The 121,896-nt window shown below is 38.8% G+C and overlaps 13 protein-coding genes and 3 non-coding genes across 19 annotated transcripts in view; 9 read left to right on the top strand and 7 right to left on the bottom strand.

Moving 5' to 3' along the window:
* Positions 1–531: 531 nt before the first annotated feature.
* Positions 532–13,530, bottom strand: zdhhc3b (zDHHC palmitoyltransferase 3b). The gene is made up of 7 exons (XM_078268539.1): positions 13,149–13,530; positions 7,030–7,361; positions 5,635–5,759; positions 4,582–4,678; positions 3,984–4,065; positions 3,469–3,599; positions 532–2,893 (listed from the first exon to the last, which is right to left on the bottom strand). Exons 2-7 carry the CDS (start codon positions 7,330–7,332, stop codon positions 2,735–2,737), a joined length of 897 nt encoding a protein of 298 aa, XP_078124665.1. The 5' UTR covers positions 7,333–7,361; positions 13,149–13,530; the 3' UTR covers positions 532–2,734.
* A 1,905-nt stretch (positions 13,531–15,435) lies between these two features.
* On the top strand, positions 15,436–18,438 carry exosc7 (exosome component 7). The gene is made up of 8 exons (XM_078268541.1): positions 15,436–15,699; positions 15,867–15,968; positions 16,200–16,294; positions 16,777–16,942; positions 17,566–17,636; positions 17,777–17,900; positions 17,995–18,150; positions 18,264–18,438. Exons 1-8 carry the CDS (start codon positions 15,643–15,645, stop codon positions 18,366–18,368), a joined length of 876 nt encoding a protein of 291 aa, XP_078124667.1. The 5' UTR covers positions 15,436–15,642; the 3' UTR covers positions 18,369–18,438.
* A 1,131-nt stretch (positions 18,439–19,569) lies between these two features.
* On the top strand, positions 19,570–22,067 carry LOC144528640 (tetranectin-like). Its single transcript, XM_078267364.1, has 3 exons — positions 19,570–19,707; positions 19,926–20,039; positions 20,942–22,067. The coding sequence occupies exons 1-3, from the start codon at positions 19,608–19,610 to the stop codon at positions 21,346–21,348; spliced, it is 621 nt and encodes a 206-aa protein (XP_078123490.1). The 5' UTR covers positions 19,570–19,607; the 3' UTR covers positions 21,349–22,067.
* A 480-nt stretch (positions 22,068–22,547) lies between these two features.
* On the bottom strand, positions 22,548–37,196 carry cdcp1b (CUB domain containing protein 1b). 4 transcript variants are annotated; one of them, XM_078267362.1, is made up of 13 exons: positions 36,953–37,196; positions 33,912–34,136; positions 33,181–33,522; positions 31,437–31,652; positions 30,425–30,766; positions 29,639–29,854; positions 28,167–28,313; positions 27,685–28,044; positions 26,978–27,175; positions 26,210–26,566; positions 25,228–25,614; positions 25,043–25,124; positions 22,548–23,877 (listed from the first exon to the last, which is right to left on the bottom strand). In XM_078267362.1, the coding sequence occupies exons 1-13, from the start codon at positions 37,014–37,016 to the stop codon at positions 23,370–23,372; spliced, it is 3,444 nt and encodes a 1,147-aa protein (XP_078123488.1). In that variant the 5' UTR covers positions 37,017–37,196; the 3' UTR covers positions 22,548–23,369. The 4 variants fall into 4 exon arrangements, with proteins under 4 accessions (XP_078123488.1, XP_078123486.1, XP_078123487.1 ...); XM_078267360.1 differs by having other exon boundaries at positions 28,167–28,523; positions 36,953–37,195; XM_078267361.1 differs by having other exon boundaries at positions 28,167–28,523; positions 34,039–34,136; positions 36,953–37,195.
* Positions 37,197–41,629: 4,433 nt separating this feature from the next.
* On the top strand, positions 41,630–45,735 carry nrm (nurim). Its single transcript, XM_078268243.1, has 4 exons — positions 41,630–41,838; positions 43,098–43,291; positions 43,452–43,628; positions 44,693–45,735. The coding sequence occupies exons 1-4, from the start codon at positions 41,688–41,690 to the stop codon at positions 44,993–44,995; spliced, it is 825 nt and encodes a 274-aa protein (XP_078124369.1). The 5' UTR covers positions 41,630–41,687; the 3' UTR covers positions 44,996–45,735.
* Positions 42,107–42,179, top strand: trnak-cuu (transfer RNA lysine (anticodon CUU)). The gene has a single exon. It is a non-coding gene; the product is annotated as a tRNA-Lys (tRNA).
* A 12,397-nt stretch (positions 45,736–58,132) lies between the features above and the next one.
* On the top strand, positions 58,133–74,022 carry cratb (carnitine O-acetyltransferase b). Its single transcript, XM_078267704.1, has 15 exons — positions 58,133–58,489; positions 58,872–59,096; positions 60,610–60,728; positions 61,170–61,223; positions 64,783–64,948; positions 65,705–65,879; positions 66,655–66,745; positions 68,092–68,179; positions 68,594–68,694; positions 69,820–69,939; positions 70,927–71,049; positions 71,510–71,645; positions 71,775–71,837; positions 71,911–72,048; positions 72,999–74,022. The coding sequence occupies exons 1-15, from the start codon at positions 58,439–58,441 to the stop codon at positions 73,200–73,202; spliced, it is 1,854 nt and encodes a 617-aa protein (XP_078123830.1). The 5' UTR covers positions 58,133–58,438; the 3' UTR covers positions 73,203–74,022.
* Positions 74,023–74,594: 572 nt separating this feature from the next.
* On the top strand, positions 74,595–83,206 carry ppt2b (palmitoyl-protein thioesterase 2b). Its single transcript, XM_078267956.1, has 8 exons — positions 74,595–75,080; positions 75,998–76,151; positions 77,175–77,270; positions 77,725–77,832; positions 77,983–78,066; positions 79,318–79,402; positions 79,943–79,997; positions 80,655–83,206. Exons 1-8 carry the CDS (start codon positions 74,892–74,894, stop codon positions 80,796–80,798), a joined length of 915 nt encoding a protein of 304 aa, XP_078124082.1. The 5' UTR covers positions 74,595–74,891; the 3' UTR covers positions 80,799–83,206.
* Positions 83,207–83,911: 705 nt separating this feature from the next.
* rps5 (ribosomal protein S5) lies at positions 83,912–87,575 on the top strand. Its single transcript, XM_078267609.1, has 6 exons — positions 83,912–83,997; positions 84,890–84,993; positions 85,328–85,537; positions 86,679–86,807; positions 87,197–87,295; positions 87,466–87,575. Coding segments are annotated over exons 1-6 (612 nt in total). The 5' UTR covers positions 83,912–83,996; the 3' UTR covers positions 87,535–87,575.
* On the top strand, positions 85,110–85,242 carry LOC144529487 (small nucleolar RNA SNORA3/SNORA45 family). Its single transcript, XR_013502994.1, has one exon. It is a non-coding gene; the product is annotated as a small nucleolar RNA SNORA3/SNORA45 family (small nucleolar RNA).
* On the top strand, positions 86,984–87,115 carry LOC144529506 (small nucleolar RNA SNORA3/SNORA45 family). The gene has a single exon (XR_013503012.1). It is a non-coding gene; the product is annotated as a small nucleolar RNA SNORA3/SNORA45 family (small nucleolar RNA).
* Positions 87,219–95,820, bottom strand: ddah2 (DDAH family member 2, ADMA-independent). The gene is made up of 6 exons (XM_078267607.1): positions 95,671–95,820; positions 94,131–94,733; positions 92,900–93,088; positions 90,972–91,091; positions 90,198–90,341; positions 87,219–88,409 (listed from the first exon to the last, which is right to left on the bottom strand). The coding sequence occupies exons 2-6, from the start codon at positions 94,428–94,430 to the stop codon at positions 88,290–88,292; spliced, it is 873 nt and encodes a 290-aa protein (XP_078123733.1). The 5' UTR covers positions 94,431–94,733; positions 95,671–95,820; the 3' UTR covers positions 87,219–88,289.
* A 9,681-nt stretch (positions 95,821–105,501) lies between these two features.
* Positions 105,502–110,306, bottom strand: clic1 (chloride intracellular channel 1). Its single transcript, XM_078267789.1, has 7 exons — positions 110,198–110,306; positions 109,882–109,946; positions 107,801–107,910; positions 107,397–107,522; positions 106,844–106,950; positions 106,288–106,469; positions 105,502–106,136 (listed from the first exon to the last, which is right to left on the bottom strand). The coding sequence occupies exons 2-7, from the start codon at positions 109,921–109,923 to the stop codon at positions 105,975–105,977; spliced, it is 729 nt and encodes a 242-aa protein (XP_078123915.1). The 5' UTR covers positions 109,924–109,946; positions 110,198–110,306; the 3' UTR covers positions 105,502–105,974.
* Positions 110,307–112,304: 1,998 nt separating this feature from the next.
* LOC144528917 (uncharacterized) lies at positions 112,305–114,836 on the bottom strand. The gene is made up of 3 exons (XM_078267791.1): positions 114,755–114,836; positions 113,632–113,742; positions 112,305–112,692 (listed from the first exon to the last, which is right to left on the bottom strand). Exons 1-3 carry the CDS (start codon positions 114,804–114,806, stop codon positions 112,469–112,471), a joined length of 387 nt encoding a protein of 128 aa, XP_078123917.1. The 5' UTR covers positions 114,807–114,836; the 3' UTR covers positions 112,305–112,468.
* Positions 114,837–117,648: 2,812 nt separating this feature from the next.
* LOC144528916 (uncharacterized) lies at positions 117,649–120,407 on the bottom strand. The gene is made up of 3 exons (XM_078267790.1): positions 120,244–120,407; positions 118,870–118,980; positions 117,649–118,298 (listed from the first exon to the last, which is right to left on the bottom strand). Exons 1-3 carry the CDS (start codon positions 120,293–120,295, stop codon positions 118,063–118,065), a joined length of 399 nt encoding a protein of 132 aa, XP_078123916.1. The 5' UTR covers positions 120,296–120,407; the 3' UTR covers positions 117,649–118,062.
* A 673-nt stretch (positions 120,408–121,080) lies between these two features.
* Positions 121,081–121,896, bottom strand: part of LOC144528738 (uncharacterized) — a 4,255-nt gene continuing 3,439 nt past the window's right edge. The window contains exon 3 of the mRNA XM_078267527.1: positions 121,081–121,896. This exon is cut by the window's right edge and continues 436 nt beyond it. The gene's annotated coding sequence lies outside the window, so the exon portion shown is untranslated.

Genomic DNA, 121,896 nt, shown 5'->3' with positions numbered 1-121,896 from the left:
TGTAAAAATGGAAGACAAAACATAAATAACTTTAGATGCCTTGCACTCCAGTTACACGGCAGATAAGAGCACGCTTCTGTAATGACATGTTTTATCTCAATGAATCTGTACTTGTAATTCAAAAGACAGCAACCATTCAAATTAAGAAATTCAAAGCTGTACCATTTATGAATTTTGTATTAGTTTGTTGGTTGATTTGTTTCTTAAGATGTAAAAGTTAGATTTTTCTGATGAAAAGGGTTGCAAAATTACAAAAGGGTATATACAGAAAAAATCTGAAATTTGCTGTAAAATAGTTTTTTATTCCTGTAATGTAATGGTAACTGTTCGGAAATGTTTGTCTGTAAGTTTGAGTATTTCCATTACAGTTTTTTTTTTTATTTAATACTATATCATCAAATATGTCCCTGAATTAAAAATGGAGAGTCCAAATGTCTCACAAAGTAAAACCTTATCTGTCAAAATGTAAAAAAAAAAATAAATACAACTGATAAACCGAGTCAATAAAATATCCATAAAACTTAAAGAAAGTTGTGTCACATACATTAAGTTTTATTATATTCTGATTTAAACAAATACCAATCAAAAAGAAAAAGAATTTAAAGTGGTCCACAGTAAGTACTAAATGATATTCATACCTGACCACAAAGAACACAGTATTGAACAATTCAAGAAAAAAGAAAGCTGGTGTACTGTATGTGTAAACTGAAGTATCTGTTGCACCTCCATTTAATAACCTTTTACATTTTTAAAAACTTTTTAGAAGCCTAAGAAAATGTAACTCCTGACGATGCTCTACTCTTAAAATGGTTACTTGCCTCGCTTCATTGAGCATTCAATTTGGCAACTTATGTATGTTCAAATATGTCCTTTCATCACCCTCAAAAGCACGTTTTATAAATAGAGTAAGGCTTTCCAACACATTTGAGCAAAGGCATTTTTAGTGTTAAATGCTTTGAAGAGGCCTATTACCATCTGCACCAAAGTCCCATCACCACAGGTAAAATGTTCTCTCATCACCACGTAGTCCAGTACGCTCCACAGCCGCAACAATTAAAATGTCCATTTCTAACATGGTCTTTGAGGCCTCGGTGAACATTTTCCACTGGCCTAAATTTGAATCCACATTTGATCCTTTAAGGCTTTCCTCTCTAGTCAGGCTCACACCTGCAATCTATGACAAACTGGATTATCCACAAGCAAATTCCATCAATTCAGAGCGATGAAATTACAATTAGGGTCAGTGCATTCAGAGAGCAATGTGTATTGCTCTTATTCCCTGACTTTCGATCTGAGCTGGTGACACTTAAGACACTGTTCAAACTACCTGCTAGATTCTAAAACCGATTTATATTGCTCAAGCCATGCCACCTCTTGGACTAGAAAACAATACTTTGTTTACCTGCCAAGTGTCACATGTCGGATTTTTTAATTATAATCCTTGAGATTTCCATGAATTAAAACCCAATTTTTGGTCTTCTCATTTTCAGCATTAGCCGTTCTATGTAAATAAAGTCAGTTATTACCTCTCAATACAGTGTTTTTTTCTGGACTCACAGCGTTCAATTTTATCTCAGCGTCACTAAGTGCATTTCCATCCACATCTAAAAAATTGGCGGTTAAAAAAATAAGTTTTTTTTTTTTTACACTTGACTGAGGTGGAAAAGATGATGCATCGATAAATGCAACAAAGTGCAATGGAAACAGACTTAGCAAATAAATCATGACGTACATGACGTACATGAAGCACGGGACTTAAACGTCCACTGAAGAGATGAAAACATCAGATCTGTGTGGAGGGATGAGGAGACTGACGTTCTTTAAATTTCATGACATCAAACAAAAAACAGAAATGCCATATTTCCATTATCATAGTATTAAAATCACATTTGCTGTTACATCACTAATGATTTGTGTTGACAAATCTACCAGGAATGAAATCTTAAGGATTGTAACTTTAACTGAGGCTGCTCATGGTCCTACAGCCTTTGAATGTCCAGTCTGAGCAGGAACTTGGTGAATAGTCAATCTAAACGACCAAAAGACAAAACATACCTAAACAAACTAATTCACCTATCTGGCATCAAAGAACGACAAAACACACTCATTTAAAAATAGTATTTACCCAATGTGAAAGTGTCCAAATCTGATGGTCACATTAAGGCAAAATAATAGTAATGTTTTTTAAAAGTAGCAGATGCCACCGTTCACTAATGCACTGTTCTAAGGCAAATCATCTGCAGCACTTGGCAAAAGCCTATTGCAACGACAAGAATACAGCAAATGAAGAAGTGACATAATCACAAACAGTCCATCTTGGCACCCGGACTGCAAAAAACGTTCTGGACTTCAGTTTTGAGTTTACATTATTTAGTCTTTGAAGCAGGAAATGGTCAGACATACTGCATGAAGAACTCAGTCTCTTGTCGTCTCGCCAACTCTTATGAAGTGCTTTGTGTCACGTTGTCGCTGCTTAATTTGATAGATTTTCTTTCTTGTTTTTTTGTACAGCAACAGCTCATTATTCTCAGTCAACACCATGAGGGAAACAAAAAAATAACATTTTGACAACGTAGCTTACAACAGGATGCCCTCAAATATCGATAAACGTAATATCCGTGCACAAAAGAAAATGTAGAAGTGATAAAGAGGAGTTCATGCTCATTTAGGTCCAGCCAATAGGAGGGCAGAACAGGAAGTCCTCAGCAGCAGAGCTCAGCTAGGCTTCCAGCTTTCACACAATGTACTGGTACAAATCTGCCTTGCCGTGGTCGGGTGTTGCAAAGGGGTTCAGCCAGGCTATAGAGAACGGATGACCAAACACCACCTTCATATTCATCCATTTTGACCTTTTGGCCCATCGTCTCTCCTCCTTCTTAAGCTGTTCGATACCCTGCAGGTATATAAGAAACATGAGAAGATGCAAGTCTCCAGCCCTGATTCATGCTTAAAGAGGATTAAAAATGAAGCATGTTTTGTAATCTTTCATTTTTCTCTCAAAGGTCTTAAATCAAGGTTAGTGTGACTCACTCTAAACATTTTCAGATCACACACACACACACACACACACACACACACACACACACACACACACACACACACACACACACACACACACACACACACACACACACACACACACACACACACACACACACACACACACACTCCATTAGATTGAAATGGATGATCTTTGTAGTGAATATTATAACACTGTGAGTCATTGTCGTGGGTGGTTTGAGTGGATACGTTATGAGGAGATGCACTTATCTCAACCTACCTGTAAGCTATACAGTGAGAGAATTACCTGCTCCTGCTTACATCTGTGCTCGGATTTAGTTAACAGACAATTAATTCATGACTTATTTTAAGAAGTCAGAACTGCTATATAAATGACAGAAAGACCTACCAATAATTCATATCAAAGATGAGTGATACGGTCGTAAAATGACTGCTGTTTTCACTCACCGTCTCGTCGCTGCAGATGGAGTGGACCTGGGTCCCAAACATGACTGCAGTGAAGATCAGAAAGAGGAGACCCTCAAAGCAGAGGAGGATGAGGAGGACGACAGTTGCTGGGGGAGAGAAGTTACTGCACTCTGGAGAGGGAGAGCCAAAGATATGGCATGTTAAAAAGAAGACTGTTACCTGTGTGAAACCTTACAGCTACAAAATGGGAGTTAAGAGTCTTGCTAAAATGGCCCAGGTTATTTAATAACACAGTCAGCTATACCAGAAGATAAGCAAATGAATAATGATGGTAAATTCTGGCACTAGAACGTTGACATTTATAAGTTGAAATACATTCATAAATCAGTGTACGTGTGCAGCTTTCCATTTTCTTTTTTAAGAATGTCTATCCCAACGAGTCTCTTTGGGGTATAATCATCTATATTTGCACATGAAGTTGGATGGTGGTAAAACAGTACAGTCCCTGAGTGAATTTGGAAATTGAGCAGCCACTACATCAGTATATCACTTACTTGTCCAGTCTTCTTCAAAGCAGAAAACAAAATGGAAGGCCACCAACATTAGCGCATGGAAGGATACTAGTGCAATATACATCTGGGGGGGGGGGGGAGCATAGATTTAGTGTTAAAATAATCATAATCACAACAAAAAAGATCTCAAATGTTTTATTTAAAAAAAATATATATGTTTTTATCTCTGTTAAACTATATTTTATACCTATAACATTCAAATTAGGGTTGTATAATTGTTAAGATATATACAGTAATAAATATAATGTATACAGTGTAAGAGGCAGGTACAGATGTGAGGTATGGGGACAGCATTATAGTTAATGCGAGAATAAGCCAAGTTATTTTGTCTGTTATGTTTAACCCATTTTAAAAAGGTATTTATAGAGGCTATACTACATAAACTACTCATTTATTTAGCTTTCTTTTGTTATTTTGCTTTCTTTTGTTTGTTTTGTGTCCTTCATGTTCATCATGTTCTGTGTTCTCTTGTCCCGGCTTATTTTAAAAGTTGTGTGAACAATAAGAGAGCTTTAAACATATACAGTATGATGATTATTTTTGCGTAGTAACATCTGGGCTCCGCTGTTCAAAGACTCACTGTGAAGAGCACAAAGTATTTCTGGTTGTTCTCTCCGACACAGTTGTTCACCCAGGGACAGTGGTGGTCCATCTTTTTGATGCAGCGTTTACACACACTGTGGACACGGATACATAAAGATTAAGAAAAGATGTTGAAATGGAATAAAAATATTGCAGGCAAACTATGACATGTTGGGCCCAAAACAATCTGAATATGGAGTATATTTATCTATTAACAGAGTAAAAAAAAACCTGAAAACAAATTACACACAAACAGTCAGTCCACCTTTAGCAGCGCGTTGCCACCGACTGATGTGAGAGACAGGAACAAACTGCTCTCAGTCATGGTGGACTGTGTCTGTTAGTGTGTGTGTGTGTGTGTGTGTGTGTGTGTGTGTGTGTGTGTGTGTGTGTGTGTGTGTTGAGTGTGTATGAGGGGTTATTTATCTCACAGAATTGCATCTGGTTGACAACTCAAGTAAGGTCTGATAACTCACAATCTATCATCTGACAAAGCAGAAAGTCATCTATGATCTAACCATGTGCTTTGTTTACACGCTTTCTGAGCTAAATCTATATTTTTAAAAACTGCCGTCTTGTGTGTAATATGTTATTGTGATGGGTCATTAAGGACAAGAGTATCATTGCAGTGTATCATCTGAACCACCCACAAGAATGACTCATAAAAAAAATGATCTATTTCATTCAAACTGACACCCATTTTTTCCCCCTGAGACGGAATGACTCCCTAGTTTACAATTCAATAATGCTACAGTGTTTTTGTGCTTTTCATCCCTCATGATCCCAGGAAAACCATTGAGCAGCCACAGAACAAACAAGGAACTCCTTATCATCCACCTGCTAAGTCTGCAGGGAAATGCTACATAAAAACACACAGGAGAGGCAGGAGAACCACCGGTGCAGGAACAAACACAGACGAGAAGAGGAGTCATCAGGACTTTCTCCAGGGTGCAGGTTTCAGCAAAACACTCATCGCCCAGACCCACATCTTAAAAAGTTGCGGCGTTTGTAATCTTCCCTACAATCTACACATTCACACAAAGTGCTGTACCTGCAGTGGTGAGCTCTGTCAGGCTTTATGCTGCAGCACTTGGGACACTTGTACACAACCTGTCCTGGTTTGAGCTGCAGGCTTTCGATGAATTCTTTGGTAGCGTTCCCTTTAGGCACGGCTCCCTGAGAGAGGGGGGGAGGGGGGGAATTCAATTGTACTTTACAGTGTTTCATGGATGGAAGGATGGAAATTTGCCCTCACAGCAAAAACTATTTACTTGTGTGAAAAAGTGTGGTTTGGCTTTATCACTCAACCAAAAGTTTAAACTACAACAAAAAAACAATTACAATTAGGGCAGGATTAAGCTAGTAGGCGGTCCTGGGTCATAAATAAGCAGTGGGTCCCAATAGATACTGGAATACATGTGTACATGGAATCATTCAACAAACTGAAATATAAAAAAAAGGAATTAAAACTAGATTGTGACACATGCATCAAAAGCTACAACAAAAAGTATTACAGTGGCTTGCATAAGTTTACACACCCATGCTAAAGTTGACTAAAAGGAGGAATAAAAAAAAAAAAATCATCTTTTGGAAATTGATCTTAATGCCTTAATTAAAAACATTAGGAGAAATCCAACCTTTAAGGACACCAATTTTCTTTGTGAATGAATAATGTATCGTAAATAAATAAATGTTCTTCCTCAAAATACAGGGGGCATAAGTCAGTACACCCCTATGTTAAATTCCCATAGAGGCAGGCAGATTTGTATTTTTAAAGGCCAGTTATTTCATGGATCCAGGATACTATGCATCCTGATAAAGTTCCCTTGGCCTTTGGAATTAAAATAGCCCCACATCATCACGTACCCTTCACCATACCTAGAGATTGGCATGGGGTACTTTCCATAAGATCATCTCTCAATGGAAATCAAACCAGCCATTAGGCTAACTGAAATAAAACCATGCCAATCTCTAGATATGATGAAGGGTATGTGATGATGTGGGGCTATTTTAATTCCAAAGGCCAAGGGAACTTTATCAGGATGCATAGAATCCTGGATCCATGAAATAACTGGCCTTTAAAAAAATAAAAAATCTGCTTGCCTCTATGAGAATTTAACATAGGGGTGTACTGACTTATGCCCCTGTATTTTAAGCAAGAACATTTATTTATTTACGATACATTATTCATTCACAAAGAAAATTGGTGTCCTTAAAGGTTGGATTTTTCCAATTTTTTTAAATTAAGGCATTAAGATCAAATTCCAAAAGATGTTTGTTTAGTCCTCTTTAGCATTGGGTGTGTAAACTTATGCAAGCCACTGTATCTACAATTTACAAGTTTGTCTTGGGTGACGTGCGTTATTAAAGTATTTAGAGAGAGTTTATACGAAGATGTATGCCTGTCCATGATTCAGTTTTTATAAAGTAACCTAATCTGACTGACCGGGTCTGTGCACATCGCCTTGGCATGAGAGGCGAGGGCAAGGAAAGCGAGGCCATTGAAGATCACCCCGTTGAAGAGGCTGTAGATCACGTTCTTGGCAGGCAGCAGCATGACGAACACCACCACAAACTCAGCGTAGAAGACCAGGAACCAGGTGATGACGCCGCACACGATGCCACAGCCGTCACGGATGAACCACATGGTGTCGGAGTCGGTGCGGAGCGGGGGAGGGGCGCAGTGCTCAGGCCTCAGGTAGCCAGCTTGCCTCTCGATGTCCCTGGTGCGGTGCGCCGGGCTCTTCATCCTACAACGCCCGTGGCTCCAACCACATACTGTGAGGAGTGACGAGAGACAGATGGAGAGCAAGAGGGGGAGCAAAAGAAGAAAATGAAAGAATGAATTAGGTGAGGGATTTGGATGAGGGAAGGTATCGGTGTAGGGCTGCTACTAACAATTACTTTCACTATCACATAATCTGCTTATTAGGTTGTTGATTGATTTGTGCGCATGCGCGAAAGCTGCATGCTGCCTGTTACGTGCTCCAGCCTTTGTGTTCGCTTTTTTCCTAATTATATATATATATATATATATATATATATGTGTATGTTTTCTGTATAATATATGTTGTTTGTATATCTGGAGTTTGTAACAATAATCATTTCCCCCTGGGATTATTAAAGTATTTCTGATTTATTGATTGGTCTATAAAATGTCAGAAAATAATGAAAAATGTGCTCTACAGTTTTCCACAGTCCAATGTGACACTTTTAAATGTCTTTGTTTTTTCCGACCAACAATCCAATCAAAACCTCAAAATTATAGATTTTCTGCCACGTAAAACAACGAAAAACTGTTAAACCTGAAGAAGCTGGAACAAGAGAATGGTTGGTATTGACTAATCTTTCAGCTCTATATATAGGTTTCCTGTCTGCATTACAGCAATATCACAGTGTACGAATGGCTGTCCCAGTCCCACAACACTTAAAGATGCTGTAGGTAGGATTGTGAAGATCCAGGATTTAGCCAAAGAATTTGAATATCGACAACTTCTCAGTGCCTCCCCCCTTTCTGCTAAAACTCAAACGGTCTCCTAAGCCCCTCCCCCCACAAGGGAGAATGAATGTGTGTGCATGAGCAGTGATTGACACGCAGTTAGATACCTCCCCTGGCCATGATTGGAGCATCTGAACAGGGAGCGGTAGATTTTTGCAAATCGCACTACAGGCTGTAGGTGGTGCCAGAGGAGCCAGATTTTTTTTTTTTTATTACCAGCTTCATATAGTTTTACTGGAACATAGGGTCAGTTTCAGCAAATATGACAGAAAGATTGTTTTATAAGTCTTACCTACTGAATCTTTAAGAGTCTGTGTTAACCATCTAATGAGTGCTCTCCATCCTTGAAGAATATAAATAACGACAGGGGCTAATAAGTCCACAGAGTGAATCAGCAAATTATGTTGAGGACAATACAAAGCAGGAAGCATTAACTGAAGGAGGAGCAAACTTAAACTGGTCTAATCCCAACAGGCCAAACAATCCACCAAGATTTCTCTTGCAGCGAGGTTTATGAATAAGCAATTGAGCAGGTGTGATTGTGTGTAGACAAAGATGATGCGACTTCAAATGGGATCAAAGATCAGAAAACCAAAAATAGGCCTCACTATTATATGCACATAACACAGACTGGAATAAAACAGTTAATTCCCAGAGGATGGCTGGACCTCGGCTCCTGTCTTCTTACTAAAACCTGATCTTATAGTGAGTGCAATCAAATTGGTCATTCCTGAGGATTCAATATATCCATTAGGCTCAACTGAGCCTAATCTTCACTTTTATGTCCGAACTAATTAGGGCTTAGCCAAAGATCCTTGCAGTGAAGAATGCTTCACTCGAGGACAGGATTTTAATCACTCTCAATGAAACGATATGGCTATCCTACAGCATGTTTGGGATGAAATTAATCTGGATATAACTAAAACATTTCACAGTCCATTACAGCACTCACCACACCTCTTTCCCTCTTTGTATGTTTCCAATTATCCAGCTACCTCCACACAGCACCACACACACCTGGCCTCTAACTCGCAACACATTTAAAAATCAACATGTATAAGACGTCCACCCTTCTGTGTTACACCACCAAAGTAAATCACACTAACTACACTTTTTCACTTTTTTTGTCTTCATGGTGTGAATACCAAATGATAGTGTATTTGCACAGGACTACCTTCTGAAATGAAATAATAATAATCTCTTTTTTTTTTAAATCACTTGTATCCGTTTTAGCCATGCTAGCTGCATGGATGGCAACGTTGGTCTACCACTGAAATATCTCAAACACTATTCAATGGATTGCAATGAAAATTTGTACAGACATCCATGGTGCCCAGAGGATGAATCCTACGGACATTGGTGATCCTCTGACTTTTCCTCTGGCACCACCATAAGGTCGACATTTTACCTTTTTCAGTGAGTGAATGGATGGATCGCCAAGAAATTACCAAATACCTGCAAAACTGTACTTTATGTTTAGTGCTAATTAGCAAGTACTAGCACGCTAACACACTGACCATCAGTCCTTAAGGCGTATAATTTCCAAGAACTGTAAGCTGGTGGGGGAGGTGTGTTCTAATAATCTTCAGGTCATACTGTCACGTATCTGCACTCTCAAGTCAGTTTTTCTGCAGACGTTCTCAGATCTTTTCATTAAAAATAAAGTTCTTTATTGCTTACTTAAAAAGGTTTTGTACCCTTAAAATTAGATACAGGATATAAAAGATGGAGCCACCTAAATCTTAACGGTTTGGTATTTTAAGCCCCAAACATCGTCTTCCAGGCAGCGCTGCCTGGAAGACACTAGGATTAGGCAATGGTTAGGGTTAAGGTTATGGCGCTGACACACCAACCCGATTATTGGCCGTCGGACAGTCTGGCAAGGTCGGTGACTCGAGTCTGTTCGGTGTGTTCCATGTCGTCGTCCGTCTGAGTAGCCGTCGGCCTTCATTTTGGCCGACCCGACATGTTCAGTCCAAGAAAGGGCAGTTGGGACTCACCCGGAAATGGCGAGCGGATGAGCCTCTCAAAATCTGACGAAAATCTTTTAAACTGACCTTTGTCGATCTGAAATGAAGACAGATTCATCAACTGCACGGCCTATTTCTCGCTTAAAATGTTCACCGAAACACGTTTTAAGGGTATGCTGATGTTAGCATTTAGCTTAAAGCGCCAGCATGCACAGAGTCCTGTTTGTGATGTTAGTGGAGGTGGTCTTTGTTTCAGCCGTGTTTCAGTAATGTGTGACCTGCACGGACTTTGTAGCAATAAAACAGAATACAAAATTATACAGTGTATTTGAACAGGACTTCCTTCGAAAGATAATGTAGCAATGTCTTGAAACATAACCCTTTTTGTTTTACAATAGGAAAAACAAACACGAAGAGAACAAAGATGATAAAACTCAAGAGTTACACAACGAGCACAACAGGTCTTAAAATGAATAAAAGATGCTAAATTGAATTTGCCAGGTTCAGATGGCCTACCCTACAGGCAAATAGCTGATTTATGATAGCTGTAAATTTCTACAGTTTAGCTCTTGACAACCTGAATGTATCCGTCTGTGTGACTGCAAACATTCCAGAAATTCCAACTACGAAAACAACTGGGAGACGGGGGGGCATTGTCTTGACAAAAAGTGCACTTCCTGGTTGGAATAACTATTCTAAAATACAGTATGACCAACCCAAACCCTGCTATGTAACCTCTTGACCCTTTTAACCTCACAGCAGGAGTCAGGTCAGGTGTGTCTGCGAGAGGCAGACACACAGGCACGCAAACAAACTGTACTTTATTAGCTACAATTTAGAAGTGCTTGTTCTTCAGTATTTCCATGTTATACTTATTTTTGCTTCACTAGAAAAAAAACCTTTAGGCAACTTTAGACAAAGAGAACTGAACACAGCACATCAGTTCTCAGATCTCTGTACTCGCTTCAGGTGTGTCATTGAAAATAGTTTAAATTACTGGCACTTGTCTATAAATCTCTGAATGTTTTAGAGCTAGAAAACCTCTCTGACTGTCTTTTACAGTATCAGCCCTCTCAGGCTATCTACTAGCATTGTACTAACTGCTGTTCAAACTAATCCAGGAGAAGCAGGATTTAGTTACCATGCCCTGACTTTGACCACATTTTAATCCAGGTTTATGCTTTTTACTGCATTTGAACTTAAACTGAACATCTATCATTATTTAATATTTATGTATCCTTTTTAGTTTTACGCTTTTTAATGTTTAATATGCATTTCAATGTCTTACGCTGTATTTCCTTTTAAATTTTTTAATGTAAAGCACTTTAAATACCCTTTGTATATAAAAACTTACCTTGCTAAAATTTATGAAGGCAACAGTATAGTTTGTAGACATTATGCAGATTAAGATATTACATTACAAAAAGATGATTTTGTAGGGTGTGATGAATTTGATGCTTTGTTAAGGTTTAAAACTAACTGTATATTGCTCCACCTTGACAAGCTACAACAATTACATGTTGCTTACATGCTAATGCGTCAGTTATAATAATCAGATAATACACCATCTTAAAAGGGGGAATTGATTAATTAATTGATTCATTACCTTTTCACTTGTCTATAAGTCAATGTAAGATTAAATCTGCAGGGCTGTACCGGGTTTTGCAAGGTTTGCCGAAGAAAAGAACTAAGCTTTGCGGTGACGACCACATCGAAAATGATAAGAGTATACTAAAGGAAAAGCTTCTGTAACTATGGGGAATGAAACCTCAAAGCCGTGCGACGCATCTGGACCCATAGTGGGTGAGATGGTTAGAAAGTATGGACCGGACTGCTTGAGATATCTGTCATATTGGTCAAAAAGCTTTGGCTTTCCAAAAACTGGATCACTGAGTCCAGGAAAGTTATTTTATCTGCTTTTATATATTTAACTGTTTTAACTGCTCTTCAATGTTTAATTTCTTATACTGCACTGTAACTTTTTTTTTCTCGTATTTTATCTGTTTTTAATTTTTTAATCTGTTTTCATGTAAAGCACTTTGAATTGCCCTGTTGCTGAAATGTGCTATACAAATAAAATAAAGCTGCCTAAATCATTTCATTTCATGATCTTGGAAGAATACTTTTTGAATGAAGCAATGAAACAATACAATCTTAAATTGCAGCCCTTAGTAAGTGTTACTTACCTGGCAATAAATCTTTTCTGAGAATTTAGCAAAACCTGAACACCTGAGCTGACAGTCAATTATCTTTTGTTTGAAGTATAAGTGTACTTACAACTAAAGATTATTTCCTTTATCAATGTATCCAAGGTGACTCAAATTGCTTTTGTGTCCAGCACACAAAGGGTTAGACTATCATATAGGACACAGAAAGCAGCAAATACTCACATTTGAGAAGCTGAAACCAGTAATGGTTTGGCACTTTTGCTTGAAAAATGACTTGAAATGATTAATAGATTAGTTGTCCTTGTCCATTCATTTTCTATCAACCGACTAACTGATGTTTCAGCACAGATGCCAACTCTCAGTCAGTGGAGATGTGTTTCTGGCCATTTGACAAATTTAAAGTCCAAAATTAATTCACTTCTAACTCAAATTTGGTCTCCAACAACCTCTGGGAAAAGATATTTGGGTCTTTATCTTGCTAGATGTTTTACTTTCTAATAATTTCAGCTCTAAAGTAGTGCTATGATGTGCAAAATACACTTGGGGGTAAAACTAGCAACCTGGTTAGAGTTTAGATGATTAGATTTAGTGGAGGAAAAATAAGACACTAACTAAATATGTTGGAAAACTGAAAAGGTAATAAATAGGGAATTAGTGCCCCTTTAGTTGACTCTTGCTAAATTGACCTCTGACCTCCCTGAAGATGGGTGAGCAAAAGTGGAAATGATCTTGTCACGACCAGTGAGCTTTTACAGTTATTATGACATCATAGGGCTATAATTAATTGCCTTCCAGAAAGTGATAATGTAATTAACACGACCAGGAAGTAACTGGCAGCTGGAGCAGCATTCCAGGACTTCCATTAGTTGATAGCTGATAACCGCCTTTATTTCAAGATAACACGTTCACTGGTTTAACAAAAACATACCTCGCCCTCTCCAGGTTTGACGACAAAAGTTTCTTGAAGTCCTCGCGTAGTTTCGAGCCTTGGGAAATTAAAAACACACGAGTGTCACCTCCGCCGCTCCGTCTCTTTGCGCAGCCCCAGCTAACCTCACTGATCTGCGGACAGATGCTCTCAGCAGCTCCGCGGCTCGGCTTCCGTTTTCACTGCCGCCTCGGTTTCGACGAGGTGTTAATTCACCTTGTTTGTATGCTAATTACAGCGGGGGACCAAGCCTTAAAACAGGTCGTTACCTAACTAACTAACTAACTAACGTTACTGCTTATCCAGAAAGCTTTGCGGAAAGCAGGGCAATATAACGCAGAGCCAAACAGGAAGTCCAATACTCTTCCCCTCCCTACATGGGGATTTGTGCCCTGAGCTGAGTCTATCAGGCAGCAGTTTCTTTGTCTTTCTGAAATGCAGGAGCATAATGCTAGGGAATCTGTTCATATCCTATCCAAACTGGTGTTCTATGATACTATCTCAGCCCCAGTGTATTTCATGTTTTATTGCATTGCAAGTTAATCTAAAATTGTGCATTCATCAAACAAATAACAGTCTGTTTTAATACCCAATTTTGATGCCGCTATATGGCCCAAAGGCCTTTCTTCTAGACAGGGCAATGAAGCAGGAGCCAAGTTGAGGCCCTTATCATGTCATTTGATATTGTGCTTTAGGCTGCATTCACACCAAAGCAGGCGTTGCTGCAAAAACGCCATTTCACCCATTATTTTGAATGTGTGTAATGCGTTTAGACTGCAGCGGTGGGGACCGCAGGCGATGCCGAATAAAAATGCAGCGGCCTGCAGCAAAAAAATGTATCAGCAGGCTATCCATTTTTGAGGCATGCAACCTGACATCACAATGTGGTGGCCATTCACGTAAACCGGCAAGTAGATGAACACGGTGCGCGCCATGGGGACACAAATGTGCCAGTGACTATCCCATAGTGCCGCACAACCATACGCTAATCACCACAATGCCTGATTTGGTGTGAATGCAACCTTAGTGTTGTATATTTCTTAATAGTTTTTCTGTTTATTTTGCACAAAATAGTTGGCACGATACGAGGAAAATATGGGGAACCTGTCCTGGGCAGGCAACTTTCCTTGGGTTTCAGGACAGTTGCCTGCTTTGCCTTAGTAACCCAGCCTTACAAATTACCATACATTCATTGCCACACTCTCTGAACCAAGTGTTCATTTATTATAACAAAGATAAGTTCTACTGTCTGATATTATGTTCAATAATATTCACATATTATATATTATTTGCACATTCTGCACCCAACCCATTCTGCCTCTTTTTCTTTATGCAACAGTTATTTTGTATGTATATATTTGTTTCTGTATTATTGTTTATTTCATATTAATGTTTAATATATTTGTTTGTTTTTTTGTTTATGTTTGCACCATACACCAAGGCATGTTCCACATAAATGTAACTTATTGTGGCACTAAAACTTTTTCTGATTTCTGATTCTGATTATGATTCAAAAGGGCCCAGTATGCAGCCTAAAAGTCCTGACAAGTCCTGACTCAGGGCTAAAAAACATTTTATACAGATCTCTAGAATCAGTTACAGATTCTACGTTTTGGCTGCAGTTCAAATATGAGAACCTTTAAATCTGACCCGGGGTCTGTGATTGAGATGGAAATCAGAGCGAACTGACCTGAACCTCTTTCACTTAAGAAAAGGCCACACGCAGATAAAAACAATAGAAACGTTATTTATTGACAGAACCTCAGATTCAGGTATACACCAGAATGAGTTATGTTTTACTAAATTAAGCAACAACTTAGGTTAAAGTAGTCTCAAAGGTGTTTTTTTCCCTCACACAGGTTTTTCCACTTTTTTGATTTGTATTTGTTTTTGTTTACAAGCATGGGAGAAGTTGGCCTTCACTTTCTGCCAGAAAGCCTTGTCTGCCAGAAATCTTCTTAGGTTTAGGCAACACGCAGCTACTTTGTTAAGATAGGAACATATAGTGGTTTGGGTTAAATTAAACCCTTTCTGGCAGAAAACCCTGAATGCTTACTTCTCCTGTGTGCTTACAGAAACCACTATCTTGTCCTAAACTTTTCCTTTGTTGCCTTAACCTAAGAAGAGATGTATGCAAGAAAGCCATTTTCTGCCATAAATAAAAGGCTGGAAAGTCCTGACGGACTACTTCAACTTTCTTGGAAGATCTTAAATCGGATCTGCTAGAACGGTCGAAGCAGGGTAAGCCAATCAGAGGGCAGAATAAGGCGGGCCACGAGACACGTCCAGAATGATAGAGAACTATGGCTCTGGGCACGTCCTGTGCAGAGCCCTTCTCTTCAAGGGCGGCTCTGGTCCTGTGAAGTCGACACGTCTAGCGGATCCGATCTAGCAACTACCCAACTTCTCCCTGTTGTGCTTTTTTTATTCGTCGTCTTTTGATGACGAAAAAGGAGAGCGACACACACATGCTAGCACTTTCTTTTTTTACATTATGGCAACAGTACAAGTTAGCGAGGCTGAAAAAGTGTACATCTTACACGGTATACGGGTAAGTCTTTAACAACTGTACTTCGGCCTTCCCCCTCTGTTAGTTAAAATATATTTCGATAAATGCCACGACGGTGATTTGTGCTCAATAATGGCAGAACGCTAGCTAGCATTAGCATTTTGCTAACTCTGAGACTGTAGTGTTGACATGTTGATTCTTTAAATCAGGATGATTTACGAGTGGACGGAAGAGGTTGTGAGGACTACAGACACATGGAAATAGAGACTGATGTGGTGTCCAACACAGACGGCTCTGCCAAAGTCACACTGGTAATGTTATAATACTTAACAGCTGAAGTCCTTCATGTTGGCTCATTTTCTTTTTATGCTCTAAAACGTTTCATCTGTGTACCCTCAGTCACTCTTTAAAGCTTTCAATTGTTCCTACTTGTTAGTTATATCTATCAAATATCTACTATCTTGTTCGTTGCATTCCACAGGAAGGTTGACTGATTGGTTACTTACTATTTCCTGATATGTTCTGTTCTGTCTTACCTTAAGGGGCACACAGCGGTTCTAGTTGGGGTAAAGGCTGACATTGGAAAACCAAGGCCCATGGTGCCCAATGAAGGCTACTTTGAGTACTTTGTTGACTGGTAGGTGTCGTGCATGCTGTCATTAGTAAAGTAAGGCTTTGGCTTGTTATAAACTAAGGCTTATTTCTTATAGATTTGGCCACCAAACCAATCAGTCGTGAAGACATTCTACTGTTTGAAAAATCAATTGAAAATATGTTTATAAATAAAATAACCATACATGGGCTGTGTCTGAAATCACTCCACTTTACATTTTTTCTTAGTAATAATTTTTGGGAAGTGTTCGGATGGATACCTTTCCACTAGGAGGTAGTGTTGTATGATCTGTTCCCTGTGAGATGGAGCTCCAACACATTCCAGTGTTATGGACTTACCAAAGAAAATATAATTTTACCATAAATGTGCAGTAATGTGTGTGTGGAGAAATGTAAAAGGGTCAGCCAGTTCCTACTGACTCAAGTAAGAATAAAACACCTCAGACTGATTGATATTATACTGTCACCTTACATGTATATTGTATTGGTTCTCCTTCTAATCATTAGTTCGGCCAATGCAACCCCCGAGTTTGAGGGCAGAGGAGGCGAGGAGCTGGGGACGGAGCTGAGTAACACTCTCTACAAAGTCTTCAACAACAAACACAGTGTGGACCTGAAGAGCCTTTGTATCAGTGCAGGAGAACATTGCTGGGTCCTCTATGTGGATGTACTGGTAAGTGGTAGCGTCCGTTAATGTCTTTTACTTTCCAAAATGGCAATCCAATATTCATGCCCACTTCATGCAGCAATTAGCCAGGTGTGCCTTTCTCTAGCTCAATTTTTTCATTCTTCACATGATTACCTCTGTTACTTGTATGTACAATCGAGTGCACCATGAATGCCTTGTGAAAAGATTGTCTAAAAGTGTGCACTGTTATCCCCATTTCAATGATTAATCTCTTAACGGCAGGTTTTTCACCCCGCATTTGAATATGGCCATTTGCTGTAAACATGTAATTTGTGGATGTAATCGTCTATACGTGTCATACAGCCTAGTTTGTTTCAAGCATATTTTTACTCAAAGACATGCATATGTAGTAAAAAAAAATCTAAATATTTTGCTGCTGTTCTTTCTGTTCTTTTTTTGTATGATAAGATATGTGATAGCTCATCTTTGCAAGTCAAATACTGTTTGATAAACCATGCTGAACAGGGTACAAGCGTTCTTCCAGTGTTTTCAGTGTAGGAATAAATCAAAGCGGAACATTTTACATCCAAACTTCTTATTTGGTCTGTGTATATTTAGTTCCTTGGTCTTAACGAAATGTTAAATCTCTTACTGACATGTTTCCACAGCTCCTGCAGTGTGATGGAAACCTGTACGATGCCATCTCAGTAGCTATCAAGGCAGCTCTCTTCAACACAAAGTAAGTAAAGTGTTACATATCGGTGTTTGTTTGTGTCTTTATGATCGGACTAGTAAATCCTATGACCTCTCATAGCTGGCATATCTCTAAATCTTGTTCAGTAAAATGAAAGCTTACCTTCTGATTACCTTAACTGACAGAATTCCTAGAGTGCACATATCAGCTGATGAAGAAGGAGGGAAAGAAATTGAGCTGTCAGATGACCCGTATGATTGCATGAGACTCAATGTAGAAAACGTTCCTTGCATAGTGACATTGTGCAAGGTAAGCTCACCTGCTGATACTCGGAAGCAAAACATTTCTAAAGTCCATTATCCCACAAACTGTGACCTTGACATTGCTGGCTGTTTTTCTGCAGGTGGGCCACAGGCACGTAGTGGACGCAACTCTGCAGGAGAAGGCCTGCTCCGTGGCGAGTTTGATCATCTCTGTCACACACAAGGGCACAGTCACCTGCACAAGGAAGGTGGGCGGAGGCAGCTTGGATCCAGAGAGTATCTTTGAAATGACAGAGGTGAGTTCAGGCCTTCACTTGGCCATCTGGCCTCCTCCAGGTTTTTAATATGATTATGTATAAATAAGGCTGTTTAATGATAGAAAGGTACCTAAGTATTTTGTTGTCTCCAGGCAGGTAAACGGGTCGGGAAGGCCCTTCACGCTCCGCTCATGAAGCTACTGCAGCAGGAGGAGAGTTTGGGAAAGACGCGACAGAAAGTTGGCTTCCTTGGTTAACATCAACTACTGTATCTACAGTATGTGTGTACATGTATACAGAATTTTCTAATAAAACCTTAAATTTGTACATCCTTCTTGTCTTTGTACTTACATTTAGATTACTGTTATATGGTGTTGGTGTTTACCAAAAACAACATCTGGAATAAAGATCCTGTTCAGATGCATTTGATTACGATAAAGTATGCAACGAATATTACAGAGGCACTTACAGTAGGTCCATCAAATAATGTTGCTGTAAACTGTATATTTTACACAAATATGTCCTGGTGCTTTAGTTCCACACTCACCAAGCTTGAGGTCATTATTTTTTTTACAAAGATGATACTAAATACTCTGAAATATGCGCTGTACTGTCAGGAAAGAAGTGCACAGGAAAAGTCCAGTCTGTGCGTCCTTTTGTTTGTGCCACGTGTTAGTCTTACAGAAAGACCAGATGTGACTCTGGATCACTTCCACTCTTCCCTCAGACTGTTGTAGGGTGTGTGCGCTTGCTGAAAGCAGATGAGTCCAAAACAAACTCCTATTTATGGATAGAGCACTCACTGCAGAGTTTGAAACCAACAAAAATATGCAGATAAAGGTTTATTAAATTATACAAATAAAGGCATAACATTGCAGATACCCAAACAGGTAATTTAAAGCAGCATAAAGGTCTTCACAAGTTATGATTGAGTTTTTTATTTCAGTGCTTCCTCTCTGCTGCCAAAAACACCTGGCAATAATACAATTTTCCAAAATGAGGCTATACCTACAGACTTCCAACACACCTTTTGGCCCAGAAAGTCTTATTCCATCTCTTTTTTTCAGGTTGAAACTAGTCTTCTGAGCCAAGAAATTAACTGTAACCAAGTTATTTAAGCATGTATGCAACACACGAGTTAGGGTTTGTTTATTTTTTTTTCATATACTATGATGAAAGCTGCACAGGGTTGTGTCGTAACTGCTTCACATCGTCTGCCAGTCTCCACCTGCTTTCCAGGCCTGTTCTGGTTAGTACTGGCCCTCCATGTGAAGCGTCTGGAGCCAGATGACACACACACACACACACACACACACACACACTCCTGAGGTCACATTGTTATTCCGCCAAATGGCAGTTTTGGACTTTGGTATTTTTCCCTGTTTGGAGAGATGAGAGGGAGGGTGTGAGAAAGAGAGAGAGAGAGAGAGAGAGAGAGAGAGGCATATAAATTGCAAGCATCCACGTTGGAGCAGCCTCATTCAACAGTTCTCAGCATGGAGTTCAAAGGAGTTTGTGTACTGCTGGGGGTACTACTACTGGTGAACTGCTCATTTCAGCAGCAGAGTCCACCGAAGAAGAAGTCTGTGAAAAAAGGTAGATGAAAAACATCTGGTACATCACAATCTGCAGGAAGAATTACAAAGTATTTGAATGTCATATTTGTGTTATATGTTTGAGATACCTCTATCAAATAGATTGTTCTCATTTTTCTTTAAACAGCATGTTTTCTTTATAATGATGTGCCCAAATCTCCTTGAAACAATTAATTAGTTAAATACAATCACCTGATTTGAATTTCCTCATGTCTTAAGTGTTGTTGGAATCCGACACAGCAAAGGATGCTGCCGTCGAGGAGCTACAGAAACAGATCAACGACATTGTCCAGGAGCTCAACCTACTGAAGGAACAACAAGCTCTGCAGACAGGTAACAGCTGTCCCCTAGTCCCCTAACACTAGGACTTGATAGAGTCATTTCAGTTAGGAGAAAGCCATAAGAATAAAAATTTGTATTAAGAAGAAGAAAAAAGAAAAAAAAACACGAGTTGCAAGTAATGGCCCGGTTACACTTAGAGACAAGGCATGACGTTATTAGTTGTTTGAATCAAATTATGATACAGTCATTGATATACAGAAAGCCTGGGGCCAGGCGCTAGGTGGAGGGTCGGCAAGGGCCCCAACATCATGGTTCAGATAAAATCAAAGTTAGACTTTCAGATTAGCCAGGTTTACTTCCCCGCAACAGGAAACTTCTATCTACTGAAGTGTCTTTGAGCAAGATGAATTCCTTCCAGCCTTAGACGTGCAATTCTGTGGCTGAAACTACTTTATGACCTGTGAAGGTGGGCAAGCAGCCATTAGTTTCACATTGAGAACATTTTAAGGGATTACTATTTGGATTTATTGATAGCATGACATGAGCTACATTGTTCTGCGCACCAAATATGTTCCTTAAGTTTGAGTGAGGTATGCTTCTCCTAAAAATACATTCAGATGGGATTTGTGTGTAGTCTTTGGAACTGCAAGTTTGAATCTGGAGAGCATATGGCAGACCCCTGTCTGACCTCTTTTTCAGAACACAAAATGATATCCAGTTGTTTCTGCGAATCCCAAAATCTTAAGTACAGAAAAAAGCACTATTTTCATAATGTTGCGTTTCTTTTTGGAGGATATTGTGGTCATAATCTGTCTTCAAAATACCACGACTATTATTCATATTACTAAAGGTCACATGTATAATCTCGAAGTGAAAACAACTTTAAGATGACACTGTTGGAGATACAGTTTGGGTCTATCTAACCATCTGCTCCCTTTTACTTTTCTCTTCAGTCTGTTTGAAAGGTATAAAGATCCATGACAAGTGTTTCTTGGCTGACACTGTGAGAAAGCGCTATCACACTGCCAGTGAGGACTGCAACGCCATGGGCGGTGTCCTCGGTACACCCACATCCAGCTATGAGAACGACCAGCTCAGAGACTACATCCGCCAGCGCATCGGCCCAGATGAGCAGGTCTGGCTGGGCGTCAACGATATGGTGACTGAGGGCAGCTGGATGGACCAGACCGGCGTCAGCATTACATTCAAAAACTGGGACACCTCCAACTACCGGTCCCCTCAGCCAGACGGTGGCAAGTCCCACAACTGTGCCGTCCTGTCTGGGGCCTCCAATGGGAAGTGGTTTGACGAGAACTGTCGTGAGGAGAAGCCCTCCGTTTGCCAGTTCAACATTGTTTGATCCCATGTATCTCATCATAGACTGTGCATGGTTATAGCTGCTTTCAGTGTATGTAATCCTGCTGCAATGCCACTCTGCCTGCTATTTTAAAAGATAGATTTAAACCAGTGGTTCTTAGCTGGTTTTGCATCAGGACGAAATTCTGGTTTAGAAATCAGAGTCAGTTCCGTTGCATGAGACATATGATGTTGTTATTTCTGACATAAGTGATCTTGTGATGTGTCATTTGCAGCATTCCTTGTGGCCACAATGAAACCAGGAAGAATAGAATAAGCCAGATATGTTTTGGACATTGTCTTCTCCAAAAGGACTCAATCATGTTTGCCTTCATTTTATAGATCTTCTCCTTAAAAAAGGATTATTGTTTTTCCAATCATTTCAAAACACATATATTCATAATTCAAAATATCAGTACTCCTGCAATAAAAGGTATGTAGGTGCTGGCACCTTGCACACATGTAAAAACTGGGTGTAACTTTCTATTATTTCAACACATCTCATTATGACTCACTGGTTGAGAACCACTGGTTTAAACTCAGACATCCCTTCATCATTCCTGCATTTTGTAGCCAGAATTATAAGTGACATTGCATTAACATAAAACAATGACTCAATGTTAAGCTGCATTCTTTTAAGAGATTATTTCAGTTTGCTGGCCTTGTAGTTTTCTATAATGTCTAGCCTAATATAACCTGAAAAATTGCCATCAATAAACTATGAAAACAAATTCCTCTATTGTTATTTTTTTAAGGAAAAGTTTGGGGAATGCGCTTATTATCTTTCCTGCCGAGCATTAGATTAGAAGACTGATACCACATGATCTTCTCATCTAACTCTCAGCAACAATGTGTGTTTCCCAAAATGTGAAACACTGTTCCCGAAAGTTAAAAAGCTCCAAACGGAAAGATAACAGAAATGCAGACTTTGTTTTAAATTTAAAATCTGCAGCTACAAGAAATGTGATGCAACTATGTAATCCTGGCTTCGACATTTGTTGTTTCCAGTAAAAACCCTTCAAAGTGGTACACATTGGCTGCTGCTCTGCAGTCTGAAGACCACTCATTCCTTCACTGTTTTTCATGGCCAAAGTTCCTGTGGTTGAAATAGTTTTCACCATTCAGAATGCAAAAGGTGACAGTCGCAGCATAAGAAGGAAAATGAAGTGTGATGGCAGTCATTACCTCAAAAAGTAAACAGACCATTTTCCTAGAATTTATTGCAAAAAAACTACATTGTATTTACAGGTAAAGAAAAAAAAAACTCTTTAAAAACAAGACAGGTAAACAATATTAAACACTTTTAAAACAAGGACCAGAGGTACTTGCACATTTTCTCTTAGTCCCTGCTCCTGAATCCATGACACACGGGCAGAGATTTAATAAAACTAAACAAATCAAACATTAAAAGAATAGTTCGACATTTTCTGCTGCTGAGAGTTAGATGAGTGGATCAATATCACTCATGTTTGTACAGTAACCTACAGCCAGCAGCTGGTTACCTTAGCTTAGGATAAAGACTGGAAACAGAGAAAAACCGCTAGCCTGACTCCATCTAAAGATAATAATCCAGCACCTCTCAAGCTCACTGATTAATACGTTACATCTTATTTCTTTAATTCGTTTGAGCTTTAGAGGTGCTGGTAGGTGGATTTCGCTCCCTTTGGACAGAGCTAGGCTAGCTCTTTCCCCGTTTCCAGTATTTATGCTAAGGTAACCAGCTACTGGCTATAGCTTTTTATATACTGGACAGACACGAGAATGGAATCAATCTTCTCATCTAACTCTCTGCAAGAAAGCAGAAAAAAAGTTTCTAAAGTTTCCTTTTAAAGAGGCTTGCAGCTTTGACTCTTGAAGCTTTAGAAATGACTGACTTTTTCTGACAAAGACGACATTCACATTGCATTTACAGGCTCATCGATCTCAGATTCCCTGAGTGTGATCGAGGCACAGAAGTTCACATCAGTACAGTCTAGAGATACTCTGTACTGAACGACTACATCGTGTAGTTACAGTCCTGACACACTACAAGGAGTCCTCTGTTATAATAGGTGGCTGTGGTTCCATGTCGACACCAGAGAGCCGGATCGTGTTTATATCCCCTGTGCTCTTGAACGTGTACAGTTCATTGTCCACCATCCTGCGGTCCTGGAAGCCGAAGCTGTCCTGCCGGTCGATAGGAGTGCGCGGACGGGACGGGATGAAAGACTCAGACGGGTTCAGGAATGGCTTGAACTGATCCATCTCAGGCTCACGGTCCGGTTCTTTGATTACAGGCAGCTTTGCATCAGTGGGGCCTGTAAATGTGTTATAAGAGTCTACCTGCATCCCGTTGAAGTGGTTCTGCATGCTGTCGGCGTAGCTGGAGTCACCCAGCAGGTGGCTGTACACAATCGTCTCATCTATGGAGGCGTAAACGTGGGATTCGTTATCAGACCGAGTTTTGGTGAAGTGCCTGTCACTTGGGCGAAAGATATTGCCTTTGCTGATGAAGATGGATGACTCCTTGTTCATTTTGTCTTTTTTCTTTTTCCTGTTTGAAAAGATGAAGGCAAACCACAAACAATAAGAAAGAGTCAACAAGAGTTGCCAGTTACAGGCCAATTGTACAGAATATAGACAAATAAATATCTCTAAACCAGTTCATGTCAAAAACAAGATACTTTATCCAATCGTATAGAAACCAGGGCCCATATTCATCAAAATTTACACTTAAGAATGCACTTTAGAATGGAGTCTCAAAACTGACAAAAACATAGTCAAATATTATCATTTGTCAAAAATATAACTAAATACATCAATACATAATTGTAATAAGTGTAAAAATAAATACGAAGCTTAATACTTTCCCTATAACCTCCAATCAGTTAGTCAAAAAAGCAAAACACTTTTTATTTTATTTAATCATTTTAAAGAATAAATTTAAACTTTTAATATTACACTGTCATTTTTTGTTTTGTTTTCCTATTTATCAATTTGGTCCCATTTTTGGTCTTGACAAACACTGTATAATTTATCTATTACATAACTAACAATATCATATGTTTTTATTTTTGACTGGTCTGAACATTGTTTTCATTTTCAGGACTCAAATACCGAAGAGCCAACGTATTTTACTTAGAGAAATATATAATCAGAAACAAGGATTTAGTCAACATCTTCCATATTAACAACAAAACAAACCCTAACCTTGACAGTACTGTGTTTTTCTGCAAAAACAACGCAATACATTCTTTTGTTTATATTATTTGTGCAAAACCTTTAATATCTCCAATGCGAAATTACCAATTTAATATACATTTTGTAGTATAACAATGTATAAATAGGGATGGAATTAGAGGGAACTGGCTGAATTGGAAACAAAAGAAAACCAAACATGGAGCTGTGAGGAAAATTCTGCCGCTGATAGATGAGTTAAGTCAGAGAAAACAAGGATAATATAAGGGTAATTTAGTACCACAATGACACGTGCAGAAGAGATGCATAGAAAATGATCGCAAACAAAATCAGTGCTAGCTTTATTCTTGCTGTTCGTGATGTAAGCGTTAACATCCGATCAAAAAAGCAGGTGCAAATAAGTAGGTGTAAAAGTCTAGGATTGTTACTTTTATATTTCACCTAAGATCAAAATCTCACATTTAACAGTCTGATAAATACGGGCCCAGATGTTGGCAAAGTTCTGTTACAGGTGTACTCACTTTGCGATGAGGCATACACTAGCCAGCACTATGAGCAACAGCAAAATAGCTCCCATTACCCCGAGGAGGATGGCCAAGAGATCTGTAGTGGCAAACAGAAGACATGGTAGAATTAAGCACTTCACTCTAGTTATTTAGGGGTATTTTGTTTGTGTACAAGGCCTAAATTAGTCTTGTTTGCTTACTGTTCTTCTTCTGCAGATCGATTTTGGTCAATGCACCAAAGTGCCCCTTCTCTGGCATACAGTTAGACATGGTAAGATAGAAACTACGTGTCACTGTCAGCATGTTCTCCGCCAACTTGTCCTCCGCCAACTTGTCCTCCGCCAACTTGTCCTCCATGCGGGTCATTATCTCCTCATTGTCCCCCAGCATCTTCACCTTGATGGCAGTGTGCCCGTCGCTGCATTTCGGCTGGCTGACATTGACAAACTGCACGTGCGCCTGATACTGGCTCGGTAGAATGACAATCCAGGATACGGTGGAAAAAGGCTTCATACCCTGAGGCCAGTTGGGGGTGGCCAGCAGGGTCGGAGACAACATCTGTGGACTGACTCTGTAAATAATGGTCTCTAAAAACGGGATGGAAACAATGTGTCAGTACTGTATTCTCCAGCATTCATGGTGCAACAGTGCCCCTGTGGGGAATTGAACATGCTCTATTTGACCATAATTACAGTGGAGAATCACAGCAGATGGCAGCATGACAAATTCTCAGGAGAATGCAGATATAGATCCTCTAACGAAGGCTGCTATATGAAAATTCAATCAAATTGATTAAAATCTGTTAAAACCTGCCAGAATGTTGATTAAAACCATAAGGAAAGAACAATATGTTAAAGCTGAAACAATTAATTGATTAAATGATTAGTCAGAAAATTAAACATGTCCCCATTTTTCAAGCAAAAATGCCAAAATAAATTCTCTGATTTCAGCTTTTCAAAAGGACAATTTGGCACTTTTCTTTGACATATATGACATAAAACTGAATCAGTAAAGATAATATTGGGTTTTTGATTGTTGGTTGGAAAAACTTACAGTATATAATTACAATTTTTCACAATTTTCTGACAAAATGATGAATTAATTAGCCAAGAAAATAATCTGCAGATTAATCAAATATTTAAATAATCATCAGCTGCAGCCCCCGAGTACATCCATGTTTACCTGGGATCTCCTCACTGAAGCTGGCATTGAGAAAAGGACCCCTGGTCTTGCTAAAGTCCTCGGCTGTGGCTGTGACTGAGACGTTGCCATGCACCTGAACTTTCTGGACGATTCCTTCAAAGCAGAAATCTCCAACAGAAAACCCATCGCCCTCTGCCACATGCAGGGAGACAGACTGATTACACTCCTGGCCGGGCAGGGACTGTCGGAGACTCCCTGTGGGCGACACCAGATCCACGGTGCCGTCCTGAGGGACGGTGAGGTGCCAGGTGAAGCTGTGGAGGGGCATCGGGAAACAGGAGTCCAGTTGGGGCACAATGAGGACAGTCGCAGAGCAGGACATCCCGTTTTGGCAGTCTGTTATTCAAAAGAAACAAAATGAGATATTACGTTTCCAACTAAAGGAACAGCCAGCAACAAATGCAAAGGTATCGTATTACCTTCGAACAGAGCCAGGCTAGCCGTCTCCCCGTTTCCAGTTTTCATGCTAAGCTAAGCTAGCTGTCTACTAGATCTAGATCTCATCTTTACATTACAGACTTGAGAGTGGTATTTATCTTTGCATCTAACTCTTGGCAGCAAAGCTAATAGCATATAGCTATAGCATACCAAAATATTAAACTACTACTTCATACTTTAACTTTAATATTTCTTTAACCAGGGAACTTTGATAGACATTAACGTAAAAAAAACAAAAACTATTTACATTAACAAGAAAACTAAAAAGCTACAATCACTTCATGAACATGCAAAATAAAATCATCTTACCAATAACTTTACTAGCAGTCAGGCGCATATCTTCAGTTGGACAGTCGAGAAAGGAGAGGTCGGCCTTAGTGCCTGCAGCCACGTTGATCTTCTCTTCAACCTTAGAGTTAATTCTCATCTCACAGTAGGGATCAGAACCCACTTTCTCTACCTGCACGGACACTCCCTGGTGTTTGGTTAGATCCACCACACACAGAACTAAGACAGAAATGCAACATAGAGAGACAATATTTTAGTGATCAAAAAAAGTCTTCATATCAGTTTATATTGTGACAAACATTTTGTCTGCATATAATACATGCAGTATTATGCCATTATAACAAACGTTTGGTTCTACGCATTTGGACTAACATAGCCCCAGGTTGTGCCTCTCATGTTTTACATTGCATTCAAGTCGCAGAGCTAAGCTTTTTCCAAAAATGTATACTTCGAAACACTACTACGCTTTGAAAAACCCAGAAAGTCGTTAAACATAAATCATCAAAGACTTTTTTTTACCTATCTGAATTAAAAAATATTCTGTCTGCTGCATGAAAAAAAAAATGTATTGTATGTAATGTATTTCCTAATCAAGGTCACCCAAAAATGACATCTGTCTATTCTTTTTGTAAAAAACAGTTTTCTCGAGGTAACCTGGTTAGCTGAGTGCATGCACTGCATAAGTTCCAGAGCTTCAGACTCCCAGATGTCAAACTTTACCACTGTACCTGGATGCCCACTCCTCATTACAGAGACTCTGAAGTTCAAGGTGAGTCCCTGTAGCGTCCTGTTGGTTTTACAATTCTTCAGCACCATGTTGAAGTTGCCCTGCTCATGCTGCGGCTGAGAATCCGTCAGAGTCAGCCTAGTCATCTTCTTGTCCTCTTTCTGGTACTCCACCTCCACTTCGTTGTTGAGGCACTCTGGAGCCGTGTGATCATGAAAATGCATTGTGTAGTTGTGCATGCCGGGCACCATGAAGTCCCACTGCATCTGCTGGCTATCAGGGAAATCCCTGGGGTAGTTGGCTGTGATAAAGTCTGTGTCTGACACACCATGTGGTAGGTTGACATTCACTATGGCAGCCACTGGAGAGAAACAAGGAGAGAATCAGCAGAAGACATCTGGTATGATGTTTCATGTAGTGGTGTCTAATCCCATGTGGGATAGACCAAATGTTTGGCATGACACAAATATTGTACTAACTTACCGCTGGTCTCAGGTCCAACATTGAGTTTGAAGTCAAAGGGATCCAGCTTCCTGTCGCCAGGCACCTGCAGAGACACACGGCCCTTGTAGCGAGCCAGGATGGTGGTCACAGTTCCTCCTTTGCAAAAGGTACCAATGGTTGCTGGCCCTGTGCGCAGATAGATAACAACAGAGTATGTGTGCTCATCTGGACAAGTCTCCTCGTTGGGAATCTGTCGCATTCCTGTTTCTGGGAAGTCCAGTTGAAAGGTCCGAGTAGAGACAACTTTCAGATCCCAGGTGAAGGTCCGGTTGAAGTCTGGGAACAGTGAGGACTCGGCCTGAACAATATTTCCAGAACAGGAGACCTCTGTGCAGTCTGAGATTCGTAGAGAAGAGCATGTAAGCGATGGTAATTTAGTTTTGTCTCGCCAAAGACTCAAAGCAAAAAAACATGTCTAAAGAATTAAGATGAATTCATCTACAGGCCGCTTTCAGTAAATCATTTAGTGAACGAGATTATTAAAAAAATCTATTCCAAAAAAATAATCAAGTGTGTGTTTCAATCAATCAATGTGAGAGTTTTCTTTTTAAACTGTGTTGGAAAGAGCAAATCATAAAGGTTGAAATGGACTGTGTGCTTAATGTCATACAAATCAATTAAATCAAAATAAGAGTCATCTTTTGTTAACAATATTGGTGAAATTAGTAACAAGGCTTAAGTTGGGTATTATTTTATTGAAATAATGTGAAAAACCATAACAGGAGCTAGGGTTGTACCAAATGACATTCATATCTAGGCCTGTAAAAATTATTACATTATTGTCTAATTGTCAATTATTTTACATTATCGCGGTTTCTTTGGGAGATAATTACCTCTCCTGAAGAGTCCTTCATGTTTTTTTAATCATGTACTCCTTGGCTACTAGCAACTGTGTGGAGGAGGGGTGGGGGCGCATGCGCGATCACGGAAGGCTTTTATCATGTGGACGCGCCGACAGTTTTGTTGTAATTACTTAGAATTCCTCATGGGGGCGACAGAAACTACGCACTATAGCTTTAACCGCAATTAATTGCTAACCTTAGCTGAGGTCTAAAGGTGTATGACTGGTAATTGTTGATTTTGTTTAGATGCCAAATTGTAATTATATAAGTGATTATTGGTTGGACTAAATATTCTATTATTATTTCAATAATTAATGTTTGGCACTTGACCCTATACACGTTCATAACAACAAAAATGACAAGGGGGATATAGTTAGAAAAAATGTTTTATGATATTAAAGAGGTGTTGTATACCTTATAGGGTGTGTACCTGTGTTATTACATTATCTGGCTCACATAACAATGATATAACCAAAAAATGTACCCTGGAATTCATTCAAAAATGTTTTTATATTTGACTGAAAGAGACAATTGTACTGTTAATTGCAATTATTCCTGAGACAATTAATTGTACAGCAACATTTGGAATTGTTACAGCTCTATTCATACCTATTACTCTGTTGATCTCCACACTGAAGACATCCTGAGGTTGAGGACAGGTAAACTCTACGGTGGTGTTGCGAGGATCTCTCAGGATGAGTTGTGTTGGTTTACATATCGGTGTGGGCTCCTTCTTCTCACACACACTGCAGTCTATGTCACTGGGCACCCTGCTGATGGTAATGATGGTGTTAGGATCGGGCATAACGGGCATCATTCTGCCACCTAAAGAAAGTGGTACAACAAGATACTGATCAGACCAAAGATCAAAGTGTGGTTCACAAATTCATGCCCCCCTCAGGATGAATTGTAATTACTTTGGTGGTCTCGTAACTTTTCATCTAGTGCCTTTATCAGATCAACATTTTTATTTGTTGTTTATAATACCTGCAAAAAAACATTCTAAACTCAGATGTCTGGTAAACATTAGCATGCTAGCATTGTCATTGTGTGCATGTTAGCATTAAGCTCAATACTAACTACAGCCTCAGAGTCTTCTTTTGGAAATGGATGTAATTTTACTCCATAAAATACCATCTGCACTGCATCTATATTAATTATGCTGTGCACATGATTTTCATAAGATATGTCATTTCATTCAGTTTTTAGGGTGCCTCTATGACAACAGATGAAAGAAAAAATGGTTAACCCTATTATGAAACATATTTGTGTCATTTTAAAAAGGACATAGCATTAGTTTTTAGGAATATGTCTGATATACTGTATGTGTTGTTCTGTAAATAGCCTATGTGGGTTTCTTTCTCATGTGAACAAAATGAAAAAACAGACACTTGCCTCTTGGTGCTGCTTTGACAGTGAATGAGTCCAGTTCACCTCCTTTGGGCACTTCTACAGTCACAGTCGTGGCTCCGAGCAGATCCAGATGAGACACTGTCCCACCTTTACAGTAGCTGTTAGTTCTGATCTTTCCATCACTTTTAGTTGTACTCACTGAGTACTGGTGGCCATTTTGGCAATTTTCTGCTTCAGACCTCTCTTTTAATCCACCAGGGAAGTCCAAGGTTAATACAGTTCTCTCTGGAACACTAATGTCCCATGTTAGGGATCTTTTAAAGTCCTGGAAGAGGTCGGGATCAACTTCTCCTGCAGGGGGAGTGCAGGTTTTCTGGGTGCATTCTGAGTAATAAAAATGATAAATGTTTGATTTTTTGCAGTTAAATGAGCATTTTGTCTTTTTTTTGAGTACCACACAGAGAGAAAGAGCTTTGACTTGGAGTAGACAATGTACATATATAAGTAAATAATATCAATAATTAATAAATACATATTTGTTTTAATGAATACAAAAATCAGTATATAAAAAGGTGCAGGTTGAGATAAATACAAAAATAAATGATTAAATAAATAAATGGCCATTGATTGGGGCATAAATATATTTAATTAATCTACAATTCTACAAATCTTTTTTTTCTCTGTATTTCTAAGTTTATTTATTTCTAAAAAACACAATAATAAATAGAGATGCAGAAGTAGATTGTAGAAATGAATTAGACATTTACCCCTTTTTGAAAATAGTTGCAAACATTTGTTTACGTTTTCATTTAATTTTGCATTAACTATTGATTTATGATTGTGTTCATTACAGCTTCAATATATGTATTTAATATTTATCTTTATAAAGATATTTATTTCTGTTTTATTTCAGCATTTACTTAAATGTCTTATTGCAGACTAATCTATTGTTTTGTCTTCCATACATGATACTTTAATGTATAGTTTAAAATGGGCAATCTCAAATTTTGCTGGTAATTAAAGTACATGTTGGCATGGCCTCCACAGTTCTCACCTATTTTTTTCCTTATCTTCACACTGTACACATCCTGAGGTTTCAGGCAGCTGAACTCCAGTGAGAGTTTTTCAACGTTCGTCAGTGTCTTTTCTGTGGGGCTACAGTTGGGAGTGGAGCCATCAACACAGCACACTTCACATTCTGGTTCATCAGGATCTCGGCTGACGACCACAGTCGTGCCTGAATCAACACTTAGAAGCATTGTTCGGCCCTCTTAAGGGGACAAAAGTAGAGAGAGAGAAATTTGCCAGAATTGTTGTTACACCAGCTATTCGTAAATCTGTCTCTAAGATTGTTTGTAGTCCTTCCTAAAAACATAGCTACTAGCTAATTTCAAACTAGTGAAATCATGTTGCGCCATTAAAACATAATGGAAAAAACTTTAGACAATTAGGGAAATAAGCGTATTCGCTCTCTTGCCAAGAGTAAGATGAGACGATCGATACCACTTTAATGTCTGTATGGTAAATATGAAGCTACAGCCAGCAGGTGGCTAAATTAGCTTAGCACAACGACTGAAAACAGCTAGACATGGCTCTGTCCAGAGGTAGGCTAACTAAATCAGCCTACCTACCTCTAAAGCTCACTAGTGCGTTCCTTTGAAGGTAAAATTCGGGAAACACGCCCCCTGACCTCGGATTTCCGAGCTTGGAACTCTGACAAACTTGCAGTACCTTGAGCTCAAAATCCAACATGACTGCCCCGTGCATCAACAGTAGTGAAAGCTGTAGTATCATACCGTTATTGGCACTTCTGTCTTTTTTGTGTCTCACTAAAATCAGTCGTACACACAGTCCTGTCCAACTTCTATCTGTTTGTTTGCTACGCTGTTTGTATGCACACAAAAAAACTGCGTAATGCGTTATCAACTGGTATTGCTAACAATGGCTAACCTGGCTAGAGCTACCCCACAATGAAAAATCCGACTTGTAAATGGAACGCATTCAACTCGGGTGAGACGTCATTCCCAGCTCCAGCTTCTGAGTTCCAAGGTAAATGGAACACACTATTTGTAAGCTCACTAAAAACACCGCTGGCTAAACTATTTAAAAATGGCGGGTTTGTTTAGGACACCCCCATCTGTCGGTAGCAATGATGACGCAGAGATTAGTGACGATTCTCTCTGACCAATCGGTAGCCTGCAGGTTTTTACGTCACCTTTTGGTATCGCCTCAGCTTGCTTGGAACCTCGACGGAGGGCATACTAAAAGAAGTACCTGTTAGCTAGTACCAGGCACTTTTTTTTCATAATGGAAAAACAAAAAAGGCGAGTAGAGTCAAGGCAAGTCGAGCAGGTACCATGTAATGGAAAAACTGCCTAAATTGCATCTCAGCCCCCCTAAAAATTACAATAATGAAAAAGATATTTTTTTTTTTTCAATTTTGGTGCTTCAAGTGAGAGTTTGTGAACTTGTCTGTTATGCACCTGTAACCCAGTCAAGGAAAGGGTTAACAGAAACATAGTGTTGGCCAATCAGAGGTGGTTGTGCCAGAATCCCTCCTTTGGCTGAGTCTCGCTCTAATCTGTCATAGGGACAGCAGGAGTGCGGTTGGGAAGTTTAACGTTGGTAGTCTTCAGAGAAGGAGTAGAAGTTGGTCATTTCAAGTTGCAGATTAGAACCCGTGTTTTGTTACCTTTGGACAGAGCCAGGCTTGCCATTTCCAGTCATTGTGCTGAGCTAGGATGAAACTAGGATCGACAGTTTCTTAAAAGAGCTTATATTCAATAATTTGTTCTTACTTAGTGGTCCAGCGGAGGCCTGGAACAACAGTGAATCGACCTGAGCCTTTGGTTTAACGTGCAGAGACACAACAGCTCCATTGGGCAGGTCAAAACGAGTGACAGAACCACCTCGACAATACTGAGTCCGGCCCTTGGTGTTTGTTTTGGATGTGGTCACCGAATACTGAAATCCGTTAGAGCATGGTTGGGATGTCTCTATCAGCCCCTCTCCAAGTATGTCCAGACTCACAACTGTCTTCTCAGGTGCCTTCAGCTCCCAGGTAAAGGTTCTGCTGAACTCTTTAAGGATGGAGGGTTGACCTTTTTCTGTTGTAGGGTTGCAGGTATCCTTAGTGCACTCTGGATAAAAAATAAAGGCAACAAAAAGATGCACAGATTAAGAATTTCAACTCTAGTGCAAGGTGCATGTGTATGTCTATTAATTATGTTTTGATGTAAATTAAGCAAATTTAACATAAATTGTTATTAGGAATTAATAGAATTGTGGCACCCCAACAACAGAATTGAGGCTGGACGAGAATTATGCAGGTTTTTGGGTTCTTATGTCAAGGCAGTAACCGAGAAGGTTGACCCCTTTAAATTGAACTTATCACATCTGATAACAGAATCAACTCTTTATAAGGGGTTTAACCTCAAAATATTTTAAGAATAAAACCTTTGAATTGTGATTGGCTCCCTTAACAAAAAAACAATCCCTGAAAAACTTCAAATGAGGTCAATAAACTAACCAATTGTACGCGTAATCGTCACAGTGTACGCCTGTTCAATCGGCTGGGAGCAGTTGAACAGCAGTTTGACCTCTTCCTCGGGTAGCAGGAACAGAGAAGAGTGGCAGGATGTTGGTGTGTCATTCACCTCGCTCACTGTACACAGAGCACATTGATCCAACGGCAGCTCGGTAAACACCATCACTGTCGAGCCTTTGTCTGGTCGGACCGTCGTCTGTAGGCATTCTGAGGGAACAGATCACATGGGAGTTAGCTGCAAGTAGCCCAAAGATGTTGTAAACTCTGATCAGTAATCTAAAGGTCTGCTTTTTGATTGGGTTGGGGAGAAAATTAAAACATGGAAACAACTGCATTGCACTTTTCTGCTTGTTGTTGCACTTCTTGACGCAAACTGCATTTTGCTGTCTTTGTACTTGTACACTGCACAATGACAATAAAGTTGAATCTAAACCAATGCAAAGTGAGTCCTGTATTGCTTCAACTGCACATCCGCTGATTGAAAACATGCTGAGACACATTAACGCTGCATGGCTAAGGATGGCAATGACGGTCGGTCAATCGGTCGACCACTTTGGTCCAGACTGAAGTATCTTAACAACGCTTGGATGGATTTCCATGAAATTTAGTACAAACATTCATAGTTCAACATGATAGCATTGTCTTTGTGAGCATGTACAGCAAAAATACCAAACATTCTTTGGTTTAAGGTAAACTTGATAACTTTGGACTTAGGACTCTCAGACACAACTAGAACTAGATCTCACCTTGGACTCTGGAAAACTGTGCTTTTTTTACTTTTTTCCGACATTTTACAGACAACACGACCATTGAATGAATTATCGGGAGATTAACTGAAAATAGTGGGTAGGTCCAGCACTATTCAAACATTACAGGGGAGGGATACATCAAATGAGAGGAGAGTTTGCTTACACTGAGCAGAACACCATTCAGCTCTCCTGGACAATTTAAGGTATCAATTCAAACCCCTTAGCAATATTTCGGTTACAAAAGGAACAAAACACACACATACTGGGTACAAAATTAGCACCACCCACCAGTCAAATTCTGGTAAAATGTGCAAGTGGCTATTAGATTTGCTTTACTCACCAGCCAAAAAAACAATGGTAATCTACGTATTGTGTGGCTGGTAAAATTTGAACAATGGGGCTGGTGGACAAAAAAGTTAATTAAATAAGTTAATTTTTGTAAACACACACACACAATGTTGTGTAGTAGTTATGTAATTAATTGACTTCACATTATTGTGAGTCATCTGAGCACTGAGTAAAGAGAAGAACTCTGGTGGACCAGTTTTAAAAAGTAACTGCTGTTTGTGTGATCATTTAATCTCATGGGGCAAATGCAAAATTCTCACTTTAGGGAAATACCTTTTACAATCTTACATGATAATGTTTTTATTTCATCTGTAATTTCATCACACCAGCAGCTTGAGTTGCTTTTAGGCCTCTTCTATCTGAAAACGTTTATACTAGAGCTCAACTAGGCCAATACAACAGTAGATATATATTGGTATCTGTGTGTATGTCAGCCGATAAGGAGCTAGAAACTACAGTACAGTAAGGCCAAACTAAGTTCAGGTAATTTAACAAGACGTGTCTCCATATAGTTGATTTTTCAACTGGAAAATGTTTTTTATTTTTTATGTTTTGTATTCTATTGTATTTGCGAAAACTTCTTAAATAAGTAAACCATAGAAGAAGAAAAAACCAATAGCCTATATCTATCAAAAAGAAAGAAGAGACATTTGTATGCACATATAGACACATGGATACAAACAAGCTACATACACATACACCAACTACATAAATATTTGGCCTTGCTTACCACAGTTCCCTGTCTTCCAATAATAAATACTTCTTCTCATTTCATATAACTTCAATAATAAGTACTTGTCAATTATGTTCTATTTTGTACCATGCAACACATCAATTCGTAGCATTAATGCCCTTCAAAAGATCCTATTTTACCACATAATGATCAACTAGCTATCTCTCATTCTGAATGAGATTTTTCAAACGAGATGGTTGTCCTGGAGACTTTTAGCTGCTTAACACCATTATGCTTGTGGAGTCTGGACTAAAGGGCATTCCCAAAGCATACTCACCAATCACAATGTTATTGCAAATTACAAGAACTCTGGGTGCGGTTCTCGCTGCAATGATGCAAACATTTGACATAAAACTCGTATTAGGCTACAATGTTTTTTTAAAGCATGTGTGCAGTAAGATGCACAATATCACAAGAAACCAAGAATGTACAACTTTAACTTGCAAGGACTTGAAAGCAACACAGAGCAATACTGAAGCATTTACATAAAATGTTGGTCGGTTTCTTGTGACAGTTAGCAATGGGTGTGTTGATGATGTCACGGGGTTCAAATAGCCTATTTAGTGCCAAAATATAGTATGTATGATAATTTCCACAAATACTATAAAAGAGAATACATTAACCATGCAGCGGATGACTTTTCCCCAAGATATGAATTAGGCCTAAGTCAGGGAAAGCAGTTTAAATCTAGCAACAACAAAAAATATGATGAAACGCCCGCCAGATTCATAGCCCAGCAGCAGATTGCAGGTCAATCATTAATGAAGTCGTGATGAATTCATGCCTCCAGGAAGCTCCATAAAAGCCTCATAAACCTTTTGAAAATGGAGGTCTTGAAGTCACACACAGAGTGAATATGTACAGCCTCTCATCTCCACTGTTCATCAATCATTGCCTAGGCCTACATAACGTTGACTTAATGTCTTCTACTATCTTTTAATTTATTGACACGGAGCTTTAAACACAGCTCTCTTTATCCAGAGTGCTTTACATGACTGCATCTTTGCGTTAGGTTTCGCCTGAGCAATAGACAAGCATGCTCTCATCTCAGTTGTGTTTGACCCAATTGGCACACACTTGAAATAAAGCCACAATGTTTGTTTTATGTAACCTAATAAAAAAAAATTAATGGAAACACGTGAACATAGCTTTACTAAACAATGTTGTTCTTGCTAGAGCGATTATTATCTCACCTGATGAGTCGAAGACCGTCAAAAACAAAAGTCCCAGGAGCGGGCAGGTCGCACAGAGCCGCATGTTCACCGAAAAGAAAGGATTTCTCTTTTTCAATGTAAAGAGTTTATTAAAAATACGATTGAAAAGGTGCTGTTTCTCTCTCAAATACACCGTTGCATTTTCATTCACTTATCGGCGACGGCGTTGACAGCCACTTCCTGTTCTGCATTACCTGTGCGCAGCAGCGCAGCGGAAGGCGTGTCCCACAGGTAGGTTACGGTTACCTGCCCAAACTTGACGGTTGAGGAGGATCGGGCCCTGCCGTTGTACCCTTGAGCCGAGACACTACAGAGCTGATACGCACAGTATATACTTCTGATAAGACACGAGTCCTTATGTGACTCCCCTCACTGTGTAGCACAATGGGTGCCCTATTTATAAACAGCCAGCATGCCATGAATTGTTGGCATCGTGCGGTGTATCCCCAAAATGAGGCAAGGAAGGGTGTGGAAACAGAGCTTAAAGTAGAGGTTATGTTTAAATTAAATGAATAGTAGGCTATTAGGCTTTATGCCACCAACCGCCTCTGATAAATATACTTGCAAAGTGGATAATATTATAGAGATTAACAGCAGGAATTTAGAATAAATGGTGTACCTAAATGAATATTTGTGATGTGTTGACATTCAAAACGCAGGTTTTGCCTGGTCAGCTGCATTTTCCCCACAGTGAAATGATGATGAAAATGTGATGCCCTGTGTATGCTTGATGTCTGATAGTAGGTTTATACTGTGGATAACACTCCCATGTTGCAAATGCTCTCCTCCTGCCTCCACATGCCTCATGACGCAGACATTCCTGCACAGAAACATACCTGAGGGCAAGACAACTCGCAGACACACATTTGTGATACATTTTGGAAAGATGAAATAATTATCCTAATTTGAACGCAAAATGTCTTAAAGTAAGCCACAGCCTCCGTTTTAACCCATGTAGCCTAATTTCAATCTTGTGTTTTTTTCGTTGAAACCCTAAACTCAAATTACAACACTCAACAATACAGATACAGGACTAAAACATTGTGAAATTGTCCTTATCGTTCTGCCTTTGTGAGGATACTATTGATCCCCAAAACACAGACAAACACACACACACACACACACACACACACACACCTTTACACTCAAACACAAGTGACACTGGGTTTTGTTTTGTTAAACCAGTCTGACAGCATGTGGGGTGGGCACTGTGGTGAATTTAAACAGCTTCAGTGTGTCTTAACAAGAGACTTCAGTGAAGAATCAACAGCTGTTCACACACTTCCCCTCCCATGTTACTGTAGAGCCAAGCCAGCCAAACATTTGCTGTTGAGATTCATGGCTAAAGTTTCTTTAGAGTAGTTAATACCTTTAGGCTACTGTAACACTGACCTATTGTTGCACTGTACCTCAATTGGGGACATTTTAGGTTGTGTAATATGTCAAGTGGTGTTAAGAATACTTTTTAATTGTTTATGATCGACTGATAAGTTCCAAGATTGTGAAATGCTTAGTCAGTTGTCGAAAGTATCCAAGTACATTCATTTTGTTTACATCAGTTTTTGATTATCATGTTTGACATCTTCTTCCTGGTCTTTTTCTCTCTTTCTCTTCTCAATTATTTATAGCACAGATATATGGTATAAATCAAAATATGAGATGTAAATACGAGAAGGAACCATGAAAAAAAGACAAAGTATTTGTAAAAGTCATTAAAACAAGAATAAAAACAAAATGCAGACAACTAAATTGTTCAGTTACAATCAGTTCTGCTCACTTGGCACAAATACCAGCATTTGTTTTTAACTGTTATTTGGGCATGTCTGATTCCAGGTCATGAGTTATAAAATGCCTCAATAGCCCACATGAGGGCAGTAACAAGATACAGTATATGAGCAGAATCAAGTTATAATGTGTGTACGTTTTTATGACTAAAGGGTAAAGAGGTTTCATGGCTCCTGTTTAACATTTCAGAGGGAAATAGTGTACCTTTTACTCCACTACATGTATTTGATAACTTTAGCTACAAGTTACTTTGCAGATTCAGATACACAATATTATCAACAAATAGAGTATGATGTAAAATAGATAAAGATTAGCTGTATTGATCCCTGAGGGGATAGGTATACCCAGCAGAATATCAAGTAAATAAAGTTAGCGCCACATTTACCAGCAACTGATGTACACATAACACATCAATAATTATAATCTGTAATGGGCCATTCTGCATAAAGAGTATCCCTTGTGGTGTTCTAACTTGTGCTTAAAGATACTAGCTTGCCTCGTCTGTTGCCACCCACTCAGCCAGCCACCTTGGAGGAGTCAGGGGGTCTGAAGAGACCCAAAACACTGAACGCAACACCCATGAACCCAGAAAGCAGCTCCCCTTACAGCTGTCTGCATCGCACATAAAATTAGAGCCCCAGACAGTTGTACAGTAGGTTCCAGCAGGCTGAGTCAACTGGGGAAAATCCTGTTGGAGATTGAGCCAAGTTATAGTTCCAGTCTTTACTTTGGTAAGAAAAGAATACACTGAATATACCTTTCTAACACAGTTGTAGTGGTCATTTATTTCAGCACTCTTTCATGTAATGACAATTTAAAGTTGAATTTCATTCTATTAGAAAATGAAACTAACCATCATCAAATGTCACATTAAGTAAAGTGTATACCTTGCTCCTTGTCCTTTGTTTTATATTTTATGTAGGTGAAAAACTCAGTGGGAAGCCATTTTATTCAGTGTCAGGAAGAATCTACTGTGAGGATGATTTTTTTGTAAGAATATTGCTTTTTAGCATTCCTGTCTACAGTATCCAGTTTGACAAAAAATTACAGCCATCCACCAGACATTTAATGAGTGAATTGTTTTATCATTTAATATAGTACTCAAGAGTTCACTCATCCTCAGAGGCGTGTAGCAGCTGTGGGTATTTAATCATGGACATGGTGAGTATATATTCATTTACTGAGTGTGCACATCCATTTGTGGTGCATGCTCTCACCAGTGGTAGAAGAAGTACTCAGATCTTTTACTGGAGTAAAATGAATATCACGGTGTAGAAATACTCTGTTACAAGCAAAAGTCTGAATTCACAATTTAAGTAAATGTAATAATTAAGTAAATCATTTATTTGTTGATAATATTTTGTATTATGAATCTAAAATGAAGTAAAGTATAGTAGCCTAACTAAAGTTATACGATAATTGATGTTGAGAACAAAGTACAACATTCCTTTCTGAATTGTAGTGTAGTAGAAATGGAAACAAGTACCTTCAAATTGTACTTAAGTACTTGAATAAATGTACTTAGTTACTTTTCACCACTGGTTCTGACAATGTGTACATTTTGCATCGTCAGGTTTTGCAGGCTCGTGGGAAGTCCTACCACCCATCGTGCTTTCGCTGTGTGGTCTGCAGACAGAGCCTGGAGGGTCAGCACTTCTCTGTAGACGCAGACACCAGAGCTTACTGTGTCAGCGACTACCACAAGTGAGTTTCTCATACAGGACCTGTACAAGTACAACAACAATAGGCCAAGCTCTTTACTTCACACTCCAGACAAAAGATGAAACCAAACCCTGCCAGACAGGGTACACAAGAGATAAGTCACACATCGAGTAACTTGAGTTTCTGTGACCTTTTGCTGAGACTTCTTTATGGTTCCAGGGATCAAGCTCCTCTGTGTGCTGCACGCAAGGTGCCGATACTGCCAACTGAAGTGAGCTGAACTGATTGTTCAATTAATGGCAAAAAGCAGTAATTCATACTTTAGTTTCTGAGAAATTATCGTTACAATTTCCCTCCATTTGTTGACTGTTTCAGGGGTCGACAGAGTCTATTACAGACTGCTACAGTGGTACAGAGGTTAACCTCATTTGAAGACTGGAGCAGCTTGACATGTATCTTTCTGTGTTTTTTTCTGCTGGTCTTGTTTTGTATATATATACATTAAAAATAATAATATTAATAAATAATACATGGTTAATTTGATGAATCTGTAGCATGTTAAACAATATCCTGTCTGCAATAAAGTCACTCTAAAGTCTTGAGTATTGTTTTGTGCTCTCTGTTTCATATTCATTTTATGGAATAAGCAGGCTAGAATAGTTTACATGACCAGCAAAATAATAAGGAAACCCCAAAGGAATTTTGAATACTTGAATACCTCAAGGACAAGAGATGAAGCTGTGAGCATCATCCTAACAAACATTTCTTCTCGTTTATTCTCTTTGAGACTTTGAGACTCTGAAATCTAGAAAGTGTTGTAGGGTGCCTTTGGCCTTTATCCAAAGTGCATCATTATTTTAAATAAAAGATCTGAGCCACAATTCTTGCTCCACATTTTATTTTCATGTCTTAATATTTTATGCTTAGTTTTGTGACTCAATTTTCATTTCTCTGTTGGACTCGAGTTGTATATGTTAAAATACATCCAATAATTTGGAAATAACCGTGCAGACTGTAATCAAATATCATCATATGCATTATTACGTTGCCCTGACTTGAAGTGGATAAACTAAAAGTGAAATACAACCAAATGAAAAAAAACCCACTTTGACAGCACAGACACTTACGAAACTACAGTATGCACTTCCGCCTACTGGTTGTACCACACAGCAGCGACACCATGTGTCAATTTTCGGTATTACCACAAATTCCCCTCCCGGAAGAAACCAGTGTGGAGGTTGGTAAATGAATATTAACGCTGATTGAAATGGCGTCAGTCACAGTACATGGCTGTGCTCTCTGGACCGTGTGTCTGCTCAACTTTGCGTTTGTTTTCATATCCGGTGCAGACTTCATTCGGTTTATATCATTTCGAGCCATTTACCACAACATCACCGGAGAGACGACCCTCTGTCAGGGTAAGTGCTTTCTGCTGCTGGCAGGCGGCCAGGCGAAGTTGGCTAACTTTAGTTGCGGAGTTATTAATGAAACTTAGCTAACATGAGATGGCTGTCAGGGTTTGAGTAGGTGCTATATTGGTACACTGTAACAAGCTGCATATTAGGAGGTGTTTAATATAATGAATGAATTATGGTTTATAGTGAGCAAAGTTAGCTCCTGCTCTCCACCACATATACAGGTCTCTGTTGTTAGCAGAAATAATAATATATGCCGGTACGAGTCTGTGCCCGGCTAGCTCAGTCGGTAGAGCATGAGACTCTTAATCTCAGGGTCGTGGGTTCGAGCCCCACGTTGGGCGAATATCTTTATGCATGCCTAATTCAAGGTTTCGTAGGGTGTCAGTGTAATAATTCTCGTATCCTCAAAAAAGGATCATGTTGTTTGAACTGTTTTTGAAAAAGTGTGAGGAATCTTTCGAACGCTAGCTGGTCGAATTTGAAACCGGTTCGGTTGAGCGGCAGCCTTTTTGTTAGTGGGCATAGGTTCGAGACTTTCCTTAGTGGAAACACAAATATTTACTACAAGGAAAAATATATAAATTGTTCAATTTTATTTCCTTAAATTCAATGAAAGTGAGAAAGAGGACAACATTTAGGCTTGTATTAATTAGGTCCATGGTCTGGGTTATGTTTTGCTGTGGCATGTTTCATGCTTGAGTGCTTGCAAATAGTAGGCTACTTGTGTGTTCTCAATGCCTTCATGGTACAGTGTGCAAAAAGACTGCATGTAGTAATACATTTCAGTCATTAAACCCTGGTGCCTGCCCCTAATGCGTACTTTTTATTGTAAAACCAAATCAGTAGTTTTAGTTTCTTTATTCTGGCGATATAATGTATTGATTATGTATTATTACAAGGTATCAGTATGTCCTGTATGTGTATTTGTTTGTACTTTAATTATGTATTCTTAATTTGCAATAACAAACTTTTGATTATTGTCTGGACAGTGGAGCAGTTCATATATTTTTTTAAATTTTTGATAGGCTGAATAAGCTACAGCTTCACTCCACATCTTACTTTTTATTTATTTGAATTTAAAGACTGAAATAAATACCATTTAATCAATGGTAGCTGCTTTGTGAGTCTGTACACATGATTACAAATATGTTTTTAATGAGTGTATTTTAATGCTGATATAAACACAATGTATGACAATATTCAAGCATGACAAAGTTTTGGCATGAACTTTGTCTTCACATAATTTGCTTATACCTAAGACTCCATACCGTGGTCGGTGGCTCTGCAGGACAGCTCTGTCCTCGGGTCTCTTGTTGTGGATTTGGGGCTGCTGGCTCTCTTCATCACACAGCACAGTCTGCTGGCCTGGTCACCTGTCAAACAGGCCCTCCAATCAGTGCTGGGGGCCCTGAACAGGACAGCATACTGCTTCACCACCGTGCTGGCACTCCAGGTACAACAACACAATTATAATTTAATACATTACATTGTCATTTTACTGCACTTTGCAAGAGTGCATCTTCTATCAGGAGTTACAGTTGAACATGTTTTGGGCTTCATATTGGATGTTGTTTCTCTACACCACTCTATCATTCTCATTTCTCCTATGTTAGATCTTGATGCGTTACTGGCAGCCTGTGACTGGCGCCCCCTGTCTGTGGTCAGTGCGTCATGCACCCTGGAGTATCTGGTTCCCTCTGCTCTGCTTCAGTCTGCACTTCCTCTGCTGGGCAATCATCTGCAGCATCCTCATGATCTTTGACTACTCTGAACTGCTGGGCATCAAGCAGGTAACTTATCAGTATTACATTTAAAATAAAAGAGAGAAGTGTTTTTTATAAAGTCTTTTGCTAAAGATCCACAAATGGACCCAAACACTGGATGTTTTGATTACAGTATATGCTATGTAGTGTTACCTTAACCACAAGGCCACAAGATGGCCTGTATTTAAATGTTAAACAAAAGGTGGAAATTAAAGTTTGCAGAACAAACATTCATTAGTTCCACATTTTATTCTTTTCTCAATTACTTCAAGGGACTCTAGCTGTGCTGCAGTATAATCAGCAGCTCTTTTGTCCTCTCAGAACAAATTTGTAATACATGTAGCGTAAAATATTGGTGAAAATTAATTAACTTGTAGAGCAAAAATTAACAGCAATGAGCCAGAGTTATAATTTATATAAGATCCTTTGGTCAGTGGTGTGATGTGACATTATTACTGGGAGATGCTTCTTAAAATCAGGGAAATGTTGCCTTCGTCAGAGTTACTACATTTATCATCATAAGTATAGTACAACTTATTACCATAACTCAGTACTGTATGGTTAATTGTAGTTTCTTACACATTGCTCTGCCATAACTGAAATGCATACAGTATGTATCACAAAAGTTGAGGAAGATGACTTTGTACCATCATGTAATTCTGATATGTTCATAATGAAATGTGAAATGTATCACAGTACATTTTCTGGCAACATCTTAAATTGTGATTCGACTTCCATTACTACCGTCTGTGTTTACAGGAACTTTTAATTGCTAAATATTTTATACCAGACAAACATCATCGGGCTCAGATGAAGACATCAAACGGATCAACATTTTAATTAGTTCAACCGCTAACTCTTTCACGTCTTCATCCAGGATTAATATCCTCATTTTGATTTGATGCTAAAACAGCAACTTGATATTAAAAAAAGATCAAATTGAGTGAAGCAGGGAGTGTATAAGCTGTGACAGTGATTATGAAAACCTCTAAATTGTTACGTAAATACTTGTCTTGACTTGTTATTGGTGCTGCTGCTTAAGCTAATTTGTCTCTCTCATCCTCACCCTCTCCTCCCCTCTGCTCTCTCAGGTGTATTACAATTGTCTCGGTTTAGGGGACCCCCTGTCCCATAAGTCACCTGGTGTCCAGCGCCTCCTGTCTCACCTCCGCCACCCGGTGTGCGTGGAACTGGGCGTGGTGCTGTGGCTTCTGCCAGCGTTGTCCCTGGACAGGCTCCTGCTGGCGGGGACTCTGTCGACCTACCTGGCCCTGGCACACTCTCTGGACAAACAGGATGTAAGCTACCTCTGCATCCAGCTTAACAGCAAGCTGCAGCTCTTTGCCGAGCTGCACCGTGGCAGTGCTGACACCAGCGACCACAAGGACAAGTGAAGCGAAGGTGTTCTTACTGCTGTGATGTGAAGCTGGCTGCTGTTTTAAAATTATTAGAAAGTTTGTTTTGAAACTGAGTTCTCAATAAGCCAGGTTATCTGCTGCGCTGAATAATAATGACACTACTTGACACTCATCGTTTTTCTTTTCACTGTGTATGGGATTTCATAAAGGAGATTTTATTCCTACATTTGATAACACAATTATTATTTTATATTCTGAGGATATTTCTATATATTCTGATTAAATATAGGAAGAAATACTCCTAAATGTAATCAGAATATGGATGGTTTTATTGCAATACAAATAATTTTGTGTCAAATTCATACAGTATATTTTTATAGGCATGTTACATTTCAACTACAGGTACAATGTATTTCTCTGCGCACTTATTTTCAAGTTCAATTGTCCTTGAAAAATAATGTGTCACTGAGGTTTCACACTGTCAAAAAGCACAAAAATGCAGCCTTCATTTTCAGAATTTGCAGCTACAGTGAAAAACAAATGGCATTTCTAAGATTATGAATGTATTTCCTCAGTTGCTTTATATTATGTTGGGGACACATCAACAGTAATCTCATGAACAAAGTGAATACAGTTGGTATTTCAAACTTCAAAGTACTGTAATCTTTGATTCAACATGTATTGTATGCTAGTATTAGTTGTCTGCATTGTGTCCTCACTGTAATGACAAAAATAACTATTGTCAAGATCATTTTGAATAAATGTGATACGCTGTATACTGTAGTGTGTGACATGCTTTTGGTTTATTTGCACTCTTTTATATTAGAGGTGTTTCTGATATTTAACCTACCCTACCAATAAATGGGGTGGACAATATGATAGAAACACCTGTGAGTGTAACACAATACAACTCAACAGCACCACAAACTGCTCCCTCCAAAATGATCATACAGTTGAATCAACACCTCTCAGACTGACTGTAGAGATAACAACAAACAACATGGAGAATAATGTGATTGGAACATTAAGATGACATTTTTCAGTACTCCCCTGCTTGCACCGAAACAATTAGTTGGAGAAATACATACAGAATAGTCATATTTAAACATATTTGCTTGGCTTTCTAAAAATAAATTGAGAAATATTGGAAAAATGTACAAGAAGAAAGAAATAATATTAATAGACTGAACTTCTGAAACTGCACCATGCTAATTTTTTTTTTCAATATTAACCCAGACAACTTCAAAATGCTGAAATGAATTATTAAAATTGTACTTTTGTTTGTGAAGAACATAACAGGAAACCTGCAGGTAAATATATATTTGTTTTCACTAAGATGCCTATTTTTTAATTTATCATGTTAAAGTTATCATTATGTGTATTTTAGCTTCTTTTTTTTTTTTTTTTTTTTACCATTTTCAGCTGTTGCACAAGGTATTAGTGGATATACGGTTATGTTTTATATTCACTTGTCTTGACAAAGCTAGTTAAATATTTTTTTAAAACATGCCATATGAGGGAGGTTGATCATGGCTGGTCAGGTAAACTCCTGCAGCTCCTCCGTGACTCCACAGACCGTTTCACACACCCCTCCACCTCCACCACTTTTCCAATTAGCCCTGCGGGACGGAGGGATGAGACGAGGGTGGGGGGTTGCTGCCCAGGCACACGGCTACAGTATGTTCTTTAAACGCCTTTTGGTTCGACAATATGGTGTGTGCCACTAAACTCTCCTGACGGAATTTAATGGAATTATCGGATTACAGTGCTGCAGCTCTGAGGCTGGACATATTTACTACTATACCGACAACGGAGGTGTTTACATGCTCTGATACACAGTCGGGTCGTGGGCTGATTTTGCGTCTTTTTAAAACCCTCCGTTTTGACAGCATAGATTAATCTGTTAGTTATTTACAAAGGTGATTTTCCGTCGAGGAGTGGAGCGCATTACGCACAGCCAAAACGCGCAAGTGGAGATGACAACTGTAAAGCCGAAGCGGATGATATCTTTGGGTTTTTGGTGAGTTTGATTAAACACTTTGATCATAAATATTACACAAAGTCAAATAGTGGTTTTCTGTTACATGTCCACTATGTGCTGCAAGTAAATTTAATGAAGTTTATGATAATATTTTGTGTAAAAGATGAAAGTGTGACTCAGTTGGACAACAAGTCAACTAGGACTGCAGGCTTGTATTGAGAATTGTCCCACAATGTGATTTGCATCTTTCTATATGCCAGTAAACACTGAAAATACCTATAAACTTGATATTACACTCATATATTTTGAAGTTTTATACTTCATTATGTCCCAAAAGTTCAATTTTGGAGAAAGGACACCTGTATTTAACATGGTTGTGAGAGAGAACTGATTTTAATTGTATTCAAGTACATACTGATTTTATTTTCTTATTTGCAGACAATTCCCAGAGGCTCTGAAGAAGAACGGCAACCATCTTGTTCAAAACCTTTTTTGCTATGTCTGTCTCCTCTCTGCCGGAATGGAAGCAACTCCTGCTGGAGAAAAAGAGGAGAGAGGAGGAGGAGCGAGAGAGGAGAGGGAAAGAGGAGGAGGAGAAGTTTGCCAACATGCCCGCCTGGAAGCGAGGGATCATTCAGCGGAGGAAGGCGAAGCAGGACAGTTTGGGTGACAGAGAAAAGGATAGAGATGTGTGTCTGCTGCAGGTCGATGTCAGATCTGATAGTCTAAGTGACATAGACAGCTTTGTGACGGTCAGTTTAGGAAGCGAATCGTCACTTAGTCCAGATCCAGGGCAATGGCTGGATGCAGACCTCAAACCAGAGAGTCAGGTGTCCATTGAAACTATAGTTCCAGTTCATGAAAACCCATTTATTCGCACACAGAGTGCATGGAGAAAGGGAAGGGATGCAGAAGGGGGGAACGAGGCGGAAGTTAAGGAGAGGGAGAAAGACAAATTGAGTCCCAAGGGTCAAGATGGGGAGTCAGGAAGAGAAAGAGATATAGAGCTGAAAATAGAGAGATTCAGAGATTTAAGTGAGGGACGGGAAAAAGACAGGAGCAGGGACAGGAGTCAAGGAAGAGAAAGAGAGAATAGCAACCAATGGAAAGAGTCAATTAAAGATGCAGTCAGGGAGCGGGAATTCCTTAAAGTAAGAAGAGACGAGGAGGAAAAAGAAACAGATCCGCCATCTAGTTCGTTTTCTCCCTACGTCCCTTGTCTTCGGACTATCCGAGCCGACAATATCATCATCATCGAACAGGACAGGAAGGGCAGTGACGAGAGACGGGGTAGATGGAGGGAGACGGAGAGGGAGAGGCCCGAGGAGGACCAAGGGAAGAGAGGGATGAAGATGGACTTGAGGGAGATCCTGGCCGGAGGAGGGAGCATCACTGAGATCCGAGCCTCTGAGGTTCTGATCATAAAGCCCTCAGTAAGCCCTGAAGAAAGAAGTCCAGAAGGAGGAGGAATGAGAGGTTCTGGTAGAGATGATGGAGAGATAAAGTGCAGCATGGATGACAAGAGGGAGAGTTTCGGCAGGGAGCTCAGAACAGACATGTCCTGGCTGAGAGAAAAAGAGAAAGAGAGACCATGGGGCCAGGCGACAGTTATTAAAGACGACGGAAAGGACAGCTTGGATGATAACGTGTTTATTGATAGAGGAGGGAGGGTTAGCCAGCTAGTGAGCAAGTTCGGACAGCACCCCAAGCCTCCATCTCGATCCAAAAGCTCAGATAATTTCCTCCGGCCCGGGAGGAGAAAATATTCAGGAGATGAAGATGACCTGCAATCTGAGGCAGACAAGAAGAATATGCTGCTGAAAGGTGTGCCGAAACGCTCATTGAGCTTCTCTGATCGTGTCATCTGTGCTAAAGAGAATGGTTTAGACGACAATGGGTATTATAAGAGGATACATTCAGAGAAGACCACAGCGCTGTGGGTCGACGTTGCAGGCTTAGGGAAGGAAAGCACAGCAAAGATCAAAGTGGGGTGCACACCCCTTTTAGATAAAGACTGGTTTGGAAACCATAGAGATGGACATTTGAAACATGAGGATGATAAGGGGGTGCCCATGCAGAGGAGAAATGAAGCAGAAATGTGTTTCTCCATCCAACACAGGAGCGAAGTTATGAAAGTGGAGCCTGTTGACACGAGGGCTGCAGAAAGGGCATGTGATGCAGATGGAGACGAGGGGTTCACGGTGGCATCGGTCAAAAACACAGAGGGAATCTCGTTTGCTAGAAGAGTTGCGATCAGGCAGGACGGGAAAGCAAGAGCTCAAAGAGAGGTGACGCGACAGACAGATGATAAAAGTTTAGAAAAGGAGATGAGTGTAGAAAAAGATTCAGTGGCAGGAGTACAGATTGAGGCGCAAGTTTGCGACAAAAACATGTCTGATTTTCGGAGAGAGGAGGGATTCGAAAGAACAATTCCACCTGAAACTTTGCAGAAGAGTCACGTTGAATCGGCTTTCACAGAGTGCTCCAGTCTACTCTGTGCTGTCACAGATAGGGCTAGGGACCCACATAGAGGGCCAGAGTGGATTGGTACAGGGCCACAAGGACCTTACCTAACACACTCTGTTTTGTCTCAACACACAGAGGAGCTTCTAAGTAAAATAGAGAAAATAGGAGACACAACTGTTTATAGCAACGAGAAAGGAGAAAGGGCTTACAAGGCTTCGTATGAAATGATCAAAGGATCAGATCAGGATCTTGGATTGGAGAATCTTATTCATGATGTAACTCCCAGATCTCCGAAAAGGATTGCACCCACGGTGATCCCTCCAGGTCCCCTCGAGATTCAAATCCCCAGAAGTGTGTTTTACGTTGCAGAAGAAATGGTGGAGAGAAAAAAGGCCGTGGGTCAAAGCAACAAGGGGCAAGACTGGGACGGAGGTAAAGGGGTTGAGAGGAGGGATAGCTGGAGGATCGGAAAACCCCTGAGCCGCATCGAGTCCCTGCGAGAGAAAATCAGACAAAGGGAGCTAGAGAGGCTGAGACAAAGAGAGGCACAAGATGGAGGCGGGAGGGAAGGTGCAGAGATAAACGACACTCATACAGCTGGGGACAGGCAGAACGAGAGAGGAACTGAAATAGAGAAAGAGTGGGAAGCTGCAGCTCATATGCGGAAGAGGCTGGTCGAAGCAGAGAGGGGACAGGAAGACGTAGCAGCACAGACATCCACTGCTGCATTTGACGTCACACAGGAAGTCACCATGTTGAAAACCTGCCCTCAACTTCCTGCTTCTGTCCCACACTCAAAAGCTGTCAGAGCAGAGGAAGTAACGAGCGGGTACACCACGGCTGCCTCTGAAGTTGTCTCTGACAGCTTCCAGATATCTGAGGATGAAAACAACCCCCTGAAACATGTGGAAGAAGAGCTGAGGCGCCACAGGGGTCAATACGGGAACAGAGAAGAAGAAGGTGAGGAGGAGGAGGAGGAGGAGGCGAAGAAGGAAAAGGAGCTCTCAGAAGAGGAGGAAGAGGAATATACATCGCCTGTGCAATCACTCTCCCCTTTGCCACCTCATCCCAGCTCCCTCACAACCATGAGTAGGATCTACAACTTGGAAACAGTTGGCTCGAGGTCAGGCTTGTGTCTGAGGGAGAGGACTGTAGACATCCCATCAGTGCACCTGGTTAAAGTGAAGCCCCTTATGTCAAGCGCACAGCAGGGGGACAGCAAAGCATTCTCGGGTGAGGACATTTGCGGGGTTCAGACAATACAACGACAGATAGAGCAGTTTCAGCTGAAAGAGCATGACACACTGAAGTCCTGTATGTCACCAAACACCCCTTTTAAGGACAGAGAGACACAGGGGCAGCAAAGCCCCAGAGGAGTGTTAAAGCACCAGGTAAAGGATGATGCCAAGACTCCGGAGAAAGATCAAGAAACGTCAGAATTGAGCCCCAAAGTGTCTCCTTGGCGTCTTGGTTCTCCAACATCTCAGCTCAAACAATCTAACCAAACTACCACCATCACCCCGTCACTTCTCAGGAGCCTATCCCCGGACAATACTCTGAAACCCTCAGATCACGCCCCGACCCCGGCCTCCTCCCCGAGCTCCCTTTCTCCTGTCCAGTCTCCGAGTGTCTCGCCATCTCCAACCCCATCGCCCACGCTCTTCTCTATCAGGAGTGCCTCTGGAGGTCAAGTGAAGAGAGGTGCCACCATCACTATCACCCCAAAAAAGCCTGCCAGAGGAGGAGTGACGGGGCCTACAACGGGGTCCACTGCAGGAGGGTCAAAATCAGCAAAAACCTCATCGCAGCAGGCCCAGACGACCTCCGCTGTGGCCGAGCCAGTGAAGAAGAAGTACCCCACAGTGGAGGAGATCAAGGTGATTGGCGGATATCAGAATCTTGAGAAGTCCTGTCTGATAAAGAACAGAGGGTCTCCAAAAAGGGTGAGTGGAAACATTTTTGTTCACTTCACTCAGATAAATGTGGGCAAAATAACATGTGTATGTTCCCCCTAATCTGACAAATAGCACCAATAAGCAGAGAAGAAAGTTTCTGCATCTTCCATTAATTTTAGCATGTCATGTTGCTAAAACGGCAAATTGGAAGACTTCTGATGTCCAAGGGATGGTCGCTCCCCTGCTTTCAAGAATTCATCAGAGGTAGTCCAGAGGACATCACCTCATCGTCCGGCAGAATCCCCTTTCTCTCTCTGGGAGAACATCCTATTTGATTGAGAAGTACAATCACAGACACTGACCTAAGCTGGTTAAAGCCTGATCAAGCACGACATCTTGATTCCTAGCCATAAAATCCTGGTGTGATCTGCTTTGCCGTTTGCTTCTGCGGTCTGATTCTTTGCAGACTTCTGCCTTTTACCCTATATGATCACGATCACAGCATACATATTTTAGCCAAACGTGTGAGCAGCGGTAAAAATTAAATATTTATGGAGAAATATGGTTTATTATTGATTTATTATTACTGATTAAGGTTAATTATAAGTGCAAAAAAAGTGATTGATATTGCATCCCTTAGTTTGTTTACGCTTTTGCAGAAATGTTGCAGGCTTCAGTGGAGACAGTTGAGGAGGAAACCACAACCACAACCAGCCGACTCCATACTACTGTCTTTTGTGTTTTGTCTGCCTGCCTAACATCACATGCTTGTCTCTGTGAATCCATGCAAAGACTACACTGGTATTTACAGTAATTCAGTCTGAGCAGCATCAACTCAAACAAATCTCACTGGAGTCAAAGTTCATATTAGGTCTTTCTGTTTGCTTTTTTCTGAATCCAGTCATTGTTGAGAAAGAATGGGAGAGGAACTATTATGTAATAAAGGGAGCAGAGCAGAAATAAACTGTCCTTTTTTATACCACCCTGTGGTGATGAATCTGACTGTATTTATGTGTTCTACTGCACCTGACTGCCTTTTAGAAGAATCAAATTGGTTTTTAGTGATTTTTTTCCATGTAAGAGTTGTTAAACTGCTGGCAATTTGTCTACAGACTGCAACTGAGTGTGTTGTAGACTGCTTCCTTGTTCCATCACACCAATTCTGCAGTTTTTGATGAGTCAGCCCTCCCTTCCTCTCAGACAAATCGTTCTTTGTATCTTCTTGGCTGTTTCCTAGCAGGGGTATGGTTTGTTGGACTGCAGTCTTGGCAAACCACTTTTGACCATGCTGACCCCACGCTTTGACGTGGGTGAAATGGAAAGAGAAAGAAGTGTTACAGAAAGATATGAAAATACATGACAGTTGGACAGTCATACTAAGAGGATTAAAAGTGATTAGAGGCTTGTTTTTTTGGTTTAACAAAAACTCCCTGTCACACTGCATGTTTTTGCCCACTTCCTCTTTCAAACTTCTTTACTTCCTCCAAACGAGAGACACAGATCGACACAAGGAAGTGACGCGTGTCCACTTTTAAATCTCCAAATGCGACTCAGACACTTGACTATCTGTTTCAAAAGACTCGCCTAAACAACACGAGTGAAAAGGAAACTAGGGTTTGATGCTGCTTATGAATTTCTCGCGATTGGCCCGTGTGCACTGTCACCTCTAATGAAACAAACAAATTAAAGAAAACAATCATTTATCTATAAGCACGGTCCTCTTTTAGAGTGACCACTTAACAGCGGTGATTCTCTGACCACCTGTTGCTCTCTCGTTGATGCCCTGACGTCAGGCCTCTTTCCCTCCCCCATCTGAACCCATGCCATCATGTCACAGAGGGGGGTGATCTGCCTGCTCCTTGTCTTCCTCATCCTTTATTTTCCTCTATATGTATTTTTTTTTATCTTGAACTGCCTCCATCAAATTCACCCTGCTTGACTCCGACTCTTGAAAAGTACACCGGGTTTTCTGACATTTTTGTCACAATCTTATTCATTCATTCATTTATATATATTTTACTATATTCTAAGCAATTCCGTGCATGATTTTGAAAGGATTGTAATAGTGTCTTTTTCAACTATTAAAGCATAAATTGGGGGTCAGTCCTATTTAAAAATAATTTTGAACCTGTGAAGAAGTGTGGTCAAATATGAATTTAAATATGAACTTCCTGCTAATGAAAACTGTCATTGACTGCTGTCCTGCTGTGTTAGCCCGGCTAATCGGGTTCAGGGAGGGTGGATTAGCCTCCAGTGCCTTAGCATGATTCGCCCAGCCTCTCTAATGCAGAGCTATTATCTGCACTCCTCTGCAGACAGCCGTCAGGGTGAAGCAGCGGTAACTCGTATAGTTTGTACGTTTCAAGCTCTGTCCAGATCATGTCTGCACCTCTGGATGTGTTTACTACTGTACACATCAAGGCTGTTATTATAAGACACACTGCGGATGTTTTGCACTGACCCATCGGCCTGTTTCTTGTCAGGTCTGTTTACACCATGCTGACCTTTGAGTAAACAAACTCCACACAAATATCCATCAGTCCAGGCAAAGATGAGCTAAACCCTACAAGGCCTTATTCTCCTTTTCCACCCTTGTAAACCAAACTCAGTTTCTGCTTCTGCTGATGGGATGTTTATCTGTGTCTGAATAATCAATAAGTTAGTGTCTGAGGTGTTCAGTCAGTAAGTACTCTACAGAGGGAGTATTTCTGCTGTGCTAAGCTTCATGCTGTCAGATAGCATTACACTGACGGAGTAAAAACATCTCACAGAGACAGACTGACACTCATCAGCGCCTCAAAGCTGTGTTTACATTTGACCATGTACGCACATATCAGAGGGAAATCAGTTGGTATAGCAAGAATACCCCTCTTTGCACCTTACCTGGTCAAAAATTGACATTTTCATTTTGACATTTTTTAATTTTCTTTGCTGTTTCAAAGAATATTGTCCGTAGTATCTGTACAGTTAATTTGACATGCTCCTCATGAACTTGTATTTTAAGATATTTTGAAGATATTGTGTTTTTCACTTGTTTCACAAGCCGACAAACTATTCAAACTATTCGATAATGAGTCAATGTTTGTTGAAGTGGTGTCAATTTCAAAACCTCTAACGTTGTCTCTTTCAACGGATTTTTTACAGTTGCTGAGAAATCGAAGACTTGATTGAACTCAAGTTGTCTCATTCTTTATGTAATTTTGCCTTCAATCAATAGATGATATTATTGATATATATTGATGTAGGATTTGTGATCTGTCTTGTTGTTTTGTTAGATGTTGTCATGTTTTTACTGTTGGATTTAAATTGTGCCCTGCCTAGGGACTGCAGATGTAAATTAGCCTAAGGCTAACTCTGGTACAATGCATCAAATGGCAACATTTATGTTAAAAATTGTACATGGTCCCTAACAAATAAAATGAATTAAAAAAAAAGAAAAAAAAATGATAGAGACACTCCAAGCTGCATCTACTCACTACAGAGCAGAATATAAACACAAAGCATGCCAAACACTTTTTTATGATTACAAACTTAATAAAAACAAATAAAAGATCTGCAATAATGAAAAGCTAATCAAAAAACATGTTTGACTGGAGCCACTTAAAAGTAAAATAATCCTCTCTTTACTCATGTCTACAGGGAAAGGTGTGTTTCAACGAGGACCAGCTGGAGCAGGTGTGTGAGTACCCATCAGAGATCTCCTTGCTGGCATGTTCCCCCCTCCCTACAGACCTGTGGAGGACCGAGAGGCTGCAGGGAGAGAAGATGCAGGAGGAGGAGGAGGAGGAGGAGGCTGAAGTGGAGGAAGGAGCGATTGTGTCCAAAAGTACAAGGAACGTGGGGATTGCAACAGGAGGGGGTCTAAGAGTGGGTCAGTGTCACCCCCTGCTTAAAAAACACAACGTGTAATGAGTGAGATTATGGATTCAGATTGTTTTGCCATTCATGATGTCTCACTGTGAAACTCTCCATCGGGTTGGACTTTACTCACTTTTTTCTGTTTGTTTTAACTGTGTTGAATTTTACTTAAATGATATGTCTGGCAATATTCTACTGTATAATTTCCTCGTTGTCAACAAATCCTAAGAGAAGACTAAAATCAACATTGAATGATTGTATTTCTTGTGAAGCCAACGCCTGATTTCGTTTATTTCTCCTCACTAAAGAGCTCTATATATAAAATGAGCTACACTGTTGTGGGCGACATGTTCTTTCATTACAAAGAACAATCCTAAATCTCATAGGTGAAGTAATGAATTGGTTTAGGGCTAAGTACCACAGTACGGGTTGGGAATTTAGAAAGACTTGAGGGACAGACTAAATGCGCCAGTCAGTCATAATACTGTTGCTTTCCAAACTTATTTTTATTTTCTCTACTGTGTCCTGTCTATAATAACTCTTTACTGAATTAAATAAACCTTTCTGAGCTAGTCAGCTTACTAAATGTTAGCAAGCTAAATGCCACTTAGCAAGTTTGTTAGCTCGGCCACTAACATGACAATAACTTTACTGTTCATTCAATAGACATGTTTGTACATTTGACTCTTGTCTCATAGTTGACTTCGAACTATGCTACTTTTGTGGAGCAGTTTATACGCGGACAGAGACAGAGAAGGTAAATAAAAGTTTAGTTTAGTGCAACACAGCTAATAAGCTACTTCCTCCATTTTAGACTCTGAGGCTCTCCATTCCACTGACACTGATAAAGGCCATAAGCTGAAACACGTCAGTTTTACAATAAAGTTGTTCTATATAATACAAGTGTTGCTAGAGTTTTGGCCATTTTAGACTTAATTCCCTCTCCCTATGCACCTTGGTAGTTAGTATTGGCGAACGGCACAATATCTCGTATAAAAGCCAAATTAGACGCCCCGGCAAATCCACTGATTGTGACATTGGACTAAATAGATTTAGCTGATTAGCTAGATTTTAATTGATGGTGTGGTGGTCTTTTCATGGGACTTGTTGACAATGAGATAAATCTGGATTAATGCCAGCCTTCATAAACAAACTGATCAATTTTCAGAATTTTTGCAAATGTTAGTGGGTTAAACGTGTGGGCAAGCTCAGCAAAGTGAAGAAATAAAGACTAAAAATCCCAAAACAACATTGTGTTTTAATTCAGCACTGAGAAATATAGATTTGGTAAAAAATAAAATAAATAAAAAAGTATGTTATTATGGGAAGAAGTCAGCTCCTAAAATAAAGTAGAATATAAATCTAGATTCACCTTATTTACTTTCCATCTCCATCTCTCTGTCTTCCAGATGAGTCTTGTCCTCGGTAGAAGCCAGTCACCTTCGCCAAAATTGACGAGATCACCAACATTTTTGTTGAATGATATTACGTGATTTTTATTCTGTTTTGTTGAATTGAGTGTTGATTTGAGTGTTTGTAATCCTCGTGGTCTTTTGTTTTTATCTAGTATCAGAATGAATGAGTGTGAATGAATGTACAGTTTGATTCATGCAGTTGAAAAAAGGAACATACTTGTGTTGACTGGGGGAAATATTTCACCTGTTATTATTTTCAGGGAAATTGGGACACACATGTCAATGTATAAGTACATAAACATAAAAAGACCCTCAGGTATGCACTGTTGGGTGAAGGATCACTTGTCTATGCAATAAAACAAGATTTTATTTTTTAGTTAATATATTTAATAGTTTCTTTTATGATAATTTCTTCCTATATTTAAGTCTGCCTCAGCACAGAAGAGTGATGTTTATATCATCTGGTTTCATGTGCCTGCTGGATTTGCCCAGCTGATATGAAGATCCATTTATAAAGATTTTTCTTTTCTGAAGCCTTTGTGGAAAAGCCTCCTCTCAGTGGGTGTTGAGGGTTGCAGGAACAGGGGTGGTGCAATGTGTGCAGGAAGGTTTTTAGAGGTCTGTGTCTTTTGTGGGGTTTACTTGAGCCTTGATGTTCACAATGACAACTCTGGGAACAGTTCAGTTAATGTGTATGGATATAAATTCCATGTGGAAGTGGAGAGAGCTGTGTGAGTGAAAGTTCCTGAGAGGAAGCAGAGTTGAGAACTATTAACAGATTAACTTCATATTACAGCTGCTATCTGACTTTTGGCTATACTACCATATATACAGAGTGTTTAAATTCATATTTTAATTGGTGAAAGAAGATGCAAATTCTGTGCAAATTATTTTTTTCTATGATGGTTGAAGAAGCTGGCTTCAAGAGAGTAAATCTAATAAATATCTCTGAAAACAGTTTTGTCTCTTCTTTTATTTATAAGGTCCCATATTAAGCTGATTTTTAGGTTCATACTTGTGTTTTGTGTTTCTACTAGGCACAGTTTTTAAACCTCGAACTGCTTTAAAAAAGACATTGAAATCTCAATTTTTCACAGTATGGGACCTTAAATGTACAGAGAGTGAAGTGTTCCTCATCTTTATCTCCCTTTTAATCAATGATTATAGTGAAAATAATATAAATATATGAAATATTGTAAAATGGGAAGTTCATTCTTGACCTTAGGAACAGCATTTCCAAAAACTAAAACAATCTCACCACAATGTTCTCAGTAGCTGTTCTGATTTTCCTCAACAGATGGAGTTTCCCCAGTTGTCATGAACATTGAAGAACCCTGAACACTTTAAGAAATATTTTGTAATTATGTTCCTTTGAACATGTTAACCATGTTAAAATAGATGTTTTACTCTATTTTGATAAAGATAAAAAGTGAAAACAAAAGTTTGTAAACAACTAAACTGTATTAGGTTGAAGAGCGGCACGGTGCGGTGAGATGCGGTACTGCACTGCACGTAAAGTCTAGTAGCTCTGACGTAGCTGTTTACAGAAACAATTTTACGTCAACACGTGTGCAGGCTTGTAGCTCAGTTTACTCGGTACGTGAATCTTTGCACGCTCGCAGTTTGAAGGAACAATACACGGAGAGGTTTGACTTTTCCCACATGCACTGATGTTGTTAAACTAGAATCCATCGAGCTACGATCTACATCCACCATGAAGAAAAATTAGTAGGAGGGATCTCTTCTTCTTCATTTTGATGCTCCCACTCTGTGGAGATAGTGCAAAAAGTTATCGGAATATAAAGCCCAAGCTGCTTTTTGTAACACAGATGCAACACAGAGTGGATTTCTGATTTAAGAAAACATGATTTTGAGGAAGATTCAACCAGGATCCTGCAAAGCATGGCTGTCTCGGGTGAGTAGTTGGAGTTGGTGTTTGGAATTAACTAAAGAGTCATAAACTGTTGACATGTTAGGTTGACGTATATTTATATCTTTCATACAGTATAGTTATGGAAACGGGGCTGTTAATACGAGGCAGCTGATCATGTTTCCACCCAATCATTTCTTCCACACTTCCTATTTTGATACGCCCTAGTCGTGCCTTGCTTTTATTGGCATTTAGTCAAACTTTCAAGGAAGTCATTGCACTGTGCTGACATGCAGAGTTACTGTACCAGCACTGTGGCACTATACTACAACGTTTAATTTAGGGATTTGCAGTGCAATAAATACATAAATAAATACATTTCACTCAGTTCTGCAGAAATCCCTAAACGTGTCTTTTATCATTCCAGATTTCGTTGAGGCAGGAGCCGTGTTTCTCCTCCTCCGTGCCCCCCCAGCCGGTGCCTCCTCTGATCCAGACCCTGCAGTCCTACCTGAGGAGCCTGGAGCCCCTGCTGCCCCACGAGGAGCTCAGCCACACCCGCAGGATGGTGCAGGAGTTTGGCAGACCAGGTGGCCTCGGTGCACGGCTGCAGGAGGCGCTGGAGAAGAGAGCCAGACACACCAAGAACTGGGTCTGTGTCTGCTATATCAGTGTGGGAAATGTGACAGATGTTAGAGATGGATATGGGTATGTTTTATTAAAGCACGGATAGAGCTGCTGTGGTGTGTTTGAAGCACTCATGGGTGACATAACAATATACAAGGGTATAACAGCACTGTTGTATAAGGGCAAAGCAGTGGTGTCAAAAAGCAAAACACTACCTGCTCTTCACCTTTTATAGAAAGGTAAACTCTGTCTCTAAATGACTGTAAAGGATCAATAATTGTCTCTTTTTAGTTTTTTGTAATAATTAGGTATTGGAATTAAAGAGTCCTCAAAAGAAAATCTAATTCTCTCAAGAAAAACAACAGCACACTTCAGAAAAGCTGCGAAAAAAAAGTATTTCAACTCTTAAATTTATATACATGAGCAACAGAAAAAAATTAAACATCTGTGGAAAAAGTAAGGGAATATACAGGAAGTGAGTCTTGACAAATGAAAAAAATCTTTTTACTTTTTACTATGATCGCATCAAAATCACTATTTTAACACAAAGAAGGCTCAACACAACATGAGACTTTGCTCGAAGTATCACCACCAGGGTCTCTACACATGAACTCAGCATTGAGAACATTGTTTGTGTACACAGAATTTGCTAAAAAAGGTTTTAACAACTCACTGTAGCTGTTGTTGTTTACCCTATCCGCCATTTTCCCAGTCAAAAAGTGTCGATCTCCGAATGCGAATGAACGGACTCCATAGGAGGAAATGTCTTTTCTTATTCTTTTATGAGGCTCCTTTTTCAACTACAAGGTCAATATTGTTTTTCACTAACGACGAAACAACACATTATCTTTCATATCATATTCATTCTATGGAACTAAGCTTTAGGAGCTTTCCATCTTTACTCTCCTCCCTGTTACGTTGCATTCGGAGATCGTCTATTTTTGACTGGCAAGATGGCATGAGCGGAAAAACCAACCGCTATAGTGAGTTGTTAAAACCTTTCTTTTTAGTAAACTCTGTGTACACAGTGTTCTCAATGCTGAGTTCATGTGTAGAGACCCTGGTGGTGATACTTCGAGCAAAGTCTCATGTTGTGTCGAGCCTTCTTGGTGTTTTAAATATAGTGATTTTGATGTGATCATAGTAGTGCCCCTAGCTCTCCCATTCAAAAGGCCATTTGACCGACAACAAAAATATGGTAAATCTTAAAAGTGGCGCTTCAGTCCTAATTTTGCTTTTAAACGAAAGTTTGACTCAGGTACATTCACAAAAAGACCCTAGGTTGCATTTTGGCGAGAGTTACGCTTTGAAAAAACACATGGGACAGGAAAAAAACCTCTTTAATATAGAAAAGAATTGTTTACAATGAATAAATGAATGACATTTTTATTATTGTGTCATTCATATAATTCTGCCCAGCCTGCATGGACCTACAAGACACCATAAATTCATACAACACATTTTAACTATGCTTTCAAATCGGTCTTTCCGAGACTGTGTGTGTGTGTGTGTGTGTGTGTGTGTGTGTGTGTGTGTAGATCTCACCCTGGTGGGTGCAGTGGGCTTACTTGGAGAGCAGACAGCCGCTGCCTGTACACTCGAACCCGGCCATCTCTCTGCCCAGAAGAGATTATAACGGCTGGAGGAGCCAGTTAGTGTGAGTCAACAACAACAGCAACATATACTCACTACACCAACACTAATGTGGCAGAGTGGACACTTGTAGCTGCTTTAATGCCATCTCTTACACCTCGGAAAAACTTTTTAAATACACGTAGGATGAAGTGATACTTTCAGAGTGCAACAAGACCACACTTTAAGCTGTAGTAGGCAATTTGTTTTTGGCGTTGTTGGGCAAAAATTCCATAATAATTTTTCAGCATTTTGTAATACAAGTGGTCAGTTTTGTGAAGATTGTTGCAAGTTTCTATTGTGATGATACATTGTTTTAGGTGTAATCTGACACCTTTTGGCAGATTTAACTAAATATGATTTAGGTTTGTGATGTACAGTGATGAATTTCCACCTGTGCATGTTAAAAAGAGAGCACATAATCAACTGTGTTACATAATAAAACAACATGTTTGTCTCCACTTAGGTTTGCATCCAAACTGATAGCAGCAGTGCTGGACTTCAAGGCCAAAATCAACACGTAAGTTTGAATGACATTAATAAAGCAGTTAATCCTTTTCATGTTTACAAAGGTTAAATGTTATAAGAACAGAGGTGGAAGAAATATTCAGATCCTTTACTTAAATAAAAGTAGTAATACCACAGTGTAAAAGTATTCTTTACAAGTAAAAAGTCCTACAGTTCCGCCCAAGTGAAAGTGCAGAAGAATGAAGTATTGTTATGCTAAGTGGCCCCTTTCATCCTGCTTTAGAAGATCATCATGTGTTTTAAATTAAATAATAATCTGCAAAATATGGAGGAAAAAAAACTAGAAACTACACGTCAGATAAAAATAATAAGTAAAAAGTACAATATTTTGCTCTGAAATGTGGAGTAGAAGTATAAAGTGCCATTAAAAGTAAGTAAAGTACCTAAAAAAAAGAGTATTAGTATTCAGTGTATATGCAGTAATTCCATTACAAACAAATTAAACCAGCTGCTAATAATGATCTGCTACTGTAATTAGAGGCAGTATTAACTATAAACTGTTATCAACCTTTGTTTAAATGCTATAGGAACCTTTGAATCTGTGGTGTTACAGTCAGTTACTGTCCTTTAGCCCAGCTGGCATCGGTCTGTATTTCTGTAGCAGTATCTGTGCAGACTCAGAGCCAACAGCTCATTATTGAAACGTCTCTGCTGTGTATACGTCTTCTCTCTGCTCCTGCTGAAATGTAAGTTATAAAGTCTTTGTCTCAGTATGTTTAGTTAACCACATCAGGATATTTATGATTATGATTTTCTGAAAGTGTTACCGAATGAACCCCACCCTTCTGGCTAAACTGAAGTATTTTTGATTAACTTCTACTTTTTCCTTAAGCTTTTTTGTGTGTGTTCTCCTCTGAACAGTCTCTCTCTCTCCACATACACACACAACAACATCTGAATGTAACTAATTACATTTACTCAAGTACTTAAATTCTTCTCCATTACATTTCAAAAGGGAAATGTATTGATTTTTACTCTACTATGTTTATTTCAAGCTATAATAGTGACTTTGCCGAGTGATATTTGACATACGAAACAATAAAACATAAGTTTATAAATTAAACTGGTTAACAGTATACAAAGTAGTTAACATCAGCTTCACCTCCACCAACTATACTAAGTTCTTTTACTCAAGTACTGCACTTAAGTACAACTTTTCAGTACATTTTACTTGAGTGTTTCCATTCTCTGCTACTTTATAATTTTACTCCAGTACAGAGGGAACATGGGTGTAAATCTCAACTAACAGTGTGGGGGGGGGGGGGACAATAAACATAAAATTTCTGAAGAGCAATTTTTGAAGGGGACACAAATAATACAGCCACAATTATACTTGTAGAGGATATGTGTACACAGAGGAAAGCCTTAATACTATCATTAGTGTAGCATGGAGTGGAGTACCATTATTCTTCTTTTCAGTGTTTCTCTTGATTCAATGAAAAAGCTGACTAAATTGACCAAAATATTCTTCTTTAAAACCATTTATTTATTTTTAAGTTTACAATCAAGCCACAAAAATACCTTAAAACACAATGAGTTATTTTGAAAAAGTATCCCCATATAAAAGAAATACAATGCTTTTGTGCACTTGTTAAATTAGCTGATCATAATGTAAATTAGTGAGCCACTGGTAAAGCTCATCCACACACCTCCAAAATTATTAACTAAGCTCAATACACTTACCTGAGACTCTACACCTGACTGTCCCTGGTCTCCCTGTTCCTCAGTTCTTTCTGTCTCCTTTGCCTGTGACATAGTCATGTTAGTATTTCCATAAGCACCCATTCGTTTAAAGATGTTACCAAATTGTCTTGATATGAGGACTTATTGTACTTACTTGGCGTTTTGGTGTACTAAAAAAGGATCTTATGTCTGTTTTTCTTTTCTCTGTCATTTTATCTGGGCAACAACAACACAAATCTTTAACGTCAGATGTCTAAATATGAGTTAGGTTCAGGTTCACCATGCGGTCATATTATAATTATAATATGATCTTGCGTCCTCCACATAAATATTAGGTTTCGTCTGGCACAGGGTTGTGGGGACAGAGGATATATATTTAACTGCAGCAAATCTACTGATCTGCCACTTAACATCCTATTGAGCAAAACACAACTGTAGCCTAGATCTTCAATATTAACCCTAATATCAGTTCACACACCTAACGTTAGGCTTATCGCTGTGTTAACGTTAGTTGTAGTGGGTGCATTTCTATCCAACAAGCTATTAAACAAGCTAGGTAACGTTACATTATATTACGCTAACATAGCAAACTTTTTTGTCATGACTGATTTATTAATTAGCCCACTCGGCATCATTTCTATTTGAGAAAAGAACAACTTCATCCGATGTTAATGTGAATAAAATATCCTTGAACAGCCTACTTACTACATTCTACAACTAATGTTACTGTAGTGAATCAAACTACCAGTATGTTCTCTCATTCTCTCCAAGGGGGTAAGCGAGCGTCTGGCAAGCGTAGCTCCTATGGCGCCATTTTTTATTTATTTTTATTAATTTTTTTTATGGCGCCGCTGTTAGCATTCAATTGACTGCCATTCATTTTGACGTCACTTTGACAGCGAATAACTTTACATCTGAAGCGTTTAAAGACTTTATTTGTCAATTGTTTATTTCTAAAGAAACACGACAATGTATAAAAGGCTCCATTACCTTGTATCTCACGTTACGGCTCCGTAGTAGACGTTTTTGTAAAAATAGGCTAACGATTGTGTCATAACCACGCAACCGTCGCATAGTAGAGGAATAACCGTATAGTACAGGAGAAGCTTGCAGGCAGTTTCGACTTACATTAAGTTTAATTACTAATGTTAACTAGCATTTTAGTTAGCAATAATTAGCCTGTGCCCATGTTATCTCCTTACATATACCTACGCTCTCCGTCTCTGCAAGATTGGGAATGATTGAGATTTCTCTTGGCACAGCTACCAGAAGACTTACAACTTACAACAAAACGACAGGTTGCTCACGTCACATCTACGTCGTCTCTCTCAGTTGGAGGCTGCGCAGTAACGCTCAGCCCTCACCGGAAAAGTGCTTCTAATATCCTTCACTGGTCTCCGTCCAGAGCAACGGGATCTGTTGGTCCATGTCTTTAATTGTCTGTGATTCTCTCCCGTGGTCCACTGGACTTGTGTGTGGGTAAAGCCGTTCTCTTAATACATCCATGGGTAAAGCAGGCAGTGGAACAAACCACTGTGAGGCAAGGGAGGGGGGACTAAAAATGTTTTTAAACTTAAAAATCATTTTTGGGGGATTGTATTATTTTACTACTTACACAGATATTTTAAGTATACATCATTATCTTATTTACAATACACAGCATGGTTTTTAATGATATTTCTAGGGGGGGACAACCCTTAGATGGGGTGGGGGTCCTGACCCTCCCGACCCCCCTGGGATTTACGCCTATAAGAGGGAAAGCTATTTGCTTTTCACTACATTTATTTGACAGCTATTAGTTCTAACTATCTAATAATAAATTATTAAATATTAACATTTGGACACATTTGTCTGCTTCCTTCTTTCAGCGGCCAGCTGCCGGTTGAGTACATGCGAGGCATGCCTCTGTGTATGGAGCTCTACCCGCTCCTCTTCTCCTCCTGCAGGATCCCCGGTCCCAAACACGACTACATCGCTCACCACGGACGCTCCCGTCACTCTCCGACACACATCACAGTCGTCAGGAACTACCAGGTGAGATGTGCCGACAACAGGTGACACTGTCGGATTTCCTATCGTTGACTCATTTATCCCTCTTTTGGGATGGCAAGTCATATGAATATGCAGGCGAGTCTTGTGTAGTCACACCTAGTTTTTTTTTTTTTCTTCTTTTTTTTACTTGACTTGCTTGTATATTAGATTTCTTAAGACCTGAACCAATTACAAATACACCAAGCCTTGTAAACAGGAGTCATGACACACAAGAAGTTTTTTTTACTGGACAGAGTTTTGACAGCAGGTCAGAGAGAAGAATCAAAAGAAATCTAATATCTTTTAACTTACGATAAGCCTCATTATCTTCTATGTGCTCTTCACCTTCATGTCACCTTTTTCTTTTCTTATCTAAAAATAATATTTTAACAAATTATTAATCTGCCTGTTATATCAATTGTTTGGTCGATATACCGTATAGACTAATTGTTGGAGCTCTAACTCCAGTTTGAGTTAGCAGCAACAGTAGTGCATAAAGCAGTGGTGTGGGTGGTGATTGTGAAAGTGAAAAGCCCCATAGATTAAGTCAATCACTACAAATCTCGTTAACCATGAACACAATGCACCCTGAGACAGGCTGTATCGTGGAAATGCACATAAGCTCTAAAAACAACAATGTGTAGAAGACTGGTCATTAGACACCAAACCAGCATGGAAAGCTTCACCCGTCTAACATCTCTCATCAAATCATCTATTGAGGACAGCTGTAACAAAGATGGCTTCCTGGTTTTCTACTAGTTCTTCCAGCTGGAGGTTTATAACAGTGACGGCTCCCGGATGACAGAGAGTCAGATCCACGGCCAGCTGCTGAGGATCAGGTCTCAGTCCTGGAAGACGGACAAAGAGCCGATGGGCATCCTGACCAGTGAGCACCGTCACACCTGGGGACAGGCCTACAACCGGCTGCTGAAAGGTACATCACAGGACTGCACACACTCCCGTCAAATGGGTGTATGAGGCATTTACTGTTTACCCAAATATCATCATTTTCAGTGTTCCATTTAATTGTATTGCACTGCTATAATCAAATTGCGGAGAAACGTGCTTGAGACAGGATGTCATGAAAAAGTTGGGTGCTTTATTTTTGCTAAACAGAAACATGTTTAATCATATTCTTTTGCTCACGTACATGTTACTGTGCATCTTTGGAGTTTGATATTCACAACAACACAGCTTGTGAGTATAGCTCTTGGATGTCAGAGCTTCCCTAAATGCACCATCAGGGAAGAGTTTTTAAAACACGTTTTGCTCTTCTCTGCGTTAACAGATCCGCTGCAAAGAATGCATGAAGAAAGCTGACTTGCTGATCACTGTGATGGATTAATTACCTATCTCTAAGCAAGTTTTAAGCATCTGAAAATGTTTTAACACCACACTGGAATTACCTGGATATCAGTCCTGTTTAGCAAATCAATCTGAAACCTGTAGGGTGCTTTGATGACCAGTGTTGCAAAGTGTATGAAATGTGTAGTTAATTGGCTAAAATAAGCAAAACTTGATGTAAAGACATGTTTTAGACCAAGATAGGACCGAAACACTTTCAAGTATGATGAATGTGAATGCATGTATGTTTTGATCAAATTGTCTAACTGTCTTTATTGTGTGCCAGCACAATGATAATATTATTTAAGAGATATGGCACTAAATGTGATGTTATTTGTATCTTTTTTCTTCTTTTTGTGACTCAGATAAACTAAACAAGGAATCAGTGCGGCTGATAGAAACAGGACTTTTCTCCTTGTGTCTGGATTCTCCGGTCATGAGGATATCAGATGAAAAGTACATACACACACACACCACACACACACACACACACACACACACACACACACACACACACACACACACACACACACACACATATCTGTGTGTGTGTTCAGATATCATTGTGCTGTCCGTTAACATTTGGTTCTTAAGCACCAAAGTGCATTTGTCACTTCCTCTATTTGTAATGTTGTTGCAGTTGCTGCTTTTCTTTTTGGCAGCTTTGTATCTAAAGAATGTTGCACACATATTGTTGCAGTGATGAAAAAAGTATTCAGATCCTTTACTTAAAGGAATATGCCGACTTATTGGGACTTTAGCTTATTCACCATATCCCCCAGAGTTAGATAAATCCATACATACCCTTCTCATCTCCGTGCGTGTCGTAACTCTGTCTGATGCACCCACCGCTAGCCTAGTTTAGCACAGATCCTGGAGGTAACCGGCTCCATTTAGCCTACTGCTCCCAATAACAAAATAAATAACGAAAAAAATAAGTTAACAAAATAACGCTAACATTTTCCTATTTACATGTTGTGGTTTGTATAGTCACAGCGTATACAAATAAGGTCACATGAGACACAGACATCTTCTAACCGTATACAAACTGGGAACTACCGGTATATTCTCAGAAGGCGAAGCACTGCTACTTGGGCAGAGTGATTAGCGCAACACCTGAAAAGCACCGTTGTTACTCTCTGCTCCTCACCACGGGGCTTCTCGTGTGCTGTGAGCAAATATCTCCGCCCAAGTAGCAGAAGTTGCAGTGCTTCGCCTGAGAATATAGTTATCTATGTAGGATCTATGCTAAACTAGGCTAGCGGTGGGTGCGCCAGACAGTTACAACACGCACGGAGATGAGAAGGGTATGTATGGACTTATCTAACTCTGGGGGATACAGTGAATAAGCTAAAGTCCCAATAAGTCGCCGTGTTCCTTTAAGTAAAAGTAGAAAACCATCATCTAAAAATACTCCATTACAAGTAAAAGTCCTGAATTCAAAATGTATATAAAGTACAGAAGTACTATCAGCAAGATGTACTTAAAGTGTCAAAAGTAAAAGTATTCATCTTGCGGAACGGCTCCTTCCAAAGTGTTATATTATTATAGGATATTTTGTTTGTAGGAGCATTTTAATATTGTAGTGTGTGCATGTGGAGCCAATTGTAGATACTTTGTACCCTACTGGGTAGATTAGTAGTATAGTATTGCATCATATTATATGTTATTTTATGTAAGAAGTAACTAGTAACTATAAGAGTCAAATAAAAGTATAAAGTAGGATAAAATGGAAATACTCAATTCAGTTTTTAGTAGTTTCTGTGTGTGTTGACTTTGTTTGTTCCGACATTGATTGACAGGTATGCCAGCCGCAAAGCAGCGCAGGTTCTGCATGGAGGCGGGACGTTCTCCAACAGCGGCAACCGCTGGTTTGATAAAACACTGCAGGTGAGCAGCTGCAATATTCATGACAAGATAATATAAGATAAGATTAAAAAAAAAAACAACGTTATTGTCATACTGCAACACAACACAATTATGATGGCATTCCCTGATATCAAAAACAGTATAAAAAAAGTCAAAATAAGAGCAGTCCTCAAAGTGTTATCCGGTGTTAAAATAAACAATGAGCAGCAACACAAGATGCAAGTATCAGTAGCAGTGTAAAAATAGAGTATGGCATATGGACATATTGCACAAAGGTTCTGAACATAAGACTAACTTATACAGGAGTTACAGCAGGCTAATAACTGTGTGTGTGTGTGTGTGTGTGTGTGTGTGTGTGTGTGTGTGTGTGTGTGTGTGTGTGTGTGTGTGTGTGTGTGTGTGTGTGTGTGTGTGTGTGTGTGTGTGTTTGAATAGTTTGTGGTGGGCGAGGACGGCTCATGGGGTCTTCTGTATGAACCAGCCACAGCGGAGGGTCCACCCATAGCAACACTGCTGGATCATATCCTTGAGTACTGGTGAGATAAGGCGTTAAGGAGGAGGTCCATTTTTGTGTTGAAATAATTTCCTACAGTGGGTCTGAATTTACAACCCAGAAAGCACCAAATGTGGGAATTTGTCCGCCACATCATTTTGAGTTCCTCTGTAATATGCAGTTTTTGGTTTGTCCTTGCTGACTGCCGTACAGTCAGCCGACAGCCAATCAAACAAGGCCTCAGACACATCAAAACCACTTTAGCAATGTTGTTTGTTTGAGATAAAAATAAACACCCAACAGCATCTACGTATATAAAAGAAAACCATGTTACTGGTTCTATACATCCCATAGCATTTAAATTGAGCATGGACAAATTTGTATGATCATTTTTGTAGGATCCAAATTATTCCTGGCAGGTAATCTTTTTTTGTTTGCATCAGAGTTATCAGTGTGCAGTTTTCCCATGGTCGTTTGATTTTCTTTTTCTTTCCTCTCTACCTTTCCTCACCCCAAGTCAGATCTGGACACTTATTTCATACATGAAAGTACTGTTAAATAGTTTATTAGCTTTACCTATTTACTGCTAAAGCCATACTCTTAAAACTGTCTACTTTTAACCCAGATTGTAACCAGAGTATATGAGATTTTTTTTTTTTTACCAGCCAGTAGCAGAGGAACCAAGCTGGACCAAGTTAAATTTTGACTCCGCTGACATGAAAGTATTGTCCACATGTCTATGGGCTTGTAAATGTGTCCTGTTAAAGCCAAACTCTGTTTACTTTTAATCTAAACTTCCATTGTTATTAGAATCTTGTTACTAATCTTTACTCTCACAATCCACACACAGAAAAAGTAATTTATTCTGACGCTCTGTGTTCAATGAGACATCAATATTTTTACTTCTCAGTTTGTCCACGTCTTAACACATTGCTACTCTCATTTAATGCTTTTGTCCAAAGTGACTTGAAACAAGAGGCCACAGGGCGCTGGCAAAGAGTTACCAAGGAGGTGCTGCATCTGCAGCTAAATGTCCCATTACAGAACAGTTGTAAACACAGGGAACCAAAATGCATGTGATAACCTCTGTAGTGAAGAAACGTACACAGATTTAGTCCAAATGGATTATTATGATAGGGTGGAAAATAATTTGTTTGCTTGACTGCAGTGAGAAACCAGACCCAAAGAGAGCGCCGCTGGTCCCTCTGCCGATGCCCAAGAAGCTTTACTTTCACATAGACCGAGAGATTAAGAGGGACATAGAGCACGCCAAGCAGAACCTCGATATGTAAGTTTTCCCACCTCTTCTTGTGAACAGGGTTTAAGTGTAAATGTAGAGTCTCTGCAGTATACTCGTCATGATAAGAGAAGAATGGCCCCGCTGCACAGTGTAAGCTAGATGTTTGCTTTTGTCTCAAAATCTAACAAAGCTGAAATGAACTTGGCCACAGAAAGGTAAACATGTTTATCATCTCTGTGTGAATGTAACCTTGATAAAACAGAAAGCTGTCCGTGGCTTTACTGACTGTTTTTAAAGTCTTAATTGTGATCCAGCCCTTTACCACAAGACTTTAAACACTGTGTGTTTTTAAATCACTCAGCTCCAAGATCTAAATGAGGAATAAAGCTTTTTCTTATCTGCACTGTGGATGTGAGCTGGACAGATGCTCAAAACACCTTGAATGAGGGTCTGTTGATCAAATGACATACTTAGCAACACTTTACCCCCTATAATTTAGCATTCATGAGCAGTATATAAACATTAAATAAATGGTTTATAACACATATTTAAGGGTTTGTTGATGCATTTGTCAACAACTAAAACTCCTATATAAATTATATCTTAATATGAGAAGTTATAATTGTTGACAAATACTTTAGATAACATAAAAAATGTGTGCTGATTTCAACTATATTCTAGTGTATTCTAAACATTGTATTAAATGTTCTTATGCTGCTTAAAAATGAGACTTAATTATCTATGCTTGTAACATGTCCTAATTAAATTTAAAAATCTATTATATTGAAATATGAAAAGTGCTTAAAATGTCTTTATAAACTTATTTCTCAACTATTGTAAAATCAGGGCTCAACTATTAGCTTTTTCAGAGATTTTGGCCAGATCTCACAGCCTTCTTCAGTGATTGGACTTGCTCAGGGGAAAAAGAGGAAGAAGCCATGAGATGTGGGCAAAAGCTCTAGAAAAAGCTAGTAAATTAACCTTTTGAGTTTGGAATAGTTTTGTCACAAATACAAGTTTTTAAATTTACAACAGACTGATCAACGACCTCGACGTCAACGTGTTCAACTTCAAGAGGTTTGGCAAAGACCTTCCTAAGCAGCACAACCTGAGTCCAAACTCCTTCATCCAGGTCGCCCTGCAGCTCGCCTACTACAGGTCAGTCACTGTGACATCACTAACTTTAAAACAACTTTTTAAACACGGTTTATTTTTAATGTTTGCTTCACAAGAAAAATCCACCTTTTTTTGATTTTCCTCTGCCTGTCTGCCCAGTTTCACAACAGAATATAACAAATGTTATAGTCCCTCCAGAGCAGTTCATTTGTCTCACTTGTGAGACAATAAACACAGAAATAATGTAGAAAAACCTGTCAAGTTATTTATAGAGAACATTTAAAAACAAATTTTGAATAAACTGCGAATGAACGTCCATAAATCTGCTCAGACATCATAGAAAGAAGACGCTCTTTGTAAGTCCACAACTTGCCTGAGAATCATAATGAAGTTTTCTTCTGTATCAAAGTAATTCAGTGACATAGTAAGTTACAAACAGGAACTGCTAATAGCTAATTTGTCATACTTTTAATGACACCAATTTTGTTCTTTCTTTTTTTAGAGTCCACAATGAGGTCTGTCCTGCCTGTGATATCGCATCTCAGAGGATGTTTCGAGGAGGAAGGACAGAATATATCCGCTCGCCCACAAATCAGACGCTCAAGTTCATTCTTGCCTTCGATGATCCGTCCATATCGGTGAGGAACGCCAGGGAATTGATCCGCTGTGGCTAACACAGGATTCATCGTATGCATATGTTTGGTTTTAGGGGATTGAATAGCGAGGAGAAATGTAATCATTGTGTGTTTTTATTTCTTGTGTTGCAGCGGGAAGCAAAGCTGCAACTGTTCAGAGAAGCTGTTGATACCTATACAGCTCTGACTCTTCAGGTAAATAACTTTCATTTGTTATTAACTGATAAACACTTTTCTCTAAAATCTTCTTGTTATCTGCTATGTTTAGGTACTTAAAGGAAATGGCATTGACCACCACCTGCTTGGACTCAAGCTGCAGGCCATTGAGGAAGGACTGAGCATCCCCAAAGTCTTCATGGATACAGCTTACGGCCTTGCAACACACTGGAAACTCCGAACGGGGCAGGTGTGTTTCTGTGTGTTTCTCTGTGTTAAAGTGTGCCTTTGTTGTTTTGCAGAAGGTATTGACACTCCTGTATCACAACAGGAAGTGGGAATTTTGTTTTTGTTTTTTTATGATGACTGTGAATATATATAGGAGGGAATTCTCAGCAGGTGAGGTTATTTGCTCCTTTGCTGATTTGACTTTAATTATGTTCTTGACAGCAGAAGCTCACATGGTTTTTATGGCCTGTTGTAATTTCCCAATTCACATTTTGCGTTATTACCCCTTTACAATGTAGCTAGCTACTATATACAGTATAGTGTGTTTTCCTCATCTGGTGATTCACTCTGGATTCATTCTGCTTGTTTAAAGTCAACACTTTTCCTTTACTTCACCTTTTCACACTTTATTCAGTGTAGGTGTATAATTTACATACAGTTTAATGAATGACACCCCAAATCAACACTACACAAGATTAGAATACTTAGTAAAAGATTATCAAGGACAGGAGTTCTCAGATGTTTTGATATTAAGGACACCCAAATAGGTCTGCTTTGATATGATGTCATTTAAAAAAAAATATATATATATATATATATATTTTTTTTTTTTTTTATTGACTAATTGTTTTATTTTTTTTTATCTTTTACAAAATATTGGTGTCCAAAATAAATGAACGATTCCAAGTTAAACAAACTATTATTGAAGTTTTGTTTTACACATTTTAAATGTTATGTCCAATGTAATGCTCAACAATGAAACACACTTTATTGCTTTGAACATAAAATTGATGATTATATGTGATTTTGCAATACATATGCCATATTCTGATATAATGTGTAGCAATATCAGGACAACATAGTTGTAATACTGTTAAAGCCACAGTCTTAGTATCTCCGTTATATTTGTGCACGTCTAACGTTCTCTTTTGATACATTATCTCGTATTAATCCTCTCTCTTGCTCCTTCAGGTGCCTGCGAACACAGATAGCGTGATGTGTTTCGGGCCCCTCGTTCCTGACGGTTACGCAATTTGCTACAACCCCCAGGCAGACCACGTCCACTTCTCCATCACCGCCTTCAACTGCTGTGAGGAGACACATGCGGAGACATTAGCTCTCACCCTGAAGGACACTTTGTGTCAGCTACAGGAGCTACTGCAGCCCACTGTGTAGAGCTGCTCCTGTCCAATAGGATAAACCCAATCTTCTACACCTGCAAAGAAAAACTTCATTTTCTTAAAATAACATTTTGTGAAAGTCTCGATGAGGCTTGTTTTGCATGTTGAAGTTTGAATGAGTTTTGAAGAGTGAGCACGGTGTCTCTGAGTCGCTTCTGGTGCTTTTTTAAAGCTTTTGATGAAGCATAAAACCACTTTCCTTTTCTAGCAAGAGCTGAGCAAGCAAGCTGCAATATATTTGCTACAGTGGACAAAGTTAAAGGGCATCTAATGCTACAAAATGTCTGAGTGAAGCAAAACAAAGTCAACCTGACACTCCATCATTAATCAGAACAAGCCAAAACATTTGTTTAAACTAACTTCACTCCTGTCATAATCATAATTGATATGTTGCACTGCCATCAGGGTTAATCGACAAATGTTTATGGAAACCATTAATTGTGTAGGTTAACATGTCTGTTTTGAAATGGACCAAAATCCATAAAGCTGGTTATTAATGGCGACAGTGTAATGAAGTTACAGGTGCTTTTGTCTCTTTTGAGTCGAGCGACCTGATCTTCAGGATGTATTTACTGTATGTTGAAATGAATGTTGAGAAGCTCTCAACCTGCAGGATTGGTTAATAAAGCCTGCTATTGCATGACTCCTCCGTGTGTGTGTGTGTGTGTGTGTGTGTGTGTGTGTGTGTGTGTGTGTGTGTGTGTGTGTGTGTGTGTGTGTGTGTGTGTGTGTGTGTGTGTGTGTGTGTGTGTGTGTATTTCTTTCTCTAAACCTCAACCTGCAGGATTGGTTAATAAAGCCTGCTATTGCATGACTCCTCCTTGTGTGTGTGAGCTATTATTTCTTTCTCTAAACCTCAAGAAATGCTTAGCTTTTTATGTTAATTTAAAAAATATTAGTCATGCATAATTCCTAACATAAGTATACTGCAACAAAAAATTGATTTAGTGATGGATGAAGTGTTTTTTCAGACACTAATGGTACCCACCATTGTTTTGCACTGGTCAGGGGGTACTTGGCTGAAATTCTTTTAAAGAGGGTACATTATAGATTTTTTTTTTTTTTTAAACACTGGACTAACTTTCCCAATTAAATAACATAATTTAAACAAATATTGTGAATAGCTATTACTAATAATAATTGACTTGATAAAATGAAACATCACAGCTAAGGGGCGTTGCTCGGCCCAACCGACCATGGATGTATTATATCAGAGAAGGTCAAGAACGGTTTAGGATCTTTGATTAGATTAACGCAATCGACTTGAAGCCGAGCCAAGATTCTAGCCGAGCTAACATAACGACTGGGACGTTCCATGTGTCCGCGCTGCTGATTGGACGAGCTGAAACTGGAAATTACGTCAACAGCGGCCGCATCACGTTTAATTTAAAACCGGAACAAACAAAGAAACCAAAGCAAAGTTTAGCAGCTGATGTAGTGTTTTCGTCGAAGTGTTATTAAGAAATAAAACATACAGTGTGGGTGTAAAACAGGATATTTAAGGGACACTGAACAGCTGACATTTGGCTCTTTTTTTACCATAGCTTGGAAAAAGAAATTTCAAATGGACATGAAGATGATAGCACATTAGCCAAACATCAAGATTTTATGTTTTTATTTTATTTAGTAATCTCTCTTTAATTTAGGAAACCTTTAAGTGTTTATTTTGGAATTGTTTTGAGTTATGATGAAGGGCTCTCATTCTGCTTTGTCAAGCCGGAGGAGGAGCAGCAGCGGGGCGGCCGGGCTCCTGTATCCGCTGCTCGGTGCGTGTCTCTGGGCTGCAGTGGTCGGGTACAAGCCGGTGATCATAGTGCACGGTTTGTTCGACAGCTCAGGGGAGTTTATACATTTACAACGGTTCATTAACGAGGTAAGTGGTCGGAATAAAGAGAGAGTGTTTCAGTGTGGTTGTTTTGTAGATATTTTGGAGCAAAGAATATACCAGTATATAGTACCAGTTTGTTTTTTAAGGGGTTGACCATACATTATACACTGCAGAGGCCTTACAGCTTATATCATCACCACGTTATCAGCAAAGCGTTGACCTGCACCATGTAACATGTATACTGCCACACTAGTCAACTTGGTAGACTCAGAAGATTATCTTGTGGTGTAAATTTTACTATTCTGCATTATTCCTGCAGCAACTTTTTGGTACATTAAATCTGTGGGAAGTAGGCTGTGTGCAGGAGGTTTTATTTATTAAAGTTGTCTGTGGTAATGAATTTCAAAATGCACAGTGAAATGTGCCCTGTCCAGCTTTACTTCTTGAATTATCTTATTCCCTCACACACCCTTTTGAAACAGACACACAGATTCTAACCTGGTTGAGTTGAGGATGTGGTGAAGTTTTTGTGGGAACTTCGGCAAGGTTAAACCTAGAGTAAGTTCCTCTTTTCCCCTCTGCTGTAGTAGAAAGCTAATGACTGAAACCAGACTAAACATATTTCAGGAGGAAAAGAAAAAATCAAAAGCGGAAATTCAGATCTCTGTCTGTCTGCTTCAGTTAGTCTGTGCTCCTGCCTTCTTACCAAACAGCCTAATGAATCATCAATATTTAAAGCACATCCTGATCAAAAAGTAGCTAACATACCCACAGACCTTTGATACCAGTAGGTCTGGTTTGCCTGGCTGCTGTTGCTTTTAATGCTGAGGTTACCGTGCTGTTTCTTGTAGATGTTTGACGCTTCATGCAACAATATGAGGAATTACTTAAATACAGTCCCTCCCTACAAGCCCAGTACAGCTTGTTTATGAAGTGAAACCATCTTCTTCTCTCTCCTGCAGTCTCATCCTGGAACAAATGTGACAGTCATCGACTTGTTTGACAGAAGTGCCAGCCTGCAGCCCATGTGGAAGCAGGTGGAAGGATTCAAGACAGCTATTTACCCAATAATGCAAAACGCAGGAGACGGGGTGCACTTTATCTGCTACTCTCAAGGTCTGTGAGAGTATATAGTAGAGACATCAATGTGGTATTTGCTCAAGATTATGAAACAGTTTTGGAATGTATGTTATTCTTGCAATAACTGACCTCAGGGTGACATTGTATTCTGTAAATTGTAAATATTTCACACTTTTATTTGAAATATGGGGCTTTAGGGACTCTCTGTTTGTTTCATTCACTGGATATATTTGTTTTATGACTCTTGGAATTTCTTCCCCAGTCAGGAGTTGGAAATTCCTGGCCAGCAGTTTGGAATTCAAACTGCTAAATGTTATGTTATGTTATGGAAGAAATTAGATTTTTCCTTTCTTTGCCCAACATACATGGGCAAATGTTGCCAACCTGCTACCACAGATGTTTAGTATTTCTATCAGGAAGTTTAGATTTCAATTTTTTTTAATCGTTTTTCATGTTTTTATTAGGGCTGTCAAAATAAAAAAAAATTAACGCAGATTAATCCATTCCATATTGACGTTATACATTATTATTATTAAATCATTTAATTTTGACCATATGGCCTTAGCAATAAACAAGCCGTTCTTTAATGTCACCAACTGTTGTTTAGTACCCTTTTTTTTTTACTTTCTTAAAAAGTATCGGTTCAGGCACCATTAATTATGTATGCGATTAATTTCAATTAATTAATCACAGAGTATGTAATTAGATTAATTTTTTTAATCGATTGACAGCCCTAGTTTTTATAGATTAAAGGTCATGCTACACTGAAAATCCAATTGAAATGTATTTTCAAGAACATGAATGTGAAAAATCAATGGTGCGTAGTCTTTACAGTACATTGCAATTAATATGATTCAAACAACTAGTCGATTATTTGATTAGTTCATCGAAGATTAAAGCAATTTTCTGGGGCAGAAATGCTAAACATTTCCTCATTCCAGCTTCTAAATTATAAGGATACTAAGCTTTTATTTGTCTTATGTGATTGAATATCTTCAGGTTTTTGACTGTTGGTCAAGCAAGTAAAAAGACTGATACTTTTTTTTTTTTCAATCACAGGTGGGCTGGTTTGCAGAGGAATCCTCTCCACTCTCTCTGACCACAACGTCCAATCTTTCATCTCTCTGTCCTCACCTCAGGCCGGGCAATATGGAGGTGGGTTCAAAGTCAAAGGCTGAATATGTGATTATGTTTAAAGCACCTATAATCAGTATTCTTTAAATAAGAGTGTATCAACTGACAATGTAAAAGGGTTCGCTCGTTTTAGTAGATTTACCTATGGCCAGAAAGGAGTTGGTAGAGATCAAAAACAGAGCGAATGTGAGAGTGAATATTAGACTTACATTCATCATATGGACAGAAGGACGACTCCGGATTAATGATTATTTTGCTCCATAACTGCTGGATGTATAAAAAAGAAACCGCTAACAAGTTTATCACATTAACTTAAAAGATGATATGTCAGTGTTGTGTTCTCAAATAGTTTTCGCTGCCGTCAAGTGGGCAAAAAAATCTGCTATTGCAGATTTACCATGGGAAGAACGCTTTTCTCTCTCCAGCTCTCAAACTTGTTCTTTGTCCTGCTCTTAACTTTTTGTTTTCTCTTCAGACACAGACTACTTGAGATACCTCTTCCCACAGTTTGTGAAGTCCAACCTCTTCCACCTCTGCTACACGTCAATAGGTCAGAGGATCTCCATCTGCAACTACTGGAATGGTGAGAGTCATTTGTATTCCATATTTTGTCAAACCTGAAAATAAGATATGCAGTGTAGATTATATCAGATTCAAAGACAAGAGATTTAGTATAAAAAGAGCTTCATAAACCAATGTTTTGAGATACTGGTTGTTTGTCCTCCTCCTCCAGACCCCCACCACAGAGACCTGTATGTGAACAGCAGTGATTATTTGGCTCTGCTCAACAGCGAAAGACACAATCCAAATTCAACAGGTCAGCACATTCCTTGCGGGTAAAGCTTGATTTATGGTTCTGCGGAGGCTCCACGCAGAGCTTTCGCCATAGTCTACGTAAGTGGCCTGAAGTTTATACTTGTGCGTTGGTGTGTGCGTCGAGCCAGCATGTGTATGTGTAGGGAGTGTGTGGTAGAGCAAGGGGGGAAATGAGAGAGTGACTGTGATTAGCTTCGGAGCGAGTAGCGACTCTAAAGTCATAGTCAGAGAAACAGAGTGTCTCCCCTGTGCTTTCTGAGAACCAGGAAATGGGTAGAGGGAAATGCAATGCTGCCAAGACATGATATGCGTTGCCGCGACGTGTTGTTAAATTTTTCAAGAGGTGCACGTCCAGCTACGGCGTAGGTTCCGGCGTAGGTTCCGGCGTAGGTTCCGGCGTAGGTTCCGGCGTAGGTACGTGGAGACACGGACCTATGCCGGAACCTAAGCCGTACGTAGCCACGGTGTATATTTTACGCAGAAGTATAAATCACGCTTAAAACTCATCCATACATTTCGTGAATGTAACTATTAGTGGGTTTTTGTTTATCTCTGTGGTGCAACAGTAACTTTGACCTTATGACTAAAAGCAAATAGAAGGTTGTTGTCTCCAAATACAAGAAGGCAAAGGGGCCACATTCAGTGAAAACAAACAAATAGATTTCATCACAACATGACAATATGTCAGACAAATCCATGACAGTATAACAAAAGATAACAGGAATACACAACAGTCGCACACAAGAGGCGCAGACCAAACCTGCAGATAATAGTAGTAGTCGTTGCTGTAGTGCATATATGTAGATAAGAAAAGAATACTTATTATCTATATATAACAGACTTTGTTGCATCAAGGATGCATATTTGGACAATACAGTTTCTCCTTGTGTAGTTGATTAACACTTCAATACAGGTTTCATCTTAAAAAGAGACTGTAAATCAATTTAGGAAGATGTTTGCTTATCAGGTATTATTTGAAAAACATAACTTATGAATTAAGATAAAATAAGACTATTGATGCAAGGAAATTCACATTTTACAGCAGCACAGAGACAGACCAAGAGGTAAGAAAGCAGGAAAAAAAAGTATATATATATACTTACAGACAATACTTCTGACTAGTCCAGAGATTGAACTGGTTAAGCTAAGTTTATAGCAGAGGTGTTGCACTGGATTGCAACAGGTTGTACAGGTGTACCTAATAAAGTGGCCCCTGAATGTATATTCACTGTGTTTTATGTCTCAATCTCAGAGTGGAAGAAGAACTTCCTCAAAATCAAAAAGCTGGTGTTGGTTGGAGGACCAGACGATGGAGTCATCACTCCCTGGCAGTCAAGGTGAGTCTTGAAAATATTTTTTCTACTTGTGGTCTTTTGGTCTGGTAATAATCTTTCTTATAGACAAAACAATTTTACGGTAATCGTTGATACATTTGAGATCTTGTTGAAAAGAATGAGCACATTATGATTATTTTTCGCAGCCATTTTCGCAGTTTGATAGTGAACGTTGGGGTGTCATTTTATGCAATGAAATGTTTAGATTTTTCTACCATATACACTTGAGGCACACTGTACCATGAAACTGACCCTCATGCTAAAATGCCTCTAAAACAAGTTTTATCCATGCACTTCTGAACCCCTAATAAAAAAACATGTTGAGATTATGTTCTTTTCTCTGCTCCAATTGAGGGATTATTTCTTCCAGTTTCCACTTTGATTCATACCCCCCCTCCCCCCGATGTCATATGACACTTTCTATGCTCAGTTCACACATAACTAGGCTCTGCTAGAGTTGCTTTTATTTGACTGTGGCTTATCAGATGACTCTCATGTGATGCTCACACATTATTCTCCTTCTGTTTCTCTCATGATTTTTAGTCAGTTTGGATTCTATGACGACAACGAGACTGTCGTTGAGATGCAGCACCAAGATGTGAGTGAAAATCGTTTATAGTTTATTTCAGTGCACTTTTGTGATTGTTGCTAATACTTTTAAGACACCAAAAATACCAGTGCAGTGGTGAAACAAAGCTTTATAAAAAAAAGAACACAGAACTTCTTACATGTTTCATTGCAAACAAAGAACTTTTGTCCCAACGTACAAAATGTAAGCTTGTACCAAACATCAACAGACAGTCTTTCCTTCCTACATCAGAAATATTTGCCCTGAGCATCATTGTAGCCTGTTTTGCAAGATAAATGAAGCATACAAAATAAAGATTTCACCTTTACTAATGTCCCAGGTAAAGATCTTTAAATATGCACTAAGTGCACCTTGCACAATAGGTTTATCTACAGCTTATCAATACTAGTTAAACAGTTGTACATTGTTATTCCCAACTTGTATATATTTTAAATTATTTGTTCTTATATTCTATCCTATTATTATCTCATGTATATTGTATCCTATTATTTCATATATATTCTGTATGTGTGCTGTGTGTCTGATATTTTACTGCTGCAACACTGGAATTTCCCATTTTTTTGGGATCAATAAATATCTATCTATCTATCTAATAAGGGTGAAACTTTAAGGATAAGAAGAAGGAAAAAGAAGGTCAAGGCCTAAATAATTTTTTTTCTGTTTCAGTTGTATTTAAGAGATGTTTTCGGTCTGAAGACGCTGGCGGCTCGTGGAGATCTGATCATCTGTTCTGTTCCCGGCGTCCAACATGTGTATTGGCACTCGAATGAGACGGTGTTTCACATGTGCATGGAGAAGTGGCTGGTGTAGAACAAAACTCATTTACAGCACACACAGATGCACACACAGATACAGTTTTCTAAGCTCTTAACTTCCACCATGTATAAAACTCTACAACTATTGTAAAGTATACCCGCAAACATTTGTGAGTGCACTCTTAAGGATTTATTCTCATTTTTTGGATTACAGTTCTTAGAAATCACTTGGTAATCAACAAGTGTTGCCAGAGTTATTTTTTTGTTGTACTTGCTGCTGGTGAGGTTTGTGTTTCTGTTTTGTTTTTTATGCTCATCCTAGTTAACGACTAGGTTACTTTAAAAGAAATAGTTTAACATTTTGGGAAATATGCTTGTTAGATAGATACCACTCTCATGTCTGGACGCTAAATATGAAACTATAGCCAGCAGCCGATGAGCTTGGCTTAGCATAAAGACTGGAAGCAAAGGCAAACAACTAGCCTGGTCGTCCGTCGGAGGGGCCGTCTGCCTTTATTTTGGCCGATTTGACATGTTGAATCAGAGGGCAGGCAGACGGACTCAATGACCAATCTGATTGGTGGAGTACTAACCCGAAATGATGAAACTGACATTTGTTGATCTGAAATGAAGACAGATTCAGCAACTGCATGGCCTATTTCTTGCTTAAAATGTTTTCAGGAACATGTTCTAGTGAACTATTTTCGTAAAATACGAGATCGTATTCCAAACGAGCCGCCATTATGGCATGCATCATCAGCCTGCTGTTATGGAGACGTATTATGTCTCGTGCACACGCAGAACGTACGCTCAAGTCGGCGTCGCTTCGGTGTGTTCCGAGGCACTTTTTGGACCTTGGTGAGCCGACTGATCAGTCCGACTGCCTTTTCTGCCGACGGTCGGTCGTCAGGTTGGTGTGTCTTTAGAGGGCCTTTAGAGGTGCTGGTAGGCAGATTTTTTGCCACTGGACAAAGCCAGACTAGCGGTTTTCCCGTTTCCAGTCTTTATGCTAAGCTAAGCTAACCAGCTGCTGACTGTAGGCTCATATTATTTGTTTTAAACCGTGTTGCAGCTGTCAAACAAGTCCAGCACATCTCTTTCTGCTGAAGGTACTTTCTCAGAAAATTAGCACAAGGCACAAACTGTCAGAAGCAACAAATGAGAAGGCTCCCATAAACTTGCTTAAGGTTTAACTAGCTATTATGTTATTACAGTCTTCAACGGTAAAGCAAATCAGACATTAAAGGAGCACTCTGGCACTTTAGTATTGCATTTCAGTAAAGTATAGGGACTTATAAAAGAGAGCCTAAAAAGAGAGAGGTCAAAAATCAATGGAGCAGAGGTTGAGAGACATTTTACTGTTTTCACAGCCTGACTAGTCCCTCACAACTGAAATAAGTCGTGTGTAGAAAATTGGTGGAGTGCGCCTTTTATTTGTATGAAAGCGAGCCCGCATACATACAGTATATATATCCGTGTGTGTCTGTGTGTTTGGTCACACATGCCTCAAAACCCCACACAACACAACAGTGCCTGAGCGACATTCTCTCAACTTGTCTACATGTAGAAACTCAATGCCCTGCTCATGTTATGATGCAGTAATTTACATATTTTTATTCTTTTATTTTTAACCCGGGGGGGTCAGTCGGTCGTGTTTTCCTCTTTGTTTTTTTTAGTGTATACATCTGATCGTGACTATCATGATTATTGTCATTATCATGCAGTGCTTTGGAACTTTAGTAGATTAAGCCTTAAAGTTTCCCCTCATGCCTCAGTGTTTCATGTCCCATACCAAGTGCTATGACACACGGCCTCTTCTGTAGTGATGGTGCTAAAAATAATGATATGGAGGGGTGGATGTAGAGTGGCCGGAGAGTGGCAGTGCTATATTAGTGTTTACTTGTCCACCTGACTATTGTATGTGGCGCTCTTTACCTCTCATCGCATTTAGATATCTCAGGCCTTTGAGCTTTATTATTGTCTGTTTGTTGGAAAAGGGACTGTTGTCTCTTAACTGTTTGCATTTTATTGGATGTTTATGTACTTTATAGATCTTTCTTTGAAGAAGTAAAGCAATGGAAATATCTTTTGTGTGATAAACAAGAAGTGAATTTGAATGGGTAAAAACATATGCATTGCTCAATGTTTAACCAGATAAAGAAAAGGGAAATGGTGAAGATGGGATGATTTTAACTGTTTTAAAGTTGTTAGATTTGTAGTATTATTTTAATATTGTTGCATCCTTTTGTTTAATGTATGCTAGTTGTACAAGTTAACCTAACTACATAAATGTCCTCTCTGTTCAGTTTTCTTGCTTTAAAAACAGTAAATGTGGTTATGGACATTTTTTTAAAACGTAAACAGAAATAACTATTTTGACTACAATCCTACAATTTCTACAGTTTTTGGTCTGCAAGTGAAAATGTGTCAAATGTTCTCAATAAAAGACAGTTTTGAACATCTTCTTTTGTCTTAAGTTATTACAGTAGTATAATAGATAGTCTTTGTCTATTCAGGAAACTCCCTGCCATCTTAAAAAATAAAGTCGGACTTAACTGACTTTGTTCTTATTTCATTGTATATGTTTCTGCTATGTTTGGATTGTTTATATTTGTTTTTGCTATTTTACTATTTAAAATGTACAGTTACAGTTTTTGACGACAACTTTATTTTCCAACTGGTCGGTATATACTGTATCTTTGCTGCAATTCTTTAACTTAATTTAAGGGATACTTATCAAAAGTCAGAAATGTCAATTATTTTATGTTTATAATGCACAATTATTGCCTTACAATATCATTATAGTTATTCGATTCAAATTCATTTAATATTGTAAACTTAAATATCAATATCAGGCTTTCATTTTTTTGCCATAGTTATTACATTTATGCCGGATACCTACTTGAAAAAATGATTGTTTTGAATATTGGGAGAATGAAAAGATGAAACATATATCTTATAGTCTATCTTATATATCAATCAATAAATGATTATTATTGTACAGTGCTATGGCAGAATAAGGATAAAAAAATCATTTTAAGAACATTAAAAAACAAACAAGCATTTTCTTTAACATATTTATTTATCCAAACTACACACTGTTAGCGTCAGTCCATTCTAAAAGAAAAGACTACAATTCCCTTCAAGTTTTGCGCACCGGAAGAAACCTACCAGCTCACCGGATATCTGCACGCGGCGCCTCGAAAAGGCCCTTTTCCGTCTCAGAGAAGTGTGGTACAGAACGGCAGACACAAGTGAGTGAAAAATTCACCTTTTGCTCGCTTCATATGTCTTCAAAAAGGTTATTCTTGGATAATTAGAAGCGGTACTGACTCCCGTTGTCCGAGAAATAAGAAATAAGCATATCCGCTTTCCGTAATATTGTTTTATTTGTACTAAGAATTTCCATACGAGCAAAACGGCGCTTAGTGTTAGCATGTGGCTAGCTTTTTAGCACATGTGGATGCGGCATGTGAATCAGCTAGCTACCTCAATACATTTCAGTACTTTATTTCACTAAATGTTGCGATAGTATACTTAGTATTGGCACGTTCTTAAAGTATAAATTACCACTTCTGTTCAGGCGTTCGCTAGCTTGTCAGGCTTACGGTCACTCAGTAAGCCTGACTAACGTTAACTTTAGAGAAGCAGGCTTCAACTCGGGCCCTGCTGTGAAAATGTGGCCGTGTTTTCGGCGATGTTCTGACCTTACATTGAATCATAACGTTATGTTCAAGTGTTCTATGCTAAAGAGAGATATTTAGGTATCTGTATCATTGTGTGTAGCTACGTAACCTCGGGTAGGTTAGCATGAAAACGGGTTGAGCTTTGCAATGTAGCTAAGATATCTATCTAAATTGAGGTTACGTTCAAATATATTCAGAATTGATGTGACAATGACAGATCCAGTATTGCGTAATGTGATCAATATCAACCAGACCACTAACCACTGTGTTCCTCATTTGTTAACATAAGACAACCTGCTGTGACGTGAAGGTTAATATTTCCCAGCCCCTTTTTTTTTTTTTTTTTTTTTTTTTTTTTTTTTTTTAATATATAAATGGACTCAGTTAAAATGTATCTTTTCAAAAGTGATGAAGTGCACACACTGCTAAATGAAGTGACCACCTGTTTTTTCATCCTCAGTGACTGAGTGGGAGACTGCCCCAGCTGTGGCTGAGTCCCCGGAGATCAAACTCTTCGGGAAGTGGAGCACTGACGATGTCCAGATCAATGACATCTCCCTGCAGGTAAGCAGCAAGAGGCAGTTGCTGCTTGTGTCAATTGATGATTGATACAGAAATCTTAATTTCTTTTTTTACTTTAACTTTATTTGCTGATATAATTGTTTGTATTTGATGCGTTTATCGAGGCTAGAGTCACGCCTAGACACTGCCCTGTTGTCCTGGTGTGCTAGAGTGCTCGTAGAGGAAATGTCTTTGCTTATTCATTGGCTGTAGTCTGTTGTGGCCCAGTCAATCACCAACTCAGACACACCAAGTCTTCATACATACTGTACCTCATCAATGCTGGGTTAAAATCTGTATAAACCATGATGTTTAAAAACATCTCTGTACTCTGCAGGATTACATTGCTGTGAAAGAGAAGTACGCCAAGTACCTGCCACACTCTGGAGGACGTTATGCCGCCAAACGTTTCCGTAAGGCCCAGTGCCCCATCGTGGAGCGTCTGACCAACTCCATGATGATGCATGGCCGCAACAACGGCAAGAAGCTGATGACCGTGCGCATTGTCAAGCACGCCTTCGAGATCATCCACCTGCTGACAGGAGAGGTATGCGCCACTAACCTCTATGACAATTCTCACTCTTGTTTAGTGTGTGTAGCATGATTAAAAGCGTGAACTATACTTGTGTGTAAAATCTACACTGTGGCTACATAAGTACGTGGAGACACGGACCTACGCCGTAGCCTGACGTGCAGCTCTCAAAAGCTGTAACTACACGTTGCGGCGATGAACACTGCTCGGCCATGGCTTGGTAGCGTTGCATTTCCCCCTACACCTGATTCTCTTTCTCCATAAACATGAAATCAAGGATATGGTTAACTTTTCCTGTTCCCACCTTGGTCAGAAAGCACAGGGGAGACACTTTGTTTCTCTCATCATGACTCTAGAGTCAGTACTTGCTCCGAAACTAAGCGCCCTCACTCTATGCACACACCAACACACAAGTATAAACACCAGGCCACTTAACGTAGGCTACGGCGAAAGCTCTGCGTGGAGCCTCAGCAGAACCATAATTCAAGCTTAAGGCAGATCAAGACTGACATTTTTTAAAAGGCAGCATACAATTAAGAGCTACAGCAAAGTGTGAACTGTGAAGCACAGTTAAGTCTCCAACTGATCCTATGGGTCAGGTTTTCATTGCAATAATACACAAGCTACTTGTAGTTTTTACCTTTTTTTTTTTTATTATTTTTTTTACAGGAACTTTTTTTTTTAAAGCAGATTACATTAATTGATTTTCATCTAGTTTTAAGTCCCCACAGATCCAACAGTATGTACTGCTAGAAAAAATGCTTCTTCTGATCGAACTAAACGAGAGAAATACAAATGAGCTGTTAATTATAAAGCAGGCACCATTAAAGTAACTAAGTAAAACTATACTGTTAATGATACCTTTACAATCTGTGTATAATTGAAATGGTCAAATTCCCAGATTTGTACTTAAGTTGTAGTGAACATCGCAGAAGTTACTGTTGAACAGATGTCACTGAAGTGAAACCTGAAATACAGTAGAGTCCAGAGCATTACTTAAAATGATTACTGTTGGCATACCACAACATTGAGCAGATTACCTGCACTTCATGCCAGGTTTCCGTTGGTATCCAGTGTCATATCTTTCTTGCTGTTATGTTGCAACATGTTTGTTCATTGAATGAAATTTCTAAACTATTTTAAATGTTGTTCCCAGAATCCCCTCCAGGTCTTGGTGAACGCCATCATCAACAGTGGACCCCGTGAGGACTCCACCCGTATCGGCCGTGCTGGTACCGTCAGGAGGCAGGCTGTGGACGTGTCGCCCCTCCGCAGAGTCAACCAGGTAACCACACTCATTTGCATTAAATGCATGTTTTTCTTAAAGGTGGGGGCTAATCTTTGATTTAATGTGGCATTACAACAAAATGAGGTGTTGTGCTTTCACGTATCTGGTAAATTAATTGAGTCCAAATATTGCTTTTATTTGCAATTGCTGTAATAGTTAAATGCTGTGCATTAAGCGAGGCTAGAGTCACGCCTGGATACTTCCCGTTGTCCTGGTGTGCTAGAGTGCTCGCAGAGGAAATATCTTTGCTTATTCATTGGCTGTAGTCTGTTGTGGCCCAGTCAATCACCAACTCAGATACATTACACTACCAGTCAGTGTTTATTCCACCAAAGTTAAGTTGTCAGTCCCTAACATGCTGCTCTCTCTCTCTCTCTCTCTTGTAGGCCATCTGGCTGCTGTGCACAGGAGCAAGAGAAGCTGCTTTCAGGAACATCAAGACCATCGCTGAGTGCCTGGCTGATGAGCTGATCAATGCAGCTAAGGTAATAGTTTATCCACTTATAGCATGATTCTGATTAATACAATACAATTCCTATTATTGCACCCTTCTGATGCTCAAAACCTGTAATGGTTTGAGAAACAATGCAGTCTGTAATTCTGGTCCTCTGTTTATATTGATGTATATTAAATTGCCAATTTCTCCTAATTTCAGGGTTCATCTAACTCTTACGCCATCAAGAAGAAGGACGAGTTGGAGAGAGTTGCTAAATCCAACCGTTAAACAACAAACTTTCTAACAAATAAATGTCAAATTTCTTCTGATGGTGCGAGTCCTTTATTTTTATGCACTTCTACACACACGTTTTGGTTCGTGAACAGACATAGATTACACAAGCCAACTACTGACCTCACTAAACTAATACACATTCACACACAAGAAAGCTAAAACAATTGGTTTTAAAAATAATGCATTTCTATACTGAGCAGCTACACGTCCTGTAATTGAGTGTCGATTAAACTTCAGAGGATTGAAATTGATACCAACTGATCGTGGACAAGAGGTGATGTACATGGTTACAAATCTGCAGACATGAATTTGGGTACCATGTTTAATCTGCAGGTCTTGGTGTCTTACATTTTCTGTTGGTTGTTGTAAGCAGTTAATAAGCAAGTGTCACTTTTAAACTTAGTTATTTCTATTTTGTTTATCCAGGTAACGTTAAACTTATAAAGTCAAACTTGGTACCAACATTGATTTCACATTTCTGTCAGCTCAGTGGTGGGCTGCAGAAACTGGAAAAGTCTTAGCAAGTTAAGTACAGTAGAATTTAGTGGTTTTGTGAGGAAACTAACGTGCTGAGAATCGGCTTACAGTAAGTCAGTTAACAGATGTTACAGATGCTGTGTGTCAATGTTGTCCCTAGAAATAAATAGACTGGAATTTTTATCTGTGGAAAGTGTTTGATTAATCCCCCCCTTCACCCCACCATGAACATGTGCAGGTAATGCTGTGTACATACTGATGGTTAAGTGTTTTCAGAAATATGTGTGCTTTCTGTTGATGAGGAGGCAGAGCGAGGACAGGGACGCTCCCAGTTTGGAGGCCTCACTGCAGGCTGTAGGCAGGAGGGTGTAGTCTTGTAGCTTCTGGAAGGCCTGCAGACAGGAGGGAGGGAACAATTTACTCATCACAGACTGTACTAGTTAATAAAAGATGGGAAAGGACTGTTAATGTAGACTGGATTTTGTCCGACATCTAAAATGTATACCAGTCATTAAGTAATTTCAATGTAGAGAATTTAAATCCTCAGGAAAACAAGTATCTTACCTTCAGGTTTGGGCCTTCCTTTACATAAATTTGTTTAATGCATGCCATAATTATTAAACTACTACAGAGTCCCACCTGCCCTGTAAATGAAATTACAGCCAATACTGCATTTGCAGTGATGGCATGTGACTTTTCACTATTTTCGTTTCTTGCTACTTTTCAAAGGGAAATATTGTACTTTTTACTGCACTATAGTTATTTGACTTCTTTAGTTAATTTACAGTTTTACATACAAAACATTGGAACTTATAAAATATGCTTTCATACAAAAGAAAAACTACTTTACCTAACATATACAAGTTGAGCTGAAACAACAAAAAGTCAATTCATGACCATTTTGATATTTGTAAAAAGATTTCTCAAATATATAGTATAACAGTCAGAGGTCATTTTTCCTAATTAAACATGTTTAAATGCAGGACTTTTACTTGTAATGGGAGTACAGTGTATTATTACTTTTACCCAAGATAAGGATCTGATTACTTCCTCCACCACTGTGTGTTTGCTATACAGCACCAGAGATATGTGTAGGCATATACACTTTATGTAAATTTCCCAGCAGAAATCATTAAAGTTTAATATCTTAAAGGGTCAGTTAGGGTAAGTTTGATTGTTACTGCTCTGTATAACAGAACTAGAAAATGCATTTTCTGCAGAAAATGCTGAAAAGCTAAAACTAAACTGGATTGCTGGCATAATTGCGTAAGAAGAAGGTGAAGTAGTGAGAATAGTTGGAAATGTGGGAATGGTTTTAATTAGTACGAATTTCATTGAAATGTTGAATAATACCAATAACGTATTAAACAAAAGTGGTAAAAAAGTCATGGTATATATATATAGTATGTCGAAAAAAAGTCAGTAAAAAAGCCTAAACAATACGTATGTGGTATAAATATAATGACCACCAGAAAGCATTTGCAAACATATTGATATATAATTTGTGTGGATAAAGTTAAAAAATGTGGGCATATCAGCGATTTGAAAAGCTGATACTGGTCTAGAAATGTCAAAGTTGTTTAAGGAGGGCTGTCAATGAAGGAATGCTTGTGGCTCTTGTCATTTGGAGGCTCACTGAGCCAAATGTATATATTCCCATTACTTAAATGAGACATTGGCTGAAAGGAGACAAGTATATCTACGTTTTGACGTATAAATAGTGTATCCACTGATTCTACACATAACGATCAGTTTACTTGATGTGGTTAGCACTGCTTAACCTGTGAAAACAGTTCCTGATTATGTTTTCAGGATTATCCTGGATTGGATTTGAGCCTTCAAATATTTTTAGTCTATTTGGAGGTTGACAGATGTGGGTGTTTACCAGGCAGTAAAAGTATGTTGAGTTGCATTGTGGAACTGTAGGATCCAGTGTTTTTGGGAGCTTAACCTAAACTAGGGACCTAAAGCCAGGAGACAGATTTTTTTTTAAAAAGGACAAGCTGCATAGGTCAACATATCCTGTGATACTCACAGCTTTAGGGTAGTGCAATATTAAATTGCCAAAGACGAATTAAAATGCTGCTGCCATGATCCTTTAATTTAACAAAGATGAGACTCTTTTTGAACCTGCAATAGAAGTCTGCAATAAAAAAATCCAAATCCTCAGCTGTACTCACAGAGACGCTGTCAGGACATTCCTCTGCAGGCCGGTGGAGCAGGAAGTCCAGTTTAGACGGACCTTTGATGTAGATGCAGTTTGCTGCTGATTCCTCTGGAACAGTAAGCACTTCATAGTGGTGATCAGTCAGCTGTTCCATCATCTGGAGACAAACACACACTTAATATTACTGTGCACCGCCCTGACTGCTCCACACACACGTATTGCAGACCACTCCCAGCATTACACACAGACTCAAAGGCAACATTAGTGCTATTATTATGACCTCAGCAGTTCACGTTAGGACAGAGAGGCGGGAAACAGGAACTATGTATGATAGATAATAATGTCAATATTGACTGGAAAGAGGTGCTAGGGCCTGGCTAATAAATGATTTGGATATTCATGACAACATCTTAATTTAACTGCATATATTTTTGAATATAAAAAGTATACAAATATATTCATCATTAAAATCAAATCTCAAATCTTCATCCAGAATTCAAAAACACATTCTGGAATTTTTATAGAAAATAATATATATATATATATATAATAATTTTTTTCATCACTTATGAGGCTGTTGTACATTTTAAAGTAACATATTAGCTGCAGTGTTGGTGAATTTGCATGAAGGCTGAACACATTAGTTTGAGGTTAAAGGAATAGTTTCACATTTTGGGAAAGTGAGAAAGCGAGTAAGGGTACTCCCTAAACATTTCAAACTATTCCTTTAAAGATAACGCATATTATTTTGTATTTATTAACACCACATACACACACATACACTTACCCGGAGTGTCTTCTTGGCTCCATCACTGTTGCTGATGATGATTGTGTCTGGACCTCCCATGGAGCAGATGTTTCTCAAACGGGCTCCACCACAGACGGGGACGGTGGAAACAGCAAAGTCCTGAACCGATGGAGGTCAAAAGGTTTAACTCATTTTAGCTCATCTCTGACCAAAGCTGGTGAATATTTTTTTCTTTAACTGCATTAAAAGGAGATTGAATAACATTTCTTTGTGATGCTAGTCTGTAAAACATGCAGTGTAACAGCCTGCTGCCTGACCAATCTGAAAGTTTTACAGACAAGTTTTTTTAAATTTCAAGTTTTTTGTCCCATGGTCTAAGAATTGTCACTGAGCCTTTTCCATCTTGTCAAGAATAACATTTGATGGAAACACAGTACCCATTTAAATAGTAGGGATGTTTTCAACATGAAAATGGTCTTTTGTTTAATGTACTGTGGCTGCTGTACAATAATACCAGACAGCCTCAAAAAACAGAGGTGAAATCCTAATTAAAATAATGTTTTGGTGTCATAAATGACCTCAATGAAAATGATACGTCTGTGTGTCCAACATCAGTATTGTCAAATAAATAGCTATAATTACAGGACAGTCTACAGTCATGCCAGGAGCTATGTGAAGCTGTACTTAGGCACAGTGGTGCTTTGAGTTAAATGTTAATGTCAGCAAGCTAACAATCATCTGACAATGACAATGCTAACATGTGGAGGTTCAGCACATATGTTTCCATGTTCACCATCTTAGTTTAGTTTCTTAGCATGCTTAACTGGCACTAAACACACATTACAGCAGACGCTGATGGTATTGTTGTTTGGAAGGTATTTGGCCATAAACCAAAGTGTTGGACAAATTAAAAATGTTACCTGATGAAATTTCAGAGAATCACCAAAGTGATTACAATTCCATATTGAAGGGGGACATGAATGTGTGTACTAAATGTCATAGCATTCCATCCAATAGACATTTCACTGAAAACCACAAACTTCAACCTCATAGTGGCACTAGAGGAAAAGTCAGAGGATCACCAAAGTCAGCAGGATTCATCCTCTGGGCGCCATGAATATCTGTACCAAATCTCATGGAAATCCATCAAATAGTTGAGATATTTCAGTCTGGACCAAAGTGGTGGACTAACCAACCAACACTGCCTTCCCTGGCTAAAAATACAAATATTTGATTCTAGCTGAGGCTGCACTATAACTGCCACTTAGTGTTATTATTACAATGATAAATACGTGGCTATAAATATGTAAAAAAGCACTTGTAAAATATTGAATTTTATGAATGACAATGTATAGCATGCAAAATGCTAGTGTTACCAATTTTGAAACACAATATAGTGGGTGTAAATGGTTGTCCTCTTTCATCCCTCGTTCTGACCTCATGAGCCCTCCCACCTACACTAATTCATACCACACACACACACACACACACACACACACACACACACACTCAAAGTGTGTGTGTTTTAGTAGCAAAGTGCGTAAAATGCACTTAAGAAAAGTGGAGGAATCAATAGTTATAGGTGGGTCGTGTCGAGCCGGAGGGCCCCGCTGTGTGGCCTCCATTATTTGGCCAATAGAACGACCTCATTCATCACTGTTTACAGACTATAATTCCCCAAATGCAACACAGCAAATGGCCACCTGCTCACTTTGGCAGCTGGGTTTATTTTCTGACAAGCATCTTGGCACTAAGAAGAGCCAGAAGTTCATACCATAACCAATACATGCAACATATTAAACTGGCAGTGTTTTTCAGGTACATCATCCCATTTTAACACCCTTTATTACTTACAGACGTATGCATTCATGACAAAAGACCCCAAGCAAAAAACAGTATAAAAAAGTACTCTGTCTGCTTCATGTAGAGATTCTGCCACTGCTACATCTTATCTCCATGCCTCTTACCCTGAAAGTGTCTGCCAGCACTTCAGCCCCTCTATGATTGGTGTGGGAGGAGATGCCAACAAAGAACTCCCTCCCTGTGAAGAGGACGTCACTGCCCTCCAGCGTGGCCCCTCCAGAGTCCCCCTCCTTGGCCCCCATCTCCACCACAGTCAGGTTCAGCTCTGACACCACCCTCCTCACTGCCTCCACCTGGAGAGATGAGGAGCAAAGAGAAGCAAGTAACATGAGCAACACATTCATGCTCAACTTCATTCAGTATGAGAAGTTGACTGTGTATGCATTACGCATTACAGTTTGTACTATCCATTTATCTATATACTGTATTATATATATATATCACACAAAAAAACTTCACATTACTGCCTAACAAGTTCCAAAGCACAAACATTAATGATTTTTGATATTGGTGCACTCAAGGAACCTCTGTAATGGGTCTGTTTCCTCCAAAGAACTATGCAATTTGGTACATTCTAATTTTAGAGAAAATAAGTAGGTAGGTAGACAAAAATATGAAGAATAAACTTTCCAGTAACAAATGAACAATTAAGCTGTTCTATTAATGAAATTCCTATTTCATCTACAATTAGGACCGAATTATACAGTTCTTTCCACTTGAACTTGCATTACAGACCTGTAAAATAAAGCATAACCAATTATTAATTGGATGTCATGTACCATTTTCTACCGCTTTCCCCCCTATAATTAGTACCAAATTTCATCATTCTTTGCAGGATTTTTTAGGGAAATGATTCTGAAATTGCAGACCCCAAAAATAAAGTTTTAATGAACCTCTGACATCCAAGACCCAAGTCAACTCGATTGGCAAAAAGCATTATATTGCTTTGCAAAATCCAACATAAAAACAACAAAAGAAAACATGGACGGCATGATAAGGGGGATTTGAGTTTGGTCGTCTCTTGTATTAAAAAGGTTGTTTTCCGTAGTCTACTCTCAATTCTCAGGCATATAATACATAATGCACAAACGAGTATCAACAAGGATCTTTTGGACCATGAGACATGGATGAAACTTAAAAACAAAAGGCAACTAAATTCCCTCTAAACAAGTGAAGTATCTGCTGCAAGTTCATTCTCAAACCATACTAATAAGAACTGAAACTAATGGCTACTTCTTACTACCCTTTATCACACAAAGCAAGATTAAGTGCATCATCAGAGGATAGGGTGCAGAAATCGCTAAACTAAGACCAGTTTCTTCTCCACTGTGTTACCTCACTGCGTCTCTGCTGTTTGAAGGGCCTGGTGATGAGCGCTGTGTCTCCCTGGATGACTGCCACATCCTCTATCCTCCAGCTCTCTGGCAGCTCGGGGTCAGGGGGGATCTCGATCAGCTGCAGGCCCACCTTCTGCCTTAGGGCTCCTGTCAGGCAACCGAACTGACGCTGAGCTTTGGCCAGGTCCACAGAGGTCTCCCCGTTCTTACCACCATCTCCCACTGCTTTCCCAAAGGTCTCTGGGATGCCCCGCACCACGGCGTGGGTAAAGCGGCCATACGGGCACATGTTTGCCATGATTTCAATAAACTAATAACCGTCTGTCTATAAAAGAGTGGTAGCAAGTATTGGTGTTCTGCAAAGATGCCAGATGACAGACAACAAGCAAGAGGTAATAAAAAAATGTGCGTTAGCAACTTTTCCACAGTCTAGTCTTGAAAAAAAAAAAACTAAATTGAGCTAATGGGATGGATCAGGAGGTCCAGGAGGAACATGGAGAGCATCTTCATCCCTGTCTCTCTGCTGCTTCTTTGATTTCAGTTCTCCACTGGCTACTCCTGCATCTGCAGATGCCAGGAAATGGAAGCAGATGATGCCAGCCTAAGACAGAGGGACATGCACACATTAACAGGGCCAGATACAATGGGACAAATGTTTGTATCCCATTCTCTGTGGGATACAAACATGTCAGGGCCACAAAAGGGGTAAATATCTAAGACATTATTCTGGAGATTAAAATGAAGCGTGTAGCTAAAGAATTGCACTTGTGTGAATTGGTGATTGCTAGTTTGTAAGAGGACACATTGTCACCCATAAACCCTTCAAGAGCAGCTGAAATAACAGATAGATAGCAAAGCTGACAGTAGACTAAAGGAGTATTGTCCAAGGTTAGATTACAAGGAAACATTATTCATTATTCCTGCAATATGGTGCAAAGCCTTTCCATGTTTGGGCAGAGGGTTAGATTTGGGACAATTGCCCTTTCATCATCTTCCCTGTAACTTGCAGCAGTCGCCCACTGTGAGGCTGCAGAAAGGGACTTCCACACAGGATGTTTCCTAAATGACTTATGCAACAAGTGCTGGGCTTTGATATTCATTTCATTTTATTATAAAGGGAGCACATAAAGCTTGTTAAAAAATACTAGTTTAGGCTTCCCTATCAACTCACAGTTAACAGTGCTTAAATTAACTATTGTTAGTATCTATGATACCTACTAATGAGTAATGAGATCAATGATAGGCTACGTTATGGAAAAACTGTATTTTTTCCTGATATAATCTGCAATATTTACACTGTCGAAACGGAAAAGAGTAATAAAAACTAATCTTTTTGACTGCGCAGTCTGGGTTATTCAGCTGCATTAATAAATATAAACCACAGCCCAGAACCAAACATCTTGAGTGTTGGGCTGCAGAGTGCACCGCCCAGTAGTTCTTCCCAAATACTTTTGATGATGTTCCACATCTTTCCAACAAGGAAACTATCACCAACACTCCCATAAGTTGCACAATAGCAAATACAGATGTAGACTTACGTTATAGCCTAACGTTGCGTGTGTCGCCGCTTCCACGCTCGGTGCGTTTGCCCTCGTTTGATTTAATGTCCAAACCGAACCCGTTCCCGTTATTTTGCCGTTGGCTCTACTCTACTGACCAACTATGTTAAGTCAAGATGACGACTGTGAATATGTACATATCCGGTTACGTATTTCAAAATAAGACGGCGACAGGAACCCGTAATTTGAGCCATGTTGTGTCATCTAATCTTACATAGGGTTAAGAAAATTACACTACATCTCACTTTCTTAAATTGAATACGTAATGTAATAAAACTCAAACACAATGGTGGTCAAGCTAAGAAAAAAAACGCAGTTACTTATATATAGGATTTAAAATGTTAACATGTGGCCACTGTTATGCTTTTAGTTTGTAAAAGCCAAATCACATTAGTTCCGGTCTTCTTTGCTTACATATGGTACACAGCTCGCCTCTCTCCCTCCCTTTCATCCCAGCACCTCCCCCCATCCCACAAACGTCCTGCCCGGATTCAATCGACCTTGATTTCAGTCATCACAGCTGCTGTATTGTATTGGCTGTCAATAATGTTGAATGTTGCCACACATTACAGTAATCAATAACGTTGACTACAAAATCGATAACGTTTTGGTATAACATGAAGTACTTAGCTAGCTACGTTTTTAAAAAGTAGATACATCTATATAGATCTAAGTTTATTAATATCTTCTTTAAGCTATGAAACACAGTTTTGTCCAGAATTAAACTTAAATAGTAACGTTAATATAACAATAGGCCTACTGTGATTGTAAAGTGACAAAAAGATTATAAAATGCATATTTGACATCAACAATAGCTTGGTTGTGACCATTTTTCTAGCTATATCTATGGTTGTGACATTAGCACAAACATTGGGGTCACAAACTACAGTCTATGGTCACAAATGGGGCTAGTTTCCATGACAATTAGGGGACGGTAACCATAAACCGTTTTAGCAGTTAGGTTAGGTTAGGTTAGGGTTAGTGTTAGCGTTAGGTTTTAGCTTGACTTTAAGGGTGACTGTAACTAATTGATAGTGTTGATAACATAATGACACATCCTGAAACATGAAATTAGAGTAATTTTAATTAATTTAACTTTTTAATTAAAGTAATTTCAAAATTAATTCAACATTAGCTGGCTACATAATTGACAAACGTAAGCATAAATTAACCATGTGATGAAATCCTTACTTTTGCCACATATACTCTCTGACACCCTTTAATTCCTGGTATTAAAAAAAAAATTAAAAGAAATTCCTGGTATTGAGACACTAAATTAATGACAGATTGGAGTATTTCTATGAGATTTTCAAGGATTAAGGACTCACATTTAATATTCTCCCCTTAATCCTGATGAATTGTGTAAGGTCAGATACTGTATCAGCAGCCCTGTCTATTAGGCTAACCTACTTGTTTCTGCCTTTGAAATATATTGTCTTTCTCCTTTCCTGTTCAAAGTCATATAACACCTATATTACTGAGCCATCATTGTTGTCTGTTTTTTGTCCGTGTTTAATGACAAAACAATATCAGGCTTTTCCTGAAATTTGGGTCAAATGTTGGACACTGTTGAGAGATTGTTGGATAAACATGTCAACCTCATTAGACACTAAAGAAAATGATTTGTATACTTTGAAACAGCAGTCTTGTGAATTATGTTAACCAGCAATCAAACTTTTGTTTGCTGAAACTTGGCAATTGATATTGGAGGTTTGTACAACATGTAAACATAGTCTACATAAACACGTTTTGGACTCAGAGCTGCACAACGTTCCCTTCTACTGACTAGATTAAGTTACTGCAGCCAAGGGTTGTTTGTCAGCGACAGAGTCAGAGATACAAAGGCAACTCAGTGACAACGAAGAAAGAAAGACAAATTATCTGTGTATTTCTGTACACAGAGGAAGAAAAAGAGATAGGAAATGTGAGGTTGATATACTAGTGGCTGAATGTGGGGGGAGGGGGGTTAAAGGGCACAGACAGGATTAAAGAACATAATCTGTTCACTGAGATCCTTCAGCCAGCCCATAAAACATCCCAGTCAAATAAAGCATCGGCAGGTTTTCCACACTGTCTGTCCTCCACTCCCCTACAAAGCACCCCATCTACTCTAATACAGCTGGCACAACTAGACTTAATTTTCTTAGAATTAAGTCACACACCTAACAAAAGTGTGTGCTGATATTTTGCAGTTTTTTTCTCCCTGTGGTTTTATTCCACAGTCAGTTTAATTCTTTATTTTACAACACTTACTTTTATCAAAACATTTTACACATTTACACATTGTTTAAGAAATGCATATAATATGAACTACAAACAGGCAATTATTCTTAGCTCACGCAAAGCTAAAATATGAAGATAAAATACTGCTTGAGAAAGTGAAGTCACATAATATATGAGGACAGATGTGTAATTATTCATCTGGTAAACAGCTTACTCAGTCTGAGCGCTCACTCCATCACAAGACTGCTGTCAGCAGACCGTCCTGCATGCTGCCCTCATGTCTCCCATTACGCCCTAAAGGATAATTCAGTTAAACTGCCTCGCTCTCCAACTCACTGACTCTCTGTTTCTTTCTCTTTCTAAGATGCTGACCCCTTTCTCCACTGTGCTTACTTTAGTGGTCTTTCTTTTTGGACTTCTTAGCACCTTTCTTGCTGTTTTCTCATGCATATACACACAATATAAACAAATATGTCTTATTTTGCAGTAGTTGTTTTTATGATTCAAATCTTTATGGCCTGTTTTTGCTTCCACCTAAAAAAAATTGTAATCACAGTAATCACTCAAAGTGTTGTATACCCACTTGTATTGTGCATTTTTTATTGAAAGTCTATGTATACCTGTACATCACTGAAAATAATAGTAAAATATAGTTATCTCATTCAGCTGTATTAAACAATTCCTGTTGTTGTGAGGAGTCACTTCATGTGATATAAAATGAACACCACCCAAATGCAGAACACAACAACAGTCTTTTACTGTCATCTGATCATAATTACCTTTCGAAATGAAATTAGAAGTTTCGGGAGGAGACAGTGACTGCCCGAGTAACATGGGCATTCAAGACAAAAGACAGGAGATAAGAACAAGAGTGAGTAAGAGGAAAATCTCTTTAGGTGACAATTTAAATTACATTTGAGAAGGTGGCACTTTATCAGCTTAATCGAAAATAGAGTGGAAGAAAAGCAGAAGAACAAGACAGAGGTGTAGGCTTGCACTTCAAAGACGAAGAGAAATTTAATTTAGGAATGAGTTGTGGGGACGTATCGGGTCAGCAGTAAGTTTGATGAGACAGCTGTAACGTCCCAAGAGGCGGATTTTTGGACGTTCTTGAATCGTTACCTGAAAACAATTTGAGGACTTTTCACTGGACGCATCATGTCTCATTCAAGACTTGTGATTGTACTCCTGTGTTGTCTACCTTTGGCAGGTATGTAGTTCATTTATTTAAGTGGAATTATTACCAGAGGACATTCAATTGTTAATTTATTGTAAAATGTGTTTTCAGTGATAAGCTACTAAAACTTTTTAGCTATAATATTTCACTGCCAATAAAGGAAGACAGCATGAATTTCTGTCAACTCTCGGGACATTGAAGCACAGAAATTGAACAGACTTGATATTGCAGGAGATGGCACTGTGACACAATTACTTTAAATTGGAAAATAAAGTAGCACGAAGAATAAACATTAAGGTCTTCTCCAACCATGTATTTTGTATGTAGCTACGTACGTCTGTATTTCATAGTTTGTACCCAGAGAGCACTGACAAGTTTATTTTTAACCGTAATTAACTATAATTATTGTACAAGGTCCCACTCAGGACGTACCTTGGCCACAGCTCTTTTATAACCACATTAACAAATCAAAACTGTTTGTTTATGTTATCTGTTATCAGTTAATCATTATCAGAGTATCAAATCAAGTATCAATTACGCTCACAGTAAGTTTCTTTATATTTTCTCCCACTGTTTCCTTTAGCCTGTTTGACTTGTTACACCTGTGTATTCCCGGCCATCTCTCCTCTGGACTGCTTTAAGTTTCCTCAGGAGTGTCCAGCCGGGCAGCGCTGCCTATCCAGTATTGCGATGGGGAGACGGGGTGAGATCCAGATCTGTGTGTGTGTGTGTGTGTGTGTGTGTGTGTGTGTGTGTGTGTGTGTGTGCGTGCGTGCGTGCGTGTTTATTTCTGTCTGTAGATGAGATTATTTACCTGAGAATCTAGGGCAGGATGGTCACAATTTGGCAGACGAATCCTCATTGTCCTGAACATTGTCTGGGAACAGATTTTGAGAATTGCACAATGCACTCTGTGTATACGTCTGTAACATGTATTGTATATTAAGACAGTTTTGTTTTGAATAAACTGCTATTAAGTTTAAGTGCTGACTATCATCTTTAATTTAAGGCTGTTTAAACCCACATCCAAAGAAATGTGTAAACACTGTAGTCCTTTTGGTAGTTACAATTCCTTCACTGCTCACCCAATATAGGCCAAATGCTCTTAAAGCTGCATTTAAATCTTTTATTTACAATTATGTGAACCAGGCCAGTTCTGAGAGGCAGGTTTACTAAGTTATCTGAATAACTTGGCGAGGAAAACCCAGAAAACTCTCTAATCTAGAACAAAGACTGATGTAGAAAAAAACCTGGTCTGAGTTAGTTATCCAGATAACTTACAAGTGTAAAAACAAAATGAGACAATAGAATCACTAAATGAATCAGAACTCAGCGCCATTTCTCATCCGGCCAGTTGTCAGCTCACTAATGGCTGTGATGCCATTACATTATCTCTAAAAATAGCTCTCTGGGCTCCATGGGTGTAGCAAAACATTCACTGTTTCTCATCAGAGGATAAAGACCCTTGCACCTTAACCTGTAAATGCTCGGGCAGTTTTCAATGTGAGCACCATGTGGGACAATCTTTCGATGTCCACCACCTTTAGGGTGTACAATTTTGTAAATGATTGAGATAAAAATAAGCCAAAATACACTCACATTCTCTTAACGTTATTTTATCATCAGCATCAATGTTGTGACAAATTGAGACTGGGTCTTTTGTGCAAGAATACAATTTAATCAGTATACTAGACAATAAGTGCAGTGCACCAACATAAACTCCTCTCCTTTCTCTCGTAGGCGCTCTACAAGTGACAATGTACGAGAAGAGCTGTGCTGTCCAGTCCCAGTGTGGTGTGAGTGGGCAGAAATATGCCTCAGGCCTTTACTTCAACTACACCAACGTCTGCTGTGATACCAACCTGTGTAACGGGGTCGAGTCCTTTGCTGCCCTCAGCTGGGGAGGAGCCGCTCTCTGTCTGCTGCCTGCACTCAATCTCCTGCTGGCCTGAACATCTGAAGTGGGGGTGGTGGTTGTGGGTGGAGGTCTGGATGGGGTCACGCTTATCACTGAATATCGAAAGATGTAGGGGACCTGGAAAACGCGTACACTGACAGGCACATGATCATGCACTTGTAAGACAACAAGGTTTTTAAATTCCTGTCTTTTAGGAAAGAATTAACAGGAATATGTCGCATTAGTGATGCATTGATGTGGTTTTCTGAGACCCGTATTATCTGATATTTTCCTACCTATTGTATCCACTTGTCTTCTTAGAAAGGTCAAAATAAACCAATAAGACTTGGTCAGTGGTAAGTCAGTAAAATTTACAGATCATTATCAAAATATATATAAGGGATAATGTAGCGTGAGATGGTCATTATTGCAAATTAAACCCCGACAGGGTGACGCAGGACCCTGACGCTCTACATTATCCCGCTCATTAAACAGCTACTTACTACAAAAATCAATAATTTGAGTCGATAGAATGCTCGATTATCCAATCAGAATCAAGTATTCAACAAAGCCCTGTAATAAACCGTCATATGTGTATATGTTTTTCTTGGCTATTCTGGTGCTTTTGATCATATCACATGATCTTCATTTGGAGATAGGAATTTGCTCAGTTGTAGATGATCCAACCAAAAAAGAAACCTGAGCACTTTAAGGACTGTTTGTCCATTTTGGCTTAAAATGTCATTGTTCATTCTTGACTTTGGAAACAACAGCAGACAGAAATAAAAAAAAATTAACAGAAGGTAGTTTACAGATAAAGAGCATGTGATAGGATAGAAAGCTCCTAAACAGCTACTGACTTACTAAGTTTTTGGTTTCCAATGTCAAGAATTAGCTTGTTATTTTTCCAATTTTTCTCAGAAAAGGTGAAACATTTGAACATCCACATTTCCATGTCAAATGGGCTAAAGCTCCAGAAGACATACTAAATGGTTTGAAACTCAAAATACATACCATTTTATTTTGGACAATAACTTTAGTTTAGCCATGTATCAGCCTAATTAACCTTAATAAAACTACATTGAAGAGTCTGATGTCTTTTTATTTGTGTTCTATTAAATATGCATTGGCTGTGTATGCATACATTTTTTGAATTACCGTACTTGACATGTTTACAATCACTGCTGTCTATGCTTTGAGCGTAATGCTTCTATAGACTACAAATCTTGCATCTTTTTGAATGCCTTCTTTTTGACCATCTCAATGTTACTCTCCACAATCGTTAGCAAATAAAAACACATCTGTCACTTGTTGATTTTTTTATCAAGCTATTTCTTTATTGGGATATTAAAAAATGTGTCTGTAAATGGCTTCAAAGTACAAAATACAATTCAGCTGTGCCATTAGTTTGATTGTCTTTATTGTTTATTCAAATCTACTGGTTTAGTGTCCACACCACTGTTTGTTTTGATCCTGTGGACTTTTAAGTGCAACTGCTTTTGACTACATGACATGAAAAAAGACAAAACAAAAAGTTAAAATATTGTAGGGAAATGAGTCAAAAGCACAATATGGGTCTTATAAAAAAGTAAATATATGGCATGAAATTTAAAGAAAAAAAGTGAAAAACTAATTAAAGTAACATTTAATGAATATATCCAATTAGTTTTTATTTTTTTATTTTTATTAAATGGTCTCTGAAATGGTATCAAATCCAACAGTCCAACAGTTAGAAGTGAAAAACGTCTACACTTGGAGAGAAGAAATACTAAAATACAAGAGCACTGAAATTATTCAGACATGATCCCTTTAAACGGTGGTCCATTTTTTTGAAAATAGATGAAATTCATAACAATTGAGTCAATATAAAATATACAGTATCATCTCTTTGATCAATAGTTGCATTACACCTTAAGGAAGGATTTAACTAAAATCATGTAGAAAAATAACCAACTGTGCTCACACTGGACGCGTAAAATAATCAACGTCTGTGTATAAGCTTGCCTTTTCAATCGGTTTGAATTGCACTTAGGTTTCATTTTTTATTTTAAAGAGCTTCACCCTGATCTGAGATACATGACACATATTGAGGCGATCTTGGGCTCACAACAAACCTACTGTATAAATCCAGTCTTAATTGCAAACAGCCTCTATTAATGGTAATTTGCTTAGTTGCCGTGAAGTTAATAAAATCGTCTACACAAGCTGCTGCAACAGTCGGACAAGGCCTGGTTAGTTGTTCTTCCCAGCAGTTCAATTTCAAGTCACTTTTACAAGAATGACTTCAGACTAGCAAACTTAAGAGTGCATTATACTGGTGACACATAACTGTAGGGCTGCACGATATGACCTAAATTCAAAATCACGATTAATTGCACATTTTACCTCAATAACGATAAATGAACGATAATTTTTTGGGCACAAGTTGCTCAGTTGACGTCAGACTCTGTGTTTGAGTTATCCTCCATTATGCTTTCCATGCGGCTAACTGGTCTGGGCGAAGTCACGTGACTACACACGCGGTAAAATGTTTTTAAGGAGAAAGTAGGCCTATCAACAGGAATAAATCATCGAAATTATCTTCATGGGAAAAACGATAAAAAAGTTGATAACAGCTTCAGAATTTCGATGTCGATACATTTTCGATTAATCGTCCAGCCCTACATGACAGTTAAGTGACAGCCTGCACTCACTAAGTATGCACAGTTTTTCATTTAAGGATAAGTCTGGTGATATTGAAATGTATCAATTGTATACATTTTTGTCAACAAACACCATAACAGACCAAAACCATAGAGCTAGAAACACATCAATGAGTTACATTACATTACAATGAACATATGCCCTGTAGTTTATTTTGAATCCCTCCCAAATACACCGTCCCTCTCCTGTAAATACCCACTATTTACTCCTGTTTGAGTGGTGTTTGTTTAAAACTACAGTGCCCTGCAGTGTTAGGAAACTACTTTGCATTTGCATAAATGAAATAACAGATTTGTGACCCAAGATTCCATCTTTAGTAGGACTGAATGATCTCAAGGCCAGGCAGGGTTGAATAATTCATTTATAAAGTATTGATATTTTAAATGGGATCTGTTGTGAATTGACGAAAACAAGTATTGAATATTGCCAGTCTTATGCTTTTAATTAATAAAAGACGGCAATCTAAAGCTGCAAGTGTGATTTTCACTTTAAACATTGTGCATGTTTACATCTAACTTGCTGCTGTTTTTTTCCCCGTTAGGAGAACATGTGACAGAGCAGGCCTTGTGCCCCGAGCTACTAGAGCAGGCAGTACAAGTGCTTTCAAGTGATGCTCAACAGTGTGGTTCCCGAAGTAAAAATCCCATTGATTTTCTCCATGATTTATTATTAGCCATGAAGTCTAAACCATCCAAGTAGACTTACCACGAGCTACGAGGTAGCGAAACAATGTTTTATGCCCCTGTAGAGGCCACAAGTCCGTATGATATCAACCTTGTTTTAAGAAAAAAGGGTTTTATTCATGATGTCATGGAGAAGTACGACACTACTCACAATCCTATGCACAACAGCGACGTCTCTGATTGGTGGAGGTTGCCGTTAACCATGGAAATGTTTTTCTTTGCTTTTATTTGCCATTTCTTTTAAATGTTCTTTTGCGCCGAATAAAATGTTTTTTGGTCACGATTCATCTTGTAGCTGGCTTGGTTCCAGGCTTAAAACTCTTTGTACAAGCATTTTCTGAAACTTCAATGGAAATACTGAATGAGGAAATCACTTCCAGAACCAGAGCAGTTCAAAAGTGGACGGCCACTGTTGAGCTGTATTTAAGACTAGCAGTTAACAACAGTATTTAACTTCTTCATCCACGGCCACAATACACTTCAATACACTTACAATCTGATCTAAAAAGGATCCTTCATATATGACAGGCAGAATAAAATAAACTGTTGGTAAAAGGCTTTGACAGCAGATCACAAACAAGCTGGGTAATCTTTAATAATCCTTCACCCCTGCTGTGGGAGTGCAGAAAGGGGAAGCCCGATTCTATTCAAATAGTTTCCTGTCTCTATAACTGCTATTCAGCTCTGCCTCCCTAAAGCGCTACCCGGTCTGCAGGCCGCTGAGGAAAACACCCAACTTCCTCTCTGAGGTGAACTATGAAGAATAAAAAGCTGTTATATCTATATAATAAAATTAGTATTAATAATACTATTTGTAATCCTCAACTATTAAATGAAATGCCTTGGTCCTTCAGTAATGAAATAATAAAATCAATGTGAAGGATCTGTGATTACAGACAAACCATAACACTTTGGCAGGTGAGCTGGTGCTGGTAAGCATGTTTGTAACCTAAAAAAAAAACACTTCCTTCATACCAAGACAATAACAGTTGAATCAGTTTGTGTGAGGCTTGCAAGACACCCCCCGCAAAAAAAACCAAAAGATATATTGTTAAAAAAAACCTCATCAAGAAAGGAAGAAGAAACAACTTTACACTGTGTATCTACGGATGGTGAAACTGCTGTAGTTTTAAGTGTGTGTGTGTGTGTGTGTGTGTGTGTGTGTGTGTGTGTAAGCAACGTGATCCATCATTAACTTCCTACAGAGGTGAATGTACAGGAACACTGGGAATACATTTTGCCACAGCTAATTCTTTTTTTGTGTGCATGCATTTGTTTTTGCATCAGCTTATCTGACTCCTGTGCTTCCTCATTTCCCTTCTGATGTAAACAAATCCACTTGGCAAACAAAAAGCTGGAACACTACATGAATAAACATCTCTAAAACAAATCTAAGAGTATAGTTCAATGATAGGAAAACCAGCTGTATGGACTAACATTATAAAAAGGTGATATTAACTTTTAAAGCTGCAAAAAATGACCGTACAGATGCAATGAAGCCTCTTGAGAAACAGATCGACCAAGTTGCTTGCAGAGTGTGTGCAGGTGAGTAAATGTGTGTTTTTGTACTGGTGTATGACGGGTGCATCGCGCTGGGCTCCTACTTGAGAGCTTTAGCTACAGAGGAGTAGGCGATGTGGATCTCCTCGTCGATCGGACAGGTGGAGGCAAACTCCTCCCTGGCGTACGCTGCGTTCAGGTACCTCCAGAGGTTTGTCAGAGACTGAGGGATGCTGAAGTTTCGGTATTTTAAACACACCACCTGGAGAGAGAATAAGAGGAAGACTGTGAGAAACACAAACAACAAAACATGCTGGACATAAGCCTTCAATTTCAGACCAAAACATGGACTCAACATTATAATCTTTTCATCCCAGGCCCCTAATGCCGCAAAGCTTAAAACAGAAGATTACCTTCACGATGTGGAGCTTAGGCAGCAAATTGCAGTCAGCTAGAGTAAGCTCTTGGCCATCCAGGAAGGGGCGGGATGAGGAAGTGAGCTCATCATCGCTATTCTCGTCGATCTCGTCAGGAAGTGGGGATCCGAGGTAGTCGTCCAGCTTCTTCAGAGCCTTCAGCAGGCCTTTCTCTAGATCTGAGCACATGTGCACACAGAAAATAATACACTAATACAGTGTTTAATCAAAGCTAAAGGGATAGTTTGTTTCTCCAAAATAGATGTGCAAATCTAAGCTGATTTCAGAAATAATGCATTTTATTTTTTCCATTTGTTTAAATGGCTGAAATGATTGAGTGAATTTCATTTTCAGTAGTAGAACGGAAAAAAAAACCAACAACAGTGATTTTTCCAGTGAGATCACCCAACACAGAGTGGCTAAACCCAGAGAGCAGCAGGCGAACTGTTTGCACTGAGGCAGAAAAGCTCAGACCGTAATGGTATTAACTCAGACGCTCCCTGCTGGTTTTCTGTCCTGTCCTAGAGAAAGACAGAATGTTATATATACTTACTTTCGTTGGCCTGAGGGTTTGAGTTCTTGACGTAAGCAGAGAATTTGGAGAAAACATCCATGCCTGCTGTGTTGGACTCTGGGTTACGAGCAGCCAGACGGGGATACCTAAACAAACAGAGGAATCGATGATTATTTACATATAAACATTACAAGCATACATTCACAAGAATGAACGGTGCATGAAATGTGAAGGGCTAAGACAAAGAAGATTAATACAGGATGACACAAAATTAGCAAGAAGTTGAAATAGGAGGCGAGTAAAACAAATAGGGCTGTAATTAACAATAATCTTCGGTTAATCCATTCATTATTTGATCTACAAAATGTCAGAAACAAGTGAAAAATGACTTTTAAGATTTCCTATGATATTGTCAAATATTTGATTTGTCTAACAGAGTCCAAAGATATTCAATTTACAATCACATAAGACAAAGACATGTAGCAATTCTTCACAACTGAGAAGCTGAAGACAGATAATAGGAAATGTTTGGAAAAATGACTTAAACAATCATTATTTTTTAAAACATTTGTGAAACAGATTGAGTGATTACTTTGGAGGGCTGAGATTTTCCTCCAGGAACTCCTCGATCTTGTTGGTGTCTGTTTTCACCTCGCTGCCGTACAACAGGAAGGGAGGCTGGGCACCCGGAGCCAGGTCCTTCAAGATGTCTGGCTTCCTAAGGTGGACGGTATTGAAAGAACGTCAGAAACAGAGAGACAGCCATCCAGCAGAAAAGAGAGAGGGTTAAACAGCAGGAGAAAGATGGAAGAAAAGGGGAAGAAGGAAAAGGAAAACATTTGAAACCACAGGAAATGACTCAGCTGTCACTGAAATAAAAAGCCAGAGCGGCTTTATATCTTTTAACACTCAATATCTGAATAAAATGCCCCTAGTTAAATATCACACACACACACACACACACACACACACACACACACACACACACACACACACCTCTTCATATCCACTGTGGTAACATCGAAGGTGACTCCTTTCAGCCACAGCACCATGAAGAGACGCTGGGAGAAGGGACAGTTGCCGATGCTCTGACCATCGCTCCCTGCCTGGCACACAAAAACAGAAAACATTTTATATTATTTCATGTTTTTCGTATCGTTGCTTACATTTTATTTTATGTGGTGCCATTGGGTCGAGGCAACTAGTGGGGGCCATGGCTGTTACTTTGCAGTTTTTTAGTTGCATTTTCTCTCCTTTTTGTGTGGAAAAACAAAAGAAACGGATGAAGTTTTCACTCTTAAACCAAGGTAATATTTTTTTACATCCACACAGCCTCTTTTTTCTTAATGTTAAATAGTTATATGTATATATGTATATATGTGTTATTTGTTTCTGTATTTATAGTTTATTTATTTCATATTCATGTTTAGTATGTTTATGTATGCAACAACCAAGGCATATTCTTGGTAAGTGCTACTTACTTGGCAAATAAATCCTTTTCTGATTCTGAAGCTGCAAAGTCAGCCCTCAAAAACTATTTACCACACCCTCCATCAACCTTTAACTAATTGGAAACCTCGTGTAGAGTCCTGACTTTGTTTACAGACAATACGGAAGGAAGGAAAGCAACAGAAAAAAGAGGAAAGTTAGGAAATGAATCAGCAACTATTTTAATAATTCAATAATCGCTTAAAGATTTTTTTCAAGCAAAAATGACAAACGTTCTAAATTCCAGCTTCTCAAATGTGATGATTTTCTGCTTTTTTTTGTTTCATATGACAGTAGGGTTGCAGCTAACGATTATTGTCTTTACTGATTAATCTTCCAAATATTATCTCCATTTATCGATTCATCATTTGGTCTGTAAGTGTCAGAAAATAGTGGAAAATCACAATTTTCTAAAGCCCTGCTTTGTTTTTAAATATCTCGTTTTTTTCCAACCAACAGTCCAAAACACAAATATAATCATCACATGCTATCACAGGATAAAGAAAAGCACAAAATCCTTATGATTGAGAAGCTGGAACGATGTAATGTTTGTTTTTTTGTTGAAAAATTACTTTGATTAATTAATTGTCAAAATAGTTGCTTCTAAAATATGCAGATTTGCTGCTTTTATTTGTTTGATAACATGGTAAACTGATTATCTTTGGTATTGGATTGTTGGTTTGGATCAATCAATAAATGGAGAAAGTAGACTGATGATGAATATAGCCTACTAATTAGCTGCTCTCTTAGAAGCAACATAATTCACTCTTGAATTCACCTAGAGATTGTATGCTGCCCAGGAAATGCTCATACAGCTTTAAAATGTTCCTTGTGTGGCTGAAGGAAGTCATATTTAATCATATTTTAATCAGTCATTCTACTGTATATCCCATTGAAGGTTTGTAAGGTGGCATGAACAGCATACAGTATAAACTTACAGTTATAGTAAAACAGGAAACCTCTTACTTTCTGTTACAGAGGTCAATGTGAAACCATAGGCTACTTATATATTCTGTTAATGAAGGGTATCAAATGTCAATGAAGAGGCTGACTTTAGAGAACTTACAACAGCATCTTACACTCCTGAAGAGGGAGAAAAGTAGAGGGTGTTGCACATGTTCACATGTTCATACAGAGGAATCATTATTTAAGACCATGAGGGGAAGCCATATTTGTTGTATTGGAGTTTTGGGCTCAAAGAAAATGGGATTAGCCTGCCTCACAAACTAACATACTAAATATAGATTAAAGTCGCCTGCCCATTATGTTAACGTGCATTTAATTAGATTAGTCTTACTGTAATTTATAAGCCCGGGTGAGTCAGCAGAGGTGGTCTAACTGACATGAATATAGGCTATTATAGCATATGCTGTAATGTGATTTTAAGTGCAAGGTGACTTCATGTCCCCAAATACAAAACAGTGTACGCTTATCAGCTTTTAATAACAATACAGTGAGAAGGGTAATAAAATATGATTAGATAAGAAATCTCAAAACACACCGTTCAGCTTTAGGCCGTTAAATAAAATGACTGTCACCGCCGTGTCGACACTTTCTGGGGTTTTGGGGGGGCTCATTCAATCACTTACCTTCACAAAAAGTTCAACTTTGGGCTGATTCGCTTCGCTCATTTCCCCCTGCTGATGCACGATACCTTTTTAAAAGAGTAAACAGAGATAAATAAGTTGTTAAAATAAGGCTGAATAAAGCACAAAGTTACATTTCCTGAACAAAAACGAGTTCGAAACTCGGACAGCCAAGCCCATCTTCCGCTACAAACCAGTAATTGACGGATTAAACATTGTATCAGCTACGCACGCAACGTAAACGTCAACAAAGCACACTTTGACTTCCTAAGAGCTCAAAATATCACATTGTAGCAAATTTTAAGTCTGCAGAGGCTACCTGCAAAGTGTTTAAAGTTGTCGCTGTCGCCTGTAGCTGCTTGCTGGTTTCCCCTCCCAGTTCTGCTGCCTCTCTCGGCTGCAGCGACGCATCATCATCACAGCTCCTCCATTTCCTGGTGGTGCACTATGACGGATGGAGCTTTCAGCAAATAGGGGTGCAGGGTGAAGAGGGAAGGTTTGGTTTAGGTTAAAAGTTATTTTCATCTTAAAGATAATTGGTTTCTAAACAGAAACGCGACTTGACAGAAGTCAAAATGTGGGGTTATAGGCCTATGAAGCTTAATGTGGACCAAAAACGTCCAGGATATGGGCTAAAATGTTACTTAGAAAAGCCATGTTGTGAATAAGCCGAGGCTTATGTTGACATTCAGTCACACCTGTAGCTTACATTTTAAGGCAGTCCAATTTAGCAGCTTTGTGATTTTTGTGAGGCTTTCTCGTTGTGTTGAATTGCATTGTAGGTGTAATAGTTGGGCCTTTTCACTGGAATTCCATTGCTAGGCAACAGCCTGGCCCCTTGTTAACTTCCTGTCAGTTGATGACATTCACATACACTGCAAAAGGAAATCAACTTGGGTCCATTTAGAATGTTTGTGTTTACATCTGTGAAAAGGTCACAAAAAAGTTTGTAAATGTATAATAATAATAATAACAAACATATCATTAATATCTAGTGATTAAAAAAACAAAGCACTTTACATAAATAAAAATAAAAACTATTTGGAGGTCTTTCTGCCTGCAGTGTAATATTTCTTAATGTGTACCCTCTCCTTAATATACACCTTTGAGTGTGATACCTCAGTATGTCTCGAAAAGTCATCTTAGCTTTGTTGGATACTCCTGGATGCCATTATGAACACAAAATGGATATTTATTTATATATTTACATGATTCTGTCAAAGACAATACAGCACTGTACACAGTATAGTAAAAAGTCAGTAGAGGGAGATATTTACCTTTAGGCCTACTTTGCTTGCTGCTCTCAGGAGGAAAAACAAGACGTGGAAAACTGTAGGCTGCTGAGTCTAGTTCAAAAATCTGTAAAATTAATATTATGAAGGAAGTCCTGCTGGGTTGTCAGTCCAATAAGCATGTTCAAAGCCTTAACTCAGAGACAGTGTTTCCTGTCATGGAGGCCCAAAGTAGTATCCAGAGAGCTCCACAGAAGTCCCTATGGAACTTTTAGGGGACAGTTTCAGGATAGTTTAATATATTTAACCAATGAGAGACAGTGTAAGATTATAATTCTAATTTCAACTATTTTCAATGGCCAACAATCTAAGCAAGCCAGTTAGAGAGGACTTGTACCAAATAATTGGTATCTAAATTGTGCAGCAGCGGCTGACACTATAATATCAAGAAGAGGTTGTTATTTTAGCATATTCTTTGCTAATATTATATAATAGGCTACATATTTTTGGCTAATTCTGTTTTTTTCTCCTCTTTTTAAAAACATTGAATATAGTGTCTAAAGCTTGCTGCAGTAGCTTTAGATAATCAGGTTGTGGTGTAATTGTATTCAGCCTGGTAAAGTGCCCTATAGGGCATCCTTGGTTTTGAGATGACTTGTAGGTAGGGTGGTGAAACAGGATGAATTAGATCATCAGGTTGTCTGTGAAGAAAACACTAGTGCATTGCAGAATGTAGCTGGTATGTGTTGACAACATGTCACAGCACAAATCCTCCTTACAAAACAAGTACTGCATATTAAGTGCATACAAACCTGTTTTGTGTCTCTGTGATTAAAAACAGTGTATCATTCCCAGTAGTAAACATTTTAAAGAAGTAGTTAGGGACCCACAAATAAAGCATTTTTATTTCCCAACATAAAGCTCTAAAAAAAATTCTCAAAGCTCTCTCCAAGCTGCCTGGAATTCAATACTGGCAGTGAAATATTAAATTCTTTAGGGATTATTTATTTAATTGGGCCTTAAAGTAATCACTTTTAAACTGAGTCTAAAAATACAGTATTATTGGAATCAACCTAAAAAATATAACTGCAGAATGTAAACTCTCTGCAGGTTGCCCCCCTAAATAAATGTGTCGGCCTATCTGTAGGCCTATAAGTAATCTGTACTGTATGTGATGACACAAGGCAGAAAAACTGATTATAATTATTCTTTTTAATGATGCTTTATTGATTTTCATAGTAAATAGTAGGCTATAGTATTCTGATACTACTTATAATGATCACTTCATAACAGAATTAGTGCAAACTGTTAACAAATCCACTCAGTGAACTGTGGAAACAGAAGCAGATCATGTAAAACTACAACTCCCACAAGCCCCACAGAGAGGACAGGATGGCAGCACAGAGAGCCACAGTCAGAGAGAGTTGGACAGAAGTGGCTCCATTACACAGGTTTGTTGTACAACACTGGAAACTGCTGGTGAAACCAGCACCCAGGAGGCTGCCGGTCAGTGTCTTCCCACACAGGTCTGAGTCCAGGCAGCCACGGATGTGCAGAGTGAGAGCGCCAGTCGCATTGAACTCTGGGAAGGATTGGAAACAGAAGAGGATATTTGAAAATGTAAAAAAATTAAAGGGAGATTATTTTTTTCAGTTAAACATTCTGTTGCTAAAGCAACGCTACTTCCATGGCAGTTTAACTGACATTGTCACATCCACCATTTTCATACAGAGCAAATATTCACAGGCATCTTTTATTTAAATGGCCTTGTTAGAGCATTATCTGTATATGTACAGTAGACTCTTTTCAATTCATTAAAATTAATTGTTTTGTAAATGTTTGTTAATTTAGTTTTGTGTGATCAGTTCAGTGCTAACCAAACTAGCCATTATGCTAACCTAGCTGTCTGAGGGTAACGTGTTAATTAGCCTACTGTTGGCCTAACTTACATGTTTTTACTGTTTTTACTTTTACTCCAATGTGTAGGCTATGTTTACTAGTAATTACTAATTACTGTGTTGTAGAACTTAATGTTGCTCTTTCACTTGTAATAGCCTATATGTTGTTTCTACTTTGTTTCTAACGAGGAACAATGTAACTAATTTAACTACTAGTCTATACTTTTGTGAATCCCGTTTTCTTGTTACTGTAGTTATGTATTTATTTTTTTTACAATAAATTAGCTCTAACTCTCTTTGTTATGGCATCTCATCTTTTTATTTTTTGTAATCACTAACAATTAAGTTAGTTTTCCAAAACTATTTTAATAGTTATTTGCTTCTAGAGAAGACTATTGGAACACAAGATGTGTAAGCTTTTCAAGTTATTTCATTCAAACCTTAAATCGAAAGCCTTTGAATTTATTATTAGTCATGTATTATTCATCATGGCTCTGGTGCTAATTTATTTTATTTGGTAATCTCATGGTATTTTGATTTATTACACACTTCCATATGTTGGAAGTAAATGTCAAATTTTGTTTATTTAAATTATATTAAGAGTGTTTTAGAGGTTTCCTTACGTGCTTCTCCACGATAGCAGCTCTCAGTCGAATTATTACATGTGATGTCGCTTCCGAACAGACACGTGCCAAATATATCAACAGGGCACTGACGACAGTTCAGGCATTGTGCTGTTCAATGAAAAGAAAGAAGATAATCAGGGGTGATAATCAGATTCACAGTACAGTAACTCACTCAACAACATAGTTTGGTTTCTTATCTCAGAGTTCAACAGGTTTAGCAAATCATCTGTGCTAGTTTCTAATTTATCCACCTACAAGCACCTCTAACACTCGTGTTGTAGCCAGTTTGTTAAATGTGTATAAAACCAAAGTATGAATGACTATTTGTAGTTTTGAAGCAAATTTATGGTGTATTTCCTAAAATTTAAAACTGTTCTTTTAAAAGTGCTGGCCAGTCCTCAGTTTAAGTTCTTTCAGATCTGAGCTATGTTGATCTTCTTATAATTGAACATTACTGGGTGGGGATCTTGGGGTCAGTTTTAAAATGGTTTATCCATGACAGAATTTGACCTGTGGAGTTCCCCATGGCTCTATACTAATATAAATAAATGTATATACCTTTATTTCTCTTTCTTTTCTGCTATAACATCCTTTTCAAACAGGTAGCCTACTCATTCATATTCAGGAAGCTCTCCAAATGCTTTATTTTGCCTTTAAATATATTATAATGATTCTGATACAACATAAACAGAAATACCCTGTTGGATCTGTGGCAATTAGTGTTGGACCAGACACTTGTACCAAACTGAATGTCATTAAGCTGCAGTGCAGGGAACTCATCTGAGACTTAATCATGAACAGCATTTCATATAACCACTCATCTTTATCTTTGTCCAAAGTAATGAGCCACAGTAAAAGCCATTTTTTTACTACATTTGTCATCCAATTAAAGCGTTAGATGGTGCTTAAAAAATACATTAAAGTATATTTAGTTGGTACAGAGGACAGATTAAAATCATATGAAAACAATTACATAAAAGACATTTTTATTCCACGATAAGAATTATAGCAAACAAAGGCATATGTTACTCTTAAATCCTCCATTTGCTTCCGTGTAGTTCTACTGCACTGATACTATAAAGTTTTTTTTTTTCCTCAGGGCACATTATTCTTAACTTACCTGCTGCGATGAAGGCGCTCAGCACAATCACTGCTTTCCAAGCTTTATTCATTCTTCTTGAGGGTTACGAGGTCTATGGATTCCTAAATGTACTTAAAGTTCTTAATACCTGTCTCAGTATAACAACTGTTAACTGAGTCTTATGTCCATCTGAGAAAGTCATGAAAAGATACCAGAAGAAGAAATGTGCAAAAATGAGGTTTATCAGGTTTTGTGTTCCAGCTAGGTGAAGTCATTACTGGGAAAACCCAGCTCAAACATTCAAAGCATGAAGGAAACTCACACTCATCAAGATTGAGAACAAAGAATTATTATTATTTACTTCCATTATAAACATGCATTAAAGGGTTTCATGCAGTTAAAATATTCGTTTTTATACTGTGTCTATATTTCCTCAAACCCCACATTTACAGGCATAGATGTTATAACAATGGGATTATCACACTATAGGAGTGTGTTTGAGGTTAATTAAGTGTAGCAATTATAGCTATTGCTTGTGTACAAAGGCAACACTCAGTCATTAATAGGATCTTTTTTCTTTTAAAGGCTTCAGCTACACCAATCGGTCTGTAGGGTGGCGCACAAAGCTGCAGTGAGAGGGAGCTGGATGGATGTGGCTCCAGTACAGCAGTCAGTGCTGCAGCAGGTCCTGGTGACGGTGCATTCTGCAGTTAGGAGGGCTCTGGATTCAGTTTGGTTGCAGAGAGAATAAGCCGTGCATCCTCGAGTCTGAAGGGTCATAAAATGACTGATGTTGAAGGCTGAAGGAGGACAAAAAGATCAGAAGAGTGTTAACTTTTTTTTTTACATAGAAAATAAAAAAGTACTAATAGGCTACATCATCACTCTGCGTCTGTCATTCTAGATAGCCTAATGCAAGATGTATTCAGACCCTCTACTAAAGTAATAAGTATATATCTTGTCCCGAGTAAACCTTCCTCCTGCACGTAGGCTATATATATCCAAATATCCCCTGCTAGCTGAAGTTAACGATATCAAAGCTGATTGAGGTGGAGCTGATTTGTCCTATGTTGTATTCTGGGTAGTTTCATCTAAAACAAAGCATATTATTTTGTGATGATCCCATGTTTTGTAAATGATAGTAAGTAATCTGCGGCATACTAGCAGCTGAGGCTGCCAAATAAACATAAAGATAAAAAGTAGTAAAGTAAAAGTAAAAAGTAATTTACTAAGAACATGAAAATACTAAAGCAAAGTTTAGGTAGGCTGCCTCGTTACTTTCCACTACTATCTTGTGTATATTTGTGTGTTTACTATTCTAACCCCAGTTGGCCTGAAATGGACTTTTCAGCTGTGAGTGTGTGTGTGTGTGTGTGTGTGTGTGTGTGTGTGTGTGTGTGTGTGTGTGTGTGTGTGTGTGTGTGTGTGTGTGTGTGGCATTAGAGGGTTTATATTATTTGCTTTGGGCATGACAGGTATTGTGCTAAGTTGTGTCATAACAACAGTAGTCTCGCTTTGCCTGACCATCCACACACTGCGGAGTGGAGGAGGGTCTGGCTAGTCCACACAGCATTCCGGGATGGGAGAAAAACGTGCTCTGGTTTATTGGAATTTCTTTAAACCAATCACAATCGTCATGGGCGGTGCTAAGCTCTGCACGGAGCCGCTGTAAAACAGTCGTGTGAGAGAAAACTCAGATTTATACAGATAGTCTAGCTAGCTGTCTCAATTTACCCTGCAGAGATCTGAGGAGCAGTTAACCATAGTCCTCATAGATACACCAGAGTTTAAAATTCCAACACAAAGAAAGCGGAAGAAAACGGACATCGGCGAAAATACATGTATCCGGGGGAATTTCCTGCGGCACCGGAGCAATCCCGGAAGTGGAACATCAAGGATATAAACTATAGCAAAAGCAACAATGGCTGAAAGTAGCAGACTGACAAAGACATAAACATAAACACTGGCTTTACTGAACCTGGTTACTTCAAGGTTAAAAACGTAACACTATATTACATTTTTCACCCATTGACCTAAGTGCTAAATTGTAAATTACAGTCCAGTATTTCTTGCAATAAATGCTAAGTATTATGATTTAGCCCATTTACAGTAAAAAACAACAAGTTCTTTAAATTTAATTACAAAATATATTGTTTGTCCACACCCTCTAGTATGACACATTAATCCTTTTCTGATCAGCATGACATATATTGTCTTGGAGCAGCCTGGTATCACCAAAAGGCCTATGAATAACACATCAATTTTAGCAGCATGGCTAAATGCTAGCACCATGGGGAACACAATGCATACAGAAATGGGCCATTTAGGTAACACCGCTGCACAACCCTGTGCTAATCGCAGCAACACCTGAATTGGTGTGAATGCAAACTAACGGCATGTGGTAAAATGTTTTGACAGGTGCAGCATACAAATGTACCCGTTATACAGTGTTTTGACTGGTTACCACTAAGTTACTAAATACTGAAAATGTCCATAATCAAGCAATCATGACCGTTGATGTGAAATGTTTTCTACCCCTTTGCTGCACATGCATCCTGGATTTGTTGTTTTTAAAAAAGGGAACCTGTCTACTCATTACTTTTAGCAAACTATATTAATGTTTATTACTTTTGGCTGACTATTTCAACGCTTAACTATTATGCTATTATTTTAACTATTTCAACCATTTAGGGGGTACTTTTTGGGGAAACATTGTAGTAAAAGTTGAATAGAGTTTACTATTGTGTACTGAATGATGTTAAAATAGGTGTGAATGTGAGCATGAATGACTCTCTGTCTCTATGTGTCAGCCCTGTGATTGTCCAGGTGTACCCAGGCTCTCGCCAAATGTCAGCTAGGATTGGCTGCAGCCCCCCCACGACCCTTAAAGGATAAGTGGGTAAGGTAAATGGATGCAATAAAATAAGAGCAAATAGCAGAGGCAACAGATGTTTTTCTTTATTTTTGACATCAATGTAAAAGGATAAATAAAAAATAAAAAAAACAACAAAGCATAACAACAGCCACGAAGATTTACGAGCTCAATGTTTCCCTGAAACATCCCATTGATCAACTTCCATGACGTGGATACCTTAGTTTGGAGATTTTTTATAATCGGTCATTAAAATTGAACCCTGACATGACAAGAAGAAAAAAAAGAGTGTCACAGCATATGAACATATAGATAATCATACTTATAAGCTCATAAGGTCAAAAGAGTGTATTTCAGATAGTGCTCTTAGACTTATGGTATGGTTAAAGATTTAGTGTATTACAGTGCAAATGGATTTGAGGTGCATTTGACTGTATCAGTCCGCTGCTGTTTCTGTGATTTTGCGTTAGGCATATCACAGAATGCTGCCCCACATGGAGGCCAGGGCGGCTACACCAATGGCGGCGGTGAGGGTCATCTTGGTCGATGGGGCGCCGCTGACCTGGACGGGGTTGCAGTTGTCTGCTGAGCAACAGTTGACTGTGACCGTGTATGGGACATTCAGCAGGGTGCCGTTGGTGGTGGTGTTGCAGCCAGTAGTCTCCTGGCACCCCTGGGTGTTAAAACCCACAGAGGCTAGTGAGGTGAAACCTGAGGAGAAATGGTTGTGAATACTTTTTACAGAGCCGGAAAATAACCGTTGTACATTTCATCAAATACAGTTTGGAGGCACTGGTCTGTTATTTGAGTGTTTCTATTTAATCACTGCATTACTTTTAAATCAACTAAATGGATGGATATCTATCTATCTACCTACCCACCTATCATTCCTTCCTTCACTACCTTAAGATACAAGTTTTTTTTGCCTGACAATGAGATGAGTAAAATGAGTAGCCTACTTCACTACTTACAGCTACTACTAAAGACTTGTAAAGAAGTTTTTTAGTTAAGTAAATAATCTATATACAGAATTTTACACACTATAGACACAAGAAATAGATTAAGGAATTGCTAATTGAATCAGTATGAAGATAAAACATTAATATAGTCAGATGGGATACTGGTTTCCCAGCTGGGAACACTGTGAGGTGTGCTTGTTGATCTATGTGTGACTGGGCGTCACAGTATTGGGGAGTGATTTAAATTGAATCATGCCTATGTTGTTATATAATGTTTGAAAAGAAAAGGGTGTGAGCTTGTAAGCAATGAGGAGGAGACTTACTTGCTTTTCCAGTAAAGCAGACACTGGTGTTGGTTGAGCAGGTTACTTGATTGTTATTAAGGCAGAAGCCCAGCACACCATACTTGCACTGGTTGCAGGTCAGGGATTCAACTGAAACACAAGAAAGCACAAAAGTTGAAATAAAAAAACACTTTATGTAGAATTTCCACAGTAGTCATCAAAAAATAGATTAAAATAGGATTCAAAATTGTGGGAGGTTTGTGTATACCTTTCTAAAACCTAACCTGTAATATACTTTACACTTATGGCAGTGAAGAATTTGTTTTGAAACTAAACACTTTTGGACTTCAGATATTGGCAGTGATGTATCATCTATCACACATTCTGTTGTGTGGCGCATGCAAAATGGGTCAAACCCAACCCAAGCTAAATAAACAATCAAACTCTGATTTACCCACCGTTGTCAAGGAAAACAAAAATCAGGTGTGAAAGGGTGATAATCAGTGGTGTGCTTTTATAGTTAAAGTAGAGGTTTATCTGATTTGGAGACAGATAAAAAGAGACAAAGGGCTATGTTTATATTTAATAAGGGCCAGTTTACCCAAATGACACAAAGAAAACTTGTCTCAGGTTCCTCTAGTGATAGCCTGATAGCTGTCGAAAGTTGTGGTTTCCCTTGCTCAGATTTTGAGATATCTGCCTCTAAGATTGTTTTCCGTCACCCCAATTCAATGGAGGTAAATACATTTTTTTTATTGGAACTACATTTACATTACATGTCATTTAACTGACGCTTTTATCCAAAGCGACTTCCTATTAAGTGCTTTCAACCATAAAGGTCTAAACCATGATAGTCCAAACTTTCTTCCAAAGAAATAGTCCTTTTACATTTTTTTTTAAGTTTGTGAATTATCCGGAGTAATTGTTTCTGGCAACACATTGATGTTGAGTTTTCCCACTGTAATTTCTTCGTGGTTTTTAAAAAAATATAATTTGGGTGAGCTGACCCCTTCTCAGAGAACTCAAAATTGGTTCCCTTAGCTACATGTTGGAGAAGCATCATGAGTTTTCTAAGTGTTTAGAAATTCATCAGTTGCAGTAATTTAAGGATTTGTTAAAGAAGTACGTGGATGAAATTGATCCACCATTGGTTTGTGCAAATGAAATGATTCTGATTTGTGCATAACATTCACTTTGTCTTCTTTAATTAGTTATGATTTAATTGAGTGACAAAACAATACTAAGAAAATAAGTCAAAAGGCTTTGAAAATATTACTATATATTAACATTAACATTCAGACACTGCCAGAACATTTTCCTGATTTGTTTTGTCTATTCTTTCTTTGTTTGTTGTATTATTATTTTTTCCAGTAATACATTTGTAATAACTGTTTGATAATTGTTAAATCTTACCCAGCATGAAAGATGCAACAGCTACAATGATTCCAAATAGGATCTTTCCCATCTTGATGTGTTGGTTTGGTTCTTGGTTTCTACTCAAAGACAAAAAAAAAATCCTTCCACCCAGGTGATTGGATGCTGTGTGTAGCAAAAACTGATGAGCTTGTTTGGTGATGGGCTGTATTTATACATGAGACAGGTGATGGGAGGGGACAAGAGGGGAGTTTCAGGTCTTTTGTCATCATCTTTACCTCGGGGGAAGAGCCACTGAGAGTAAAGGATGATTGAACCACAGAAAAACAAGCTGTACAAACTGCACAAACTGCCTGAACCTGTCATTCAAGTAAAAGGGTCAGGCATTGACGATTCCTACAGTGCAATACTCAGAAATAATTTGTTTTCTATCACATGATGCAGAGAAGCATCTTCCATTTTGATAAACTCTAAGGCCTATAAATAACACATCAATGTCTTAAGTAATTTTTCGTATTATCACCATGCATTTTTTGCTTTTCGCATGCCATTTCATGCTAGTCTCTATTTACTTGTAATAAGACGTGAAACAAAGAGCAGGAGAGTCCGCATTCAAATACATGACTTTAACCCAGGAGACCGCTATTTGCGTCCTGTGTGAAACCAAAAGTTGACTGAATTATGTTCAGTGATCCAATACCACAGGCGAGGGTCTGAAGTACAAGTAGCCTACTTCTGAAGTAGGATAATCATGACATTTGTCAACAAATACTCTCTAAAATAATGAGGGTTCTTTGACAAGAGGGAAGTTTATTAAAAAGCCAAACAAAGAACAAAGAAAAAGAGAAGATGGATGACAGTGTCACTGGCTTTGTGTGTGTGTGTGTGTGTGTGTGTGTGTGTGTGTGTGTGTGTGTGTGTGTGTGTGTGTGTGTGTGTGTAAGTATGACAAAATAATCTAAATTCAAAGGTCAATTTACAAGTATAGAGTAGAAATTGAACATACAAACATGAGAGTGGTATCAATCTCCTCATCTTACTCTCAGCAAGAAAGTCTTTCTCAAAAATGCCAAACTATTAACTACTGCTTTGTTAGTTTAACATCTGCAACATCCCAACCTTGTCTCAGAGAAAATACGTGAGCATATACCATCATATCAATCATTTAGGAGGTTTTGTTCCAAATAAACAGAAAACACAAATACAATGCAAATAATTTATTGTTGCAATAATCAGTATTGGTATTGAGTTGCCTTTAGTTGCCTTCAACAGCCTTCAAATCTAGACTGATACACTAGTCTGGAAAGGTTTTGAAATAGATGATTACATTAAAGCTTTAGTGCATAGTTTTTTGATATTAATAAACGTCCGTTACATTCAAGCCATTGCCAAATGAGTTGATACAAAGCTAATTAAGGCTATCAGCTCCACACAACTCTCTCTGTATTTCTGTGTTGTCCGGTGACTTTCCCGCGCAGAAACTCAAGTGAAGATGAAAAATCCATTATGTTTTTTAATCCTCCGTGTCCTCCTTGGCTACTAGCAACTGCGTGGAGGAGGGGTGGGGGCGCATGCGCGATCACGTAAGGCTTGCATCATGTGGACGTGGCGACAGTTTTGTTGTCATTAGCCTACTTAGAATTCCTCATGGGGGCGACAGAAACTACGCACTATAGCTTTAATGAGGTATTA

Source organism: Sander vitreus, chromosome 14, assembly GCF_031162955.1.
Source record: "Sander vitreus isolate 19-12246 chromosome 14, sanVit1, whole genome shotgun sequence".
Lineage (NCBI taxonomy): Eukaryota > Metazoa > Chordata > Actinopteri > Perciformes > Percidae > Sander > Sander vitreus.
The sequence above is the reverse complement of the archived record's forward strand: the minus strand, read 5'-3'. Positions and strand labels throughout refer to the sequence as shown.

Coding starts and splice junctions, on each gene's coding strand:
- nrm (XM_078268243.1), top strand. CDS start 41,688: ATGGCGTCAGTCACAGTACATGGCTGTGCTCTCTGGACCGTGTGTCTG. Junction 43,292..43,451: donor CCACCGTGCTGGCACTCCAG/GTACAACAACAC, acceptor CTCCTATGTTAG/ATCTTGATGCGTTACTGGCA. Junction 43,629..44,692: donor AACTGCTGGGCATCAAGCAG/GTAACTTATCAG, acceptor CTGCTCTCTCAG/GTGTATTACAATTGTCTCGG.
- cratb (XM_078267704.1), top strand. CDS start 58,439: ATGATTTTGAGGAAGATTCAACCAGGATCCTGCAAAGCATGGCTGTCT. Junction 66,746..68,091: donor ATGAGGATATCAGATGAAAA/GTACATACACAC, acceptor ATTGATTGACAG/GTATGCCAGCCGCAAAGCAG. Junction 71,646..71,774: donor TCGATGATCCGTCCATATCG/GTGAGGAACGCC, acceptor CTTGTGTTGCAG/CGGGAAGCAAAGCTGCAACT.
- cdcp1b (XM_078267360.1), bottom strand. CDS start 37,016: ATGCGGCTCTGTGCGACCTGCCCGCTCCTGGGACTTTTGTTTTTGACG. Junction 33,523..33,911: donor GACGATTACGCGTACAATTG/GTTAGTTTATTG, acceptor TTTTTTATCCAG/AGTGCACTAAGGATACCTGC. Junction 26,567..26,977: donor GACTGCTAGTAAAGTTATTG/GTAAGATGATTT, acceptor TTTGAATAACAG/ACTGCCAAAACGGGATGTCC.
- zdhhc3b (XM_078268539.1), bottom strand. CDS start 7,332: ATGAAGAGCCCGGCGCACCGCACCAGGGACATCGAGAGGCAAGCTGGC. Junction 4,066..4,581: donor AATACTTTGTGCTCTTCACA/GTGAGTCTTTGA, acceptor CCCCCCCCCCAG/ATGTATATTGCACTAGTATC. Junction 3,600..3,983: donor CTTTGAAGAAGACTGGACAA/GTAAGTGATATA, acceptor CTCCCTCTCCAG/AGTGCAGTAACTTCTCTCCC.
- LOC144528916 (XM_078267790.1), bottom strand. CDS start 120,295: ATGGGAAAGATCCTATTTGGAATCATTGTAGCTGTTGCATCTTTCATG. Junction 118,981..120,243: donor TGTTGCATCTTTCATGCTGG/GTAAGATTTAAC, acceptor CTTGTGTTTCAG/TTGAATCCCTGACCTGCAAC. Junction 118,299..118,869: donor CTGCTTTACTGGAAAAGCAA/GTAAGTCTCCTC, acceptor ATTTCTCCTCAG/GTTTCACCTCACTAGCCTCT.
- ppt2b (XM_078267956.1), top strand. CDS start 74,892: ATGATGAAGGGCTCTCATTCTGCTTTGTCAAGCCGGAGGAGGAGCAGC. Junction 77,833..77,982: donor CATCTGCAACTACTGGAATG/GTGAGAGTCATT, acceptor CTCCTCCTCCAG/ACCCCCACCACAGAGACCTG. Junction 79,998..80,654: donor TTGAGATGCAGCACCAAGAT/GTGAGTGAAAAT, acceptor TTTCTGTTTCAG/TTGTATTTAAGAGATGTTTT.
- clic1 (XM_078267789.1), bottom strand. CDS start 109,923: ATGAGCGAAGCGAATCAGCCCAAAGTTGAACTTTTTGTGAAG. Junction 107,523..107,800: donor ACCACAGTGGATATGAAGAG/GTGTGTGTGTGT, acceptor CGTCCACCTTAG/GAAGCCAGACATCTTGAAGG. Junction 106,470..106,843: donor AAACCCTCAGGCCAACGAAA/GTAAGTATATAT, acceptor ACATGTGCTCAG/ATCTAGAGAAAGGCCTGCTG.
- rps5 (XM_078267609.1), top strand. Junction 84,994..85,327: donor TCAATGACATCTCCCTGCAG/GTAAGCAGCAAG, acceptor TGTACTCTGCAG/GATTACATTGCTGTGAAAGA. Junction 87,296..87,465: donor AGCTGATCAATGCAGCTAAG/GTAATAGTTTAT, acceptor TCCTAATTTCAG/GGTTCATCTAACTCTTACGC.
- exosc7 (XM_078268541.1), top strand. CDS start 15,643: ATGGCAACAGTACAAGTTAGCGAGGCTGAAAAAGTGTACATCTTACAC. Junction 15,700..15,866: donor ACATCTTACACGGTATACGG/GTAAGTCTTTAA, acceptor TCTTTAAATCAG/GATGATTTACGAGTGGACGG. Junction 18,151..18,263: donor GTATCTTTGAAATGACAGAG/GTGAGTTCAGGC, acceptor TGTTGTCTCCAG/GCAGGTAAACGGGTCGGGAA.
- LOC144528917 (XM_078267791.1), bottom strand. CDS start 114,806: ATGAATAAAGCTTGGAAAGCAGTGATTGTGCTGAGCGCCTTCATCGCA. Junction 113,743..114,754: donor GAGCGCCTTCATCGCAGCAG/GTAAGTTAAGAA, acceptor TTCATTGAACAG/CACAATGCCTGAACTGTCGT. Junction 112,693..113,631: donor CTGCTATCGTGGAGAAGCAC/GTAAGGAAACCT, acceptor AATCCTTCCCAG/AGTTCAATGCGACTGGCGCT.
- LOC144528640 (XM_078267364.1), top strand. CDS start 19,608: ATGGAGTTCAAAGGAGTTTGTGTACTGCTGGGGGTACTACTACTGGTG. Junction 19,708..19,925: donor GAAGAAGTCTGTGAAAAAAG/GTAGATGAAAAA, acceptor TCATGTCTTAAG/TGTTGTTGGAATCCGACACA. Junction 20,040..20,941: donor ACAACAAGCTCTGCAGACAG/GTAACAGCTGTC, acceptor TTTTCTCTTCAG/TCTGTTTGAAAGGTATAAAG.
- ddah2 (XM_078267607.1), bottom strand. CDS start 94,430: ATGGCAAACATGTGCCCGTATGGCCGCTTTACCCACGCCGTGGTGCGG. Junction 91,092..92,899: donor TGCTGGCAGACACTTTCAGG/GTAAGAGGCATG, acceptor CCATCGGTTCAG/GACTTTGCTGTTTCCACCGT. Junction 88,410..90,197: donor AATGTCCTGACAGCGTCTCT/GTGAGTACAGCT, acceptor TCCTGTCTGCAG/GCCTTCCAGAAGCTACAAGA.